Genomic DNA, 121,896 nt, shown 5'->3' with positions numbered 1-121,896 from the left:
CCGAGGTTAATCTAATATACCTGGACTTGGCCCTGAATCATACTTGTCTTTGAACCACTAATTTATGACACAACGAGGTATAAAAAGGTCATTAAAACACACACTCAAATATGAGGTCACACACAAGCTTCCGCACATCCAAAATAAAACAAAAACAAACATTTGTCAGTGAAATTTGGTTTTAATAGACAAATAAACATCCCATCTTTGTCTTTCTCACACAGCGGGTTTGAATTTTGTGTCCTTGGAGGACATTTTGTGTCCGGGCAGCAGCTTGCCAATAATTGCATCTGGTGGAACAGACTCCACTGTTTACATAGACCGGCTCCCATTGGCTTGATTGAAAAAACACAACCAGCGTCCACATTTATCGAGCTCCTCGGAGTAGAGAGGGCTGACCTAGGATCAAAGCACCAGGTCCCCTTGAGCGGCTCATTCATAGTGCCTCTAAAGACAAAACTGATTCCAGATCAGTGCTACCTCTGTCAAAATAGATAAATCTCAAGCCCAGGACTTTTCTCCTCATTCAGTAGAAACACAGACAAAATCACATTTAAAAGTTATGAAAGTCAACCTTGTAAATTCAGTCCAACACAACTCAACACTCCTGTAGGTTTATAATACGAGACAATTTCGTCCACAACTGAATGAAACAGTAGAGGAAGGTGATATGTACGATATATATGTTGCTCTTCGATCATGTCAGAATACAGGCAGATGCTTTTCTTTGGAATACTTCCAGTCAAGGTGACTTCACACGCCATTCTGTAAAGTGCACTCCATCAGAAAGAAAGTTATGAATAAAGGCAATCCAACCCTGATCACGAGCAGAGACGAGACAAACACCCGACGACTCTTCACTCCGCAACAGGATCGTCTTTTTTTTTTTTGCATTTGTGCATTAGTGAGCATATCTATCATAGGTAGGACTCACAAAACACTATTACAGGTACACACAGAGCTTAAATAGATAGAAATAATAAAAATATATATATCATCATTATCTATCATACTTTCTGGTGCTTTCGCATTTCATTTCACCCAGTTTCAAATGCATACAAGTGCATATCATTTCCTGGATTATACCATTAAAACAGAGTAGTGCAACCAAATAATTTCACTGAAACAGTATAATAAAAACGGTAGCATAACAGAAACGGGATAGGTCTATGGAACAGTTACAGTAGGAGTACTATATCAGTCAATCAATAAATAACACAGGGAGGGATGGGAGGTAACGGCGGTGGTGTGTGTGTGTGTGTGTGTGTGTGTGGATGTACCTACGTGTGTGCGATGTGTGTAAATACATGCTTTTGTGTGTATGTATGTGTAGCTACAATATATCCATGAATATACTGTACACCGGAGAGGCAGTGCGGTGCATCAATTTTGCTGGGGGTTTTATTAACAGCAGGGTCCAGTCAGCAGGAGTCGCCCGTCCAGGTCGGATTATTTTCATGCTGTAGCAGTGGTGTAGGGCGGAGGAGCCTGCTTGGGAAGGACGGCCACACTGTCATCATACGGAGGCAGCAGCACCTGGAAACAAAGATAAGGGAAATTAGTCTTTCTATTGTTTGCCGTCACAAGATAGCAGCCACATCATCATCCATAACATCAGAATCATGGTGCAAAATGATGATAGTGCCTTTCATAATCAATGTTTATGTAAGTATTGGTGCAATTCCAAACAGAAGAATTAAATTGTAAAACCATAGTTAGGATAGGGGGAAATATTTCTAAGCCAAGAGACTAAAAATGGCACTGAAACCAACATGAATTCCTAATAAAGAGGCTAAACTGCAGGATTTCACCTAGATATGTTGTGATTATGTAACGGATGCAGCACACAGAGAGAACGCCCTGAATATAATGTGGGTGATGAATAAGATGTATGACACTATGCCAGTTGAAAAAACAAAGCAGGTGTTGGGGTCCAGATTTAGTATTCAAGCTATACACATATTTTCTAACTAGAGAAGGTAGATTCATTCTGAAAGGTCTTTCATCTTTTATTAGTCAACCTTCACATCAAGTGTAAAGCAGGGCAAGTGTTGAGAGCTACTAAATTCTGCTAATGGCTGTCCGTCTGCAGCAGAGATAAGCCGTGGTTTCTGTTGCCTAAGTTTTCCAGTGATAGGACAAATGTGTGATACCCCAGTTGACACATCTCATAGAGGCAAATTTGACCCATGAGGAAAATAGTATGGAGAGCTGAAGAGACCTTTTTCTTTCAACAAATGACTCAGCAGTAACTAGGTCAAGTAAGCAGCTGTCTTTCTTGTAGGTCCTCTCCGTGGTTCAGTTGACTTCATTTGGACTACACCAACAACATGTGTCCCACCTGCGTCGACAGCATTTAAAACAATGAGCCATTGAAGGTCTCACTCCGTACCAGACAGGCTGAGTGTCACGGCGGTCCACCTTTCTGATCTTCAGAAAAGGACAAGTGGTCTAAAGGGGCATTAAGTAATCTGTTACCTTTATCAACCCATATTGGCGACCAGTAGGAATTGCAACAACATCGATAGAACTGATCTCCTCCTACAGAAATCTCTGGCAAAGCCCCCCACCCCCTGTCTCCTTGAATTGCGGTGGCCTGTAATTGAAATGTCTAGCGAAGAGGTAATATATCACCATGCAAAATACTGCAATAACAATACTGCTACGTCTTTGCTTTTCTGGCTTGAGAACAAGGCTTTTTAGCCTTCTTGCTTCGCTCACTCGTAGCACCGTGCTCCACTGTTGAACAGTTGAAAATGCCAATAGGTGGTGGAGGAGTTTGGAAGTGTCTTGATGTCTCGTTCCAAAACAGAAAACTGGACAGAAAGTGAGTTTTGAAAGCCAGAAATCCCAGTAACTGGCCAAGTCATCGTTGACTCATTGATATTACTCAACAACCCTATCAAACCCCCTGCAGATATATTATGGTCATTTTGTGTGTTACTTATTGCCCCTTTAATGCCAAATAGACTGACTTGAACCTCCATGTGGGTGTGAGTGAGTGAGTGAGTGTATGTCTAGTCATTAGGAATTCCTATCATATGGAACACATTATAAACATGCACCACTGACCTATCCACAGCATAACTGATGTATAGCCATGCAAAGTGGTGGTCAAAAACCACAAACCTGCCTCAGTGTTTTCTCTGGGCCTGTGGGGAGGCCTAATTGAATATGCCCAGCGTTGATTGAGGAAGCATACCTGTGGTGGTGAAGCTAAGCTTAACACAGACAGGGTCAGGCTGCTGTTTCTCTGGCACTTTTCACTAATGATGTCAGCGGTTTGGAGAGCGGCCTCCTGTTTCTCTCTTTACAGCTCAGGTGTTTTACACATCATGAAGCCGTGGAAGTCGCACTCGCTTTCTCAAACCCCAAAACATCACACCGTGCCTCTGAACATAGGGTGTATGAAGCTGTTGAGTCTAGTGAACTGCTTCGAATAGTGTGGAATGTTACACTCAGAGGAATCTTAATCTGCAGACAGAGGAGTGCAGGTTTCTCTAAATACCTGTGAAACCCAACGTACTGCAGGGCCAAATACTGGCCTTCAGGGAAATCTGCTATTGACAACTCCTCAAATGTTCATATAGCATAACACTAAAACCCGAAACATCTTATTAACATTCTAGTTTTCTCACAGCTCAACTGCTCTGTGTTTCCCAATAGTGGAAAACAGGTCTCTTGTGTTTCTGCAGCCTCATTCTTCTTGTCCAGGTCTGTCAGAGTGAGTGTGTTGTAATAAGTGTGTGTGGGCAGCAGGGTAGCAGTTTGGGGGCAACAGGAGACCAACAGGAGACCCAGACACACCAAGAGAGAGCTTACTTACTGTACACCATGATTATAATGGCTTTGCCAGCATGGAGCCTCATCTATCCTTCCAAGTCCGTCCATCCATCCTTTCTAGCTTGTGTAAAACTACGAGCTACGACAGCCCCACTTTATACTTCCTTCCTCCCCCCGCATGATGACTTTACAGTGGCAAGGCTGGCCTGAGAGCAGGAAACCTACGCATACAATAAAAACTGTGGCCTGGAATGAATAAGGAAATCATTTTTCCATTGGACTCTGCAGGATTTGATTTGTTGTCTTTGGAGCTAAAGCAGCATATCAAGATATTGTTTTATGGTAGATCTCTATTTAAATGACGACATGAACATAAAGGATAGTTTACAAATTCAATAACCATATTGTAAGTGTGTAAACATAGTGGTGTATTTCAAACACAGTCTTATCTGTTCCCGTTTGATTTATATGGTTAACTTCTACATTTAATTAATATCTATTGGACTATATATCACTTGATTTAGATTTCACACTTTAAGAAAGTTCTAAACATTTTAATCTGCTCTGGTAACACTTCGCTCACAATTAACAATGAAAAAAGTATTTATTCAGCTGCTTCTTGCCCTTGAGAAATGTGTGAATTATTACTGCTGAAGTGAAAGAGTTTTGTAGAGACACGTTTGTAACAGCTCATTGGAAAATGTGATTAGCATTCACACAGGTGGTCTGGCGGGGGGGGAAATGTCAGCAGAAAACTCACTTTTTTATACTGTTTTTGTTGAATTGTAGTGTGACATTCCAGAAAACTGTGAACAGCTAAACGGAGAACAGACTCAGCCTAACATCAGCTTTGTTCTGTTTAAACCCCGGTCTTACAGATGATCATTATGGCAATATGGGCCTTTATTGAGTATAGATCCATAGAGGTGACTTACTGTGGTGTCATTGGTCGTTACGTAGAGCAGGATTTCAGCGGTGCCTCTTCCACTCACATATCTGTAGCAGTTCCACACACATGCTATCAGGTAGGCCTGATACCAGAGAGACAGACAAAACAGATATTAGAACACTGAAAACCTGTCATATTTACTGAAGTGATGCATTTACAGCCTGTGGGAAACCAAAAATAACTGTGAACAATACAGCATGTTATTCAAAGAAACTCCCACTAACAGAAGGTGAACTCACATCACATGTAATTTGCAGATAATGGTGGCAGACTTGAAAGGAAAAACCTACCCACACCTATTAGTTCAAAGGAGACTCCATTTCCAGGTACTATCTGAGGGTTATACCTTAATCTAGTGCGGCGAAAACACAAGTTCCTGTTGTTTTCTGTCATGCAGGACTCATCTGGCTCTCAGCAGGCGGCCTGCTACTGGAGCTGCCCGGCCAAACACAACACCATCTGCTACAGCCATCCACTAGCAGGAGACAAACCTGAACTGAGCGCTCTAAATCTAGCCTATATAAACCCGATTCAGGAGCCACTGCGACGCTTTGACACCTCAGTTATTTTAACAGTCTCCTACTGATGCTGTGATAATGATACTCTGTGTGCAAACTGCATTACTCCATCAGAATTAGAATCTAGTACACACTCTGATAGTACTAGAGAGGTTTCATTTTTTACTATTTGAACACTATTTATAACAATTAAAAAACATTATTATCAACTACTGCTATTGAAAAGCAGCAGTTTGTCTTATAATCTCAGACATAGAAATGTGTGGTTGGCAGCAGCATTGCATCATCAACATAATTGACAGGCTCACTGAATTGTACCTTATATATATATATATCTATATATCTATAGAGCAATAACCCAGAAACTCCACCCACAGCTTTTGAATGCAAACAACATCCATTCCTCTCAATGCTTCCCTCAGTCTGTCTGATCTTATTCTCTAATGGTTTTCTTATGGCAAAGTCCAAACAGATGGGTTAGCCAAAGGACTTTTTACAGTAGCAAAAAGGGCTAAGGACTGCAGAGAGGAATAGCTGACAGGCTATTTGTCACAGTAATATGAAGTCTTTCCAGCAAAGTAGGATTGCCAAGAGCAACAGAGCCAACTGAGTATCAATAGCTCCCATTCTATTATCAGCTATCAGAAATCATTTTTATTGGAAAGCAACTGCTGTGAGACGCACGACTCCTGCCAAGAACTTCTGAAGGGACGTCCCAGGAGCTGCCATAAAAACCAGCAGAATAACAACCCCATCTTTTCAGACAACTACAATTTTTCATCTTTGATACAACGTAAGTCGCAGCAAAGCCACATCTGGACAGTAAGTGACATGAAAACTCACTAGCACATGTCACAAAGTGCATAATACATATTTTCCACTGTAAGGAAATAAAGCATGCTGCACTTATGAGCCTAGTTGCCCTGCAAAGAACAATAACTGCTACTGTACAGGAGAAAATACATACAATATGGGAAGTGGAGTTTACCTTGAAGCCAAGGATACAGCTGATGAAGAGCAGCACGATGAGGACCAAGCACACACTGCTGAGAGCAGCAATCTCCTCCTTGTAGGGGAAGTTATCAGGCTGGATGGGGGTCAGCAGAACAACAGCCAATGAGCAACAGAAGATGCACGTTAGTACTGATTAATGAAATGTTGAATGACCACAGTCAGATGCTTACAAAGCCTTTGCGAAGCACTAATCAATAGTATCCTACTGTTAAAAGTCACGGTCTTCACTCTTAATGGGGAAAACACAGCAGGCTTCTTACCAGCTGCTGCAGGTAATCCTGTATGGTGTTGGGATAAACCACGATGCTGACAGCAACCAGGGTGTTGAGTGCAAAGTCAAATATTTGGTAGCAGAAAAATGGGATGATCCAGGCGGCATGAAGCTGAAACAGTGATATTTGTGTTAGAGATGAGGGAAAGCTATTTAAAGCACTGGGGAGAGGCTGATATATTTATCTGAGAGCAGAGAATCAAGCTGAGCTCTTTAACCAGCACCGCGGACATAAATCAGACCTCGAAGTGGGTCATCACAAGATTAAGGTGTGTCTGAAATAATCACACAGGAGGAATGGGATTTGTTATGTTATCAAAGACTTTACAAATAGCTGCAGTGTAAATTTGGCTCAATTAAATGCTGTGGAGCAGTAGGTTGGTAGCCGTAAAACAGGGCAACCTGTGCACCATACCTGGCAACATTAGCTTTAGTTCACGACAAACAATATTTTGATGCTAGATCCACATTGAGAAAGTTTAAAAGCCACTGATGGATATACAGGAAAACATCATTTGTAAGAAATTGCACTAATTTCCCATTATGAAATGCTTTCTAACTAAGCCAACCTAGTGTATAACTATGCAGTACATTCAGTTTTAATGCAAGTACAATCATTAGCAGTACAGTACAAGAATAAACAGTACAATAAAATGCATTGTTAGTTTACCTTGTACGCGCCATAGGCTGCCATCCCACAAATAAGTATCATCAGCAGGGAGATTGCTGAGGCAATGCACATATCTAGAGCAGAGGAAACAGAGCTGATGTGAGTGGTGTCGATATAAACAGCAGCTACAGTGATTTATACTATGGTAACATTGATTAATCCTCCAGTGCTAGTTACTGTAAGGTCACAATTTCAAAACACATTTCCCAAAACATTGGTCAAGCCGATCTGGGAACTTGTAGATGATAAATGACACACTGCATCTGTCGACCAGACATGGAATTAACCTCCAGTCTGTGATCCGCTTCATGTCAGCCTAACCTCATATCAGCTCCACATGACAGAACTAATCATTCTGTTACATAAGGATCAGTCCCATGCAGGACTCAAATGCTTGTGGCACGACTGGAAAAAACAGTGAATTCAATGGACAAACATCTCTCAGTTCTATGGTGCATTCAAATACCAATAAATCACATGTACAGTATATTCTGAACTGATGCTGAATATTCTGTAGCTCTCAGTCAGTCTATTTGTTCACATAAAAGGATCTGAACTGTATAGCCAGGCTGCAGGTATGCCAACTCTTTCCTAGTGTCGAATTCAGCTGAATGTCATATAGGCAGGTTGAATCAGGCCTTTTGAAAGTCAGACACCAACTGTGCTGAGTGAGAGAGTTGGTGAAGATGGCATTACAACACCAACAAAATTAGTTTTATTTCAGTAAACAAGAACACCATCAGAAGGGAAAAGGAGCCTGAACACCAGCCAGTTAGGGCATCAAGCTTCAAAAAAGACATTAAGAAGATGAGATAGTAAAAAAAAAAAGGCTATTTTAGTTTGACATGGTGCAAAAAAATGAAACCTGAGATTTTCCATCTCACAGCTTAGGCTTGACGCCCTAACTGTCTGGTGTGCAGCCTCGTTTTCCCTTCTGAAGGTGTTTTGAATTATGCTTTTGAGCCAATGCACCCAAAATAATCACTAGTGCCTTCATTAACACAGGTACAGTATCATATGTCTTCATTCAGAGCACAGGCTGAGTCATTCGGCAATAAAAGATGGTCTAAATCGCCTTCAGTTGATGATGATCAGATTTTTTACTCAGTGGAATCAGCCCATATGGAGCGGCAGGAGTCGAAACAGTCAAAAAAACAGCACAACTGTCACTTCAGTCTGTTGTTTGTTCAGATTCTGCATTCAACACAACGCTGCGATAAATAAAGCACATTGCAGTATTCTACTTTAGTCATTGCAGGCTGAGTGTGTGTGTGATGCAGGGGTGGCAGCAGCTGGCCGGACCTGCGCTGGGGGATAACGGGGCTACCTAATCTCCTGGAACTGGGACAATACAGTCACTTCCAATCAGAGGCTCCCAGCAAGCATATGCTCCGATCTGACCGTCCCGCTGTACACCTGGCTGATTAAGACGGGCTTTCCAATGCACTGCACAGATGGACATTAGACATGCATGTCTGTGGCTTTGCATGTTTGATTTTCTTAACATGGAGGTTAAAAGGAACACTGACTCTTGTCCGTTGATGGAAGACGCAGGCTATATTTAGATATCCAGAAGGTCTAGACAAACCTGTGAGGTGCCTTGGATAATGTCATAAATCATTCCATAAGTCAGCGGACAAACCAGTTGGACCTATAACCCTACAAGCTTAGAGATTAAGCCCTCTGTCATGGTTAATTGTGGGAGATTTAGCCTGAGGTAGAGTATTAACACTAGAAAGGCCAGTGGATTTGAGCTAACTAACTACTTTCCTTGCGTGATTTTGAAAATCAATGGTTTGTACAGAAAGTGGGTCTAGGAAACATCAAGAAGGGACATTTTGAAAGCTGAATGAATGCTGAAATTCAAAACAGCTGTCAACTGACAGTGGCTTTGCCTTTCTACATAGTCTTACATGTCTATTATCTGTGCTCTTCAGTGTGTAGCGGCCCAGTAGGGAACTGGTCTACTCTACTGATGTTTACTGTATGTGTGTAGTTCTTCCAGGCCACTGCTGTATATTATAGGCTTGTGTATAAAGAGCTTGAAGTAGGGCTTGTTCTGTCCTCACTACTCCCTAGGACAAACTTTGTATTAAGGCCACTACTAGTGACATAAAAACCTCATCCAGCCTGTCTAAAGCTGTTACTGTTACCTTTGGGTTAGTGCGTACAGGAGCTACTAGACTATTAATGTGAAGTGTGCTGCCCAGTATAGGCCTAAAGCCCTGCCAGGCTACTGATGACATGACGTTTACCGTAAACTATCGGCCTTCTGTGCTACTTACTGGCGTCATCCATGACGTCCAGGTCATTAGCCAACTCGGCGCTGGTCAGGTGGTACTGCTCAGGATCACTGAGCGCTGTGAGCAGGATGAGCAACACCACGGCATTGATGAGCTTAAGGACAGAAGGCATATGGGCAGATAAAGTGAGCAATATGGACAGACAGTAAAAGGGCAACATGGGCAGGGAGACAGGTGGAGGCAATGTGGAGCAGTTGGAATTAGGGAGAGCAGATGCTGAAGCTATCCTGTGATGTAAAGTCTTCTGTGTCACCTTAGAGGTAATGGATTTATCTTCAAGTGTTGCAGAGAAAAATGCAATAATTCATAATCTACTCTTTATACACCCCTTATGTTTTTTATGGTGGGTAAGACAGTGATTGAGCTGAACAAACCCATTAAACCTTATCTTGGAGATATAAAATTATGCCAAATTACATATCTGAATGAGGCTTTTTTAGTCCAGACACATCAGCCTTTGTTTTGGACTGGCAGGCACGGCTCATTATGCAGATGACTCATTCAGCCCCATTGATCAGGTGAATGTAATGGAAAATTCTCTGCAGTCAATAGGCAGGCTTACACAAAACCTGCTACCTGAAGAGGCCGAGTGCTAATTTATTCATAGGAATTGGACAGAAGCTTTTTTCCACAGGTGGTGTTTGGTTAAGTTAACCCTCTCCTGGATGTTCAGTTCAGCAAAAAAAAAGATGCATTCAATAACATCGCCGTTTCATTTAGATTCCACATTTGCAGTAATGAACAGCAAATAATGAAGGCTACAACCATGTCAGCACAAAAAGCAATTTAAATTCATTTCATCCATTTGTCACCTTGACAATAATCACTTGATTTATAACATTAATGAGGGTGTAGTGGAGGGTAAATCCACCTAAAACACAGTTTACCCAGCTTTTTACTTGCAGAATAGAGGTTACCCACTTTTATAGGCTGACATAAATCTTTATGATATCAAATTCAAAGTATACATCACTGTAAAGATATCAAACTGATCTAAGTTCTATAAGGATGAGGAAAAAACAACGCTTTGGTTTTTTTTTTAGAATTGACTTGTTTACATTGGTGGGTGTGATGCCTGGAGGTCACAGCTTACCCACCTTTTTATTTACCACTACATCACTGACATCAATACATTATGAAATCCTTTAAGCTGATGGTTTGTCCCTGGGTGATGTTTTGCCCTGTGATGCATCTATCTACATGGATGCTGTGAGTGACAGATAGACGGTGCTCACCATGTACCAGACCCCCAGGATGATGGTTCCTGTGCGGACATGGCAGCACAGACAGCAGCTCGTGGAGTACCAGCGGTCCCACGGGGAGAGCATCATCTTGGAAACCTGTCTGCTTTTCACAGCTGCGCTTTCATTTACAGATCTGTCGCTCTGTGTGATGAAGGATCCGCTGTCCGAGCAGAGCAGCGCCGAGCGTCGGTCCAAACTGAGGAATGACGACAGAGATCCGTCTGCCTCCAACCTGTCCGAGATCACCGTGAACGGATTAACGGTGCTGCGTCAAACTAGCCAGTGTAATAACATGGGACTTCCGGTGAGACGTTTCAAAATAAAACCATGATTAATGCATATGTATTTAATTTTTGTTTTTTGTTATTGTTTTTTTTGTATTGCAAACACAATTGAAAAAAAAAAGAATGTATTTAGGGAGGGTACTACTAATGAGAATACAATTGCTGCTTTTTGCAAAATGCTCTTTTTACAGCATAGCCTATAGCCTAGTAATTATGGTTATACCTATATATGTTACCAACATATTGGATTGATGTGGTCCTTTTGTTAAAATTTGGATATCGACCAGCAGTGTCCATCTCCAATGTGATGGATATGATGTTGCTTGTTTGACTGCATGTTTATTGTATAATAGATCAATATTAGGCTACCCTGATTGTGTATGTATGGGAAGCCATTAAGTTGAACTGAATGAGACATGTTTTTTCAGGGGCTTTCCATCCTGACATAAATACAATTCTGGGGAAAACACTAACTTGCCTTCTGTAATTACATTAAGTCCATGCCTTAAAAGTGATGAGTAAACTCTCAATAATTCTGAAACTAACAGAGTGCTTAAACTCGGGTTGATGCTGTCTTCTTTAGCCCATCGAAGTATTTTATAGCTTTTTTTTTTTTTAATTGTTATGTACATTCCGATACGTTTGTTTTACCCACGTTTTTCCCCGTGACAAAGTTTACTTTTATTTTGAAGGCAAAATCGTCCTGCTTCCGGTCGTATTCCAGCTAACTCTGGCAACTTGACGGAGCTCGTTAACGGCACCGTTAACTCTGTCCAAGTGACAAACACCGGAGCATGTGACCCGCTAGAGAGGATCAGCTCGGTGATGTAACCCGTACTTTCCAGAATGTTACGGAGAGGAAATGTAAATCCATCATGCAAATGCAAATACATTTTACCTGCTAATTACAGACACATTAGAACTCTAAAATATTATTATAGCACTGTAATGAAAATCACTCTATCCCTCTAGGGACTTAAGACTGTGTCTGTGGTGGTCAACAGTGAGTTTCTAGTGACCTTATCATACTTGAGATATATATATATATTTTTATTATCTCCTATGCTATCACCAGAAAATTCCTATAATATTCCTACAATATTTCACAGGGCCTTCTAGTGTGGTGCTCATAATAGTGAGTTTATAGTGACTTCATGGCCCTTAATGGTATTTTTTTATATTCCTACTGTGACAGTTTTCTGTGATTTCTGTATGCTACTCTAAAATGTATTATATGGCTACTGTAATTCTTTTTCTCAAGGGCCTGCAGGGCCAATGTCTCAAAACCTGAAGCTCCTGCCAAAATGTGATGAAATGCTGTTCGTCTTGTATGCTGATGGTTAAAATATCTTGCAGATTAAGATAATGAACTCTGCCCCTGTGAGTGACAACAGCACAAACCCTCTTCATCCATAACCATCCTGTCCCATTAATCATCAGACAGTAGTGGGTTGCTGACCCAAAAACTGAGTGTGCTACATCTACATCTACATAAAAAAAAAAAAATCTTAAATATAGAAAAACGGGCCTTTATTTAGTCTTTTTACATATGGCTTTAGCTTTTCTTTTATTACAAAGAGGTTTTACAAAAGGTTTTGAAGACTTTTGAATCAACCACAGGTGGACAATTATGAAGATGATGATGATGAAGATGATGATGATGATGATGATGATGATGATGATGATGATGATGACACTGCAATGGTACATCTAAGATCTGAAGCACCTAGATGGCTCTGGCCACAAAGTAGTCGCACATAGAAAAAAAAGTAACAGCAAGGAAACGATTCTCTCAATACGGACAGCAGCACAACATCAGACAAGGGACACACCGGATGGAGTCAGTCGAGTGAAATGTTCATCGCAGTTACGGATAGAAATGCAAAAAGTATAGAGAGCGAACACGGTTCCCTTTTCTGCATCTAACAGCGCTCATGCCTCGTTTTTAAAATTGCACACGTTTCTATGCGTACTTTCTGTAATGTTTACACCCTGTTGAGCCGAAGTCATCGTTGGCGTCCGATCGCCGTTAAAACATCTGATGTACCGGTAGTGCTTCTGCAGGACATCTGTATTTCCCAAGCAGCGCTCACTGTACCAGTGTGGCTCGCGATTATATAAGAGAGCGAAATAAAAAAGACTGCAAAGCAAAAAGCCAGTTGGACATTATGGGCTAAAGTCTGATGTGACCTGAAGCGTGTTGTGGACCGTTTTCGTTTTCTACACAGTAAATCTCACAGCCGTTAGCCACCACAACATCAAAACATTTTCTAAACATGATCAGTATTTTCTACATTTCTAATAATTACAGTACAGCTCCTTCATAGATCAGTCGGTTACTTGATTCAGTGGAATTAGAAGACAGAATCTGAGTGAATCGAATGCATAATTGAAAAATCGTCGTTAACACCGCGTTACATTAGCTCGCACTGCGCCTAGGTTCAGTTTTGAGTGATCCGCCCACTGACGCTCGACGTGTGTCAAGGTTCAGAAGTCTTTTGATTTTTCCAGACAGGTTTTTAAGACAAGTCCATCATGTAGAGTTTAGTTCAAAGTTCTCTTCATAAAAGGTGTTGTTGCATAAACAGGATATGGAGTCTTTTTGCATACAGAAGTCTGCAGACCGGACTCTGTCTCATGTCTCTCTCCTCGCCTTCTTCTTCTTAGCTGGCTTGGGGGCTTGGCTCTCCTCAGGTTTTTCTGTGGTAAAAAAAAAAAAAAAAAGCAGAGGGAGATTAGTCATACAACAATAAACATTGTATTCAAAGTTTCCTGAGTTGGGTAACGGCAAGTGTGAGTCCTCAGGTGTAGATTTACTTATTGTAGGCAAGAGAGGAGGCGAGTTACAGCGAGGTGAATCATGTTTGGAGTGAGTAAGGGACGGCACTGCAGCGCTGCCTTATGTTGTTTACATTAAGAAAACTGGTTGGGGCTCAAGGTGCTGGGAAAGGCCATTCAAAGTGAACAGAGCTGACATCTGGCAATAATAATTCTCAGGCCTCAGTCACTTCTTCCACCTCCGTAAATCACAAAGTAAACCTGCCAGCTTCAACACAACCTGTCTGGACCGAGACATCTAGTGAGAGGAGGGAGACGAGCAGCTGATAAACTTCCATATACCTGTAAACACAGATCGCCCTGCTGCTTAAAGACACCAGCAATTAACATTAACATCATCTTTGGTGATTCATTCACTCATTGCTGTGGTGTTTCTGCACTGCACTTCCCAGAGATCACCTGTCAATCAAACAGTGTGTCCAGTACTGTGACGTCTTTCTCCTTGGATTTTCTGTTGATGGAGTCTGAGTTTCTGTAGGTGGCGCTCTTTTCTTTGTCTGTTCAGCCATGGTGGCTATAACTACCCAGTTCTTCTTCTATTGTTTCCTAACAAACTGCTGTTGCTAGAAACGTAAAACGCATCACTTCCTTTGCGGCAGAGGATTTTCCCCAGGAAGGATATTGCAGATTACTACTTTAAAGTCTCCAATTTATAGAAATACACAATTTTCACGCATTATGGTAAAATTTATTCTATCCATCTATCCATTTGAAGCATTACGTGAAAGAGACAATCAATTCTATCGTATCCATTCAAAATATTGGTTGACTTGGAATTGAGGGTCGGCCAGTTGATGTGATGCCCTCAGGAAGCCAGTGGTATTTTCTATATTTGGCAGGCTAACGTGTCAATGTGTGAGTCTCAAGCTTACTTTGTGTTGGAGCAGGAAGGTTGTTCTGCTTGGCAGTGGGCTCTCCGTCAGTTGGCTTCTGTGGCACTTGTGTGACAGGGGGTTTCTGGGATATGTTGTCCTTCACTGGTCGCTCCACTCTCGCCTAAAAAGGGAGTGAGAACAGGGAGATTTTTGACCACACCATAATCATGATCACACTATTGACATCATTTAGCAAAAAAAAATCAGGATGATCATTTTTGCAACAGTTGTGCCGCCTCAGTCGTGTCCAGTATAAATGTTGATAGCACAGAACCTGAATTATTCTTTGGTTACTGCAGGGAAATTAATTTTACATGATGCGCTCCTTGCCTCAAACATTAACCACACTGACCTCGACGGCAGCTGCTTTGACAGGCTGGACGGCGGCAGCGTTCTCCTGAACGGGCTGCTGCTTCTTCACCGGAGCCTCGGGGGCCGCCTCCTTCTCCGCCTCCTCTCCCTCCTGAGGAAATCAGAACACAAGTTTCCATTCAACTGCAGACTGCAGTGTGACAACTTTGTTTACTTCAGGTGGTCATGTGCTTAAGTCTCAACACATCCATCCCTGCACAGTGTGTGTGTGTGTGTGTCTATCACTACTACAGAAGTTTTACCTGGCCAGCAGCTCCTCCCTCCTCAGCTGCCTTCTTCTTCTTCTTTTTCTTCTTTTTAGTTTTAGCTGCTCCATCACCAGCAGTCTCTACCTTGTCCTTCTCTTCCTCATCCTCATCCTGAGGAAAACATGCACATACAACATGACTCAAAAGACTATAGAAACAGATGATAGACAAAATACAACAGAATACACTAGAATGCAGAGTGCAGAGCAGAGCAGCAAACACCTATCAAAGCATTAAAATTCCTCTGAGCATTTCTAATCGCATCACTTCCACGAACATCAACATTCATTTTGAATGAAAACTACAGAAAAACATCTTCAACTGGTATGAAGGGTGGAGTGGATTTATGCTAAATATTTAAACTGCAAAATCCTCCCCTAGAGAGCAGTGCTGTCACACAAGTTTAGCATCACACTATTTAATACCAATTAAAACAGAGCCAATGTATTACATCTGATGGCATCATTTTAATATGACTTTGATTTAGCCCGATTTTGATATTTTAAAGAGGGTCAATATGTTAAGATCAATCAGATCAATAACATTTTACCATAATTTAAAAGATTAAAAAAGGATTCACACACAGCTACTGAAGCTGCGTGTTGGACATAGACTTTGGGCAAGAGTTAATTATTCAATTATTTAAAAAGGTATTTTGATAGCAAACATGCATAGGTTCCTATGAATACTAATGAACCTTTATAGCACAGAAAAAATGATCTGGCAAAGCAAATCTTTCAAACATGCAGTTAACCTAGTTTGCTAATCCGTTAAATTATTCCTGTAAAGGTCAAGCAGCTAGTCAGTCAAACGTTTGGCTCAGTTTGTAGTTTTTCCTCTGTTACATTGAATGGACTTTAATGCCGCTCACACAAAGGTTTTGTTGTTTCTTTTTCCTTGGCAATTTGGTCTGCAAGGTAGGCAAACACCCAAACTTCATTTCTTGAAAGCGTTTAGTAGAGGAGCCGTGGGCGTGAAGGGATTACAGTTTCACTTCTTCTGGTCACTTATGGCACTCTCTCTTGCCAACTCTGTGTCAGACTCTGCTTCACAAATGGTTTGGTTTGCAGCATTACTTGTTTGTCTCCGTCCATCCTGGATCAAATTATACTACGCAACATGATTCACCAAGGCTTTACCACAGCATGATGCCTTCATTTAAAGTATTGAAAGTTATTAAAAATGTTACATTTAACAGTGTTCTGCGTAGTAGTATCGAAAAGGTATCAAATTTTCAACATAACATGCAACACTACTAAACAGAGATATGCTGTAGTTTGGAACAAGTCCCATTTCACCGTTGTGGCTTGGTGTCGAACATGAACAGGATGTGGCAGTGTCTCTTTACAAGCCTCTACTGCACTGGAGTCTGAGCTACACACCGAGCAAACCAGTCTCTGTTTTGCAGAGTGTGGTCAAAGGCAAATGATAACTGGTAGATTGGCCACCAAGAGGCCAAATTTCACCTTAGTTTAACAAACAAAGAGCAAAAGTAAAACAAAGACTGTGTGTGTATTTAACCTATTTTAAATCGACTCATTATTGTCAGCAGCAGGGCCACTGTTGAGGGGAAGAACCGGGACAGCTGTCCTGGGGCCTGAGCCCTGAGGAATCATCAATTACCGGGCTGTTATTTTTACAAGTTCTAGGTAACTCCCATAATGCCAAGTTTTGTCCCAAGCCTGGGAATACTTACAGCTGCTCTGATCAGCAGATTAACCTTGGCAGGCTCAGGGAGGGGCTGCTCCTGCGGGGCAGGGGGCTCAGGAGTGGGCTCCTCATAGTTGCCCCAGACTTCAGAGGGGGCGTTCCAGTCAGAGCTGGGGTCGACTGAACTGCCATCTGAAAAACACAAACCATCAAAGTTAGAAAATAGTTGAAACGGTGAGGGATTATCATGGCTATGAAGTTAAATTAGCCAAACAGAGAAAGAAAAGGAATAAATCATCCTTACTCAGTCCGGACCACTCATCCTCCACTTGGGGCTGGCTGAGCCACGGCAGCTCGGTCCTAGGCTTCGGCTCTACAAGGACAGACAACACACTAATTCAACCTGCCAGGCAGCGATTGGCCTGGGGAACTACACCATCTAGTGGTACGAACAGAGTTAAATCTCGACTCATCCCATCATCAGCTTGTGCCACTTACCAGCGGCACCCACTCCCAGTCCAGTGAAAGACACTAGATTTAGGTCTGATGTCTTCACCCCACTTTCAATCACAGTCCATGACCCTGAAACACATTTCAGAGTTGACATTAAAACTTCTATGTTCAAGAATATCAACTAGAGGTCAACCAATTCAGTTTGGTCGATCAATTAGCTCCAAAAATATCATTTGTAAACAACTGGCAATCAGTGGATGCGATGAGGATTGGTTATGCTCCGTAACATTGAAAATAAATAACAGCGATTCCTGACATTGTTCACAGCTGTCTCAATATTTGACTAAAGACTGCAGTGTTGATCAATTCTACGAACCTCTCAGCTTGCAGAGCGCTGCTCTCCAATACAAAGTCTGACTGGGAGAAATCAAGTGGCCACAAGCACTAATTGAATCTTTCGCTCTACATGTACATTAAGTGACATGACATTCCTGCGATTCATTAATTAATTACACAGAAATGTAAGTATTCTATCATGATTCTGGTAATTCTATTAGTAAGTTTGCTATTTTGAAGCTTGTTAAGTTCACTTGCATGACTGCAGGTCCAAACTATTGCTCAGAGTTTATTTCAAAATAACAATTATTCTTAGATCAGGTGTGTATAAAACCTTAGTTGGCCTGTTTGTTTCATGTTGTCCTCTTAACAGTCATGACAACCACGGTTACATAGGAGGACACAGGTCCTCGCTCTGGGCGTGTCAATTCACCAAGTTGGAAATAAAATGCTGACCTGACATTTTAAGGGCCTAGAGAATATTTTGGAAAAAATATTTAAAAATTTTGAGTGCTAGATTAATTTAAAAAAATAATAATTGCCATTTGCCACATTTAGCAAACATGCACATACAAAATTGATGTGTCAATGTTTTTTAAAATGCCACTTAATTTCATTTGTTGAAAAATGTAACACAAATTTTAGCCTATTGGGGAGTCTAAGGTGGTGGTGGATGACAGCAGAGGCCTTCAGCTACATCTTATTGTGTTTTCAGTTTGACTGCATTTAAAAAAAAAGGCCAATTATAATCATTAATGATGATTTGGCCTAAGACTTGGCCTTCAAAAAAATAATCAGACAGCCTCTAATACTTAAATGTACAGTAGTGGTTAGCAGGTATGAAACCGCTTCATGAAATGCCACAAGGCTTCAAAGCATTACACTGAACACATGAAGCCATCACAGGCTCAACAACCAAGCACTAACAAGGCAGCATAGCTTCTGAGTTTTACCATCAAGCTCCGTTCCCCACAGTGGTTTTGTTTCCCGGGTGGCTGACCAGTGGCCCGGGTCTGGACCAACTGTGCGAGCGGGGACCTTGACGCCCTTGTCAGTCAAACCAGCAGCCACCACTGCCGCCTCGCTGCTGTTAACTAATACCAAAAGAGAAACACCTGACACTCAGCCAGAATACACAGATCAGATTGGTAATACACTTAAAATAGGAGTTCCCATAGAAGCATATTAACTAATGATTAACTAAAATGAGTCATAAATGAGATATGATGCTTCATGCATCTTTCTTGATTGGTAATCAGTCACTGTGTGAAGTGTTTCTCTGGTGCTAAGTATTACCTTGAGATACAACAGCCTCAACTTTCTCTGCTTTCACTTTAGTGGTTTCCCCTGAGAATAAAGGGTGAAAGGTAGGGTCATTACAAGCTGAGTACAGTTTCCATATTAGCCTGTTTGTGAAGGGAGCACACACACATGCAAGCACATGTGCACACACACCTCAGCTAGCGAGACAAAACTCACTCGAGACTCTAACCAATTCCCCCAATGCCAGTATTTATAGTCAATCTTGTCAACAAGAGACCAGCCGAACTCAACAACAGACTCTACAGAAGCAAGAGATGGAACTGTCTCTCTAGATGCCAAATTAGGCTGTTTATCCAAGATGATCTGGAGGGTTTGTGGTGTGTGAGTGTGTGTGTGCACATACAAAAACAAAACCTTGTATGCTCATTCCCTCTTCGCAACTATAAAGAACTCTTGAGAGAAACAAAACAGGACCTAAATGAAAATACAAAGCTTCAAAGAGCTCCTAGCTACCTTTCTTCTTCTTCTGGCCAGCAGGTGCGGGGGCTACAGCAGCCTTGGGTTGCTCTGGGGGAGCGCTGATAGGAGTGTCCCCTCCTCCAGGACTGGCTGAGCCATCACTGGAAGTCTTGTCCTTCTTGCGTTGCTCACGCTTCTCCTTGTTGCTGACCTTGGTCTCCCACGTGCCTGAGAAATAAGACGAGGGCAGTGCGGAATTAGTTGCAAAATACCGCAAGGGTATAGTATGGGATTAGTGGGGAAATATGGTATGGATTAGGGGGTTTAAAGGAATTGACACAGAGCCTGTTCAACTCCACTATCAATATGTTTCTGTGGGGAAAATGCAAGCTAAGCCTAGCCTGATTCTACCATGATAAACCAGTCTTTAACCAAAGCCACATTTGAATGCATTACAATGTTAATACAAAAGTTGGCTGTTTCCTAAGTAGTGCAATGACCTGGTTGCTGAAAATAGTGACATATCAAAAATCAATGGAGCTCTGCTTAATGACTGAGAACGGAGAGAGCAATAACTAATATCCAGAGACTGTGTAGAACAAAACACTTTCAAAAATGACTATATGATTCATAACATTTCACCTTCTTCTGGTTCTTTTCCGTCTGCAGTCACGGTCTTGGTCTCCTTCACGGCCTGCTTGGCCTTCTTCTTGGACTTCTTTATCTGGAAGAACAGAAACAGAGGGGGAAAGGTATAAAAGAAAGCCATTGTACCTGAAAGAGCATGTGGTATGGTGAGGCTGGGCTTTTAAAGAAACAGAGGGCAGTTAAAGACTACAGAGGAGATACTATACAACATTCAGGATTTCACCTCTAAGAGCAGCGACTGGACAAGTGACCTCATGCTGAGCCATAGACAGTCAATCAAATCAGCAAGCTGAAGCCACGTCTATATATAAGTGAAATTACAGACACTGTCCAAGACTTCCTAAATCTGTAACATGGCCTTTTTGTAACGCACCATTGATCTGCTGCTGTCTGCATTATTTCCTCTATAAATACATCTGCAACTCTGATGAGTAAATAAATGTGTCCAACAGCTATGTCTGCGTTGTTTTTGTGGTTTCTAGAAGGTGGCATTTGATGAACGGACCACACCTGACACTGCCCTAAGTCAGGAGCCATCCTACAGGATTATGCTGCATCTGCAAGTTAAGACGGTAACCTAACACTGCCAGCTGGTCCGGCCACATCATCACACGACGACAGAGAGAAAAGCATGGTGGACTCTCATCTGCTTCTCAATGAAGAGAGAGGAGGACCCACAAAACGTGTTGATAAGATTCACAAGCAATAGCAGTTAAATACAGCCATTTACACAAACATTGTCAGTTGTGCCAAGATGTTCAGGTCACACCATATTTTGGTACATGTCTTGCAATCTTACTTTAGTTTACGTTACTCTTTGCATTGCCTTCACTTCTGTCCACAGCTAGTTACCTCTGCAGCCTTCTCAGCCTTGACTTCTGGTGGAGGCGGCTGGTGATGTGGCACTATCTCCTCTGACAGTATGGCTTCTTCCTGTGGTTCAGCGACAGCTCTCCCATTTGGCTGGGCTGCCTGGGCTTTCTGGAAGTGCACAAGTGAGGACAATAGGTTGAAGGCTATAATAAAGTCCAGATCAAGTACCTGCCGAGCTATTCTCATTTTTAGCAAGTATCATGTCTAACGTCACCAAAGTCTAGCCTAGCAAGGCCACTAGCTGCTTAAGTTAGCAGCAAGCAAGCTAGCTAGCTTATTAGCCATGATTCAACTGTTCCTGTCAGTGAGATGTTAGCCAGATAGCTAGCCTTGCTAACGGTATCAAGCTAGGACATGATGCGGGTGGTTTTCTTTACATGCCTTGTCTGCCTTTTTCTTCTTTTTCTTCTGCTCCTCGGATTTGATCACAGGCTTGGTGACACCCGGCTTGATGAGAATGCCGTCGTCCACAGTGTTTACAGTGGGTCGTTTCTTGAAGAGACCCCGACAGGCTGAGGCCCACAGAGCGACCATTAGCACCAGCCCGATACATGCTGCTAAGAGGATCACCCATGGCGGAATAAGCTCAGGCTTCAGTCCCAAATCCACGCCGAGCTCGGAGTGCAGCAGCTCCAGGCCGTTTGACAACAGTTCATTCAGTCGATTTGTAAGCAGCTTGACCTGCCGAGAGGCCGCGTCCTGCCACTGCTCCATTTGTATTGTTTTTCTAACAACAGACCGATTAGTCACGCTTACTTGTCACTATTAGCTAGGCTAGCCTGCAATGCTAGCTAAAAATAACGGGACGACTTCGACATGATGGAAAACAATAAAGTCATCACCTGCTTTGCCAGCAACATCCGCCTAGCCAAGCAGCTAGCTAACATTACCCAAATCCAAAACTTCTACACGTTGCGTTGACACGCTAACGAGCTAGTATCATCGTAAGATACCAGGCCACCGTTAGGGCTGACCACTACAATGAATGCATCCAGTGTGAGGCTTGACCGCGGGCAAAGCAGGTTCACCTCATATGGCTCCGTTGTGACTGGAGGAGAAACGCTGCCTTCAGTGTCCGTCGTAAACTGCGCCCTCCCACATTTAAAGTTGTAGCCTATGCTTGTAGCATTCAAGTGCTTTTCGTCGAAAATAATAAAAAGTGGCCCCTGTGACAAAAGTCGTTTTTTTGTGACTATTGTTTCAGTTTAGAAATAAAACGGCACATTGCTACTAGCGGTAAAATAAAGAAGAGAAAATGTGCACCAGGCACAAATGTTTCAATTTCAGCTGTTGTGTCACTTTTGCTATCAGTTGTTGACAGGACTTCCATGCTCTACGCCCCCTAAAAGCCCCCACATTTCGGACTCGTATATCATAAAGATTCCCACTTTCCCAGTCTCATATACCAACTCTTCTGGGTCGTTCATGTGCATTCTACTCATAATTGCAATATTTCTTACACCGCCTGAAGGTGGCAATGACCGTACGGACAATGACAGCTCCAATGAAAAGGGCGGGGCTATTGCGTCCCCACTCCTGATTGGCCAAATGTCTCGATTCAAAAAAGATTTGTGTCCTTGTCAAAGATGGAAAAATTTCTATTTAAAAATGTTCATAAATAATGCTTAAAGAAGTTTTAAAAAGACATTGATATTTATGGTATAATTTGTCAGATACGCTAAAACTGTGTAATATGTACTCTGGCACTGGTCATGTCCATCCATACATACAGAATCTATGTAGACAATCTAAGTTACAGAGTGTAACTCAGAGCCTTGTTCACTTACTTACCATTAAAATGTACTGCATACTGCCTAACAGAGTAATATAGAGAGTAGAGTAATATAGAGTATATAGAGTAATAATAGCAAAGTCACAGCTGAATTCTCAATCTCATCAATATGCCATAACAGTTTTTTGATCATTTCATCAAATATCTTTTTCCTGGATATTTTGTCTTGATAAGAACAAATACCTACATTTAATGTGTTTTATGTTCTGCAGGTCCCCTGAGTACAAGACTACAAGACTATCAGGGAAGATTCACTGAGCATGTGCACATCTCATTCAGTTTGACACATTCACACCAGGGTGCTGCCAGTCTTCTCCTGCTGGCCGCTGGGCAGCTGCACTGGAACAGCAGGGGGTTAAGTGTCTTGCTCTAGGGCAGCTTGATGGTAGTTGCCAGTTATAATCATTCTTCTCTGACCTCCAGAGGAAGTCTAGTCTGTCTCAACTCCTGCATTATGACTCTTCTTGAAACAAATTTGAACAGTGAGAATGCCAATGGAGACCTTGCAGGATCTTTTACATTGCATTATATTTCTTTCCCTTAGAAATAGAAATATCTACATTCTACATGGGATATATTTCCCAAGTCCCTGTGGATACAGTATGGCAATATTGATCCATTTGCATTTCATTTCTGTCCAGTGCAATCTAGATGGCCTGCCAAAGAAGGGCTTCTTTGGCTCTTAAGGGAGTATTTACAGTCCAGTATATTTTGATGGAAAAGGTCAAAGCATGACTTTGATAGATAATAGAACATGACTGTGGGGTGAAGTTCATATGTTCCGTCTAATCAAATCTTCAAAGAGAAGCGTAGAGCGCAGGATTTCCATTACTTGTTGCAACATTTATCAAAAACTACGCCAACTTGTCTCACACAAATGTAACATTCATTGCCTACCAAAGCCTGTGGTAGGCCATTCTAAAACCAACATACAGGTAGCACTGTGAATAAACCTTTAGAGTCCAAAGTCAGGACTGTACACTGTTCAAGCTGAGATGAACACGAGATTTAAGCAATGAAAAATAAAGACCAGATGACTAATTTGCATCCAAGTTTATTTTGAAATTCCCTACTCCCCCTATACAAGAAAAAATGACTTTCCACAAAGGCAGCAGTGAACTGTCAGTGATAGTATTTTTTTTCAGGGCAGGAAAAAAAAATTATAATCACAGTGTGTATTCTTTTCTTCTTTTATTTTAAATACTTCTACTGCTGTCATCTTTGGCTGGGTTTCGGCGGACAGTTTACTGTCAAGCCAAATTCCTGGGAAGTAAAGGTCAAGCCAATAGAGCAGAGCTGTGGGCTTTACATCTTTACAATGCCAATGCAGGAATGTTCTGGACTGTATACCTCTTCATAAACACAAAAGAAAAAAAAGAAAAAATTAAAATAAAAAGAACAAGCCGTTTGTGTTCACAACACAAACAAATATTACCGCCAGGGGAGATAGTGACAGTATGTCGAATTTCATAAAATTGTATAGACAAAAAATAAATCTACAAAAATGGAGCTAGGTAAGTATTACACAACGGTAAACATGTTTTTCTGTATGTTTTTTTTTTTTTAACTCTCTTCTGTCGAACCTCTACACAAAACCAAAATTCTTGGTCTTAATGGCTAGCAGGAGTTTCTGTTTGAGAATCTGTTTGGAAGAATAGAGTGGCACGTAGAGACGCGAGATACAGGTGTTGGCTGTGGGGAGGTGCTGGTCGTCCGGAGGCCGGATGGTGATGGAGGGCATCGGCTGGAAACCCTCCTCACTGGCTGGCAGAGACGGGCTGGAGGTCCAGAAGTACACCTGAGGAGGAGGAGCAGGAGGAGAGGAAAATGATTAAAGTAGAGTCACAATCACCATGTATCCATTCAACCGGCAACTGAATTTTAAGCAAACTTTTGAAATGTCAGAATGGAAAATTAAGTTCCATCAGCTGGGTTGAAGAGAAAAAATAGGCTTCCTGAACGCATCAAAACATCAGCCAGAAAACTGATTACAACAATTGATTAATATTGGAAAAGTGGTTCTTGTTTTTTGGCGTTCCCTAATTTTGGCCATATTTCATGCTGTCTGACAAGGAAAACAAATAAAAAGCATTTGGCAAAAATACTTATCTATTTACAGTGCTTTAACCCTTATAGACCTAAAGTATCGGATCCGATACCAAATGTCACGTTGTCTTTAAAACATCACTGTGTCCCAATAATTTGAGCAAGAGATATGCGGTTTTTTGCACGTGAAACTACAGAATCACAGCTAACTAACCAGCCCAAGATCGTCTATGTGCTCCGCTAGGTTTCGTTGTGAAAGTAAAATGTAAAGTTATAAAACATATGGATAGGCCACCAGTTTAGTTGGCACATAGACCTAGCCCTATCCATATATATATGAATCAATTGTAATCCGCCATCTTTACTGATCATGTGCTCAAAGCTAGACGTCGTCATGTAGGGTCTATCGAAGGCATGGCTTGTTAACCTGCGAGCTACCGGCTAATGCCATGCGAAGAGATGGCGAGGAAAAAAGTTTACTCCGGAGGAAGTTTTGGAAGAACTTTTCAGGTGTAGTGACGAGGAAGAGGCACAGCCATCTGCCCCTGAAAGTTGTTATTCCGAGGATGAACGCCATTTTATGGAAGGACTCGATACTTTTGACGATCGGTAAGTAATTTATGAAATTATCCAAATAGGCCATACATGATGCATGTCCACTGATTTGTTTTATTTCCAAGCTGTGAAGCACTTCGAGCTTCTGCTTTGTATGATAGATGCCACACAAATAAAGTTAATTATGTTGTATTATTAGAATTATTATTATTGTGAAAGGAATGGTGATAATTTCAATTTGCTAACTTCTTTTATATTTTGGTGTGTCCAGGAGCTGCTCTCTGCTGAACTGATGGGAGTACCATTGGACTTCTCTGTTCCAGACAGACAGTATATACACTCCTGTGGCAATTGCTCCCACTGATGACAAGTCCAAAAGGGCAACAGGGACACAGGAAATCTAGGCTCTGCAAGAAACTGACATGGTGTAAGGCATGCCAGGTGCCTCTGTGTGTCATCTTGGACAGAAACTGCCATGATGCATATCATTTGTAAACTACATTGTCCAAAAAGTCACTGATACTGACAAAAAAAAACAGAAAACGGCTGGAGACAATGCTCATAAAAATGAGCATAGATAAAAAAAAAGTAAAGATGGCAGAAGTGCCAAATCACTTCAGGGAGCTTTCAAAGGCCCATTTGAACATTTTTCATATATTTTTCTCTTTCAACCTCTTTGTGTGCAGTAGTTTTATAATAAAATAAGTACAAATTCCATTTGCTTTTTTTTATTTCTTTCAATTATGGTCTGATTTCCCCTACAATAGTGTATAGAACTGTTTATTGAGTGATATGTCTAGTTGCCTAAGGTTGTGCAGATTCTGGGGATGTATAGACTTTGATGATATTGTGAAAAATGACAACAATATAAGCCAAAATACAAAGGTATAGGCAAAGATGAAAAATGGATGGCAGGTCCCAGAGGGTTAATGAGCATAATGAGCACGAAGAAAAAAAGATTAAAAAAAAATTATACATAAAATACATACAAACAAGAGATTACATAATATTAATTAGAGAGACTTACCAGATCTTGCCTCTCAGTCATGCTCATCTTCTCGACTATGGACCAAAACCAGCGTTTAAACTGCAGCAGCTTGTCTGCATTTTCCCCTGTTGGATGAAGCAAACAGAAATCTTTTCCCACTATACTAACAGCAAAAAATGTACAACTGCAAATCAGAGACAAGATAGAAAGATAGACAGATGCAGATATCGGAAACAGAGAATCCAGACAGAGCAGCGTACCAGACTCATCATTGAAGGAGGTGAAGCTGATGAGCATCTGGACGTTGACCTCTCCACAGCCGTTGACCAGCAGCCTGAAGTCCTCGGCTGTCAGGTCCTCCAGGGAGTTCTTAGGAAGCACGTCCAGCAGACCCTTCCTCATCGCCTTGGAGACACGAGAACAACATATAACCGGTATGAATACTACAACAACACTCGGTGTGAGCATGGAAAATGAACAGTACGTAGTAGTACATCATAACTCTTGTGAGGGGGTTTGACTCACATGGAGAGGCTGCTCGGCCACCACCAGCATCCTGTGCTCTGCGTACTTCCTCACGTACTCGTAGACGTTGAGGGGCGTCACTGGCATGTTGACCCCGCCAGACAGCAGCTCCACCTGGGACAAGACAGAGACAACAGGGCATTAAGAACCATCACGCTTATGAAATCAATCTATTATTTCAGTCCACAGAATAATTTCTATGTGACAAATCTTTCGCTACGGTTTTTAGAATATTCAGAATCTGCTTTCAAAAGCGGTTTTATTTTGTATCATATGTACAACCATGAGATGTATTTTTGACTGTATGAATGCTCTGCATGGAAAATATGCGACCCAACATGGGAAAAACAGGCCCAATGCAAGAGATAGTATTTTCCTCACAGATTACTGATCTTTGCATTCAGACTTTTAAATGTTACACTACATAATAAGGAGTGATAAATCTGAATATGTGTATTTATTATTGAATTAAAAAAAAAAAAAAAAAAAAAAAAAAAAAAAAAAAAAGGTATTTTGATCAAATGTTTTCACAAAAACAGTGCCAGAGGTCATCTTTCAGAGCTCTTTTACGCAGCAGTTGTTGGTCTGAAATCAATTGTTGATATTTACTATTGAAATGTACACTTGGAGATGAATACTATATTTCTAGTCCATTACCTGTCCAGCCCCTTCCTCTTTGCAGAGGTCGATGGCGAAGGCCAGGTCCATGGCGGCGAACACTGCATCTGCCTCGCCAGCCTGTGAGTGGCGGATAAGCTGCCGCAGGCTCTCGTACATCACCGGGTCAAAGAAGGCAAAGTCATGCCAGTTCACCTGCAATAACAGACAGACATATACAATTCCTCTCAATGCATGAGCAACTTCATTAAAAAAAAAACAATATCATGTAGTAGGGTCTATTTTAGGTGGAGGAAACAAGACACTTTCTCTTACCTTCCTGCCAAGCAGCACCTTGATGACATGTCTGTTCAATGTGATTGGGCAGAGTTCATTCTGCAGCAGACATAGCCCAAGTATTCTGGAGACAAAAGAAAATATTTCATATATACACTTGTCCTCAACAGAGTAATCAAGTCCTCAATATAATCCAGGGTGAAATAATTACAGTGTCATTTAATTATATATTGATCAAGTAAGATACTGGGTCAGCCCAAACAGTCTCTCCATGCTTTTTCCATTATTAGTGCTTTGTTTGAGGTTCAACTTCCAAATCTATTGATCTATCAAATGGGCAGGAACAAAAACATTGGCCGGCGAAAATATATTCTACTGATTCTGTACTGTTGAAAAATAAAAAATAAAAAAAAATAAAAAACATAAAAGCAAATGTAAAACCTTTCATGAACTGGGTATCAGTTGAATCACTTTTGTGTTATAGAAAATAGAGGGAAGCAAGATGGAGATTTAAAAAGGAAAATGTTGCAGTTTATTACTTTAACGGAAAATAAGGCTGTAATGAGTAGTTGAAAAGCATGCATGTTTCCTATTTTGACAAAGATGTAGGTCTGAAGTTTGAAAACACTCATCCTAACATCCTCCTCTTCTGAAGATTTGGGAAAAACCAAGGTTCTAATGCACCAAACTAAATAAATTCTCTCCTTAGTTGACTAAACAATCATTAAGCAGACAATCCATTACCTGCCGATATTGCGGAAACAGTTCAGCCTGGCCTCTGTGTTCTTGCCGGGCCGGGGGGAGTAGAAGCCTCGCTTGCCGGGCTGGTAGAAGAGAGGAGCGTTGTCGTCCCCGTCGTCTGGGTCGTCCAGCTCCATGTCCACCACGCTGCGGGTTGAGCCGTGACGCTTACGGTTCTCCTGCTGCTAGAACCACAAAACAGCAGGAAGGGGAGGATTGTGTAAGTGTTGCAAGATTGACTGATATCCAGGGCTGTATTGGTATGTTATTGTTGTTAAAAAGTGAATGTGAACGTATTGAGACAGTATAGACTGGAAACAAAGATATTGGTTTTACTTGTGCTTTCTCTGGAGCCTCCAGGAGACCCAGGTCCAATATGCTGTCAGCACCATTTTCCCTGAGGGAGACAAGAGACAGGAGAGTTATAGTTACAGTGTGTCAAACTGAATGCAGAGTGGCAACAAAATCAGTACCATGGTGTTAACTGTAAACTTAATACCATTCATGATGCAAGGAAATTTGGTGACAAGTTCATTTTGATTTTGGGACAGTACTAAAGTGTCACAGGCATGGAGAGCAGAACAATGGGTGTGGTATGTGGCTTTGTTTGTGTCCGTGTGTCTGTGTGACGGAGTATGTTATCATACCTTCCATGTGCGATGAGAAGCTCCATGGCCTCCTCGACCCTGGCCCTGAGAGAGTCCTCGCTGGCCAGCAGCAGCAGCAGCTGGGCTGGGGACAGCTCCAGCAGCATGCCTGTGATTTTACTGGCAAACGCCTGAGGAGACAAACGCATTGATGATTACATTCTGTGGATTTCAATCATAGAAAATGCCATCAGCATGCCATGTTACCTGATGTTTACAGCTCAATATTTAAAAATACTACTGATTATACCCTTTCTGTAAGAAAAGATCTTAATTTGGCCAATGATAATAGTCCATAATAAATTATATCAGTTTGTAAGAGTGAATGTCACTTTCAAAATAGTGGCTATCTCAGTTTGGAATTGAACTCTGCTGTCCCGTACTGACCAGAGAGAACTAGTTGTGTATAAAACCCAATTCTGGTTGTTAAGATTTTTCCAATGTAGGGAGATGACCATGGCTCTCAACCCCATTAAAGTCAAATATGTTCTCAATATGAGCTGAAGCTGCCTGAGTTTATGGAGATGAAGGTTTGTTACCGGTTGCATTGCGTGAACACGTGGGTACAGCCTCTCCCCCAGGGCTTGTCTGTGTGCAGGCAGGGGGTCAGGCTCGTCACTGGGGTTCCCCTCTGATGCAGGCCTGAAAGGCCGGGTGTCGATGGACAGCTGCCTCCTCGAGTCCCTGTCACGCACAGACACACACAGACGGGTTAGCAACAGTCTCAGTCTAGCAATGAGACGGAGGAGGCTTTTTAAAATTGTATTTTTAAGGGGAACATTTTAAGCTTGAGTTCACCTGTCTCTGTCTCTCCGAGAGCCAGCACGAAGCCCGCCACTTCTCCTCTCTCTTTCCCGGTCTCTGTTCCTCAGACGCTGCATTAGATCTACGCACACACGTGCACACGCACGCACACACACACACACACACACACAAAAACAGAATCACAGTCACATATTTGAGCAGGAGTATCTGTGAATTTGTTGTTGACATATCTGCGTTTCACCCAAGTGATAGCTGATTTCAGTATCACAAAAATGCCATCGCATATATCAATGAAATCAAGTTCCATGATATAGTTTCTATGTATCGTCATACTTGAGTTGTAATCGTGATGACACGTACTGCTGGCCTGCATGCCCTTGCTGACGCTCTGAACGCAGTCCAGGTTGGGAAGCTTATCGTTGGAGAGGAGGGCCAAGGCTATGGCGGTGTAGAAGCTGCGCGCCACGCCGCTGCCCTCGCCCGGCTCGTCTTTGAATGTGACCTTCACCCGGTGCACGGCCATGGGTGTGGTGGTGCAGCGCCGGCCGAAGTGTGTGTTTAGCTGGCGCATGGTCTGCTGTATGAGCTGGTCGCGGTCGCGGTCCACCTCCAGGGCCAGGTCGCGGGACTGCAGGTTCCTCAGCTTCTCCATCTCCCGGCGGAACTTGGACTCCTTCACCTCGAAGCCGCCCAGCTCTGTGAGGATCTGGAACAAAACAAATCTTCTTTTAATCTAACAATCCTCAGCAATCTCTTTTCTAGCAACACCCTGCTTCACATTCATACAGTTACACACATTCACACCTGGGTGCTGACCAGTACAACCACAGTCTTCTACCCTAGCTAGCTCCACTGGAGCAGCTGGGGGTTCAGTGTCTTATTTGTCAGTAGTTATTGAGGGAGGAAAGAGCATTATTCAGTCAATTCCAGTCACAAGTCACCGCTTCTCTAACCTCCTGGCTCCCACCGCCCCCAAAATCTTGTTATTTAAATATTTATTCATTTATTCTCAGAGGACAGATTCAGTCTGGACAATTAAAACACATTTTACAGGTGTTAAGGGAGAGCGGTGTAGTGACTTGTAGCTACTCTATTTTTAAGATGTACATGAAGGTTGAGATATTAACGTACGGATCCAGGCTCGGCTCCCACATCCTCCATGAAGACACGACCGAAGAGTTCCAGTGACAGACGCCAGCGGCCAAGCAGCATGTCGTGTGAGATCACCATCCCCATGAAACTACAGTGGGGTCTAGACAGAAAGAGGACAGTTAGAGAGACAGCTCTTTCTGATACTTCCAGAGGCATTTTTATCAACATGTTACAGAAATAGCTTATTTAGCTTTTTAGACTACCATCAGGGAGACCACCGTACTGAATGCCTGTTAAAATAACCACTGGTTTAAAAATAAATAAATAAAAAATAGTTGCTTGCTGCTTGTACTGCTTGGCTGAATTCAGCCTTTCTGGACAAACAATATATATGCATATCCTGACTGTTTCTAATATCTGTGCTGTAAATGGTATTTTCTAGGGGGTGGACTAAGCCCAGATGACATTTCATTGTATTTAAACTTATTCATCGTCCACCACAGGTAAGTGATTGTAAAGCACAGACTGGCGGTCGGTACCTGAATGATGGCAGAGGAGGTCCATCGCTCTCGGTCAGGCCGATCTCGGCGAGCAGGCTGCTCTTCAGCTGGGCAGCGAGGTCGTGTGGCGAGGGGCCGGGCTTTGAAGCCTCCAGCTCCTGCTCCGCCAGCGACTGGTCCTCAGTGCTCCGCTGGCCAGTCTCCATGCTCATCACATTCTTCAGGTTGGCCGAGTAAGACATCTTAGTGGGCAGGATCTGTTTTAGTGGGATTCAGGGCATTTTCTTTAGTGATGTGAACAGGCGTATTTGTCGAGATGATGACAGTTTGATGATGAAAGAATGGAAATATGGAAATGGGCCAGAAGACTGGCTGTGTTCCAATATCCACACTTGCATGACTCTGCGTATGCAAAAAAAACAACACCCTGACTCTAACTCTCCAAAGTATCCATTATTTCCTCACATCCTTTTGTCTTCAGCCCCCAAAGCATGTGGGAGGGTCAAGGTAAGAGGGGGGTGGGACCACAGACCCTTTCCAATGCTCTTTGAGAAGAGATGAGAGGAAATCATGAATCCTGGATAGCTTTTACAGATTCCCTAAAAATTGTGTCATTTCATTGTCAAATTAGCAAGCTGTGTTAGTTTTCTGTGGATATTAGAACACAGCTGCCAGTGTGTTTGTCCGGTGAAGAGGGGTGGTATACCTGAGAGGAGGAGGGTAGAGAGGAGCCCATGTTTACCTCCAGGCAGTTCCTGTCCATGCTCGCCTCGGCCAGGCCTTTGGTTGCCATGTAAGAGGAGGAGTACAAGCCCTGAGAGGGACGACCAAACAGATCCTCCTTCCTGGCATTAGGCTGCAAGAGAAAGGGCAAAATAAAGCTCAGAGTGAAGCTACAGAGGCTCTTTGGCAATGGGATAACATCATGCTGTCAGTTATGTCCATCTTGTCTACAAACATGTTTTAAAAGTTTTAATTAGCTTGTCAGAAAACTTATTGAAATATAATTCTATCATTTCAGTGATCAGAGTTCACCCACAGGATTTCAGAATACATTTTTAAGACTAGGTCAAAAATCTCAGACATCTCAAACATCTTATTAGGACACCAACTTCGGTATTTAATTAGTTCAAGAAATGTTGTGTGCTTCCACCCTGAACAGGGGGTTTAGCAGCAGAGTCTGACCTGCAGGAGGTGGGGCTGGTCTGCTAGAGGAATGGCCTCAGCCAAGGGAACCTCAAAGGGGTTGGGTGGGATGCAGCCCAGAAAGGTCATGGAGTCAGAGCGGCGGAAGAAGGGGTGGTTTTGACCTGTTTCAGCAGGAACCGGGTCCTCATCCTTGTCCTGCAGAGTTGAACCTGAGGCGAGACAGAGAAATGGCAAGTTAGTATAAGCATTGTCAAAATCATCAACTGATAGAGGGAAAGCAGATAATCAATATGTTATAAAAAAAGGGAGTTAACAAGCTGCGTCTGTCTTTGCCTATTCTGACCTGTACCTTTGCAAGCTGCCATCTTCTTTTTGTCTCGTTTCTGTCTATTTGCCCTTCTTCTGTGGCTGCCTTCAGATGCCTCAACACCTAACGGTTCTTTGAATATCATCATATACCGATTAACTTAAACCTTAACATCACTAGCAAAACATCAGGGGAACAAACTTGACTCTCAGTGGAATAAATAAATAAAAAAATAAAAAAATAAATATACATTATCTGACTTACTCTGATTGGTGTCCTCGTCATTCTCATGTTCAGAATCCTCATTGTCCAAACCCAGTTCCAAAATCTCACGATTCCTGCAAGAAGTTTAAATGGATTAGAAAAACTATGTTTACAATATGGGCTAAATCTGATGGTTCTTAGTTCTGATCAGTCAGTCACAAGAGTGTCTCAAGCAACGGCTAACCAAATGCCCTAGCAACCATCAAACTCACTCAATGGACCATGCCAGTAGTCATATTCACTTGTTATTAGTTACTGCTTTAGCATTACAGAGAGCTATTTGCATGGCTAGCCGAATTGCTTTGCTCGCTAGTTTTGCCAAGCAAGCTAGAGATAACTGAGAAAATAATGGAGACACCCCAGTAAATGAAGTGTCATGAAACTGTATTTTAAGGCACAAAGCATACTGAGAACAGGGTTCTGGATGCTTTGTTGTAGCAAGAATCAAACACAAATTCAATGCAGATAATTAAAATTCAATTGTCTAGCGGCACTGATTTCAGCCAATAACCACAACTACAACAAATGCTGAGTTCATATTTTTTTTCCTAAGCATCAAGGACATGAATTGAGGATGATGTATATATCCATGAAAATAATTCCATTTACCTCTTCCTATCCATCTGTGGGGTGTCCAGCGTGGTCTGCTGGTTCATGGCCTTGATCCAGTAGATGAGAGCCTGGAAGACGTAGGCCACATGTTTCAATGAGCACACGTCCAGCACAGGAAGCACATCTGAGTGCTCATCGTTGTGGGAGCGCATCAGCGACAGGGCGTAGTTGAGGAAGTCTCCTCGTGCCGACATCATGCCCTGGCGAGCCGTCAGCAGGGTGGCCGCTCTCCTGAAACGCATACAAAACAAGTGAGACCAGGAAAATGGAGCTTGATATTTATTAGAAAGAATGGAGCACGGCCATTTTATACATTCACACATGTAGATTCAAAAGCATTGCTTTGGAACTCTAAAAGGTTCCCAGCCTCGTAAAGGATGTTTGCTATTATTGTAGATAGTCTACATTAACTTTGTCAAAGTTCTACAGTTGATCTCCCAAGACTACTGCTGCATTAACAATGTGGGGGTATTCCGTGGATGGCAAACCAGATGATCACTGTTTTCAATAGGTGAACAACGGTAAACTATGCTGCTGCCTACCACACCTGCAGATGATAACATTTTCCCAACTTTTCCTTTTCCCTGCAGTGCACACAAATGGATCTTATACCCTCCTACGTTTGCCCACCTGCTCTTCTTGTCTACTCTTCCAATGAACATAGAGTGGTGACATAAAATTTGTCTGATGGAAAGAAAAAAAATAATACCTGCGTCCTTCCAGGGTGCGGAGGCTGGCCTCCTCCCGAGCTGTCATGCGTTCCCTGCGGGCCGAGTGCTGGGAGGCGTGGAGCGGGTGGCTGGGGTGACCGGGGTCTCCGGCAGACGACAGAGCCGAGCCGTAACGCAGCTGAGCCTCGGTGGAATCCATGATGGACACCATCCAGTTCCAGGTGGGGATCAGCTTTTCTTCAACATAGTTCTGGTTGAACACAAATAACACAAGACTATTTTATTCAAAGATGACAACATGATGATAATGCTAACCCTTATAAACCTTTCCATCTAACATGATCGAAAATCCTAGGACTTGTGTCTTCATGGCGGTGTTTCGAAGATGACTTGCCAAGTCTATCACAGTATTGCTGCAATCACAAAACTTTTTACTCGAAATCAACATATTGGACTGATATTGGCTTGTCATTGTTGACCACCACCAGTATGCTGCATATGATGCAGTTTGATAACATTTATTGTGTAATAGATCAATATTACACTGGTTGTCTATGGGAAGCCCTTAACCTGAATTGATTCCATACAAGTACGCATTAACATGTTTATTATCATTATAATAATTAATATCATCATCATGGGTATCAACTGAGTTTTAATTTCCCATAGTCTAAATGCAGTTTCAGAGGCCTTTCCACTCTGACATCAATAAAATTCCAAGGGAAACACTGAAACCTTTTTTTTTTTTTTTAACAAAATAAAACAAACCAAAAAAAATAAAGATAGCACAAAATATCGGCAGCTTTGATCCAAAAATATCAAAATCCAATATTGGTCAAACCCTAGTGATCACCATTTTCATGCCCTGGCTGGGCAGCGCAGTACATTTTGATCGCCACATGATGGCACTGCATCTCACCTGCAGGTTGACAGCATCCTGGTAGGTCAGCTTCACAGCAGCAGGGTACTGGGAGTAGACCAGGTGGTTGTACTTGGGAATCAAGCTCATGAGGTCTGAGATCTGCCTGATGACGATGCTATAGGCGCGGGCCAGGCTGCTGGCGGACGTCAGGTAGCTGCTGGAGTTGCTGGCCTCCAGAGCTGCTGCGGCGGCGGCGGCACTGGAGCTGATAGCGCTGGAGCGACGCAGGTTGGAGGGGTCAATGTATATCAGTCCTGTGGAGCTTGCTGTAAAAAAAGACAGCACAGATCATAATTAATAATGTAGATATACACCATCTGTCAAACCAAAGCCACTAAACTTGGCAGTGTTACAATAGTACAATACCGTTGTTTACAATAAGTCACTAATCCAGTCTTCAGCATTCATGGAAGTGATGGGTTTCAACTAAAATTTAGCCAACAACCTCATCTATTTATTGATGTAATATGTAATGTTGATAGGCTAATATATTATGTTGATTGTTAATTGTCAAGCACCTGACCTAGCCTATATGTAGCCTACTGGTGATATAATTTCCATGTACGCTGCTTTGAAAAAGGTCTATGACCGAAATGTCGTTATAAATTGAGATTTGCAAGTAGATGGTGTGTGGGAGCCTCACATATTTATGTTGCTCTTTTTTTCTGCCAGCACCCATGACTGAAATTGTTGAGTGTCACTTTATTTTATTATAGCCAACAAGTCACTGCAATAAGTCTGTTATGTGTTTTAGGCTCTTGTAGGCACAGCATTTCTGACTGATATAAGACATTACAAATAAATCCCATCAAACAGACAAAGCTCCACTGACCAGCTGGTGTGGAGGAGCTGGAGGGAGCGCTGCCTGTGGCCCTCTGGCTGGGGGTGTTGCGAACCGCCCACTGCATGGAGCGAGGTGCCTGGGCTGCACTGTTGGCGTGGGAGGAGCTGGTCGTCCTCTCCAGGGGCTCGTCCAATAGGAACGTCTCCTGGTCGACGTCGTCGCTCTGACTGCTGCTACTGTCCGAGTCACTGGAGTCGTTGGACTGGGAGTCGTCCTCTGAAAAGAAGGCAGGGACACTGCTGGCACCTTGAGAAGAGGAGGGGGGGTGAAGAATGGAGACACGTTTAATGGCTTGTTTATTCATCTCTACCTCCTCCTCTTGCACCTTTCACATCAATTTTCTCCAGGCAGGAGTGCGGGTTAGTGAACCACACCGCCACAAGGCCAAACAACACTAATGTAACACTGAAAACACTGAGGCTTCAAGTCAAACAACAGCTCCATTTGTCAGTCAGCTTGTGCTGAGTAAATACATGGCTTAATTTTCTGCATTTGACTTTAAAACCTATTGGAAGTTGCATTAGAGGGAGGGACAACAGGAACATCTCAATAGGGGTATGCAGAGTGGAAATGAGACAATACCATCATTAGTAGGAAATGCAAATTATAGATAGCCCAGGAGCAGAACACCACACCAGTTGTAAAAACTACAGATATTTGGATTAGTTTGTTATTTGGGAAGAAAGAACATCAAGGTTGCTAGACTTCTGATGAATGACAGTATTAGTTAATAGTGACGGGTACAATAAAAGTGAAATGTGAGGATGGAAGGCTAAACTGAGGGAACTCTGAGGGAAATTGTGTGTGCACTTTGCAAATTCACTCTTGCCCTGACATTCTGTATATGCATTGAAGTAAAGAGGAGCCCATACCAAAAATAGGAAATGCCAAGGACACCCTACTGCCTGCAAATGAAATACATTGAGTATTGAGCCAGGGACCATTTTGTCTACTATGTCATTAGCTCTCCAAACACAAATGCCCACAGACTAAAATAAACTCTAAATAAGTAAAAAAGAAGGGCCTCTTCCAGGCTGACTGTTAAGTACTAGTGATTATGTGAGGACTGAATTAGTCTGTGACTGAAGGAAAAAATATATATCACATTATGGCAAGACAGAAATTCAATTTCTATTTAGTAAATGGTTGGAGCCTTAGAAAAATTTGGAAGGATTTCAGTTAAATGAGGTCAATAAGACAGGTGACCACATTTCCACAAAAAAAAAAGTCCAGGGAACAGTTTATAGAGATTGAGGACAATTTTTCATGAAGTCAGGGGATTTAAATGAAAATCTAAAATGAAATCTAAATTGCAAGATTAAAAACAGTTGTTGTCCAACCTGCTTCAGAGCCAGCAGTGGCTGCAGTGACGACACTCCTGCGGCCACTAGCATTATCCTGATTGCTGTGGTTACTTTCACTGTCGCTCTCCGTCTCGGCTGCTGCCAGCAGATCCAGTTCCATGTCACTTCCTAGAAGCAGGGAACAAAGACAAGGGGAGGCTCCAGTCACTGTTGGTTGGGATTTAAGGATCAAGTAATCAAACAAACTAGTTGACCAAATACACTGTCACCATAGTCCTTAGCATTCCTATGCAAAGTAGGGGGTTTCTCACCGTCCTCATCATGTTCATCATGCTGCCCCTCTGCCTCAGCATTTTCCTCTCCCTGTTCCTCCTGGTCGTCATGGTGATCCTCCTCCCCTGCAACTCCCTCAACAACTTCAACCTGAGAGACAAACACAACACAGTCAGACCCTAAGAGAGAAGAATGATGATTCTGAGGCAAAACAGAGGATAGACAGCTCATCCAACCTGAAATTAATCAATTCCAGGAGTAAACAAAATGCACATTTATTGTTTTGGTGCCATGGTAGCAAAGAGTATATGCTAAGAAGTTAGTTGGTTGGTCTTAGTTGAAAGACAATGGGAACATATTATAGTGTTACACCCAACTAAAACCAAACATGACCATTTGATCCAGGCGACTTACTTCTGTACTAGCATGGATGGACATTAAAAGACACTGTAAACCCGCCACATTTTCTGGACTTGTGTACTGCCAGAAAACCTCCAAGAAACAATGAACTGTCAACACTACTTTCCAAACATGGATGGAACTGATTAGTTCTTGTTAGAGTGTGGGTTTTACATAATTCTAGGTGGCATCGCACATTCTTGGAAATTCAGTTACTAATGTGCACTGAATCACTGGCATACAAAGTTCATTATCGACTTAATGATTTTATAATGAGACACCCCACCTCTTCCACATCTGCTGAGACGATGTCATCCTGCTCCTCATCTCTCCCCCTGACGGGCTGAGACTGGCTGCTGCGCCGAGGCTGGGGGTTCCTGATGATGTAGGACGAGGCTGTCTGGCTGGAACTGGAGGAGATGAAACAGAGTCATTATATCCAATGAAAAAGAAAACGCAAGAGCCTCTCGTCTTCTTTTTGGGCTGATGTTCAAGTTAATGTTGAGTTCATTTGTTTCTCTTTCTGTCTAGTTAAAGTATCTATTGAACTGGATAACGGTGACAAATAGTTGTCTAAAATTCTCATGGCAGCAAATAAGAAGGCAATCATAAGATTATGAGAAATTTCCACTGAGCCAATGGATAGATATTCTGAACAGTATACATTATATGGAATTTATGACATTCAACTTGGGACTACAGAAAGAAAAATGAGACCGGTATTGGGACAAATACAAAACATATGTAGCCCTTAACAGAGAGACTGATAACTCGTGTTTTAAAACAATACCAAATGTAAATGTGAAGCATAACAGTGACTATGAATGTAGGCATATTACATCTGACTAACTCTTTTAATAAGTGGCACTTACTGCAACTGAACAACCTCAAGTTCGTTATCTAATAAAAATGAAAGTTAAAAAGGCTTTCCTTTTCAAAAAGGTACTCAAATGTTGAATATCTGACATGGAACACACATGTCAGAGATAAGAACAGTTTTCTGTGTTTGTCATCATGGATTGGCACGGTTGAAAGGTTGAAGATCCCCATGTGAATTTCCAACAACTTTCACCAATGATAGAACTAGAGCTCCACTGATTAGGGCTTATTAACCCATAAAGGGAAAGTGGGCTAAACAGTCTATAAAATGAGACTAACAAAGGGGAAAAATATGATTAATGAAAATGATTGTTTTGGTCTTCAGTTCTGATTGGCTGAGTCACTTTCAAAGAGTTTGTAAAATACCCAATAAATGCACACTTGTGACCGCATCAAAGTTGATTTAAATATTAACCAAAAAACACCACCGATTATCAATACTTATGTGTTGCTTAGCAACTACTTTATTAAGCTATGGTTTAAGAACTATGTTGCTTGACAGAAATATACAATTTTATTATCATTGATTCAAAAATGATAATAAAATTGTATATTATATTATCATTGATTCAAAAATGTTTTCTTGAATATATGCAATCTTTTTTATTGCAGTGGTACATTACTGCTGTTTTATAAAAGCAATTTCTAAAATATATGTATATATTTAAGCAATAAGTCAACAGAGCCTGTGATTTATGGTGATTTTAAAGCAACTTAAGTATATGTTAGATCGAAGAACTCAAATCACTAAAATCACTGTAAACCACGGCCTCTCAATACTTATTGCTTAAATATTTCCATATATTTTATAAATGTACAAACACACATTTTGAAAAAAGGTACCCAGGATGTTAAATAAATACCCAACCTGACAGGGAACCACAGGGACTAAAATCAACCGACCTGCTGGACTGGTCAGGCGAGGGTCTCGGGGGCAGCGGCTCCACAGAGAAGAGCTCCTCGCTGCCCTGAACAGCATCAATGCTGGTGCTGGCCAGGGTGAACGGGGCAGTGGGCCTTGCAATGCCCATTCGCACCGGGACGATCAGCGACTCTGCAACGTTACATAGTTCCTCCACAGCGTAGGGCAGCAGGGCCTGGAAAACACGTCGGCACTTCCCAATGGGCTGTGGGATGAAGTTGCTGTGTGGAGGAAATTGAGACAAAACAGAAAATCAGCATTTGTTTGTGTATATTTCAAAAGATCTTATCACAGTTGATGCTTGCAGCGTTTGAGTCAATGTGGCTCATTAATAACTTAAGTTATAATAACCATGTAGCATTTTTCTAAAACAAACTTTACAAAGTGCTTCACAAGCAAGATAAAAAAAAGATTATACCAACAAATAAATATTGTGAAACAACTGTAATAATAACCATTTGCATTTAATGTTTGCAGGACAAAGTCGACTAAGATCTTCATAATCAAGACTAACAAAAGACAGAATCAAGGTCACACAAGAAACAGGACAACAAACAATACGCAAAACACATGAGAACTTAATGAATATAAAATGATTGACATCTGGAAAAGTTTTAGAAGGGAGCATACCATTCATGCATCAAATAATTGCATTCTTACTTTTTCTTCTTGGATGAGGCCATCTCCACACTGAGGATGACAAAGACCCGGGCAACAGAGCGAAGGAACCTCCTGGTGACATTGATTGCTTCCTCTCTCCGGCCAGGAGTGTATTTGTTCTGCAGCTCCTTTACCAGTGTGCCCAGTAGGGTGTCTATGAACTGGTACGAGAGAAAGGAGAGGCTAAGGGTAATGTTGAAGCACTCACCGACTGACCATTTTTGGGGTTAATTTCAAATACTTTTAAGTGCAAGAGTGTGAAAAGAACAATACAGAAACTGCGGAAAACGCATATTGTTTAATATTCTATGTGCCCACTCAAATGGTTATAATGAATACAAAAGCTGTGGGGAAAAAAGCAGATGGTTCCTGCTGGATGTGGTCAGGGAATGAGGAGAAAGACTAACCCGACTTACGGTAATGTCAGGAGCACACTTGACAATGAGGCAGTGGGTGAAACAGTCGAGGCGGATGGTGCCGCTCTGCTGGTTCAGGTAGACCTGCTCCTCAGGCAGGAGGTGGGCAATCCTGCTGCTGGCACTCAGTCTAGCAAACAGAGACAACACAGTGGTATGAGTCACTTTGCAGCTCATTATCAAGAGGTCTTCATCATCTATGACTTAAATATCTCTGGTCTGAGTACATGATAGTGCAGACAATTCCTTTGCTTTTACAATAAATATGGAATTATAAACTTAGCTGACACACCTAAAACACTAATTTGGACACAAAACTGATTCAAGTGATGATGCTAATTTCCCAGCACATCTTTACTATGCTGCCAATGCCGCCAGTTGCATACATTCGCTAAACATAATGTATGCTAAAGCGTTAGCATGGAGTACCAGAGCCAATGATCTACCACGGACACATGGATTATTTTGGTTTCTATGTTCTCATCACTTAACGAATAAGTTGACCAACACGGCAAACTTGCGAAAACTCTGTATTCCTTTAATGTCCCTAATGTTGGCAGTGCTGTTAGATTGTGCTACTCACGGGTCTTTATTCTCCTGGGAGCCAAACATGATCATGGACTTGAGGGCGTTCCAGTCCTGCAGCACCCTCTCCAGAGCCAGCTGAGCAAAGCGGGGAGGCTCCAGGTCATGATCTGGCATGTCAGAGTCTGAGAGAGAGGAAAGGGGAGGAATATAATTTTAAAAAACTGAAACCCACACCACAGTCTGAACTGGCAGAAGACAGCACAACACAAATCTCATATGCATGCTTGTGTCGAGCTTAATTTCAGAGATGCTTTTTACTTATTTGGAAAAGACAAATTTATAAACCATTACTCTGCACTGATGGTGAAAGGTGGAGAAAACATGAAAATGATCCTGTACCCACCTTCTGCATTGGCAGCTTTGCGGTTCCTGTCTTCTCTGATTCGTGGCGGTCGGTACTGACAGTGCTCAACACTCTGCCTGGCAACAGTCTGCACCAGGAACAGTAATATATGCTCCCCCCTATGGACAGAAACAAAAACCAATTGGAGAAATATCACTTTTTGGCCAGTAATACAATACCAGGTGTCCGCCATACAGCATGTCAAAATAATACAGATTTTGCCAGAAAGGCCCACAGCCACCTGCCCATTATAAATCACTTTGTTATACAAGTACACCCCTTAGAAAGAACACTAATCCAACTATATTGTAGATAATAAAGGGCAATACAGAAGAGTACCATAAAGGAATCTGAGTGGGGTCTTACCTGCTGTTTGGTGTGGTGACCAGGTTGGTGGTGGTGAGTAACCTGTATAGCAGGTCCAGGCGAGCAGCCTTCTGGCCTGCGATCAGTGTTTTACACTTGCATTTCTCCCAGCAGTCACAGTATGCTGTGGGAGAGGTCCTCTTCAGCCTGGGAAAGAAGAGAAGCAACACAATAAGTTTATGACTACGCACATGACCTAGTTTGAAACACTGGAGATGAAGAGCAATGATAAGAAAGATACAAAGCTTCACAAAGCTTCACAAAGCTTGAATATGGCTAAAAACAATAAAGACTGGCACTTACTTGCAGTCGTGTCCCTTGTGGCACACCCTGGCACACTCAGTGCAGCAGCAGAGAGACTCAAGCAAACCACAGGTCCGACACTCGAAGATATCCTAAACACAAATTAAATGTGGTGATAAATTTCAGTGTGTGAGAACTTTGAGATTTTCTTTAATGTAATCATCAGTTCAAACTGAGTGCAGAGCGAGTCCTCCATTTTGCCCACTCTTACCAAAAACGCTTCATTAAGAACTGAATTTGGCTTGAGTGTGGCTTACAACACTGTCTCTTTTATAGTAACCGAGAGCTTTTCCTCTGAATCTCAGAGCGAGGGCCTCCTGTCCTGTAGGACTGACCTGGTTGATGTGCTCGGCTCCGGTCCAAGTGAAGCTGCAGGTGTCGTTGCAGCAGAGGACATAGAGGGGAGAGTCGTCCGGGTTGGTCCCCAAGGGGCAAATCATTTCCATAAACACAGAATCTGCATCCTCCTTCTCTGCTATGCCAGGGTCACCCACTGTGTTCAAGACAATTGAGGGACAAAAAGGAAAATATGAGAACAGGGGGACGCCAGTTATAACGTGATGGCTGTTGTAAGGAGGGCAGTCAAAATAGGTCATCATGCACATAAATAATGGATAACCTCCAATTCTTAATCTTTTACCCAAATTCCATCAGTTTGACATGAAAATATTTGCGCTGTTTTATCTGAATTTATTCATGAAGATGGTAGTGTTTTGGCTGGCATCAAAAACGGAATTTCCTTCTTTCCACAGCACTGTTCTCTTTCCTTCCCATTTCCCTTGGTATTAGAACCACATCAGAATAGATGTAAGAGCAGTAACTACCAAGGCAGAGCTGGTATTAAGTACAGGTTTGCGAGAACAACAGCTTCCCCTTAAATGCCAACCCAGTTCACAACAGACAGCAGTGAGCTGATTGAGTGACCTACCCTTGGCCATTTTCTGAGCAGCCTCCAGAACAGTGATGGCTGCGGGGTAGGCTCTCCCACTGACTGCCAGCATGAATGGGGTCATTCCACGGGCATCCCTGTCAAACAACACAACAACAATACACACAAACACGTTAGAGGGACAGAAGAGTGAATAAAAAAAGAACAATAGACAAAAACCAGGGCCATCTGCTGCACAAGAAAAAGCTTCGGTCCATCCTGTTTTATTTAAAGGCTGCAACACTGGTTCTCTACAAATTCAGAGATGTTCTCATATATAAAAGAAGAGTTGTACTTGGCAGAGAGCAGCTCTCGTAGGTGTGGCCTCAGAACAACGCTGTCACACATCAGCTTGAGGATAAGGTGGGCGTTGGCCTTCCGGTCTTTAGATTCAACCACAGACGGCTCAGTGGACGGCCCTGCTCAGAGGGAGAAGACAATCCATTAGATCTTAGAGACACCATATACATTTTTGCATTCAGAATACCTAAGATGTATATACAACTAATAAAGCATTAATTAAGGAGCCGATGAGAAGGAGACAACATCATCATGGGTGTCATAATTTTAGGGTACAACACCTGAGCAGTGCAAGTGTACCATGTAACACTCACAAAAGACAGCACAAATGGACTCTTGATCTCACTGCACATGTGGCCACTTAAATCCAATCCTGACTGGCAGTGAAAATATTGTCTCCTCCTCGTTCTTTCTTCTATAGTGAAAGTGCTATCTGACCTGGTATGGTGGAGGTGCTGGGTCCCTGGCTGGTCCCTGTTGAGGCAGTGGTGAGCGAACCCACACCTGGGGCTAGGATGAAGTCAATGTCACCGTCTGTTGTGGAAAAAAACATATTAGTCTGATAAAAGTAGCCAATATTACCAATATTAGGATTGTAAATGGCTCTTCCTTTAAGAGACATATGACTGCAACGTCCTGAGACTCTTTATTCTTGAACTAAACGTTTTAGACCTCTTCCCTCCTACTGGCAAGGAAGGAGAGAGTTACCTTAGATGATAAAAAATAACTTTCCAACACAGTTGTGTCAGAGCACATCGACACCAGACCTCTCACTTAAATCAAAACAATTATGGACACCTTGAAAAGACAATCTACAATCGTGCTAGCTAGTTGGCAGCGATTTGCTGCACTGACCGGGGTCCATGGGTGGGGGGTCAGGCACCCAGCTGGGAGGGGCAATGGGTGGAGACACAGGGTCCTGGTGGTCACTGGAGGAAGGGCCGGACTCATGGCGGCCGAGACCTGCTGCTCTTAGAGACCGCCGCATCATTTCCCTCAGACGCAGTCTGGAGACAACACACAAAACAAAAGAGGGGATTAGAATTAAGATTAAAACATTTTTAAAGATTCCATGTTGGATTTACACCTTCAAAGCTGAGATTGTTGCAATCAGAAGACATGGGGCAGTGGTTGCCTGAACATTAAAGAAGCAGGCTTGTGCCTGCAAAAACGGCATGATGAATCCCATGTCACCCTTGTATAGAGTTTCTATGTTTTGGTATGAACTGATTTACTGAATTGGGACACCCAACAAGATGCCTTTCTCGCAAGAAAACCTGTTTATTGCATTGAGACACTTTTATATGTGGCTTTCTGTACAGACAATTGCTCTTTATATATTCTGTGTAGCACAACAATAATATCACTCTTTCTATGTTATTTACCCTCTGCTACTGGAGGAGCCAGTCCTATTTCCGGAGCTGTTGCTGGAGACCACAGAGATGGCATTGGCAATGGCCTCCACAGCAGACAGACGCTCTGCAAATGTGTTTCTCTCCGACCGTTCAGCTTCTGAAATGACACAGCACCAACACTTACCATGGAGACAAGAGTCAGGGAGCAGCAGGCAATTAAACAGATTCAGATGAGCAGAGTCCAATCTGGAATTAAGTGTTGAGTGAAAATGTGATATTCTTCCATGACTGTCTAAATTTTCCAATTATGATGACAAAGTTCATGGCTGAAAAAGGCTGGGAAGAAAAGTATAAAAATGACCGTGTGGAACCATAGACCTGTGTAACACTCAGTTTAGTTATTCTAATTTAAAAACAAAAATAGAAAAATGGGGGAATAAATGGTCCCGCCAATGCCAATTAATCCATGGCATCCAGTTGAAATAAAGACATCCCAGTTTTCTGATTGAGACTAATATCACAATTTTCATTTTATCAAACAAAAGAACAAATTAGAAAATTGGAAAACTCTTAAGTCTAAAATCTTAATACTGCAATTGTACAGGGGGAAACAAAGTGAGATTATAAATACTGCACTCAACTTCTCCTTTTTAATTAATTTTAAATTTGAATATTAAACTGATAAGCGTTACACACACCCACCATCTCTCACAGAGATCCTAATATGCTGTCTATCGCTCCAGCTTACCTTCCTCCTCCTTGGTCTCCTTGTTGCTAACAGGGAAGCAGACGGAGACGGCGGCATGGAGGATGTTGCGGTTGCCGTCACAGCGGTGGCCCAGAAGGGCTCCGAGGGCCTGGCCGCTCTGGTCCAACAGGAAGGCCTGCTCTAGGTTCACCAGGTACTGCCGACACGCCTCATAGTCACAACGCAACACGTGCTGCATCAATGTCTGCTTCTGAAATGCACAAAGAAGAAGGAAGATTAAGTAATGAGTGTGACAACTCCTTTGGATGTGCTTTCTGTGTGCAATAGTAATATTGTTGGTTTAATTGTGACTTGGATGACTGTTTTCTGTTTTTTAGAGAGGTTTATGGGTAGGAATATTTCCAGTGGGGTGGGGTTTGCAAGGTAATGTTTTATTTGTAATAAAATATTTTTTTTTATATTTCTTTGGTTTGTTTAGCCTTTGTTTGTCCATTTATTTAGGGCTATTTATTTTTTCTCACCGTTTTCTATAGAAGCCTCCAAACGGTATTAAAAATAGTAATCCTATGAACATCTAAGTGACCACTCTTCATTGATCCTCCCTATGAAAGGAAATTACACATAAAACAGACTTCATTGCATTGTGTCTATAATGCGATATTTACCTCAACAGCCATGATAATAATAGCAGCTTTCTTTTTAATGGTGGAGTTAGAGGGGAGATTGGCCAGAGAGTGCACCCCCATGCCAAGGCTGTTAATGGGTGGCAAGTCCAGCCAATCAGGATCTCGGATTCCACCCATGCAGTCTTTGGCCATAGGGTAGATTGTGCCATTTCCATCCCGGAGGATGATGGGAGACTCCTGGAAGAAAGATCATTCAAATGTCAAGAGCTTACACCATGTATGAAAGCTACTGACTTAAGAGCTGCAGCCAAGAGGCATACAGAAAAGGTGCTGGGGAAATATATATATCTATTTCAACATTTAAAATAGATAGTGAAGCTCTCTATAACATGTGCGTTAACACTCTATTTCTGCAAAATATGACACTTATACAGGTGGTCAGCTCACCTGTCCTGCAGTGAATATGGCCACATTGCGCTCGCTCTGCCCCAGGAAGGCCAGGTTACTGGTGGGGAAGTTGTTCTCCTGCTCAGCTTTGCCTGTGGCCAGGTCAAAGATACAGTACCTTACCCAGTTACCAGTTTTCAGCACTGCGTGAACTCCTGGAAGAGGGGGAGAGGTTAGAGGACTAGAAACACCCTCTTCAAACTACAGAAATATATTGGTAACAAATTGAAATGACCTACCTTTGGAGTCAACATTCACAGCCAGAATCTCAGCCTTCTCTGGGATGCAGAGCTTTTTAGGTGTGCGCTGAAAGCAATCGGGAACTTTGGGAGTTCCACCTGTTTTGACCACCTGTCGGAAACAGAGCGAGGGAAGGACAAAAGAAAGTGCATGAACATCAGAAAAATAGACTCTCCCAGCCACAGAGATTACACATTTGAATTATTTTCAGCAGGACTTTCATTACAGAGATGAAGCACAAAAAAACTCTTCATAATAAGCAATACTAGTTTCATTTCTTTCCATACCTGCAATTCATCTATTCTGAGGAGCCTACAGTCCTGTAGCAGTGACGACGGGTCGGAGTCGGTGGGAGCAGCAGTGCTTTGGCTGCTCATGCTGCTTGATGTCCCTGGAAACTTCACAGCAACATACGCACCGTCCACTTTAAGCACCTTTGATTGGGAAAAAAATGTTGGAAAACTGGGAAGAAACACATAATAGGAAGGCCGAGGGCCAAAATGCGATCTGAAGGTAACAGAGACTCAAGCAACAACATTGCAAACTACTACTGCATTTGGTAGCTTAGGTCCAATGACAATGCTACACATAATATAGGTCAGATTCACCCACTACCCGTCAGCACCCACCTTTCCTACGGGGACATTTTTAACATCTTCCACGAACACCACCTCCCTGAGAGGCCACTGCTCCTCATTGACCTTCTCTTCCTCTTTGGGAGCCGGGGTAGAGCGCCTTCGCTCTGCAAAGAGTACAGAATAATAACTGCTAGTCCTTTGATCACAGCATATTGAAACAAGACACTTCATTATCATTTGCAGCAAAAGCAGGCAGACCAATGCAAAATATACAACGGTATAGCTTAATACTCCTGATCTGGCCATGAAAGCTATAATGCTAACCAGGTCATAAAAGATTAGTTTGTACTAAGGAAAACTAATTATTAAACACCCACACCTTGCCATATGGTTGTCATGATAAGAGGTGGTAAAAGGGCAACCAACAGCACAAACAGATGTACAATGAGCTGGCCATACTTCGCCCTCACAGGAGAAAAAGGCAGGGAAAAAAAAATAGATGATAAAAGACTGTGCACCATCTGTTTCAAAGTCAAAGGAGTCATGAGAGCACAGAGAGAGGAAGAAATAGGTTCTGTACCTGTGAGATAGAGAGAAAAGGCAAGATAGAGTGCTGCGAGAGAGCTAGAGCTTAAGAGGGAGAGATAGCAAGAGAGAGGCTGACATACTGTAAGGCAGTGAGGCACTGCTAGCGATGGAAGAGGTATCACTGCAAGTAGACGCTGGGGAGGGAGGGGGACCCATCTCAGTCTTCACCAGCTCTGGCTTGCTCTCCGTTCTAGAGGATAAGAAGAAGATTCATTGACTGATTTTTAATTTTGGATTAATAAAAAAAAGTTGTTAAGCACATGAAGGCATTACACAGCACTTATTTTCAACTGGGTTCATTTAATTCCAGAGTGAGAAGGACCATGTATGGGCGGGTGGGGTGGATGAGTGAGCGAGCAGGGACTAATGACTGTCACGTAAAATAGATTCGTTTTAAATTTCTTTAAGAGGAGAACATCAATCCAAGTCAGACAAAGTCCTTGGGGCTCAACTGTTCTGTTTCTGTTTCTTCACAGCGGTTAAATTCTCTGAGATCCAGCACAGCTGCCTTCTTTGGCCTATGCTAGTCACGAAGAATACATAAACCTGATCTTCTACACATATTAGGTTGTTAGAGGGAGCAAAATCACAAAGAACCTATGTATTAAGTCTATAACTACTACACAGAAACAGATGGAGACAATTCAAATCAAGTCCCAACATGCACTGCTTTTTGCTAGGTATAATGGAACTGACTTTATTTCCTGGGTTTTAGTGGTCTTCTCCATATTCTTGAGGCTCTCCGGCGAGCGCAGCTGGAACCTGCAGCTGTCGTTCATGTTCCAGACAGACTCCAACAGGACTCCCACCTTGGGAATTCCAGCGTTGACAGAAAAGGCCACTGCACCGGCATGGTAGAGGGGGTTATTCCTCAAGCACACCTAAGGAAGGAACCAATAAATACATGTTGTATCAAGGTTATATCAACTGCAAGGCTTACACTGAGGACCTAACCTGAGTTTTGAGTAGAATGTCAAAAGAGGAAGGTGGAAGACTCTCCCATAGGAAGAGGCACTGAGTCCACCACTTCTCCATAAGGGAACTGAGCCTTCTCAAACAGGCACAAGTATAAAGAACAAACAAATATATTTTTATTTAGGTGTTCTTACCTGTGTTCCCACGGTGATGTTGGGTATTGAGGAGATGCCAGCACTAGACTTTGGCTTCTTGTTCTTGGCTCTGGCCTTTTCAAGCATCTTTTTTCGTTGACTAAAAGGCACAACACCCCTGTGGATGGATAGAAGCAGTGAAATGTCAAAACACCGCCGACACTCATACCTTGCCCTGATATGTGGCATTCTGGCTTTGTTTAAGAGAGAACGTCACTGTGCATTCAGGCAGTTTAATGTTGCCTTGCTGAATGTCAGCTTTTAAGATGGATTCACACTGCTTGCTACAGGCCCCTGCTGTGTATTTTGGCAGAAGATTGTAGAAATAACCAGTTATAAAAGTTGAATTTAATTGAAATAAGTCCTGCTTGGTGGATCATGTGTATGTGAAATTTACCCATGGACCCAAACAATTAAGAAAAGGTCTTAAATCATGTTCTGCATGGTGTGTCTTGTTTGCCGTTAGGAAAGGCAACATTAAACTGCTATAATTTGCAATGGAGTTTTCTACTATACAAAGAGAAAGAATGGCACATATTGGGTTAACACTTATCTTGCTCTCACTATTCTTCAATGTTTGAGGTCTAAATCTGGAGAAAATTATCTGAGGGCCTCTGTTGCAGCGCTTAATGAAAGCAACGACAACATCTTTATCCATCTGTGACTCGTGATTGATGAATACTTCATTACGAGAAATCTTACTCATTATCAGCTGTGAACCACATGGACCCATTAAAGGCCACGACTATCTTGAAGCTTAGATATCTGAAGGGGAACGCTGAGCCAAAATTTGTTACTGAACTCAGCAGAAAATAAATTCTAGGGCTGAAACGATTCCTCGAGAAACTCGAGTAACTCGATTACTAAAAATCATCGATGCAAATTCTTTGCATCGAAGCTTCGTTTAATCCATATAACTATATACACGCTCAGTGTTTCGCACGGATGATTATTACTGTTGCACAACGCGCTGGAGAAAGAGAGAGAAAATAGCGAGGGGCGAAGAGAAGAGACAGGCCAGAGAAAACGACAGAAAGTGTCCAAAGTTTCGGATCCAGTGTTGCCAACTTGGCGACTTTGTCGCTAGACTTAGCGACTTTTCAGACCCCCCTGGCGACTTTATTTCTCAAAAGCGACTAGCGACAAATCTGCCGACTTTTTCTGACCATGGGAAGCAATGTTAATGTGTTGAATCCCAAAGCATTTGGCAATAAATTGGTTCGGCTGATGCTGGTTTTCTCTACTTGCTTGTCTAATCCAGAGAGGTCTGACGGTCACAGTGCTTCCCACACAGTGTAGCTCCCTCCCTCCGCTGAGAGCAGGGACTGTAGGATAGGGTCCACTTGTAATTGCTACCGGCGTACACCGAAACTGGCCGGGTGGGCGGAGTCAGCACTTAATATTAAAACGGGATGAGACGAAGGCTAGTAAAGAATGCACGTTAATTATGGCTATATGTAATGGCTAGTTAAGAACGTAAATCAATATGGTGGCTAGTTATGATGTCCCTAAGTTAGCTAAGTTTTGCTCAAGAAAATAACCACAGAAAATAAAATGCTGCAGTCAATTTGTGAAAGCCTGAGCTTCATTCATGTTATTATTATGATAGTCACACACACATACACACACACACACACACACACACACACCTACTCCCCTCACAGTGATGCATAAAATACCCCAGAAAGCAAAATATCAGGTGGTGTTAGTAGCAATTGGAGCCTGAAATGCACCAGTCCAATACAGCAGGTATATTCAGTTTAGTTTGATTGCAGTGAGTAGGGTGAGCAGGTGTAGGGCAACCCTTCAACATAGCAAATAAATGTACATTAGCCAGTCTTATGAACTTGTATGATATTTAGGCCTAGTAATAAATATCAATAATAATTATTATTTCACCTCGTTTTCAGTAAATCACAGTGTCGTATGGACAGCTTCGTGCGGACAGCTTTTCTCTTTTGTATATTTACTATTGCTCTTTAATAAAGCAAAAGTATTTCTTATCCGATTACTCGATTAATCGATGGAATAATCGGTAGAATACTCGATTACTAAAATAATCGATAGCTGCAGCCCTAATAAATTCATAGTCTAATAATAAGCCAACACTAGATGACTGTATAAAGCCAATTCCTCCCTAGCTCTGACAGTTTGGTGTGGTTCCGTTTTGTTTAGTCATCTACCCAAAAATTACAATTCTATTCCATCTAGTTTCATGGTGAAGCCCTCTCTCTACTCACCACCAGTAGAGGCTACTCTCCAGCTGTGCACAGGTGTAGAGAGCGCAGCAGTGCAGCGACACCATGCGTTCCCCCTGCAGCTCAGGGAAGGTCTGGGCGCTGTGCTCCAGCTTGGAGGCCACTGTGCTCAGCGTGTCGTCCACCCAGGTGGCCACCTGTACCAAACAAACAGTAAATATGCCTTAATTAAATAAAGATCATGTATAAGTGTTAGAGTAGGGATGGCTGATTAGCAACTGCAGAGACATGTATTTACTTAATCACAATCTTATAACTGCACAAATTATCTTATGATCAAACAGTGTTACCATTAGCAGAGCAGGACACACAAATTTTAACGTCAAGAAGAAAAGCGAGCGCGGGCTACCTTGTTGGTCTCTGTGGCTACAGTGGCTCTGATGCTGTTGGCGGACAACAGGGTGATCTTCTCATTGGCCAGGCCCAGGAAGGATACACGGGGGTGATGAATGGAAGGGTTCTGTTTGGAAAAATGACAGGGAGAGGAGAGTTAGCAGCGCTCCTATATCTGCTTACCAACCATCTGACTCCCTGACTGCCTAACATCTGGCAAAAGGGACACCGTAGGCTGCAGTGGAGTGCAGGCTAATAAAAACCCTATAATCACTTAAGAGGAACTGCTACTCATTAAGGGCTACAGTCAGTCTGCTTATCTGAGGAGTTTTGGCCTACTGATTAACTAGCACCTCTGTTCAAGTAGCTAGGAATAACAATTTTTCCCTTTAATTTTCTTAGTCCATACTTCACTACCTACCTTGATGTTGCCTAAATGATATTTAATGCTCGCTCAATTGAGTGACAAACATGTTATTCCATCCAAAAAAATATATAAATCTCCACCTGTGCATTTCTGTAGGGTTCAGGTTCGCTCCACTTCCACTGGTAGAGCTCTCCTTTAGAGCTGACAGCCACCAGCTCTGAGAACAAGGCCCCAATGCTCACAAACTTCACACCATCCTGGAGAGGAAATTAGAGCTCTCAGTGAAATGTGCTGCTAAAGGAAAATTAACTCATCCATATCTTGGCGGATATGGACAGGACATGAGTTGCCTATAATAAATCACTGGTAATCTTGAGGAGCAACTTGCTTACAGGAGACATATTTTCAAATACAGTTTGAGGTCATAACCTAACGACGACACACAACATGCCTCATCATCATTTTTGAGCAAAGTCTCTGAATCCCCAGACACAGAACCCCAGCTCTGGTTGTCCTCCTCCTACCTTGTCAGGCCACCACTGGAGCTCTTCTCCCAGGGAGACAGGGCTCTGTACTGGGATGCTCTTCTTGTCCAGGCTGGGCTCGCCCTCGCGGCTGGTGGAGCCTCGCTCCGTGTCGAACGAGGCCCCGTCCAGCCACCGGCGCTCGCGTAACCTCAACACAGACTCACGCTCACGCAACAGCTCTGAGTCGCGCTCTAAGGGAAGAAGGAGAACTGGTATGCAATAAGGTCACACCAGTGGGATAAAAGTAAGCCACTCTCTGGGAAAGACCCGTCAACATATTTTTAAGAATAGAGAGAGAGATATATTTTTTAGAATCACTGTAATGCAAATCAAAATTGCAGCACTGAGATTGAGTGGGAGTCTAAATTATACTGGTGGGTGAGGCCATTTGCACGCTCACATGTTAAAATGCGAGGTAGAAGAGGAAGTGGATAGACAGAAAGAAAGCATGCATATGGGCTAAGAGTGGGCTAGGTAGGTTTTTAGAACAGACTGCCATAGTGGGTCCCTGTTAAGACAGGTGGGCCTAGCGGGCCTTTCTCAGAGGGCTCACAGTACGTACTACAGCCATGCAGTATACAACACCAAACATTTATAGACTGCAACACCAAACATTCATACTACAAAACCAGCTGAACAGATTGAAGAGAAAAGAAAACTAGATTTATTATCCCAGCAAGTAAGCTCAAACAATTCAACTTTTCGATTAAATAGATCCAATACAAACACATCAAACTATAATGACAAATCATGTGGAAAACTACACCTCAGTTAAATACCTATGTCACAAAGAGGAAAAAAATACACACATCCCTGATCATAGGAAAGGACATTCTTCTAGTCTGACTCCTACAGTTGCCAGTTAGTGTCAGAAAACTAATTTCCTCATATAAGACAATACCTTTCCTGGGTTCCCTATGTCTAACTCTTCAACTCTTCAGCCACTCTTAAGTTAAAGTCTAAAGGAAAACTTCAAATATTGAAAACATTTCATTTTTTCCTTACTTGAGACCATTCAAGTTCATTGTGTGGTCTTTGAAAGTCATCAAACCTGCATCCCCACAAACAAAACCCATCACCAGTGTTGCCACCTAAGCCTCTCTAAAATCCTGCCTTCGCTTCACTAGTTAGAGGTGAGTTGGTGAGTTACCTCTGGAGGATCCCAAGCGGGACAGTGAGGAGCGCCTGAAAGAGGGGTAGCCAAAGTAGCTGATGTCCTCAGAGAACATGGCGTCAGCATCGATAATCACACTGGGATGGGCTGAGTGGATGTCTGCATCCAACAAGGACATGAGGTCCTCTACAAGGGACAAAGATACAAAAGGACATAAGGTTTAAGAAAATTGTTCAGATAAGACTCCATTTCTTCATATAAATATAGCAAATACGGTCTGCATTTGTCTAGACTATTACAATGTACTTATCAGAATTTTCTAATTAACTGGTACTTTGTATGTCAAATGTTGTCCACCAATGCCCCTACAGTCAAATCACTAATTTGTATACTGCATTGCTCCTTGAAACAATGCCTATTCTCATAATGAATGTGCATGTATGTTGAACTGTTAGCAAGCTTCAATACTAAATAGTGATGTAGTGTATAAAAATTACCCCTCACTGAAAAAAAAAAACATGTAATAAACATTATCTTATGTAGGTCATTGAGCGTTTTGTCACCATTTCTAGTTTTCATGACAAACCTCCAGGCAGGTAGGACTCGCTAGCGGTGTCGTCTCCATCATCCCCGTCCTCGTCATCCCGGCTCAGCAGGTTGTTGACGGCCAGGTTGACATCCAGGTTGGTCCTCTGGAGCTCCCTGATGATAACGCTCCTAGACTTCCCCTGCAGGACCACCTGGGCCTGGGGAACAAGGACAAGGAGGACAAAGTAGATGACGCATGTTACTGATCCTTTAGTGAAGAAATTGGTTAGTCTGCCAACTCTCAGTCAAATTGGTGAGGGGAAGAAAACCAGCATCAAACTTTTTCTGCACCCACAGTATGGGAAGAGAAGACATTATTTGACTCATCCATTTGTGACAGCAGAAAATGTCAGTTTACTGACGCTGGGTAAAATCGCAGATGGGAAGAGTCGAATGACATCAGCATCAACGGCAGCACCACATTTCTCAGAAGCCTTAACATAGCCTAGTTAGCTTCCAAAATTCAGATCAATGCCAATAACCTCCATAGCAAAGATGTTGTATCCCTCACTATCCTGGCGGGCTAGGTGAAATTTTATCATCACATCTCTTGCTTTCATCTATTCTATCCACTCAGATCTACAGAAGCGTCAAGAAAACGGCACCTGGGTTCTGAAAAGAGATTAAAGAGATTTTCTACCAGGGGAGGTGTCATGAGTACAACATCAGTGTGCATAAGGGAATGTGGGTCAGAAAATCTGTAAAGATAATAGAATGCAATTATGGCCAATGAAAACATCAGAAAACGGTGTACTAGTTTTTGCAAAGAGCATTAGGGAATTCTCATGGGAGAATTAATGAGAGCAAAAGGGAGAGATGTGTGACATAAATATAGATTGAAGTTCATCTTTCTAAAATCTATTATTGACAAAGTGTTAACTGTATGATTTGTTTCTGTAATGATACAGTAGGAAAGTGCTAAACAAAACAATCGTCTAAACAAAGAAAAGGTGTATACATGTGGGGAATTCTGTACCTGAGAAATAAGTTCTTCAGGGATGACAGAGGCTGGGATGACTGGCTGAGGCTGGCTACCCAGCAGGCCCGAGCCACGGTCCCTCCCTGTGCGGATCACCCTGGTCTGTCGACGCGAGTCCCGGGCTGCGGTCGACGACCTGCCCGAGGTGCCGCCTCCTCCGCCACCGCCTCCTCCTCCGCCCCCTCCTCCTCCACTGCTGCCACCTCCTGCTCCACCTCCCCCTGCTCCTCCTCCACTCCCACCTCCTCCACTGCCTCCGTTTACGCCAGAGCTCCAGCGACTCCTGTTACATACAGCACAAGGCCAGAGTCAGAGGAAACTGCCAAAGAAACCATCTGACTAACAGGACAAACTCAAACACACACACACACACACATCTGGGTACGCTGGGATTCAGCCTTGTGACAGCTGAGACAAAGCAGTCGAGACTCAGGAGGTTTTGCATTAGCAACAATCAAAGGAAGGCAGAAATTATCTGGTGGCCCGTTTCCTAATTTAACCAGGTAATTAGAGAGAAAATGCACTGAGAGTTTATGATTAAATGTCTTATGTACATATTTTGATATTCAAAACTCCATTTCAAATTCAAAACTGTCAGGGTTATAGGTTCAGGTTTAGAGGGTTATTCTGTAGCTTGTGTTAGCTCTGCACCACTTCAAAATGAAAACCCATTACAGATATTATCTTGAAGGGGGAATGGATTCTCCTGTGGTCACCAGTGTCCATATAAAAGCACTAAAAATGCGACCAAAGAGACTGCCAATTTAACTGGGTTGATGAACATGACCAGCTTTTTTTTCCTTTTTTTAAATATGCATGCCATTTGGTGGACACATTTTTCCAAACCATTTACAGAACCCTGCATGTTTTCTCTTCAGAGTGGGTGGCATTGGACACAGTGGGAATAAACCCCTAACCTTTGCAGCGTCAAGGTTATGCTCTACACATTGAGCTTTCACAGGACCATTAGTCTCTGCCAACCCTGCCAGAACTTACCCAAGGGTGTTGCCTGCCAGTCTGCCCAGTGTGTCAGAACCAGACAGGAACCAGGGCGGATCACTAGTCCTGCCTGGCCTGGAGCTCCTTCCTGTCCCTGAACCACTGCTCAACTTTGAACTGGAAACAAAAGATGGGAGATCAGTTACAAGCCTATATAAGTCCCACACAGGACCAAAAGAAATTTTTTACCTGGGTAAACAGAAACTAAAATTAACCCAGGTTTTTGGTAAATTAGGCCCCTTGGTTAGGGCTTTACTTTCTTATGATCTTATACTGTGAAACAGGAGGGGGTATGGTGGAGACTAGCATGGCAACACCCTTGGGAATCAGAATTGGCTGCAACTCGTTCCTCCTTCAAGACTTTTTCCTTTTTTAAAAGTTCTTGGGGTTTTGGGGCTGCGATTGCTTTCTCCTATATCAAGATTTCTTACAATGGGAAGTCTTCTGAGTTTAACAATAACTAGGCTAATTCATTATTCTGAATTGATGTACTTTAACTAGGCTGTTGGTATAAATTGTTGTAAGCCGTAGCAAAGTGCCACAAGGGTACAAAAGAGAATGACTTGCCAAAGACTAGGATGATACTGAATTAAGCTACTTCCCAACAAAATAATACATTCATGTTTAGTACTATAATTTTGCAGGACAGTGGAAAATAGAAACAGAGATTTGAATTATTCAGATATAAAACAGAGAAAGAGCAAACAAACAATGAACAAGCTGGGGCATTAAATGTTTTTTTTTGTTGCCATTCAAAAAGTATCAAAGATGATAATAGGTCTTGTTCAGAAAGCTGACCAACTTGCCCAACAGACAATCTGCAGTCCTCTTTTCCATAGGCTTCCCGGCAACCCACAATGATGCTGACTGCAAAGCTATTACCATTTGAAACCGTCTCATTTTCTTTTGCAAGTTTGTGCCAGGCAACATGTGTTCTGCAGAAAAGCTTGGACCAGGCTGCTCCTCAGTCTTTTACAGCCTGATTCACATGCATACTTAGCAGCTAGAGGGGCCTTGAAAACTCTGAAATCACTGTTGGATGCTGCTCTGCTGGCAAGATGTAAACGACTATCAATGAGACATTCACCAAAAATACATGCTCACAGCCAACACAACCATAGCAACTAGTAAAAAGGCATTCTTTTTTTATAGAAAATGAAACACAGCAAGCAGCACACACTCACACAGTCATAAATGCAACTGGCTTTCAGAAAGCTATGTTTTCTAGATACTCTGGGGATACAATTTCAGGCTTGTCTAGCTTTTGTTTGGCCTGAAGATCAGTACAGACCGAGGGAAATTTATTTTTATATTGGAAAACCAAATCATATGCCCCTACAATGCATGTAACAATGGGGAAAAAATCTTTCTGAAAAGCAGCCTATTGTGAGAATCACAGGATAGATATCATAATCTCAACAATCATAACACCAAAGCATTCCTTCAGTCCAACAGCAGCCTGTTAGTGCAGTTTTCAGGGTAAGAACAGAACTGTGATGTATTCAGATATAAATTTCATGCCTGATAGATGGAAAGCTTTGCGTTGAAGATTCAGAGCATTACTCTGGAAGTGAAACCATGCCCAAATGTTTTATACTCGGCCAGAAAGGGCACAAGTGCCGAATGGAATTCAAATCACAGCAACCACCATCAGTAGGCCTGAGCATGTTCAATGCATCTTGTACCAGCCATCTACAAAAGCAATAGGTTTTCTAACTCTGTGCCAAAGGTAAAACAGTTTCCAGGAAGGATCCCAACATAAAGAAGTCTCTCACCCATCACTGCCATCCGGTTTGCTGAGCTCCAGGCGATCGGGCTGGACAGCAAAGCTGATTCTACACACACGTCCATCCTGAAAGAGACACATCATTCATGGTTATCAAAGTCACGCATTTGACAAATAAAAGATTATTCTAAATCTGCCAAATTCCACCAGCTTTACAGTTATGGTTTGACTAATAGTGTTACCACAAAGGGGAAAAAAGATTTTGTAATGTTGACTGCAATGTACCAAAAATGGGATTGAAATGCCATCTGAAAAGCACCTGCTGGTGCTGAATAAACCTCATAAAATCATTTATTACATTAAGCACATCATAAAACCAAAAACTCAAAAACCTTTTGTCCTCCACATCTGAGTCTATATGATAATCACATAGTAAAATACTGCTGTGCAGACCACTTCATATACCACAGGAGTGCCCTTACAAGCACTGGAGTCTATCACAAAATAATACATCAACGCAAGTACTGTATACTCTAACAGATTATTTACGTTATATCCATGCAACATTACACTAAGCAATAACACACACCACTGCTTTCCTAAGTTGCGGTCCAAGGAATAAAACCTTAATATTAAAATCCATACTCATTCTGCACACACTTTCACCTCTGCATGTTTGACCTGTTTGCTGATGTTTCAGTGAAAGATTAGATAAACATACAGAGGTGAATTACTGCATGTCTCTTCAATGTGTCCATAACCCTGTTCAAACTGGATTAGCTTCATCAGGGGAGGTCCTGCAATTGTGACTATAATCAACACGAAGTCCAGAAAGTAAAAACCCTGAAGCAAATTGCCTACTGTTTTTCAGCAAAATGCAGAGGTCATCTGATAATAGTAATCCGATTTGAACTGTCATCTCGGTAATATAATATGGTGTTACATTTTTGGTGGCCGGCAGATAAAAGGAAGTGTAGATCATGATGTTTTGCATGTAGGCTATGAGCAGTAATTTGAGGGAAATCACAGAGATCTTTTATTCCATGCAAATGGTCTGCTGGAATTATCCACAAAGCATGGAAAAATTACATTACAGGACATCCCCCAGTAAAAGTAATCCAGTTGGAATAGTGCTAATGTCTTACAGCATTACCTCAAGGAGAAATCCAGCATGGTTTGGACCGACCACACATTGTTTCAGGGTGGCCTGCTCCAGCAGACTGAGGTGTGGATGACTGCATTGGGGAAAAAACAAATGGAGATAAATAGCAGGAAATATGAGATAATAAATGGGATAGTGTTCACACACATCAATCTGGATCAAAGTAGCCGACAGTCACCATGTCAACACAGACTCACCTGTTGTAGTTGTATTTGTTGAGTTTCTCTGAGACTTCACGGAGCCTGATAAGAAGACAAAGACCAAATAAATGCAAGTAAGACCCATTTCAGTGTAATGCAAATATGAAGTGCTGAAAGGTAAACATCAAAAGATGAACCGTTAACTACAAGTCAAACCTGCTAAATTTCACAAAAAGTTAATTATTGTCAAGTGGAATTTTTCCCCACATAAAAACTTCATGGCTTCAAATCATCATGTCGATCTATTCAATGTACCTGATGCAGTATACATAAATTCCAGCTCATATTATTGAGTATAGCTAAATGTCTTAAAATTGTGTCATGTGAAACAAACAAGCAGCATTGCATCTGTCCGCACATTACAGCATTAACCAATTAACCAATCCATACTGGGCATGAATGATGAGGCTAGGTCAAAAGTCTGGATAACCACTTAATTGTGACGACATCCGTTTATATCGTTGTGTCCTATTTTGCCGCTGCCAAAAATGTGAACGTAGGTGTCATAAGCTGTCGTCCACTGTTGGCTTCACTCATCCTAAGATAGCAGAGGACAGGTCATAGCCCTGGTCATAGGGACATAAGGGGCGAGTGCTGAGACCCATCTGACGATGACAGCAGAGCAACCTCTAAGAAACTCAATAGTGCAATGCTAGTCTCAAGCCTGCCACTCCAAGGCAAGAATGTCTGTCATCTATCTATAGTCAAAGCATGAAGGCAATGAGTGATGTAGGCTACTGAAAATGATCCATCAACAGATTTCTGTAAAGTTTAAGATAGTCTGTCCTATTAACTTCCACAGCAGTGAGACTAATTAAATGGCCTGGCTGACAGACAGAGTTCATTGAAATTCTCCTGACCAAACAATGGAGGAGGCAATTAGACATTTACTTTCTGAAGGACGACCTTCCACACCCTCATGTTCAATACAGGTTGTCAATCTCCTTTATCGTAATTAACCACTGGTTCAGCATGTGATACTGTTATAGATCTTGCCTCATTATGTCTAACTCGAAGACAATGGAATTATGAGAACAAATTTGCAAAAAAGCAAATGGCATATTAAACTATCCACATATGAAATGTAAACGAATGTATGTATGTATGTGCCTATCTGTTTATTGTCTATATTCCATGTTGTTCCACTGTTTGATTAAATGACAGGTTTAACACAGACAAATGTAAAACAATCTGAAATCTCCTTTTCAACACTGCACAGGAGGCCCCTTAGAAACTAACCAGGTGCAGGTTAAAAGGAAAACACATATTCCTAAATTATAAACACTGACCCAGCCACTTTCCTCTGGCTCACCACGTCTGAGACGCAAGTGACACAGTGAAGCTAGAAATACCCCCATACTACAGAAGCACATTTAAAAGCCCATGCATCAGTCCAAACACTGCAGGGAGGTAAGAGCAAATGACTCACAAAGCATCCAGGTCAGTCATCCACTAACCTACCAGGCAAATAAATGGCACCACCATAGCACAGACACAAAGCTTGACAAGTCATCTCACGCCATGTAAAACAAGCCCATTTAGCAAAAATAGATTATTAAAAGTCCCTCTAACTGCAAAGGAATACTATTTGCAATTCTATTCTACCTAATGTGTCAGAGTTGACCTTAGTTAGGTCAAGAAAACCATTGGCATTTGGTTGAGTAAATGTGACCGGATATTCATGCCAGGCAAGAGCTTCAAATCTGCCAAAGTGGACCAAGCCTTTTCTATTTCAGATAAAAGCACTTATCTGCTTTGACAACTGCAAGTTCCTTCTCGGGTAAAAGAGAGGAGGGGGCCCAGTAGCACATGGTGACTATAGCTCTGCATGTGTGCAATGGCATGCATGCATGCCTGGGGATGAAACAGCCATGACCTCCTTAGGGAAGTGATGGTCTATACCAAGATGTTTGACTGGCCTTTTCAATAAGAATCTGATCCACCACAGTGAGTTGTGCTTTCTTGTCAGTCAGGCCAAAGTTGGTGCCACATAGTAGAAGAGTATACCAATCTGCACAAAGCTTTCAAATACTAGCAGCCTATATCCAGTTCTTTATCTCAAGGTCATTCTAAAATACACTTTACGACTTCTCAACCTCTTTGTCTTAAAGTAGCTCAGCTCATTAATCAGTTCAATCTCAATGGATGATATAAATAGGTTTACCATAAATCACATGCAGTGCCAAAATACAGGTCGCATATAATTTTCTGGACATTATCTAGTACTACTACCTAATGATCTCTACAATTTCTAAATAAAACTATAAACACAAAACCCATGGCAGTGTAATGACACTGGTGCCAGTTACTACTATTAACAATATTCAGTGTCTAAATTGCAGCGAACAATGAATTCAACTTATAATGTCATGTGATCATTGAAACAACCTTCCCTTATTCTAGTATCCCACTCTGCTTACTCGCACTTCATATGCCTCAGCATGTCAACTTATCAAAAACGATTACAAGAGTGATGTGAATGCAATGTGTTGCTAGCTGTGCATCATTGCATTTTTCCTGAGATATTTATCGCACTGCGCACACGGTGCAGTAGAAACGTTAGAGATAGAGAAAGGTGATATTTCCATTGATGTCAACATATAGCACCATCATTTACTTAAAAAAAACTTGACGCAAAAGACACAGATACAAACGTTTGGCTTTGGCAAAAGCGTGGTATAGCATTAGCTTGCTGTTAGCTTGCTAGCACTAGCAGCTAGCTATCAGTTAGCTGACGTTAGCTACTTCATTGATCTTGATAATCAATGAGACGCCCACAAAACAAACATTGAGACATACAAGAAGAGTATACAACAAAATTCGGCACGAAAACATGATAAACTTATACAACATTGTGTTTTATGACCTATATTCCCTCTCTTTTCCCCCCATCCCCCAACCCGCATTGTCCATCTCAACTTTGACTGTGAGCCAATCATTCCAGAGAACCAAGGAAACAGCCTGCTAACGTTAGCTAACGTTAGCAGCACTACCGACTGTTTAGCTAGCAGCAAGCTAACGAGGATTGTTCAAGATGCCGGGCCTTGTTTTAACCCGGGGGGTCATAAAAATCATTTCAACTCGTATTCACACGTATGACAATGTCGACATCGTTCACAAACATAACGTTGAACACCGTGTACCACACCCCGCACATAAATATTGATTTCAATTCTTCTTTTCCACCGCCCGCAACAAAATACCTGTCATTGAGCTGATCCTCGGTCCCGGGCAACGGGTGAACCACGAAGTGTATAGATGTCATGGGGTCAATCCAAAATCACACGCAGACGTGTGAAATATGTGGAAATTGTTATTTTCTCGATTACTGTATATAAGAGGGTTCATAGGAATCTTATAATGGCGAAAAAATCCCGAGTATAGATCCACAGCCTCCTCACCCACATGCCGCCATCTTAACTCTACCAAGCTTCTTCTCTCTGTGTTGATTAGCGCACATGCAACCGCTCTGCTGGTTGGACCCTGAGCACAAACAGGAAATGTGTTAAATTGGACGGGATTGGCTTGGAGAAGAAAGGCAATGCTACTGTAATAAAAAATACTGTACTTTCACACACCAAACTCTTTGTTCTGATCCAATACATCAAATGCATCTTTGTTTGTCTATATTTTTCAGGCACCTGCAGTAATTTCCAGGTACATCCATTCCAGTATCAAAGAAAGGGTTAAGTAAGGTTAGGTTATGACACCAGGTTATGCAGACCAACTCTAGTAGGGTATTGTTTGGAGGCTGAGCATGTAGGATATCAGGAATCAAGCTTGATCCTTATAATGTAACTAAAGATCATGTCTGCCCTTAATAATTGCCAGGAGCCAGCATTCAAGAAAAAACAGTGAAAAAAGTGTGTCAGTGTATTTCCAAACCACAGTTACAGTACTCCACATGCTATTGTGCTAGCCAAAGCCTGAGAATAATCTGGCAGTACTGCATGTGCTTAACCATTGGGAATATCTGCTCGTTATAAGTGTAATTCACCACTAATCATACATTTGTTCATGATTATTATTACTATATTATTATTCTTGTTGAGGCAAGAAGGAAACACAACTCTGTGTCTCTGTATGGCTGACAGCACTGCCTCTAGGTGCAATCAAAGGAATCATGTAGGATAAATCCATAATATGATTGTATTGGCCTTTACAAATCACATTCAGATTCCACTCATGACAATATATATATTTCAAGGTCCAGCAAAATAAGTCAGTTAATGAGAACGGATTCCAGTCATTTACTTATGCGATCATACAAGCTATTAGATGGATTGTACATTTCTTAAGCATGCTCTATCAGGAAGTGTGGAAAACAAAGCATTGCAAAAAATCATTTATGATGTGCATAGCAGTAGAGTTAGCTGAGGACTTGAGGATACTGTAACCGTACTGTGACCAAGCATTCGTCAAGGTGATGTCACCATATCTCGAAGGAAAGATGTGGTTATACTTGGCATACTGTCAGCATCACTGAGGTATGGAAACATGTGGAACCCTCAATTTAATGCTATGATTTTCACATTTGAATTATATCTAAAACTAAACCAACTCAAATCTAACCAGTATAAAGGGAAGGGAAGTTGGGTACTACATCATTTGAAGCCTATTAAGCTCGGATAATGCGTTAAACACATTGCAGTTGAGCACGCATGCTTCTCTGATATGAAATAAAGAAAATGCAGCAGACAGGGCAAGGAAAGCTCAAGGTTATCCTTGGGTAAAACTAACAAAAAAGAAGTCCACTTTGAGCAGTGCTTGATTCTTGGCTGTTGCCCTGGATATGAGAGTGAGAGCTGGCCTAGATATGGCAGCTATTAGGGAAGGGAGGGGGATGAGGACCTCATCACACAGCATGGATCAAACGAGTGGGCTGACATTCAACGGCTCCAATATACTGATAATCCAGACTGAGTTTTGTATTCCTCATGTTGACAACAATAGTCAGATTCAATGTACTTAGACAAAAATACTGTTTAAAGCTGATCTCACTTTTAGGCAGTTTCTAGAGAAAATGAAGAGCAGTCTCACGAAAAATAACATTGAATCTTTTGATGTGAATCAAAACAAGACTTGGTGAATCCTGCGGTCATCATTCTGATCTGGGTTGACCAGCCTTACACTTGGACTAATCCAATAAAGGCTTTTGTATTTTTGCACCAGCAGATGGCAGGGTTTACCTTTAATAATGAGATGAGTATTAGACCCAGGAAGCCACTCTGAACCTGAGGGAATAATTGTTCCTTTCCTGCTGCACTGCTACCTGAAATATTTGCGACAGATCAGAATGGACACGTGCATATGGACAGACAGAAAGTGAGAGAGAGAAAGAGAGACAGAGAAACAGAGAGACTTAGGTATGTAGCTCCAGAGCTCAATGACTGGCCAGGATGACCTTTTGTCAAATGTTGTCATTCTCATTGAGTCAAAATCAGCTGTTAAAGAAATGTACTGGCCAACTGGAACTGAGAGGTTTCCTGCTGAGGAGACATCATGAGAATCTGAAGTGGACTATGACACTGAAATTACTGAAATTTTCACTGTCCTGGTTCAGGTTCCTTGTTCATCTGTCACGCTTGGAGGTCGAGAACATCCCAAGTTCCAAGCTGTCTTGAATGCAGCATAAATTCCCACTGAGCCTAATTCTGATCTGCTTCGCTGACTTCATACTGACATCACCAAAAACTGTTTTGCGGTGGAATGAAAAAAAGCTAATTATGCCATGTATTGGATAATGATTTCTTGAAATAAAACATGAGGTCACTCGTGCCACTAGCATATTAAAGTGCCCGAAGCCTGTATTAACTACTGGTGATTTGACTATTTTTTATTTTGTTTTATCCTGCTGTGATAGTATTTCATTATGCTGCATGGTGTTCAGTTCACATTGACAAGACTTTAGCCGAACAGATGTTTTGTAAAATGTCAAGTTTTAGCCTAGAATAGAACAAGACAAATGCTAAATAATTGCATGTTATGAAAGGTTTTATTCCAGAAGACTGGTATAACGATTTTGAAAATAATTATCTGAAAATAGTTACACAACAGTTCAAAAACACAGATGAATGCATCCACCAACATTACTACATAGTAAGAAATGGTGTTTGGATAGCTAATACATTAGTAATAACACTGTGGATACCGCATTTTGGAATGAAACCGCATATTTTCGTTTGATCTTGCATGCCTTCTTGTTCAGTGCCACATATCATGTACCTTGCAGAGACACAAATTGTCCTCACAAAACTTGCTGATTCTAGGAACTTTCCCTATGTTGACTGAGTACAACACTGAGGTTAATGAAACCAGTTCCACTGCTCTGTGAAAAAACCTTATAACCTTTTCCAGAGTGAAGTCAAACAAAACCCCAGAAATCTCCAGAGCTATTTTTAGGTAGTTGGCCAGTGGGTTATCAAAAGACCTTTGGTGTTGTTAAATATGGGTACAAAAGACTTGCAGCCAGGGAACTGCAATATCATCATAGCAAGATTAGTGGGTTTGCAGCTTAAGGAACAGAGCTTGTTCCAGACCAAATTAGTAATATGATCAAAAGAGGCCTTCAACATGGATGATAAGACACTAGGAATACATTCAATTTGATTCTCTTTTGGGGGAAAGTCTCTGAATTGTCAACAGTGGATCGAATGTACTGTCTTGCACCCCCTAGATGAGGCCCAAAGCAAAACCAACACCACTGATATTCTTCCACACCTTCTTCCACATCCATGCAGACACCAGTGGACCAGCACCGGCTCTTGTCACTCAGGCCTGAACCAGAAGTATAAGTTATCTCTAGTGAGGTAACACGATCACTAACTGAAGAGTGGGGCTTTAAAATAACTCGTCTTAGTGCTGGCTGTGACATATCTTAACAGGCCGAGGGCAGGACTGACCAGTGAGGGGTAAACTGACTGCAACTCTGCCTATTAACACTGGGTCAGGCGAGGCCTGGGGCACCGACACACTGCTCCACACACCCACTCACAGATGCTGCGCAGCTTAAAGGGCATTATGGCTCTCCTGGCATGCACATGAGGAGTAGAGAGGTAGAATGAGCTGTTCCTGGCTGGTGTCTTCTAAGAGCCTATTACTTTTTGGGGAGAGCCAACCACCCATTCCTGTATCACAGCACAAGAGCAGGGCAAGCCCACATTGACCTATAGTCTCACTTGCCAGCCAACATTGTCCTTACTAAACTAGCTAAAGTACATAGCTGATGTAACTAATTAACATTGGCCCAAAATCTAGGTCTCCATTGCATCATGCTAGGAAACTAGGACACCCTGCTTGGTTGAGGACCAGCAACATGGCATTGGACCAGTGAAAAATGTTTATGTCATGACTGTTTACTCTGCAATTTAAACTGGCGTAACTTTTATTCATAGATAAATAAGAGTCAGCCATGATAGAGCGCAGACATTAATGTATTGGTCATTTCACAATGTGGTGGTGCACAACACACAACACACTGTTTATTTAAAGATAGCTCTGTAATATGATGCATGTTTCAGTTGAATTTTGAGTCTTGGGTTTCAACCTCAATAGGGGAGAAAGATCACAGGTCAACAATCTGATAGCATCATAAGAGCTGAGTATCGTTGAAGGGGACTGGCATTTAGTGGGAACATTTGATATTCAATAGACATATGAAAAATAAAATAAAATGCATATTATTACAAATAACCCTTCAACAAATGATTCAAGATAAAGTAAGATAAGTTGAAAGTTTAATGATCCCCAAGGGGAAACTGGGATGTCCCAGCAGCAAATGGTAACAACAACAAAACATTTAATATACTGTATATAACAACAGAGCAAATTAAGGTTATATAAACATATGCAACTGTCAATTTCAACTCTCAAACATGTTAAGTAGAATGTAGAATGCATGAAAGTAGAAAAATGGATTACAGTATTATGAGCGCAAAAAGCAGCAAAGCATAAATGCATGAAGAAAAAAATGAATGCAGAATATGTACAATATATAAAATATACCAAAATATGAAATATATGCAGTATGTACAGAATGTGTCCATGTGGATAAGTGCAGTAGCTGTCCCCTTATCAACAACTCCAGACTGGGGCACCATATCTAGAAAAACTGACAATGTGACAATGTGCAAAGCACAGAGCTGACAAGCAATGTATTTAAATACAATACATTTACTTTGTATTGTCAAAGTTATTATTGTTGATGTTGTTGTTGATGGTGGTGGTATATAGTAGGTTCATCAATTTCGCAGTACTAATTTGCTTATGCCCTGGAGTGAAACAAAGTTTTAGAGAACCACTTTCCATTTAAAAAGGTCATCTTTCTGCCACAACGTAGTACTGTAAAAATAAAATAAAAAATACAGAAACACATTCTGAAGTATGTTGTCACAAATTACTTGATGAATTTATAGACCCACCAAATACAAATTATACAATACACAAAGGTAACACATTTTTTCAAATAAACAGTGGATATGTTGCCCATCTGCTATAATAAGGGACACTTTCTTCAAGAAACCAGCATAGAACTGTGTTACTGGATTGCTGGAAATCATGATTTCAAGACGTTAAAGATATTAAATAAAGAAAATAATGGATAAAGTCACGATGTTAAATAAACCAATAAAGGATATATGGATTTTTTTAAAGTAGGTCTGCCATACTTTTTGTCACTTGCACTGAGGTTCATTTCTCTTCCAGAAAACTCAAACCTTTTCTGTGTTACATTCCTGGATATGCTTTTGAGGAACATCAGCCAGTGCCAGACACACTGAAAGTGCCAGTGGTCTGTGTGTGTATTTCTCTATTGTCTGTGTACAGCCTCCCTTTTGTTCTGACTCTGTGTGCTGTGCAGGAGGGTCTAGACAGCTGACACTTACCTAATCCACAGGCTGCCTGAGGCCTCCCATCTCCTGTTGGCTGACCTCTTTCTCCCACAAAGGACAACAGGCCTGAAATCTCGTGCTCATCTAACCACTAGACCTTGAAAAGAGCAGTCATAATGCGAAAATATCTCAATTTGCTCAGGTGACAAAGTGAGGTCAAGTCAGAAACTTCAGGAATAGAGCCATTCATAGCCAGTTGAGGCCTGTCCAGTTTACTAAAACAGGGAAATGGATTTTCAGTGAAAATCCTGAAAGAACAAAATAAATCTCTGTCACGTAAAATGATTCTTATATTCAGGTCAGTGTCAAATTCATGAGAAGCAGTGTTTTAATTTGTTTTTTAATTAAGAAGATCATTTTAAGAGAAATTGGGTTGACCGAACCTCCTTGACACCACTCAAAACACTGTTAGACTAACTCAACAACAATTTCAACTTTTGCATTTATTCACATTCAAAGTCACAGTTGAAAATAAAATGCAATAATCAGAATTGTGATTTAGATATCCTATATTAGAGCAATATGTCTGAATGACACTCATATTGAAGTAAGTGTAGTTATAGGCTAAAAGAATAAAATGTTTTAAATCACCTCTTGTACTTATTTTCATTTTTACTATTATGTTACATGTTTTATCCCTTTCTCCTTTTTTTCTTGTAGTGGCGTCTTGGTTTGACTTGTTTTAATTTATTGTATGAGTATGATGCTTGTTTTTATTTGTGAATTCTGTGAAAGTGCCACATAAATAAAGTGTATTATCATGTTATTATTAACAGTTACTCTCAAAGCAGTTTCATCTTCCTAGAGGAACTGCTGCACACAAAAGCTGTTACAAAAGCAGATGTGATCCAGTATGAGGCATATAGGAACCTATAGTACACCCAGGGGTGTTAATTCACTAAACCCTAAGCTAAGTCTTACATAATTAACAACCAAAACTTCCAAATCTGTTTCCATTGTTACAATTCCTAGGGTCAAAAAGGAGCAATGACTGGTGACTGACAGGATATTATGATTTGGTCACTGTAATAAATTAGTAGATGTAGAGGTCATCAAGCTATCAGCTTAGAAGGAACATTGGTCATGATCATGCAATCTGATATTATTTTTTCTTCCCCAAATAGATGACAAGTGCTCATGTGTTGTCAAACTCAATTGACGCCCACAGATAAGTGAAGAAATGACAGATGATATTATTTGGTGAATGTGATAAATTATTAGACAAGTCACCAAACTTGCTTGAACTTTGCTCTCTGCTATAATGCTAAATAGCCTACTACAAGATCAAATGTGGGCTCACTTAGGCTAAGGTAAGTACCTTGCCCCACCCAAAACGATGATCATCAGTAGGCTACTCTTCAGAATGTGATAAGTCATTGAAGGTGTGTGTCTGCTCCGGTGAAGTGGAGGGGGTTTTAGGTGACTCATCCAGGGCGGAGGGGGGGGTGTGTGAGACAGGGATGTTTTCACACGCCGATGCTGTTGTGTACCACGCCGCCTCCACGATCCCATCAGCCCCCGATCACGCACCGAGTCCCCTCCCATTGGCCGGCGCCTAACACACCTTTACGTGCTATTGGCCGCGCGGCGGAGCCACGCCCATCTTTTCCCACCGCGTTTGAAACGATGAATGCGAATGGAGCCGCAGGAAGAAAACGGGGAAACATGCAATATTGGTTTAAAGGCTTCCCACAGGACGCGAGCTCGAGCTCTCACCGGTAAACCCAGTCACCCCAGTTCCCCCGACCCGTGGAAGTATCTGAAACCAGTTCACACATGGATGTAAGTAAACCGTTTTATTTCCTTCAAACTGTTTTTAAACTATTCTGAAATCTAAATGTCATGTATGTTTTTTCTGATAATGGGAAGTGCTTTGATTATGTGACGGGCAGGGATGTAGCCTAATGGAGGGTAACCCCACCTAAACCTCTGTTGACCTACCTGTTTAGTAAATAAATAGAGTTTACACACTTTTTTACCCTGACATAAATTGTTATGACATAAATCCATAGTTTACATTCATAGTAAGTAGTATCAAACGGATGTAAGTTATATGAGGATAAAGTCTTTTATGGGGAAAAAGTATAAATGAACACTTTTCTGAAAGTATTGATTTCTGTTTTTTATTGGTGGATGTGATGCCTTATGATGATCAGTTTCTAGAGGTCATACTGTAGATTACAAATCCAGCACCACCATCATCACTGGTGATGGGTGATTGAGGAGTGTGATGGCTGTAAATTGGGGGTTGATATTGAGGGAGTCTGTGGTGGGCCAGGAGGGGGGGGGGGGGGGGGGTGTTGCGACTGTTTGTGTAAGCAGCACAGTTGTTGCTTTTGGCCTCAGGGGAAGTAGGTGAAAGGGCCCAGAGCTGAAGAGCAGCAGCTGATCATGCTTAGTTCACATGCCATATTACATGTTCTGTATGGGTTGATGACTGGTAAAATCAATATGTTTTAAAGAGAGAACTGTGTCTATGTCTGCTTATATAATGTACACAATGTAAGTTCTGTTGTTAACATTTTGTAAATCTGGTAAAAGATAAAGTCCAGCACAGAAAAGGTTATTACAGGACTATAATGAGAGATGTATTGACAGTCCCAATGTAAGAATAAGCAAAATAAAATGAAAGAAAGTGATTAGAAAATGGAAAAGATAACCTATATGGATTTATGTTTGTCTCATGCTCATCTTTCCTCTTTCAACAGAGTTGCACCATGGAAGTTGAGGAGCTACACTCGAGCATCCAGGCTGAATTCCAGCCTGGCCCTCTGGGTACGGGAGATATGGAGGCTGTGGAGGCTCTGATGTCCATGACCAACCACTGGAAGAGCCGGAGCTTCAGGCTCGGACACTTCAGACCCCTGACCCCCTCCTCGGACCTCTCAGAGGACGACTCTCCCTCCCCTGGCGCTGCAGGGCCGCAGTACTCTCTCCTGGTAAATGACCCATACAGGCTGAGAGTTGTTTCGCTCTTTTAGTTCTAGGCTGAGTGATCGAGGTTTTTGCATAACTGCTTGGCCTAGAATATGGCATTAGGGGCCAGACTTTGTGGATTGTTAATTGTCTGGTAAATGACCTGCTTGGGTTTAGACTAGTCTCATTAGTCATCTCCAAATAATACACAGTGTCATTTAGCACAGAATCACTAGGGTTTTGACCGACCCATATTTTAGATTGTCTTCAAATTTTGTCCGAATAATGCATGCAACTCTAGGCATTCAGTATAAAGTCAGTGGTAGAATCTGTGTAAATGATCAAATCCTAAATAGATTTGACCATATTTTGTAGTAGATTTGACCACTTTTATTACATAGAGTATTGATAACCCTCTTGTCGTTTCAGTGTATGACACCGCCATACAGCCCGCCCAACTTTGAGGCCGCCCATCCAACCTCAGCAGCATCACAGCATCAACCCGCTCCAGCTACAAACACATGCCAGCAGAGCTCGCTGCCAGCAGAGGAGAGTCTTCTGCAGCCACAGCGGAGGTCCCAGTTCACCAGCGTGATCCGCCACACTGCAGACGGCCAGCGCTGCTCCTGTCACATCTACCCCGTCTCCAGAGAACACCGCCACCCCCGGCTTCACGCAACAGACTCGAATAAGACCTTGAACTCCCGAGATGGGCTGAATCGTAGAGACTCTGAGGAGAATATTATAATGCGGTCCGTCTCTCCTGCTGCCACGCCACAAAGACCTGCTACTGTAACTCTGCCAACCTCAGCTGAAGCCAGCCAGACCCAGTTGAGGCTCTCGGGCCGGGGTGATAAATCAAACGCACCTCAGCCTGTCTCCTCTGTCCCGGCTGGCGCTGCTGGGGTCTCTCCTGTGCCTGTCTACTGCCAGATTCTTCCTGTTTCTTCTACCAGCACAATGGTCCCCACTGCTGTTGTACACACACCTGTTACAGCCACTGCTGCCTGTCAGCAACAGTTGCTACCTGTTCCATCAGCAGTCACTGTGCACAAACAGGCACCGCCACCACTACCACCAACCCCGACAGCTTCTCCTCCTCAGGTCTTCCTCCTGGGGGGTCAGGTGGCCAAGGGGTCCGTAATGCTCCTGGTCCCTCAGCCGGCTGTCCCCACCCTCTACGTTCAGCCAGCACTAGTGACCCCTGGTGGCACCAAGCTGCCGGCCATCGCCCCCGCGCCCGGTTTTACCCCTCCGGTTCAGAGAATCAGCCCCCCGCAGCCGGAGGCGTCGCGTGTTCGCAGTCACGTTTGTCCCCACGAAGACTGCAGCAAGACCTACTTCAAGAGCTCCCACCTCAAGGCCCACATGAGGACACACACAGGTGAGAGAGGGAGGGAGGATTTGACTAATGCGCTTGTCAATGAATATTCATCTTCAATGACACATACTACTACAGCTAGCACTACTACTATTAGTACTGCTACTGCTAATTACAATAAACGTTACAGAAAACAAAACAATGGGGGGGGGGAAATCTACTTCTTGTGTCAAGAAAGTATATAAATCTAGGTCCAACTGTGAGTTAAATATAAAACAACTTTATTTGGAGGGTTAAGATATATAATATATTTTATTTTTACTCAGTTCCACACAAACCCATGAGCACCGGTTAAGCTGGTTTGAAATCCTGTTGTGCTCCAAGTGCAATTATTCACCTCATAATAAACTTTATTTGTATAGCACTTCTTAAAAACAGACAAAGCGCTTTAAAAGTCAACATCATACACAGAAAATAAATTAAAACAAGTAAAAATAAGAGGGCACCACATGATAAAAAGATAAGAGTAAAAACAATATAACAGTAAAAATAATAGGATAAAAGACATCACATGAAAGCAAATCATGAAAAGAGATGATACCCCATAAATTCCTGCTGCATTTATCCCCACTCTATCCACCCCTATATAAAACTAAAACTCACGACTGTCTGTGTCCCAACAGGTGAGAAACCCTTCAAATGCAAGTGGGAGGGCTGCGAGAGGCGCTTCGCTCGCTCCGACGAGCTGTCTCGCCACCGCCGCACCCACACGGGAGAGAAAAGGTTCGCCTGTCCCATGTGCCTCAGCCGCTTCATGCGTAGCGACCACCTGGCCAAGCACGCCCGGCGACACCTGGCGGCCAAGAGGACGCCCTGCTGGACGCTGGGGGTCACCCACTCTGCTGGCCCCGCCGCACTCACTTTGTCCTCGAGGCTCGAGCTCTCTCTGACCTGAGGGATCTTAAAACAGAGACCAGTGGAAAAATTGTGAAACTGTGAAATCGCACCTTAGATGAGTGTGAGGCTTTGTTTGGTCGGGCCTCGCACAGCGCTGTTGTGATGGGCGGTTTGAAACTTCAGAGCTGTTTTTACATGTTACCATCCAGTTGATTGCAATTGCAGAGCACTGCTGAAATCAAGCTACATGTTCAGCTTTTGTTGATTCACTGTTTCCTAATGTTCCCTACTTGATTAGTTGTTCTAGTTGAACATGAATGGGGCTTTGAGACTATGGCTAATGTTTACATTTGTACCTCAAACTACTGCTATCACCTTAAACTTCAGAAAGCTGGAGTCAATTAAGCAATTACCATGAAAATATGATTGTGAGAGGTAGGGCAGTTACGTTGAACAACTGTAGATAGCATTCTGTGACAGCATTTTTTACATGCTACTTGCCAAATGTGCTCATTTAACTGTATGTTTACGTTTTAGTGAGATTTGACCAAAGAATGTTGAAAAAATGTGTTTTTGTGCCATATCACAGATTCTTTTTGTAATGAAACAATTTTGCACAAAGCTGTTTTCTTCCAGGGAAAATAGAATTCTTTATGAAACATAAAAGCATTGTATTGATTTCTTATCTCTTGGTCAATAGTCAGCTGTATAATCAGTGTTATCATCAGTATGATTGTCTGACTTGAAAGTTATGCTGAGACAGAGTGGAAGGTTAATAGTTGGTATAGACACTCCTTGACCCAGCCAACTTCTGTTTCATGCAATAAATTAAATCTGCATGCAGAAGTAAACACAGCAGCATGAAGGTCTACATTCAGGCACATTTGTCCAATCCTCCTTTATTGTAAGTCAGGGAAAAGCCACCTCAGGGGTCACTGCTTGTTTTTGCTGCTGCTCAGCCAATTCATGGTGTGGTAGACTATTCCATAGGACCGTGATAGAGAACTCTGCATTCACCTCCTGTTTTTTTTACATGCAGTTATCGACTTAAACATCAACTCACTTTGTTCAATGGTGCGTACATGGATGTTGACCACCCTGTGAGAGATTTAGTTCCCTGACCCAAATCCCCTTTAGCCCCTATGATCACATTATCCAGGATGAGAACGGGATAAAGTCACCATGTTATGAAACCATTTGTCAGAGGGAGATAATGAAAAAGAGGGGTGTCAATTATTTTGGTATGTCTGTGCAATAGCAGCAGGACTTTACCACATTTATGGTATTCATAGTATTCTGTTACATCACCACACGGCCATCTTGGTAGGAAATGCATGTGACATCACAGGAATACCACAAATACCTAGAATAATAAAACACCAACACATAGTAATTCACAATCCAGTCAATGAGGTGTTTATTACTGCTCATAACTTTGACAAGCACAGCTACAAGTTAATAACAAGCAACTGCCCGTTTCTAGTCATGCCTTGGACAAAGGTTGGGAGACAAATTCACAGATATGGTACACACCTTCCAGGTATACTTGTACAGTCAGGAATAACATTCTTCCAACACAATCATAAATGTTGAAAAATCAAACATTTTTAAACAAAATACAATATAAATATCAATCGACATGGCAAAAAGTAAGTAAGGGTTCTAGCAATATGAAGGATGCTTTTCAAAAAGCGTCCCTTCCTCATCGGTTGCTTCCTTATCCCTTAACACTTCCCTTGTGCCATCTCCAGCACATTCTGTCCAATAAGCCTGTTTTGCTATGCCGAGGCATAACAATTACCTGCCGGTCCTTACCTGCCACTAGTCTGGGAGCTAGCTAAGGCAGCACTCAGCACTTAGGAGAGAAAACACACTGAAACACCAGTTAACTGGTGAACACTGAACCATGAGCTTTCCACTGCTTCCCAACCAGACCAGACCAGACAGCAGTATAGTAATGAATTCCCTCAGGAGGGGTTTTCATGGTGATGCTGCCCATTAATCACTTTGGCTCCATTTACTGCATCAAGTGGATGAGTAAATGCACCTTCATCTGTGCAGCAGTGTAGTGCTGCAAGCCTCCATTTCAAAATACTGAGTAGGCTAATTGATTATAGATGCAATAACGGAATCAAGCTTTTATCACACAACAAAAACTATACAACCAAATAAAATCATAAATATACATAAATAGTTTTTCTTGTAGCGAAGCCTCCAAAAACGTCTCAAAACCGGGTTTCTGTTTAAATACGCTGCTTCACTCAGGGATAGACATCTCACTTTACAAGACTGGCAAACAGCAATGGAGATATAGATAATACAAGTTTCAAATATAATCAATTAAAATCAATTATGCCTACTGTATATGTGTGTAAACTGTAATGCCATGGGATGCCCAAAGCGAAGGGAAGATTCCATCTTTCTCTTTTGAGTCGTCCATTTTGTTGCATACTAATTACTTAACATCTACTCTGCTTATTCAGGTCCAGCCACATACTATACTGTACATTGGGGTTTGCTAGATCAATTCAATCTGGTCCCAGCAATTTCAAGCGCTATCTGCACTGTCTGTCCAGTTCATCCCAGTGGAATGTAGACCAGAGGAGGCTGGCAGCAGAAACCAGAAGGGGAAGTTAAAAGCCTTTCTGGTCTGACTATAGCTAAGCTGGGACAGAGAGGGCAGCCTCTGATTGGCAGGAATTGAAGAAATAAGGGACCAATGAGAAGTTCTTCAGGGTGATCTCCTGGGTAACACCAGTGTCTTGCATCTCAAACCTGTTGGAGGGAAATAAACAATATGAGGCAAGGACCGAATGCTGTGCCTTTGTGCACTGAAAAGTTTTGCCTTTCCTTCACAAGTTTCTTTGAAATTGTGCACTCTAAAACACAAATAAAGTGGTCCATTCTATCTGTAATCTAGCAAGCTGTCATACTATTCACTCACAAACAGATGTTACCCTCCCAGTTACTGATTTCCTCACCAGTCTCCAGAGGAGATGACGTAGTAGACGGGCGGTGTGGGTATGTCAGTGGAGGTGGAGATGGGCTGACCCAGACTGTAGGCCCCAGCGTGGGTAAACATGAGCCAGTCTCCAATGCTGAGCTCAGGCAACAGACAGTGCTCCACCACCTGGTCCATGTCGTCCCCAGACGGACCCCACAGGCTGCTGCTGAACACTGGATCATCCAGGGCTGCGTTCTGTTAGCACACCAAGCAGAAAATACTCATGTATACAAGCACATCAATAATCTTCTTCAGAAATTATTTGACAACTGCCTGGACATAGTGGCTACATTTACATGCACAGAGAATTCCCTTCTTAACACCGTTACTCAACAAGCCTGGCTTTTGGTCAACACATCTAAATGTCACAACTGGTTTAAAATAACCCGGGTAAACTCATACTCAAATTATGAGAAACCCAGTTAACATCCCCGGCTTATTCCAATATTAAATAGGCTACTGTGGCATTTAAACATCATCCTCCTTTCATTCTTGGTTTTCACTGTCTGAAACTCATAGTCACACAGCACCCTTACTTATGCAACACAACAGACAAGTTTGACTCATAGCATGTACTATAGGTGCACACAGGGGGATAGTGACTTGACAAATGATTCCTGTGTTTCATTCCATTCTACATCTGTAAACTCAAGCGTAACTACCCACTTCCACAAGTCCTGACGCATACATTTCCAGCAGCAACTATAGCCTGGTGTTCTTGACATCCGTGATTCTTTATAGTGGTAAGTAACATCAGGTTATGTGTCAGGAGTATCAAGAAGATCAAAAAGATGACCTGGGATCATCATTGCTTTTCAGTGTATTAGAAGTAACCTACTACTGTTCACTCAAAGAGGGAGCGGGTAGCTGGCGGGTGACAGTAATATTCTGTTAATTGGTGTATTCATGACAACTGGGACACTCGAGAACAGGGTATCAAAGATGCCGTAAACAGCTTAAGAACTTGACAGAAGTATGGCCAATAGCTGGAGCGCATAAATGTAGCCACTGACTTGATTAGGATTTGGGGTTTGGTTACCAAAGATGCTATAAATATGGTTGCACCATGGTTACACATTGACCCATAGAGAAGATGTGAGACCAACTCACCTTGTGCACAGATGGTGCAGGAATCAGTGTTTCAGTGAGTTTGCTGGCAAATGATCCGTACACACCCTCGTTCATGTAGTACTGGAACTCTGGCTCATCGTTGGGAGATGGCTCATCTGTGCACAGAGATGGCAGACAGGTATGAGAGGAAGAAATTGATTTAGAAACATTGTTTTATGAAGTCATATTTTCATTTCTGACACATCAATGTGGTTCTCTTTGGCTCGACTGATAGAGTTTGATTGCTTCTGGGACTAGAAATTCTCAGACATAATATTCCTCGCTGTATATTGTCAGTAAATATGGCTTAATATCTTTGAAAATGAATATCATGCCACTGACCGTGTGCCTGGTCCTGGCGATCCCGTGCCATCACTTCCTTGGAGATGATGTTGACCGCCAGAGTGAAAGCAGAGGACACAAAGTAGCTGCCAGGCTCAGCAATGATGGAGACCCCAGTAGAAGGAGGGAAGTATAGGTCCACCACAGACATGACCGCGCTGTTAATCTGCCCCAGAGATAATGGTGGTAATAAGTAGGATCCAAAATATCTATGCCTTTCACACTCACCCCTAATACATTACTTAGTTTAATCACATTGTCAAGCTGAGCAGGGGTGTTTAGCTGTGACCTCTCACCCGCTACACACCACTGGTCAAGGTAGGTCTTGACACAGTATTATGTAAAGAGCAGATGGAAACACACTAACCTGTTCCAGCTGAGTCTCAGACCCGCTAAACCCGCCTCCAATGTCCAGGATTTGCATATTGAAGCCAATATCCTCCTGAGGTAGAAAAAAGTTTGTAAATGTGCAACCCAAATGGGAGTGATTAGCTGAGTGGTTAATGTTTCTGGACCTGTCACCAGTGTCCAAAACACTGGGGCATGACATGAGTAAAGACAAATGGTGTTCAGTGAACTGTATAACTACATACATAACATTTAATTAACATTACTCACTCCCATATCAAAGACACAACGGGCATCAGAGACGGCATGAATGTACGCCTGGTCATCCTCACAGGAGCTGGAGATGTGGAACCTGTGGGGGAAAGACAGAGGCACAATAACAGTTAAACTTCTTCTGCTAATTAATTAGGTCTTCACCGTGGGACTGTACACAATCTGTACTTGCTCTACCTCAAATCTTTTTATAACCAGCCACGGTGCATTGCTTTAGTTCCTCACCTGACCCCCACCACCTGTACACCCAGCTCCTTAGCATTCTCCAGCAGATGCCTGCAGTCCTTGAGGGAACAGCCGAACGTCATGCTCATCTCTTCCTGGCTGGATGCTTCTGTCAACACCTGTATCAGCAGCCTGGATCAATAGATAGGAGGGAAAGGACTCTGGTTACTGGTCTGTTGAGAAGAGTGAAACCAGATGAGTTAAAGGTGAAGTTGAAGGATACAAAATTAGAATGTAGATGTAAGAGACGCCAGCACATTAAATCACAGATTTAATCTGCCTTTTTATTGTTGACAACCTTGTGCTATTGTGACAAAGGGTGGGACATGATATTTTTGAGGTGAGATGCTGTAATAGAGAGATAGTAACTAATGATTAACAAATAATAACTAATAATAATAACAAGTGGCTATATTTGCATAGCTGATTACTTAAAGCTAAACTGGTAACTTAAAAGTTACATGATCACTGGGACTAAGACTTTAAAGTCAAAATGAATCAGCATTTTGAGAGCATCTTGCTTCCTTAATGTGATGTATTTCCTGTTGAAAGGATATTGGGGCGGGACATAACGTGGGGATGAATCATTCAAGAGTGTAAACCAATGGGATGTCAGTTAGGGAGAGCAAGGCAGTTTTACTTAATGGGTTTGGGGTTTAGAGGGGTTTGTTCAAAAATCTGTGATGGTTTTATTAGTTGGAGTTTTTATATACTCCTCCTGGTACACGATGAAGTCATCACTTTCATTTCAAGGAAATCAAAGTAATGAGATTTTGATAAAAAATACTTTTTTGGCATAAATTGTCAAATAGGTGTATGGTAGTTAGATAGTTAGAATGAGCTAAAAGGGTAAAGAAGTTATTTTTCATTTTGTTGTGACTTTAAGGAGCACCTACTTGGCAGTGGGGTGGCAGCGAGCAATCTTGCGTAGCTCTGCTTCGTTATCACACACCAGGAGGTCAATGCCATTTTTAGCAGCATACTTTATCTGGGAGAGCTGTTTGCAAACACCGCTGTAGATGATGTCTTCAGAGGGAATACCATGGCTCTGCACCAGCTCTAGTTCAGACTGAAACAAAAAGAGACAAAGACAGAGCAATACTCAATTAAGGTATGAGGGAGTAGTGAACAGACATTTCATTATACCATGTCCATCACACATGGTTCCCTATGGACAAAATATATATGATTAAAGAGGCAGGTATTGATGCTGAGGTATACTGACCACTAGGTGGTGCTACTAAACCTATTCTAGAGGTTGTGGCCAAAGAGTTTTTGTAATACTAATCCAAACAAGTGCCCTAGCGCTTTCTAGAGAGTAGAGAGGGGTGAGGTGGGGGGTATACATGATTGAAGTGAATGAAACTATGTTGGCTTTAAAAACTTCACCTGTTAACCCCAAAGTGCTGTGGTAGCACAGTGTTGTTGTAACTAAGAGAACTGTTGACTTAGCCACTACAGTTAGAAAATCACTGAGCTACTTCCTGGTATGTAATGCACCAAACTAGAGCTGGCTCATACTTGCGCGACTTCTGCTGTACTGCCCTCGTGTACGAGTACACACTGCATTTCCCTTATGCAGGGCTCTTTGGCCTCTGAACTAAGCAGTGCATACTATAATTCCCCTAAGCACTGCACATTTCAAAAACTGTTAAGCACGAAAAAACAAATTAACCAATCAATAAACACACAGAGCTCAGCTCTTATAGAAGTGCTCCTAACCTAATAATGTTATCAACAGTTACTGTACAGGCCCTAGTATTCAGAGCAGTGTAACAGTGCTAAAGTATACATTACTAGTATACTATAACACCCAACACACCAAATAAGCTTAATTACTACAGTCAAAATCAGAATTGTACGTCTAATTCCATTTTCATGAGACATATGGCTTGCTTAAACTGTGGAGAAGCCTGAAGTTAGAACAGTGATAACACAAGGTGGTCTTGGTGGGTGGAAGCCTTGCAGTGAGGTACCTTGTTGGTACATATGAATCCAGTGCCAAGGGCAGCAAGAACCTCGATAACAGCCGGGCTGCTGTTGCATCTGACAGCATAGTAGGGCCGAATCTGGCCCATGTGGGTTCGCCAGCGAACATGCTGCCTCATTATCACTCCCAGGTCTGCCACAAAGAACGCATTCTTCTCAGCCTGAGGAAGAAGAAAACATACATGGTATACAGGCGAGTTAGAGAAAATTCACTTAGAGCAAAAACAACATAAATGCTATATATACAGTCATTACATGACAAACTTTAGCAAAAGCATGTTTGAGCCAGGGCTTGTGTTTTAGAGAGAAACAGGCATGGGCATGAAAAAAGTTACTGTGGTTTCACTTAAAACATCACACAAAAATTACCACATGCAATGACTTGTATCACACGCTACAACTGCATGTTTGAGACAATTCTAAGACAGCAAGAAATCCAGATTTACAAGTGCTAAATGTACATGTTTTTACAGTGAGGTTCATTACCAGGGTTTGTTCATAAATGTGATTGTCAATCACGTCGCTGAGGGCCGTGCCTCCCTCCAGCAGGCCAATGGAATACTGCGGTTCATCAGCGATTCCCTTCATCCTCTCAACCGTTTTCTGCTAATCCGACAGGCATAAAGAATATGGCTAGTCCGAAGTGGTCCTGCTCGCACCTCTCGAGCCCCTGGGGTCCTAGGCTTATGCAACAAACTGTACAAGAACAAGAGAAAAGTCAACATCAGACATGAAGTTCAAGAGGCAAAACAATTCAACCCAATTAGGATGATGCATATTCACTGTCTTTCTCCAACTCTTTTCTAGATTATTCATTAGCTGTAGCCTAAATGTTGAACCTTTCTGATCAGATCCCCAGTGAAACAAACCATTTTCAGCGAGCAGCCAATCACAGCACAGAATGGATACCACGTTACGTGGTGGCTTCGTGGAAGAGGCCTATTCATCTGAACAGCCACTGTGAAAACACTGACTCTGGGGCACAGGGTTCGTTTACTTTACCATCAATTACTCCCAACAATCACCATAAATCCCTGAGGTGGTGACCCGTAAAGGGTCCTTTTGATGGCATTAACCAGGGTACAATACTGGCGGCATTGGTGTCACAACTCCACTTTTGATAATGTTACACAATGCGTCAGAGGGGCACAGTGGTCTGGCCCGGACCAGATGTGAAATGACTCTGTAGTTTTGGGAGGCTCAATGGGAAGACTAACAATGTGCGTAGACAGACTGCCTAGAAAGCCTGTTGCGTGGTAGACTACTGTGACATGGCAGGGGTCACTGCTGTAAAAGGGGTGGAGTCATTGACAGTCATGTGTACAAGGGCTCAGTTTTTAGCAGTCAAATCGCGGGTTAATCAACATCCAGAAACAACTCTGGGCCACAAGTAGAACCAACTCCAAATTACCATCAGCAGTCATACTAAAATCTGTAAGCTTACATTATGTACACTGACGAAACAGGTTTTTCAAACACCACGACAAGGTTCAAACCCTGCCATCTCTTTTATAATCAACCAAGACATTATGCAACTTAGAAAATGCTTAACTATGCTGCTTGCATTCTTGAAAGGGGCAATGACTTTGGGGGGGGGGGGGGGGGGGGGGGGGGGGGGGGGATATACCTGTAAATTAATAAATGATATCCACAAAACATAACACTACAACAAGAACTAGGATGGAAATGTACTTCATATTTCACACATTAGCAGGATAAATACCTCTAACAGAATTGTGCCTTCTGTTACTGCAACAAAATTAGAGCAAGTGACACAATACTTCAGATAGAAGTAGCCCAGAACACCACGTCCTGTTATTGAAATAGAAGTGCTGAAAATAGATCTGCAATGCTAGATCTGAAATAACTACAGACTGTTTGTGATTTATCTGGGACATGCTGCTTATTAATCCACCCATGTATTCATCCTGTCACCTATTTCTGTGAAACTATTTGTCACAAAGCATATACAAACGAGCAGACTTACACATGCAAACACACGCACATACACAAAGAAAACAGGGTTCTGCTTGTACATTTTTCTTCTTTTAGCATACCCAGAGTCCTGAAATGAAAGAGGACACATTCAATCTTCATTTCACCCCTCATCTCAGCTACTCACATGGACGAGTCCTGGGATGGAACTCCTCCACTATCAGCTAGGATCCCAAGGTGGCTCGGCGTTGAAGTCAAACGGCTCTCGGTAGAGAGCCGCCCCTAGCCCCTCTGGATAGTTGTTGTACACCTGCAGAGACACAGATGGCAACAGGGCACACAGAAATCACTGACAGAGAAAACACTCTGATGAGGGGACCAATGTTTTCCAAATTCACACATGTTCAACTCTTCCTTTGCCCTGATGTGTGGCAAGTGCAATATCAAGTGTAGTAGAGCAGAGTAGACAAATGACTGACGGTGTTATCATAGGGCAAGGGAGGGAAACTGCGACAGGTTACACACTGTCATAGAAAAAGGATACACTGATGACAAGCAGTTTAATATGGTAATGAGTGAATTGATTTAAAATGCGAATTCACACCTGTTCAAACCTGAAGACAAAGCTAACAACGCCAACATCTAGTCAACAATCAATACTTCCAAACTGTTGCCAATCAGTGTGGCTTGCTAAATACCCAGCTGACTCTTGTCATTTCAAAACATAACGTTAACAGTTCTGGCTAATGTTAGGCTAACCTAGCTTGCCATGTTATTAGGTAGCGATGCTTACATTTGTAACGTTAGCAAAACGTACTAACTACGTACAAGATAGATATTCAACAATGCCGTTATTAAGAAATAATCCGTTAGTCATTTTGCAAATCAATAATGATGCTAATATATCTCTTATAGCTATCATTTAGACTTGTCCGCAAACTAGCCGGTTAGTTTAGCAACATGCTAACAACGTCGTTACTTACGTGTGCTGGAAGCCCAAAGGTGGGGATAGATCGTTTTTTCTTTTTGGGCGGAATTTTTAAAGAGTAATGGGGTTACTAAAAGAGGAAAGAATATCTGCCATGGACGTGGTGGATTCGGTCGATTTATTGCTGGAGTTTTTGTCGATACGAGCTATACTGCATTTCATACGGCCGAACAAACTGTGTGGAGGTCGAGCGCGGTGAGGAAAGACGGACAGACAGATGGACCTAGTGTCAAGCTCGCCAAAATTAACAGTAAGTTTCCGGTTAAATTATCAAAACAAAACCTTGATTAACGAACATATTGAAAGGTTTCTGAGTAATGCAAAGTATAAAAGTGAAAATAATCGAAATATGTTGAGAGAATAATATACAGTAAATTAAATAATCAATTGTTGTTTTTTTCCCCAAAATGTCCTTTTCCCAGCAAATATGAATTTAGCATTGCGAATATTTCTCCACCTAACTTCCGGTGTTACTCTGTCTGTATGTGGCGAGCTTGACACAGTTGAGGTGGGCGGGGTTTAGAGCTGTCAAAGCCAAACAGCGAGCTCGGTTTGGCTCTGTGGGGATTATCCGCCCTTCTGACAATGTTCAGTATTTATTCAACTATTAAGGGGCTCTTGCACGATAATAAAATGTTAAAATTATACTAATAAAATTACAGACAAAATATAATAAATAACAATAATAAATAATTAAACAAACAAATAAATCATAATAATGCTACTAGTACTACTAGTACTGCTACTACTACTACTACAACTACTACTACTACTACTACTAATAATAATAATAGTAATTTTCAACAATTTCTGTATAAATTATTGGCTACATATGTAATTACTTGTGAAGGAGATGGCTGTCTGAGTATGTTGTCATATTCTTTAAAAACATTTTTGTCCCACATAATTTTCACAACTGTATGTTCCAGAACCACTGCAAGTTATATTCCAGGCTGAATAATAAAATCACACCTTGGTTAATTACAAATTGTATCTAAAATAACCTGTACATGTATTCAATAGGCCAGTATAAAATGTTCAATTAATTACCTGGGTTATGTCTTCATTGCATTTCCCATGGCTCTGTAATAAGGACAAAATATTGTCCAATAACGTTCACAGAATTTGCTCTTTTCTTCTACAGCAAAGCATCAATCCCTTCAGAAGAGAGTGGATTGCATGCATCTGTCCTCAAGTTCAAGCTCAAACTGGATTGTCCTGTCCTTTGCCCTTGTTGTTGTGAGTTTGTGAAGTTGTGCCTGCCTCTGAAGACGCGGGGTCTGGGGAAGAGTTTTTTACTGAGATAAATTTGCATGTCTCCCTCCTAGACACTGGAGGAGGAGGGCGCCAAGGAAAGCCCAGCTTCTGTTAGCTACAGCTACAGAGGGGAAGTGTTTTCTTTAGGCTTGTTTTGACTCCATATCAGTAGTGACATCATCTGGCCTCGATGGTGAGCCCAAAAAAGCCCTCATACCTGATTGCACACCATTACAGGTTTTTTCCTATCAGTGTCACTGGTTAAAACATACATTTCTGTGTGCTTGCATTTTTACAAATATTGGAAAATGTCTATTAAAATGTTCTGGTTTGCTTTAATTGTAATTATCCACTCTATTTTGTCGACAGAAGCCCTTGTCAGCTGTTCAAGCTGCTTGGGGTCAAAGTCCATTGTCAGCAGTGTCTGTACTGGATGTTCCCGCTGATCAGAGGAAAAAGTGTTTTCAAGCAATTGTTCCTAAGGTGATAGCGCTAGAGCTAAGAGATAGAGCTAGAGAGACAGTCTGTTATTAAAAGATAAAAAATCAGAGACATGGTTGAGGGTAAGTCCACACATTCCAATGATTCAAAATCTGTGGAGATCAATGCACCAAAATTTGTATGACTAGCCTACTCTTTGGAGTGCCTCCACACATACCGCAACCACCTTACACAGTAACCTCCACAACTATTTCTGATGGGTTCAGGTTCTCAGAGATGCAAGGCTGTAAACTTAGACAACATTAATTTCTTTGTATTTGTGAAACTAAAATGTTAGCACATTTATAAAACCTTATTAAAAAGAAGTTATAATGAATCAGTCAAGTTTTTTAGGTAATTCAGTTGTAAAGATGTGCCAAATGCCATGCATAATGAGAAGTTCTGTAGGATTCTGAACATTGTTTTTGCACAACATTTTTATAACATCAAGAACACCCAGAGGCTCAGTGTTTGCCAAAGTGATCATATGCCAAATGGTTAGTCTTGAGGAGAACCAAGCAGATCGTCTGAAAATGTTACATGTGCAAAATAGTGCACAGTCCATAACTGCATAATAGTATGAGACTGTTTATATGAGACTGTGCATGAAGATAACTGTAAAATCTCTCACAATATTAGATGAGCTATGGCTCTCGTAAGGGAAGAAATACACAATAGAGACGTTTGTTTTACTCATAAAGCCATTTCTTATGGCCCATTGTAAAGGCTGCAGAGACAACGTCTTTCCCCTGGACCGCAACACAAAAGCTGTTCCGAGTTTTGTGCCTGTGCTCTCCTACTGTAAAATGAAAGTATGTATATGTGAGTCTTATCACACATAGCATCTAAAGTGGCTTCCAGTAAAGCACAATGTTTGATTTCCATTGTTCGGATCATAATAGCCACCACAGCCACTGGGTATGCGACGGCCAGACGTGTGTACCGCCCACTGTGAGGGCAAATACTCCAGTGGCCGCATTGTGCAGCAGGAATTCTCATTTGCAAACATTGCAAACAGATTACATCAACACACAGCCTCAGTAAGGCCTTGAGATGTGGTGTGATAAACCCTGACCGACCAAAAGTCTCCAGTCAAGAGGGATCAACCAGCACACCGCAACAATGAAAAGGTAAAACAATAAAAACAGAAAAACATTACAATCCTTTACACCTCAAACAACATCTAGGATCACCCTCACCCTCTCTATATAAATTCACACACACACAAAATATATGTGTGTATATGCACACACACAATCCATCAGACAAGAGAACATCTATAGGTCTATCATGAGTCATTGACCCGTGTTTGATGTCACTTCAGTTGTGTTGGTATGGAGAGGTGTGACTAGAGGCCCACCATGAATTAGACTCTGCATTATGCAATGGGTCTTAGTTCTTGTTGTACTTGTTGTTAATGCGCTGAGTAGTTGTACCCTGGTGTTTCAGCTCTTTTGCATTTGCCAAAGAATGTTGCTAAGTAAAAGGAACTCCAAACAAACTTTCCTCAGGCTGAGCTGAATGTTAAGCAGGCTCAAATAAAGCAATTGGCTCCAGGAGTACAACAAATACGCAAAAGCAAACTCCTTAAAAGACCCGCACTGCAGGTGGTGTGAAAATGACTTTTCAAGAGCACTGCTGAATTTCTTTTCTAATCATCTGTTACATACCAAGTTATCAAAAATATATACAATCTTCCTCAACACACTTCAGAATTAATTCAAGTAGATGAAACGGCTCCACTTTGGCTCTAAAATATGCCACCTAAAATGAATGATGTTTCTCTCTGGGCTTTCCCAGGATATGTCATGGTAACAATAGTATCAAAGTGGTCAAGAGATACAGCAAGATCCAATATGAGACTCAAATCTCAAAAATGTTCCACCTTTAGCCTTTCATTTCCTTTCTGCCAAGAGTGATTACAGTGAAATTAATGATGATAGGCTGATAACATAGGTCAGTAGCTGAGTTCATTATAAATTGGCTACTGTAAGAACACATTGTTAGAGAATCTGACCATCTGGAAGATCACATAAATTAAATTAAATGAATACTGCATTTCGTGTAAGCCATTCTAAGAGTAAATTGTGCCAAACAACACCTTGAGTGTGTGTATGCAGACATGCACTAGTGTGTGCACATACATGTATCTATGTATATGTGTGTGCACGTGTGCGCTCTTGCATATTTGGAGCCAGTAGGTCACCTGAACCCTCGTGAACTAAGCACTGCTAGTTTAAAGTTCAAACATGCGATATGCGCGGCGAGACAGTGTATACAAAGTGTTTTGAGAGACCTCGATCCTTGGAATGCACGAGGGATTTAACAACAAACTGAGTGCTTCATTGTTTGGTATGTGAAGGAGAGGGTGCAGTCACAGTTTTCTAAAGAAACAGAGGAAGAGGAAAGGTGACTGCAGCGTGCCCGTTCCTACAGATTTATGAGCTACGAAGTTTTCTACTTTCTACTTTTATACTTCAACAATTTCAGGCAGTAACCATAAACTCTTGAAAACTGGACATGTACATTGTGAAGCTGTCATTTTTGCAAGGGAGTCTAAAAGCCTGTTTCCAGAGTGCTATAAGGGAGTCCAGTGGGGTAGTTTTGAATGGGGTGGATGAGAGGGGATAGCATCCATACACAAAATATTAAATTCCGCTGCTCGCTATTTATTGCTCTATTCTACTGAAAATATGAGTGAAAACAACAGTTTGCTCTCCTTTTGAATTTAAACAAATTGCCCACTAGACTCAGCAGTAGTCTGCTCCCTGCAAAGTGACTGATTATGGGCTGTGCGCGTGTCCTGATAACGTCCCGGCAGACTGGCCCGTGGCCAGCCATGGGCAAACTCACCCTGCTGTTTGATGTCTAGGGTTGGCTCCAGGCAGACCAAGCATTGTGTCCCAAACAATGAACCCCAGACCCACTGAACTATAAACATATCCCTTTGGGGGCGTTTTCCTAGAATTCTGTGCAGGAGACACCCAGAGTCAGGAAACCTCGACCCGGCTTTTCCAAATTTAGCAACTCAAATGCTGCTGACTGGGCATCCAAGATTGTCTGTCTCCTTCATTAATGAGGCAATAATGCATTTGGGCTGTTCATAAAACAACAGACTGACACTCAGGTCCAGGGTGGAGGTCTTATCATATCTCTTAATTCAGGAAGTGAACTGAAGGTCCATATCAAGAATGGAATGGAAAAATGTTTTCCCTGAAATGGACTGTACACTGGACCTGCCTAATGCTGAAAACTGAAGTCCTTATTCTTCATGACAATCACTAAGCAATGTAGTAATACACGTGTTTTGACGCCATGTAACCATTTAGCTAGTGTTGCTCCCTCCTTCAACCGGAGGACCCATTTTCAAGTCTCCATGTTGGCAAGCACTTGCCCTGCTAAAGTCTCCTTGAGTCTGAATTCCTGTTGTTCTGTAGCTGACCCTGCACTCTGACCTCCCTCTCGAATAAGTTAACGGAATTGTCCTATGGGGATCAATACAGAATCCCATTCTCAGTATTGTACAGGTTATTTCCTCTGCAGTACCCCCGGCCCACCAGCTGTGGCCGCTGAAGAGTTTTGTCAGTGAGCGGAGTGTGAGGCCTTCCGGTTCCCCCAGCAGGTCAGCTGACTCTGATGCTGCTGTCAGGAGACCTCACGAACTGAACTGAATGGCAACTATGAGAATTATCAAGCCGTAGAAACGCTATACAATATCATTTTGCGGGTAACGGTCACATTTTTCCTACTCAGGTGAGTAAAACTGTCAAATAACAACAAAAACCACCCTATGTTGTTGTTGTTAGCAAAGCTAACGTCCGCTAATCCCTGCTGGTTGTTAGCCACTTTACGTTAACCATCTGTTTTTTTTCCAGGTTCAATTTGCATACAGTGTCGTTTAATCTTCGTCTATGGATTTCTCACAGTACTGACAAAACATTAGCCCACAAAACACGAGCCACATAATGGACTTTAGCACGAAATGAGCTACTGTTACTGCTACTGTTACTAGCATCATCTCATCACTCAGCTTGCTTCATGATTAACACACAGTCAGGAGACAGGACTCTTCATGGCAGCAGTAATTTGGCAGCATTACTTTTAGCTACACTATTTTGAAGTCACACCACAGGTAAAAACAGTACACTTTCAGCTCAGCTTCCACTTATTTTAGCCATAGCAGTACTACTGATAAAGGGAACGACTTAATGGGAAGATAGGATAACATTAACAGAACCTTATTTGTCTTTTTAACTCTTGATATCCTTACATTCAGAAGAATAACAAAACGGTGCACACTGTTCTGCTCTCAGTTTTCTCCAGTTAAGCCAGTTGTCAGAGGCCTGCTGTAACCATGACAGAGTTTTGGTTGATCTCTGCGCCTGGAGAGAAGACTTGCCAGCAAACATGGGACAAAATGATGGTGGCCACCACGCGTACCAACAACCTCTCCACCAACCACAAGTTCAACATACCAGACCTCAAGGTTAGCATGAATTTATGGGGTTCTCTGCCTGTCATGTTTCCATTCTTTCTCTCCTGTGACAAGGTATTCAGACATTACTTTGGGATTATGAACATGGTCATTGCACTCTAATGATTTTCTACTGCCTGTGCAAGGAGCAATTATTTTTCCATCTAATTTTAAAAAACAAAATCAGATGGTGACCAAGAAGACTCACCTTGATGTATCCGCTGTCAAGAATAAGCTGATTGTGTGAATGGGAAGCAGTCTCTAAACAAATCCGTTGCCTGCATGGTGATATGTAGGTTTGGTGAAGCTTTCATCCATAGAGTAGCATAGCCAGGCTGGTTCGGTATCTCTCTGTGCTGCAAGGTGAAGCAACCCCACTGACCTTGTTGCCACGTGGGGCTGTCATGCTCTCCTGGAACTGTTAGCAATGCATGAAGGGCTCAGGACAAAAGAGGCGCCATCCTAAGCACATAGGGCCCCTGGATGTCACTGCAGGCTGATTGAACCCCAGATGTCGCTGTGTAAACACAACCACACTGAGTTCAAAAAGACCCAAATCTCAGGACTTATGACTCAAAAGTGATGATGTGCTGATGTCTCGTTTTGCTTTTGTGTCCATAAACAGGTGGGGACACTAGATGTCTTGGTGGGACTGTCTGATGAACTGGCCAAACTAGACTCCTTTGTTGAAAGGTATGCTACCCTGCAGTATTCAAACTAGGACTGATCATTGTTATTACCACGCTATTAGGCCTCCTGCCTGAAGGATTATTGTTCTGGTGATTGAATTGTCATTTTAAAGGGCTTCCATAATCATTGTATGTAGTCTGTTCCCTATCCCATAGTGTTAGTGTTGAATGCAGCCTATGTTTTAAAGGGCAACTACACATCTATAAAAGATGCTTTTATATATGTATCTTCTCTAACCTGTACAGTCCTCTTGATTCCCTGATGTAGAGAGTTGACCATTCCCTAATCCCTTCCCCTTACCTTGTTACAATGAGGAATTTCACACGGGCTTGAGGCTAGCTGGCTCGCAGACTAAAGTTAGCAATTTGCAGTTGGGTGACACAGAAGCAGCTCTTTCTTTAGTCATATTTACGCCTGATGACTTATGTGCCGCTAGTGTTTGACAAAGTTATTTATAGTCTTTTGGAAAAGACATCCAAAACTCACACACAGTCATTGACTGATTGAGCCCCGCTTCACTTCCTCTGTGGATATTTCAGAGACTGTGAGAAAGGCCAACATTACAACATGGTTTCACTTGTTAGACCACAGCCCATCTTCAGTCAAGTTCCTTTTTGAAACCTTCTGTCCAAAATATCTGGATAAGCAGAATACTTTAAATCACTGAATGCTTGAAAATTGGATCCACTAATATCTGTATTGATTATTTTGAGTAATGCTTTTTAATTGGTTTAGCTTGTTGTCCATTATGTGAGCACTGAAGAGATCTTTTAGATATAAAGCAAACTATATAATATAAGCTAATATATAAGCTAATATATAAGCTGCACTTTTATAGTACAAGCGGCACATATGGCTCTTTAAGAACTAACCTCTTTTGGCATGAAATGTGGCTTGGACAAAACATCAAATATGGCTCTCAGTCTCTCCTTTGCTTGGCTACTGTAGACACAGTTCTGCTTTGATGTGCTGAACAGTGTGGTGAAAGTGTGGAACTATGAAAGTATGCTATATCATAAATTGCTTTAACAGCAATGTGTGAATCCTTTTGATGTGAATGTGTGTGATGAGTGGAGGGGAGGGGGGGGTTCATGTGAGCCATGCATGTCACGTCCATGCATGCGCGCATAGGTGTGTGTGGTTGGCACCGGCTATGAATGACTGTGTCTCTGGCTGTTCAGTACTGGCCCTGGCCAGCTATAACTGCCTGCCTCCCTGGCTGTTCAGTGTGTGTGTATGTCTGTTTGCACGTGTGTGTGTGTGTGCACACAGTTTGTGTTGGCACGGTGTGTTTTGATGTCTCCTGGCTGTTCACAGTGTGGTGAAGAAGGTGGCTCAGTACATGGCCGACGTGCTGGAGGACAGCCGAGACAAAGTACAGGAGAACCTGCTGGCCAACGGAGGTACAATGACTGTTACCACACAATGCCTGTACTTTATTTGGTACAAAAAAATAGGATGGTGCAAAGCAAGTTTTATTGGGTAATAATAATACTTCTGATCATTCTGATCTTCCTGGTGAAATACAAGTTTGTGCAGATAAAATAATAAATTTGAGAATGTGTACACCATTATTTAAACAATATTTACACACTGATTTCATTAATGTGATGCTAAATATTATTCTGTCAATACTGACTGAAAAAGCCAGCTAACAATTTAATTGATGGATCAGTGGCATATAATTATGTTTTAATTGTGACTGAGAGCACCGTAATGCAAGGTTAGCTTTGCCAAACTATTAGCTTTACCTGAAGCTGATAACAATAGCATGATGTGCCTTTTGTTTCCTTTTTCAGTTGATCTTGTCACCTACATCACAAGGTTTCAATGGGACATGGCAAAATATCCCATCAAACAATCGCTTAAAAACATCTCTGAAATCATCTCAAAGGTACGTCTCTGAACTGATAGGAAAAATATAGTTAATTTTGAAATCAGCGTTAACATGTGTAGATATTTATATAGATATATAGATAATATTCTCTGTATTGTGGTCTTATATAGCTTAATGGGTAGTGTGGCACCAACACCACCAGAGCAAGGTTTCAATTCCCGTTGTGGCCACCCTTGCTAAGCATATATGCACTCATGGTACTGTAAAGTGTCAACTAAATGGCATGTTATACTGTATTTTCTGTATCACTGTCATAAAATCTCTTTTCATCGTTTACAGCAAGTAACCCAGATTGACAATGACCTGAAGGCCAGAGCATCAGCTTACAACAACCTGAAGGGAAACCTGCAGAACCTAGAGAGGAAGAATGCGTGAGTAAACTACATGTACAAACGCTGTCATTTCTACAGTCTGCATTTTTGTAGTTATCAAAGTGAAAAATGCATCCTCCCCACACTCAACAACTACCATCAAAGCGCCTATTATCAAGGTATATAACCCGTAACCTCTCCAAATGGCCGGCAGCACAGCACTCTGGTTGTATCGGGCAGCTCCAACATGTGTGTGTATGTGCAAAACTCCCTTCCACTGAAACTAGTCTCTCAGACCTTTGCTGTAAAAAAGACTGTGTGCATAGTCAACTTACTTGATTAAGTAAGGGTTAATAAATGTGACTTCTTGCAGTGTCAGTTTTTAGGTCCATATTTTCTAGGTTCATATGTTCAGCTCAGTTGGGAAGAAATTTGCAGTGTGTGCCATTTTGTTTCTCTATGGTCTGTGTTTATCTAGCACATCAAGGGGATCATCAAGGATCACTGACTAGGTTGCCATGACAATGTCATCATGGTCTGAAAAGTTAGACTGAAATGCTTTGTCAACACTGGCCACTGTGAAGATGTCAGGATTGTGTTATTGCAATGCTGTTGTGTGCCACCAGGGGGAGCCTGCTGACCAGGAGCCTGGCAGACATTGTGAAGAAGGAAGACTTCGTACTTGACTCAGAGTACCTTATCACTATGCTGGTAGTTGTGCCAAAGTGAGTATTACTGTCCTGTCAATGACAAGGTTTCCCTAGATGCAAACCATTACAGAAGAGAGAATATAGCATAATTTAGAATAAAAATAAATGAGATGGATCCTAACTTGGTATCTGCTTCTCCTTTGTCTTTTCAGGACAGCATACGCTGACTGGCAGAAAACATATGAAACGCTGGCTGAGATGGTGGTGCCTCGATCCACAAAGTAAGTTGTGTCATTAAGACTGCCGTATTAGAAAATGATAGATGAAATAAACACTGCGATCTGTCGGACACCATTTCCTACATCAACATTTGTTTTCTTCATATATGCTGCAGGTAAACAAAATGACAAATTGGCAGAATGTTTTCATGGAAGATTTAGTATTGCACTTATTATGAATTGTTTACATTTTCTAGTGGGCTGTTTTTCTCGGATCATTTTGATTTTACGTTTACTTGAAAGTAATTTTTTGTGTTAAATGTTTGTATGCCCACTATACTCAGGAGTTAATGTGCTGCATGTTTTACCAGTGGCATTACAACAATATGACAAGTGCCTTTCTTTTCTTCCAGTCTGCTGTTTGAAGACAATGATAGTGGACTGTTCAGCGTGACCCTGTTCAGGAAGGCCATCGATGACTTCAGACACCATGCCAGAGAGAACAAGTAAGAGGCATTATGTAGCTAATGACACACTTATATCACACACTTACTAATCGCAGAAAAAAAAGATATCAGAGCAGTTTCTATGAGAGGAGATCTGCTTCATTTCAAAAGAAGCCAGTCTACTAACTGAATCTAGATAGCTCAAACTGAATATATTAATTTGAAGCAGCTACAAGGATTACACGTTTACATTAGTGACGTAATGTGCGTTGTGACAAAGCTAGTAGAAATCTATGTTCATGTTCTAATGAAGCTGATTTCTGCCCCCTCCATCTTATTTCTAGGTTCACAGTGAGAGACTTCCAGTACAATGAAGAGGAGATGAAGGCAGACAAAGAGGAGATGACTCGCCTCTCCACTGATAAGAAGAAGCAGTTTGTAAGTGATGGGACAGAGTAGAGGAGTGTGAGGGCTGCAGTGTTCACGTCTGTCTTTTGTATAATCACAGAGGCAGGTTCATTCCCAGCCAGGTCATAAGAACCAGGGTCAGAAATGAACGCGGGCAAAAATGACCTTGATTGTTCATAAAATGCCCATGAAATAAAAAATGGGGCACAAAAGCCCCTGATAATTAGGAGTATTATGTTTTTGCATTTCACCCTGTTGACTTTTTTTGTTGTTGTTGAGTTGTTAAATATTCATGTGTGAATACAACAACTGACCCCCATGGGCTACCATAGGTGATTCATGAAAGTGTATGACTGGAGAATTCTTTCCAGTGCGCTCTGGGCTCTGGGCAAGAAAAAAATCATGTTTTTTTTAATCAAAAAACAAACAATTACAGAGCCTGAAGCAGTAGAAAATATTGGCCACACAACCAGCAGTAGAAGAAAATGCCAACCTCACACAAACCATTGCCTCAACAAAAAATCAAACAACCAGAATTGTAAAAAAGTCAACAATAGAGGAGGGGAAAATGGACTGGTTGGGGACAGAGTGTGGAAAACAGCACCATCCTCTTCTGTAATTTGCAGCAGTAGGAAAGAACTTAAAACAAATCGTAGTGGTACAAATTGAGTGTTTCTTTGTCAATATCTAATGCAAATGTATTATTTCTTAGCTCTTTTATAGCTATTAGCACTGTTGCATCCGAACTAGATGGACAGGATTAAGGAATAGCCTTTCTAACCCTAAGATGTATTTCCCATCTGTAGGGCCCGCTTGTCCGATGGCTGAAAGTGAACTTCAGTGAAGCCTTCATAGCATGGATCCACATCAAAGCACTAAGGGTCTTTGTGGAGTCTGTTTTAAGGTACTGTCATCATACAATACCATAACTTATGACACTCATTCCTATACCCATTAAAAAAAATGAAGGATCATTATTTGACACCGCTTGCTTGCATTCGGTAACAACATTTAAATAGTTGGTCTCTATGTGTTGAAGCTGTGTGCTGCTCCTACAGTTGTGGTGAGTGTATTCATGTCATGTGGTGTTCCTCCAGATATGGCCTGCCAGTGAACTTCCAGGCGATGCTCCTGCAGCCCAACAAGAAGACCATGAAGAAGCTGAGGGAGGTGCTCAACGATCTGTACAAACATCTGGACAGCAGCGCGGCAGCCATCATCGACGTGAGTGCTCACATAATGATGTGTATCGGTTCAGTATTCTTATTACACGGCCATAACATTAAAACAGTGTTGTTTCTGTCCAAATATCTTTAGACAGGAGCATATAATACTGCAAGACTACTGCACAGTCTTGCTTATTCTGCTGAGGGTAATGCTGGAAAAAAATGAGAAAATGATAGTTAAATGCAGTTTTGGTCAGATCAAAGAAGTAATCATGACCTTTTTATTAAAACATTTCAAAGTTTAAACTATTATCCCAGTCTTAAAATGGTACTTATGTACACTAATGGACTGCATTGTGATTTATCTTGTCTCTCTGTTCCAGTCGGCGATGGACATCCCAGGCTTAAACCTGAGTCAGCAGGAGTATTATCCTTACGTCTACTACAAGATCGACTGCAACTTGCTGGACTTCAAAGTGTAACACTTTCCCTAGTTTGTCATTATGTTGAGTGTTGATCAAATTATGTTTTTCCTGGTAAAACATCCCCTCCTTCCCTGTCTGTCTCCTCACTGTGCCCCCCCCCCCCCCCCCCCCCCCCCACTTGATTGGCTGACAAAACTGCATGCTCATTCCTTGTGGTTTAAAGGCTCGTGAACAAGCTTCTGCCACTTTGACAACCAAGCGACTAAAATGACTTTGAAGTATTTGTTTTTGTTTACAGTTGTTTTTTTTCTAAGCAACAGACATCCAATGTAATCATTTCTATCATGACATGAAATGAATAATGAAATCTTTATGGATTGGATTTATTTAAAGCTGAAGAGTTGTATATTTACAGTCATTCCACATGTGTGTTTGTGCATATTGATAGCTACATCTTCCATTTTGGTGTTCAGAGATTTATATTTACATGTGGGCGGTTTCATCGTCGTGCCCATGCCGACCAGATCTGGTGTGTGTTTCTCAGATAGTGGTTCACCTTGGCAGACATCCTGTAACAAAGATGCAATGTGTGTGTGTGTGTGTTTTGTTGTCTCATGTTGTGTATATTTGATGTCAGAAGAGATCTATATGTATGAATATTGTGTAAGCCATTGATTGACATTAATAAATATGAATATAACTGTAACTTTGAGTTTATTTTGATTTAGCTTGGACAAAATGTCTCAGTTTTAAAGGGTTAGCTTCATGTGTGTATGTGATATGGTGATGTGCATGAGAGAGGAATGAAGATGGGGTGGGGGACAGTGTGCGTGTGTGTATTTCTGTGTGTGCGTCTGTGTGTTTCTGTGTGTGTGTAATAATGAGAGAAAGAGACAAATCCACAGTGAAGCCCCGTGATGAGTCATGGTCATCTGCAGAGCCACGGGCAATTTCAAGGAAAGTTCCTGTTTAAGCAGAAATCGTTTGGAATCCACAATGCTGCCAGGAAAATACTTGAATTTCAACATACTGAAGATACAGCAGCAGGGGGCACCAAACAACCAGCTGCCTGGACATTCAAGTGCAAGGAGACTGGACCTATAGTAAATATACATTAACGCACACTACTACAAATGGTTGGTGCATCCTTTCTGATCACAAGTGCTGGGTTTGGAGGGGGAAATGTTGATTCAAACGAATGATGAGAGCCTTTGCTCTTTTTGACCCTGTCTTAACTTCAGTAAAGATCCTCCATTTGATCTCCTGGCCAGACTACCCAACATTCTTAAAAGTTTGTTAAACTGTAGAAAATTGCACCCTCTGTTACCTGAATGGAGAACTGAATTAACACACAAAAACATCTAACTTGAGATCCAAAAGAGGGGTTCCCAAACCTTTTCATGTCTATCTCAGTAAAGTCATAGGAAAATTCAAATGTTCCTCTTTATTCCTGCTGGGGGATCCCTGTAACTCTGTCAGGAAAGAGAAAGAGATACCAGTATACTAATAAATATAGAGAAAATAAGGAGATGGAAATAGGAAAAGCAGAAATGTCAATAAAGAGAGAGGCAAAAAGGAAAATGGATAAAGGTGGTGGATACATGTTCCTGTTACTGGAACATGTACTACTAATAGTACATGTTCATATTACTAATATGCCTGCAGTCTTTCCATGATCAAAAGCAAAGGGCAAGGCCAGGAAAGAGACTTTCCATTAAAGTAGTCCTACTGGAGAGAGAGAGAGAGGGAGAGAGAAAGAGAGAGAGAGAGAGAAAGAGAGAGAGAGAGAGAGAGAGAGAGAGAGAGAGAGAGAGAGAGAGAGAGTGAGAGAGAGAGATCATGTGATGTGGGAGTGAGCCTGGCTGACTGAGTCGGGATGCAAACACACCGTCTTATGACCGCTGGTACCTAGACAACAGCAGCGCAAGGCGTCGGGCGGGGAAACAGCCATCACTGCTGCCGGCTGCTGCCAGAGGAGGAGGAGGAAGAAGAAGAGGAGGAGGAGGAGGAGGAGGAGAGCGCATCAATGTCTCCAGGTCGCCTCTCACATATCGGCCTGGACCTTTCCTCGACATCGGGCCTCCTCTGCTGAGATAATGAAAGGATGGCCGAGCAGCGATGCGCGGACCACGGAGAGCTGATGGATGCTGCGGCGGCGCACCGGGATGAGCGGCATCACGCGACCATGGATTTAACGGGGGAAGGAGCCGGAGCGGAGGATCTGTCTTTGGAGCAGATCCTGAGGCTTTACAACCAGCCCATCAACGAGGAGCAGGCATGGGCGGTGTGTTACCAGTGCTGCAGGACGCTGGCTAAGGGACACCGGAGCAGGAGGAGCTCCACCACCGCCGCCGGAGCATCGGCAGCGGCGGATCCGAGGAGGATAGACGGAGCGGGGGATGTGAGGATCCAGAAAGACGGGTCTGTTAGGGTGCAACACCAGGGCTATGCAGGTAAAACTATTATATAAGACTGACTGTGCCTATTGCTACTGGGATGTAGGCCAGGCCCTCTCTTGAATTTAAAAATAATGGTAGCCTATTGAGATTTTGGGATGGTCCTTCCGAGCCTATAATAATCATATAATTAATTCCAGAAGGATGCGGTACAAATATCACAGCAACACCATAAGCCCCTATAGGAACATTATTGTGATAACATAAGAGATAAATAATACCATAAAGTATAATAAGGTCAGTACAAACTCACTATTGAGCACTACAGACGCACTATAAGTGATCAGTATAGGAACATTACAGTAATTTTTCGTTAGAGTGAGGTGTCTATTTAAGATATTTGACGGGGAAAATGTCAGCACACATTTCATGTTGTTTTTAAAACATGGGTAAATAGGCTAATTCCTAAAGGATTACTCCATAATCTGCAGCAGGGCATCAGATGTGATGTTCAAGGCTCCATTAGACATGAGTTGACCGTCCCTCAGCTCCCGTGGCTGATAAACAAAGGAATCCCACAGACCCCACGCTGCTCTCATACTCACGGAGACCAGTGATGGTCACAGTGTTTGGACTGTAAACTGAAGGCGCAGTCTTCTAAATATTCATCTTTTATTGAGAGCCTCGCAGCTCGTTGCCCACTTCATATCAGATCAGTGCGCGCATTCGGCTTAATCTGATTAAAGCATGTGATAAGATGCTGAAATGTGGACACAGATCAGATTGAGGTCTGGATTGGTGTGTGTGTGTGTGTGTGTGTGTGTGTGTGTGTGTGTGTGTGTGTGTGTGTGTGTGTGCGTGGCAGAGAGAGAGGTGTATGTGTGGGGAACAAGGGTTCATGCCCCCCCTCCTGTGGTATGATAGGCACTATTAATTCTATTATCAATGAAGTGCCATGGAAATGAACAGTTGGGATCCTTCTGTTTTGACAGTTTTTCAATTGCCACAATTGAAAAACAGAGGAGGCAGTGTGACAGCAAAGCATGCCAAATGAAAAATCACTGCAATACTCCTGGAATATTCCTTTAAGGACCTATAGTGTGTCTGTGGTACTCAATAGTGAGTTTATAGTAACATTAATTTTCTTTATTGTCTTTTGTGTGGTCCTATGGTACCACTATAACATTTCTATAATATTCTTATAGGGACTTATAGAATTTCTGTGGTATTTGTCTAGTATCCTTATGAAATTTGAAATTTATCATAGGATTACTGTAGTTTTTCTTCATAAGGAATCAGCCAGGATTCAAACCAGTGCAGCTCCAAGCCAAGCACACACCAGTCCACTCAGCTATCCTGTGTGTTGATAGCTGGGTGTGTCTGTGATAGAGAGTGTACATTGACGCTGAACACGTTAAGGTGTCTTGTCATGTTCATCGTGTGCTGTCTGCATCCAGTGTGCTATAATCACATTTCCTCACACGCTGAACACAGAGTGCAGAGCAGACTGACTGGATGACTGATAAATACGTCTCTCTATTTCATTCTGTAATGGCCTATAAGGGCCTTGGGGATATGCTCTTAAACTCAGCTACAGTATACACTGCTGAGTCAATGTTATGTCAGTGTTATGGCTTTTGATTCAATAATGCACTGCATGCTTTGCCTAATCAACTTTTGGGAGCGAATATGAAAAGCAGAGCTATGACGATGATGCCGTTTGTGGCCTGTATGTCTATATGCTGAGAATGAATGGGCTATTTTTAGTAGCATGGAAGCAACCATAGGGGAGGGGGACTTTGTGTGCAGTGCTGCTCCGAGCACAGCAAGCTCCTGTGGTACGCTGCTGCCGTTTTGGCAGCTCTTACTCCTCTGTTGCTCATGTAATGGTCACATAATGAAAAAGTTACAGTATTTTGTGCAGTTGCTGTAGCTCACCAAGATCTTTGGTGTTATTATTTGCCTCCTGGATGTCATAGATTCATTTTGTTAGTATTGCTACAGTAATCACACATCGTTATTTACACAGGTTATACAGGTGAACATACTGTCAGTGTCATGCTGTTTATTTTGCATCATACTCTGAATGTACAAAAGATTAGGGACACTTCCTCTTTTCATGAAGCACACTGATGAGGTGAATCCAGGTAAAATCCATTATCCCTTATTGATTTCCCTTATTAAATCTATACCAGTCACAAAGGAGGAGATAAAGAGAAGCAGATGAGTTAGAGAAGGATTTTTAAGCTTTGAGACAATGGAGATGTGGATTGTGCAAAAGGGGCTGCAACTCAATATCAGTAAAGTGTTCCTAATATTTTGTACATTCAGTGTCCAGTATATCTTAAGGCTGTCCTAAGTAATTTTGGGAACATGTTTTGATCAGTGTATACACACAAACTGTTTCAGTTTTCTGGGTAATTTACTGGTCTAATTTCCACTTATCTGTGCTGCTCAGCAGCGGCTGTCTCTCCCTGAGGCACAAGCTCAGGCAGGCAAACCCAAACAAGTAAATAATGAGATAAATATGAGGCAGAAGTGTAAAGGATTTAGGATTTAGGTTCTGCTGACTTGACTTTTCAAGTCACACCCCAGGCCTGGCTAGTTTTCAGGGTCCATCACTCAAACCCACATGTCCTCCCATTATTCTTTTATTCAGCAGTGTATTTGGGTCATCTGTGACATTGCTTTATGTGAGAATCCATCATAGGAAAGCAGGATGATTTTAACAACCTGGCAGGCGATTGTGAATGTTTTGGTACCATGGCTAGACATTGAAGTGTTTTAGTATCTATAAGGAGCCACATTTGGTTATTCATACATCCTGTTTGGTGTATAAACACACAAGGCCTGTGTGCAGATCACCAGATGTGTCCATAACTCTGTTACCTGTTGCTCCTCATACTGCAACATGACATAAAAATTTGCTTATGCAAGTTAGGGTCACAAGGTAATGTCGGACTTGTTGCGATATCGCATTACTGTCTGTTACAATACAATGCAGCCGTTTGTTGAGAGGGTCATCTGTTTGCAGGCTGTTTGTTCCTGATACTGAAGTAAAAGCTGTTTATGACGATGATGCGGTCTTGGGAAACATTGAAATGGATCTTAGATTTGAATGAAGCACATTGATGCTTCACGGCTTCCCTGCTGGCAGACGCAGGCAGAGTTTCGTCATTACTGGTCACATGCTATCCTAACTAATCAAGTGGTAAAAATGAAGTGGAGCTTTTATTAACACTGGCCTAGTTTGCATGACGGCGTCTAGAGGACGGAACACTTTCCTTGAAGTTAATTTCAGACCCCGGGTGTAAGATAAGGAAAGAAGAAGAGAAAATGTAATCACTGATAAGTAAGCTGCAAGGGATGCTAGACTGAAGGCTTCCCTGCCTGTGTGCGATAAAAGACCTGTGTCCAAATCAGAGCAAACTGTAGGAAATGATCATACGGTGTGTCAACCCAAAGTGTCATTGAGAGATAAATGATAGATGAAAGCTTGACTGCATGTCATCATGTAACGCACAGTGAGGAGTGCACAGTACCGGTCCTACATTTCTTCTTTTGAGTTTGGGCTCCAGTTTCCAGTTTGTGCTTCGCTCTTCAGTTTCGATTTGTCGCTTCCTGTGCTCTGAGCAGATTTCCCGCCAATGATCATCATACCTAAAATAAATTTAGGCAAATAGAGCAAATCAATGGGACACTCTTCTCTGTTACAGCCCCAATTTGTGATTTAGGCTCATAATATGTGTGTATTTTTACCTAAAAATCTTGCTTAGTGCAGCTTTAAAAGGAAATGATGAATGAAAGTACGTCTGATAGGCACTTTCTGCTTAGTTTGCTCTGCATGTGAGTGTGTCTTAAATGTTTCAGTGGGTGTCTTTTGACCTTTTGAGATGACAGGTAGAGTGGCTTCTGCACCTGCAGCTACAGCGATTGCCATGGAATCTGAGACAATGTACACCTCATTGATTTCATAAACACAAAGACATTGTTAGTCAAAGCAAAGGACATGCATGACCTTTGACATTAATGGCTTTGAACATCATCATGTGCGCTTAAGCTCTTTCAATCACATATTTATGTACTCTAACCGAACAATGTACTGTATGTAGCCAAGCATATCTGTATGTAAGCTGCTTTATATTCAGCTGTTTATCATAATATTGCCTCCTTGTCTCCCTGCAGGTAAATACAGCCCGTGCACATCAACAGAGGTGAGTAACTCCACTGTAATACTGTTGTACCGTATTTCATCATCACACGCCTACAGAGGTTTGGACTATATAGCTGGGACAATATTTACTCCTGAGCGGTACACTACCAAAGTAATGGCTGGGAGTGAGGGAGTAATAACAGATTGTGATTCACTGCAGGAGGAAAATGTCACTTGGAAACATTATATCAGGCACAATCAGCGTTTTATCACCATCTTGCTCACAGTACACTTTATATGATTGGTACACTACATACTACTTTTTATCACCATTTTGCTTACAGTGCTTTGGACAGTATTTACCTCATGTTATTGATATATGTATTGTAGATGTATTTGTGTTTCAAGTACCCCCTTGAAAACGAGATTATTCATCTCAAGGGGTTTATCCTACAATAAAGTTCAAATGTTCAAAAAAAAAAAATGCTACCTAGCTGCTGGGTGGGAGAGAGAAAACAACAAAGACATTTTAAAAGAGGAGGATGGTCACACAGAGGGATTATGTTGGGTGTAACTAGTATTGTAACATCGTTAGCAATGTTTTCGATGATTACCTCATTTACCACATATACTGTGGGTAGGAAAACATTAATATTTGAGGGATTATTTCAAGTGCAACCGGTGACAGATAGCACTGTGGTTGAAACTATCAGTAAACAAGAAAGGTGGTGGCACGCACATCCGTTGTCCGTCTCCGAAACGTCACTTCTCTGAAAACTATCAGTAGCCAAGGGCGTGTTGTGATGTGTTAATCCTGATAGATGACATGCCTGTCATGCAACCGCAGTGCTGCCAACAATCACACAAAAATGAAACAGCTCAAGTTTAAGTTTCAACTTTATTTGTCTCCTGTGGGGAGTTGGTTTTGCAGCAAGTTTACATAATAAAAAAACATAAAAAGCATGAGACTAACAGGCAGAACAAAGAAACAGACATTCAGTTGGGTTCGATGCAGTTTCAAGCATGCAGCGTAAGACAAATCATCATCATCATCATCATCAATATCATTGTCATTGGCCTTCATCTCCCTCTATCAACAGTCCTCATACCTGGTTTTCTCAGCTGTAGCGAGACTGAGCTACTGGCCACAAGGGAATACTGTAAACCCAGGATGTTAGGGATTGCCACAGTAGGAGATAATTGAACAACTGAACCGCCTGTATGCAGCCCAGTCAGGGTGTCTGTTAATAGTTTTTGTTGACTGCTTTTCCTAGTTGTGCGTTTTTACTGCCTTTTACTGCCCTTGTCTCTGGCATTTCATAGCGTCTACCATTTCATTGCATGTGTCCCATCTGTCTCCCCCTCAGCCAGTATCTTTTGCCCAGACGTTGACTCCTTCAGCCCCAGAGCTCCCAGCTGGTCTCCCTGACTGACTGGGTGGAAATGTCACCCAGCAAGGCCTCCTCTTTGATGCTAGTTCTGGGTGACGTTTAAGATCTAATTAAAGGGCAGCGTAAAATCGTCTCACCCGCCCACCTCCTCCGCTGACTCTCTCTGTGCTAACGTCAGCCGCCGGTTAATGGTTGTGATCACAGCTGTAAAAGAAAAGGTCTTACAGTATGGGAGGAGCTTTTCTGCTTATTTTTTACTTTTCAGCAACATTTCGCTGCATGTTCTATGCATAATAATTTTAGCCTGCAGGGATCTCATTGATGTCACTCCAGTGAGCAGATGGTCTCAGAGTGTATGATGTATTTAAAGGTGAGAAATTGATGTGCAAGTATTTTGTGTGGGTTGCTTGGTTAGATGTCGTTGCACATTGATTCCCAGTTCGCTGGAGACGGTGTAAGTGGGAGTTCTGGACGTGGATTGTTGGATTGCCTGGTAATAGGGCTGCGATAACAGATGGACAGTGAATAGCTCACACACACACACACACTGCTCACTGCAGAAGTGGAGAATGTGAAACTGTATAGACAAATCCCTGCTAAGCAGCTTTGCACCAGAAATGAGTTCTTACAATACAGTGTGTTAGAGACTGGCTGACAAAACTACAGGCAAGTCGTTCAAGGTGCTTGATGCTTGACAGTGTAAAATCCTACAGCGCAGTCGTTCTGCACATCATAACTTACTGTAGCATGTGGAATTAGCCCACCGCACGTGCGTACGCGCTGACACACACATTATCCACACATGGCTTCAGACAGCGTGAACTCTGCCAAATGATGCAGTTGTGAATGTCAGATGATGCTCTCTTCTTCATAGCCAGTGAGCTCAGCTGCTGGCTGGATCACAGCATGCTGCAGAATAGGGCTCTTTGTACAGTAATGACTATAGGTAACTGCACCATACATTTAGTTTTTGATGTATAACTGACACTCTATTCTACTGCCACTCTATCCCTTTCTAACTTTACTAAAAAGTCTTGAATATTCTCTGACATGTTTCTGTCTTCGTCACCTAGTTCCTCATGGTCTGCTGAGGTCTTTGCTGGCGACCCCTGCAGCCATGTTAGACTCTCCTGGTCCCGTGATGCGGTGTAACTTCAGAGATTCTGGATTATGCTTCATCACATTCCTCCATGTCAAAGTTTAAGCGCTCTGTTAATGTCTGCTCTCTGAGCTTTTGAAGTCTGGAAAGGGATTAGAGTTTAATGATCACATTCGTTGTTTAATGTAAACAGAAAATTCAAGTAGGAGTTATGTCTGGTATTTTGTACTATTCCATAGGAATAGCTGCCGTTTTTCTTGGATGATTTGATGATTGTTTGCTTTTATACGTGTATATTTGGCTGTAAATGTGTGTGTATGCATGAAAGAGGGAGAGAAAGAGAGAGTATACAAAAGAGGGAGGGATGGAAAGGAAGAGAGATAAAAGCAAACTACAAAGGGAGATAGAAAGGGCGATGTGTATGTGCATTTTTCTTCTCTCTCTCTCTGTGTGTTTTCAGTGAAGTTATGTGAGTTGCATGTCTACCGAACAGTGAACCAAAGCAGCCTCGCTCAGTCATATGACAGTCAGTCAGCATAGTCAGGCGTAAGAATTTCTGAGAGGAATCTGCTCTCTTACAACATGTACTTGTGCCTGAGAAGAAATAAACGACACTTGTTTCTGCATCATGAAATGGTCAAGTTATGACACCTATACCTTATCGTCATGGGAATGTTCTAAACGGGTTCAATGAGTATACTGTCTGTCTTCGAAAGCCGTCAGTCAGTTCCTGTCTACCACTTAGCGCTGAAGTCATCAATTATGAATTGCATAGATCGATTCTCTGCAATCTCGCTTCAATGTCAACCTTCTGAGATGATGGCATTGGTGATAGTTAGATGTGGACTTGTGAATCTTCTAATTTGGTCAGAGTCAAAGATGGCCCTTCCAGATATTTGGACAGGTATAATAGAGCATGTTCTTGTTTAACCAAAACATAAAATATGCCTTTGGCTTAATTTCCCAGACCTAGAGAATTAAAAAGTCCCCTATAAACACTTGCTTTAACCATTAGGTGTCTTTGAAAGAAATGGTCATTAGTGCTGCCATATCAGTGCAATCTTGCTATGATGAGATGTGACACTTAGGGTGATGATGATTTTACAGAGCTCAAATCTTTCAGACAGTGCAAGTGATTTAATAAATGATGTGAAAAAAGACAGAAATTCTCATTACAATAACTACCTACTATAGCAATTAGTGAGTTAGTTATTTGTGCAGAAAAGGACAGAATTTCCAAGATGCTCATTGCTCACAACATACTCACAATGATTATGATGTACTAGCCTGTGCTGTACATACTGTATACATCACCCATACAAGCCATCTGCATCCCCTTCAGAGATGTACAGTATGTATGTGGGATGAGACGGGGGCTGACTAGATTATGCAATTCACACAGAAGACAAGTCCGAATCCAGTTAAGGCAGCAGTTCACAACAGGACTCGGACAGGAGTCTTGGTTGAGTCAGTTCTGATTCATTTATCCATTTATTTATTATTAATTCCTGCATTTGATGTGGCTTGTATTCCTTTAAACAATAGACCATGAATGCAATGACCCAGGATCAGTTTGCCCTTTTAGATTTTTTTGTTGCAGGGTTTCTTAATCTGTGGGGCTGGATGATTCAAAATGGGTCATGCATGACAACATTGGCTTTATGAATGAGAGACTAAGACTATGAGAGGCTAGATTACTCAGTCCTAGGCTGAAGAAGTTTAGAAACACTGGATTTGTCATAAAGAATGAAAATGATATGGGGCCAAATGGCCTGGCAGTAATCCTAGATTCCCACCTCTTCTAGTCAGAGAGGTGTAACAAATACAAGCCCAGGATGCCTATTGGATACAATGATAGAACAGTTAAAAGGATGCTAATTTACAGAGGTAATCCATTTGTTGTCCTTTTCCTTCTTGTAAAATTGCAGTTAGGCGAATTCCTGTTTACTTGCACTGCCATGACCTAATTCCTGTGAACTAATGAGGAAGTATGGTTAAAATCCCCACATTATTTCCTGCAATCCTTTAATTCTAGCCAGTTTGTGCTGATTTTGCTAATTCGTTTCCAAGGTGTTGGCAAATACTGATGGACGGAGGGCTTGCATACAGTAGCCTAGCTCTTACAGATTTCAGTTAGCATCCCATCTACTCATTAATGACTCAATGACACAACCCTAACTAAAACCAGCGGGATTCTCCATCTCTAACAACTGTCCGAGTGTGGACGATTATAAAATTTCACGTCCAAATCCATAGTCCTCTTTATCCCCTGAGCCTCGCCATGTGAGATCCTCACTGGCCTCCCTCAGTCTTCTCTGGAAGAGCAGTGGAGCGAGGCCAAGCTGAGTACAAGACTGTCAGAAGCCTATTTTTTCTCTCATGTCCTGTGAGATCCAGACGGCCTGCCATGTGATTCATACAGGGGGGTTCGCTACTGACGTGTGTTTGACTTAAAGCTACACAGGCAAGATCGTTATGGAAAAATACACCCGTCTAATCAGCCTAAATCACAAGATGGACATGCAATAGAAAGGAACGTTCCATCCCCCCTCATTGAGACCCTGTATATTCGCCCTATTGGCCCAAATGAAATTCTGGTGTTGGGTATGGAGTCTATGGACACTTCTCCACCCACGGGAAGTGACGAATGGAAACTTGAGAACAAAAGAGAGAAAAAGAGCTGCATCCAGAGAAAGCTGGACATTAGAACTTTTGCCTGTCTCATCCCTTGGGTATCCTTTGGTATAAAGCATCACAGACTGGACAGGTTGGTAAAGAGCTTGCTGTGTGCGGTTTAATGATGTCACATAATCACATTCCATGATTTGTGGGTATTGAAGTTTTCAAGCAGTTTCCTCTTGCTGCCATTTGGAGCTGCTAACGTGTTTAAAGTGCAGCTTTAAACAAGCCTATTCTTGGGGAGCTCTGCTTGTAGTATGAAACATTAGTATGGTAAATAGTATGGTAAATTAGGAATACACAATGGCAGTTTCCAAATGTCTGGAAAGTTTCACACTATGGCAAACAGTAACTTCTAAATTGTAAATGTGTGGTAGCACCTGGCCATTTAACCTAGAGGGCCTCATTACATCATGTTGTAATGTACTGTACTGCAATATAGGCTAGATGTTACATGTACTCTTGTCAACCTGTGGCTCTGTTATATCATACCCTGCTGGTGTCCTGTCCTTTTACCTGAGGTCATGTACTACAATTACAGTTGACAGCAGTAGTGAAATCAAACCTTAAATGCTTCAGAAACTGACACCTTGACTTAACTTTCAAGTGTCCCTTTATGAATAAGGTAAGCCCTAATTTGAATTGGTTATGTAAAAATCAACATTGAAATGATAGTAGACAGTAGGTGGATAGTAGATATGTACTGTAAGTAGGTGTTGATGGTAAACAAAACGAAGGGATGGGATTTTGCCTACAGGAGAGAGAGGCCCTGTGAATGCAGATATAGTGCTGTCTTTGTGTGTAATTGAATGAGAAGTCACTGCCAGCAGGCGTATAACCGAGGGAAATTAGAACTGCGTTTGTGAAAGCACAAAGGAGGCAGCAGCATCATGCCATTTCTATCTGCTGCTGTCACATTCCCAGTTTACTGACTGCATATAGGCAATAGGAATCCTATATGTTGGCATGAGAAATAAAGGTTAAATTTGTGCATGCTGATGTGTTTTTTTTTAACAATATATGGTTCTGAACCCAGTCTATCTACAAAACATAGCTGTTTTTGACGAAGCCATAGTCATATTTTTTCCAGATTATGTGAAACTTTCATGTGAAGGAAGTGCAGACAGTAAAAATATGAAGCTTGACTTTCATATTCACTGTCATAAAAAATGTCACACCTCAAGAAAGTGTCATACGCTAAGAAAGGCGTTTACATCTTTTTTTACACAGAAGTGAATGTTTTTCTGTGCGTCAGAGTGATTTTTTTTTTTTTTGTATTCCTGTGGTCAGCTGCCTCCCGCTCCGTGATAGGAATGCTGAAATCCTAGCCAGGCTGTTTGATGTTGCTCTAGTCTGTGATGATGGCCGCTGCTGCACTTCGCTGCACAGGCAAAACTCCCTTAGCTGACATCTTCCTCCTCCTCCTCCCCTCTCTTTTTCTTCTTCTTCTCCTTTCATCCCCATCCCTTCTCTCCCCTCCATCCCCATCATTCTGCACCGTCGCCTGGAAGCCTGGGAACCAGTTCGGGGGGATTGGGATTTTGAACTGGAATGGAGACATGTTTGCGTTAGGCAGCCTTCATGTTTGTGAGTGTCAGACTTCAGAGCCTTCATGGAGTCACGGGGACCGCTCTTATTCCCTAGGATCAGTCGTAGTTTGCAGTTTCTTATGAAGAATGTGTCAAAAATGACTCTATTAAGCTCTTTTAGTTATGCTTAGGCTGGACTGGAATGACAGCAGTAACATAGAAAGGATTCTGTTTCATGTATGTTTTGGTGGCGTGGGAATGGAATAGAAACATGTTAATTCCTATACAAAAAACTAAAATATACTGTATAATTTCCATTACAACATTTCCATCGTACAGTTATATACAGTTTCCATTATAACACTGTTATAACTAGGGGGTAAATTGAAGTGTGATGAGGGGAGATTGCTGAAATTATTGAATGCTTCCATGTTTTCAATGACAGAGTTTAAAAGAAGGGTGAGGGAAAACGTCCCATCCATCATCATTGTTTGAAATGTAACAAACACTGCACTGGTTATGACATAGATTATAGCTATCTGCTGGAGCCTCCCTTTCTATTTGACTTTATCTCCTTTGACAGATTTATCTCCTTTGCTGTTTAAGCCCTTGAGTAAATTTTTGAAAGGCGTGACCAGCTCAAAAATACCCGAGTAAAGCTGGCAATCAGATATGGAAACAGAAGCCTGAAAATCCACATACTTCACCATGTAAAACCATTATACACTGGGTGGGGTGATAATACAGTATCTTACATGATGTCCTCATATTCTCTACAGTGTGCTGAGGTCGGCTGCCACTAGAAGAGTATTGCTCAGTCTTAGCCTGAGGTTATAGCAGGTCCCAGGGGGAGTGTGTTTGTATGTGCAGGCGTTTTTGTGTGTGTGTGTGTGTGTGTGTGTGTGTGTGTGTGTGTGTGTGTGCCTGGCTGCCTGCACAGTGTTGTATATCAGTGGGTGTGGATCTGGGTGGAGCTCAGACAAAGAGGTCTCATTCAGCCCGGCCGCAGCGAAAGAGAGGAGGACAGATCTCTCATATGACTCCTCCCTCCATGGACGCCTATTGATCTGCTCTTGATCTTCATGTCTCCAAGAACCCCCCTCCCCTCCTTTAATCACTCTCTTTCTCTTCATCTCTCACCCTCCTCCGCGCTCCTTGACCTCTCTTATCCATTTAATGACTCTCCCTTCTCATTCATGGCATCTCTTTTCCCCTCTCTCTGCCGATACATTTCTCTCTCTGATCCATTTCTTTCTCCCTCTTTCCCTCATCCTCATCATTCAGTCGTCCTCTCCCCCTCTCTCTCTCTCACAGTTTCTTTTGCCTCAGTTTGTTTTTCATGCTCTCTCGCACCCCCACTCTCTCAGTCTTTTCTTGGTGTTCAGGGCTGCAGAATAATCCCCCGTGTGATTTCCCAGTCTTGTCTTTTGTCTTGGCCTCAGCATTGCCGGCTTTATACAGCGTGACTCTCCATTTCCAGGGCAGTTTGAGTGCTATAACCAAGTGCAGAATCCCCTGACCTGCAAGCATCAACCTCTGTACTACAGTAGAAACCTGTATTACAGATATTAATCTTCCAGACACATTTAGAGCATTTAAGCTTTCAGACAGCATCCCTTTACAGTTTACCATTAAGCAAATTACACATAAATGTTTTGTACAGCCGCTGAATAACTTTATATCTTCAAAAGCTGGACTGAATCTGCACTGTGTATAACTGTGGGTCATCATAACTCGTTATTATGGTTCCAGGATAGATATCTTTCTGACCCGTTTATGGCAGTTACACTCAGATAGTTACACTGTACAGCAAACAAAATGCACACTAATTGTATAAGGTATAGAGTTATATTCTGCTATTGAAGATCTTTTGGCTTTTGCATCTTCAAAAGATGGGCTGAATCTGCATTAATGCGTGCATCATTATATTATGAGGATTAGAGGTCGTACTGATAGTCTCAGTCACAGCAGATTGGCTTTCAGAAAGCATCGCTGTAGAGTTGACTTCTTAACAAATTGACTACTTCTTTCATCTTCAAAAGCTGTGCTGAATCTTTATTAATATGTCATTATGTTATGATAATTGGTTGAATTGTGTTAATGGGTTAGGGTTAGTTATAACTGTGTTATAATAATTGTAGTTATATACCGGTAGATACAAAATCAGAACGTAGATACAACTGAGCAAAATATTGATTACTATGTATGTATGTATTACATGCATTATTTGTACAGTTGCAGCATGCCAGCAAATGAATAGTTTTTTCCTTTCTTTTATCTTCAAAAGATGGGTTAAATGCACTAATGATTAAGATGATTAAGATGGCTCTATGATAGATATCCGACTGACACAGTTCCAGCACTTATGCTTTCAGAGAGCATCAGAATATAGCTGAACAGTGAACAAATGGCAGATTCATTGTTACAAACATGTTGCCTCTGTTACTTCCTGCCTCTGAATATTCTAGATGCTGTCATCCTCAAACAATGGGCTTCACCTGCACTAGGATATGTATAATATCTTATGATGGTGATGATGATGATGATGATGATTATGATGATGATGATGATGATGATAATAGCTTTTTCTTCTTTCGTCAGTTACTCACATGATCTACCCTCAGTAATCTGCTCCCAGGGTCAGGCTGCTTTGTCTGTTAAAGGCCAATGTGTGTGTGTGTGTGTGTGTGTGTGTGTGTGTGTGTGTGTATGTATTTCTCTTTCTCAATGGTTGTGTCATGTGATCGCTATTACAGCTGTTCAGCCCAGGCTTCATATATACGAAAGTGGGTCATATTACATAATAAAGACATAAAATAAATCCATATTTGTTTGTATTGACCAGCAGATTAACATTTGAACAACATAAAAATCAAGGCAGATGATCTAGAAATCATTCACAAAGCATAAATGTATTATTTTTATTAATGATCAGTGATCTTGTCAGTTATTGATTAAGGTCGACTTCACAAATCCAATGAACATGTTTTTTAGGAAAAGTCAAAGGCATTTATCAATCGTTTCATTCCTTATCATTTCACTCCTAAAACATATCTTAAGACAGTTAGACTTATGACAAAATATGTTTATAATTTAAGAAAAAGTCCATGTCTTTGCACAAGTTTCACAGTCTATATTTTCTCTGCAGGTGATTGAGTCCCTGGGCATCATGATCTACAAGGCTCTGGACTACGGGCTGAAGGAGAACGAGGAGAGGGAGCTCAGCCCGCCTCTGGAGCAGCTCATCGACCTCATGACCAACATGGCCGAGGCCGAGAGGGACGCCTGCCCCGACGAAGGCTACGAGGCCACCGAGGAAGAGGAGGAGGAGGAGGAGGAGGAGGCCGAGGACGACCCGGCGAACCTCTGCAGCGTTCGCGGCTACAGGGACATACTCCAGGTAGGCAGCCGAGGGAGCGACTGTGTGGTCTGGCTCATGATAGAAAAGTTCTGTGTGTTTCTTGGTGTGTTTCATGTGGTGGCTCACGGTGATGCAAGACACATTTTAAAGGGATTTGACATTTAAAGTGGTAATCAGTGAGTTTTCTTTCTTTTTTGTTTTTTCACTTTCAAACTTCCACAATTTAATTATTACTTAACTATTATCTGGTATAATACTGTATCCTATCACATTGAATCAATGATGAACCATATAAACCAGATAATAAATGATATCTTTGTAATAGGGATGGGACAATATGCTTATCTCACGATACAATTCGATACATGATATGGGGTTCATGATTCAGTACAACCACGATACGACGTAATAAATATAAGTTCAATGACAACAAATCTGACTGTGCAGAATTATGTTTATTATGTTATTTCTGAGCCACAAATCTTTCTAGCGATGGCATTGCCTTCTAGAATGTAAACAACAATTTAAAAATTATTACAAACCAGAGATAATATAATTTTAATGGAGAGCTTGTGAAATTGTGATGGACAAGCCGTCTCATTTGTGATTACTACAGCAGAATAAAATGTAGCTAATATCATGATTTTAATTTTCTAGCACACATATCACCTTGAGTTATGAACAATCAACCACCAACTGTGGCTGCTCTGTGTATCCGCAGTGAATACTAGTCTAGAGCATCACACTCTCTTCTCCAGAAAGTCACTTTTCATAAAATAATTACATCTGACAAAAAAAAACAAAAAATGCCTTATCACTAACAACAGTCCATATGAGGCTGAATGCATTGGTACCCATGGATTCCACAATGTGAAATATGGCACAGATTCCTACCACAGTATAGGCTGGCAGGCTGGGCTCATCCTCCCTGGGAGCTGTGTATCTCTGTCGTCCAATGGACCAGAGAGCCACTATGTCAGTGCTCAGATGGCCTAGTACTGTTTACTTAATGGCCACATACCCATTTACACAAACACACACACACACACACACACACACACACACACACACACACACACAGTTGAGGCTTGGGGCACAGAATCAGCTCTCCAAAGAGACACATCTGAGCAGTGTGGCAGTCTAGCCGGCCGATGGCTAGCTAGCTGTCTGTTCAGATTGCCGTCTGTATCTTTTCCTCCCTCCATCCCTTCCATCCATTCACTCTCCATATTCCCTCGATTTCCCTCTCATCCTACTGTAGTATCTCTAGCTGACATACTGTAGATTATACTGTGCTTTATTCTTTATTCTTCCTTAGCCTTTCTCTCTGCTCCCTTCTCTCTCATCCATTCTTGTTCCTCTGAATTCATTTCTATTTGATTTGCTGTTAGGAATTTTGTGTCAGTATTATTCAATTAAAGTAGCTGATGCATTTTGTGTGTGTAAAAATATCCCGAGTCCTCACAGACTTGTCTTTCATCCTTGACACATGATATTTTGGTACGTAATCATGCTCTTATCCCTGGAATTGGTAAGATGTGGGCAAGATGAAGCTTTATTGAGAGAGGGTGGTCTGCTATTTTCTGTGTTTGGTGAAATTTGCTCCAACTGGAACGCAGATAGTCTGGACAAATGGATGCCAAGAGCATGCCAAGCAGTGGCCCGGGGCACCTTCTGTTCATCTGAGAGACACAAGGACATATTCTGTCATCACTGCTGGTGTGTGTGTGTGTGTGTGTGTGTGTGCGTGTGTGTGTGTGTGTGTGTATGTGTGTGTCTGTGTGTACAGCAGTTGGGCTCCCCAGGTCACCGTCCTCAGGCATCCTTGTACTGTGGATTGTGTTTCACAGTCAATAACAGTTGTTTACAAATGTCTGTGCATGTTAATGGGTTATTATACTTTTAAACAATGCTCCTTATAAAGGCTTTGCAGTTAAGTCTCCCAGCAACCACAGTTGGCTCCATCATGGAGGTCAGAGGAGAATTGGCTGGACACAAATAGGCTAATGACTAAATAGAAAACAGTTGGGCAAGATAAAGACCTGGAAGGTATTGTTGTGGTGTTGGTGTAGGTCACTTCATTATTGTTATAAGTAAAAGTGAACAGTCTGATCATTCAGATTTGTTTCCAAATGTAGGTTACCATGACACAGTAAACTGTCTTCGTTTTAAGTCCCAGTCTCTACTGCAAAACACTCCAAAACTAACTTGAGAAGAGTCAGCTCAGTGAACCTGGACAAACATTTAGTTTTAAAGCTTTGTTAGCTGGCTAACCAGCCAGCAGGCTAATTTAGCAAAACAACCACTGTAAATGTTGTTAAAATATAGCCATACTAATGCTAGCTTCTACTATATGTTAGCTAGTGTGCAAACAACACTGTCTTGTTTACAACAAGACAGAGCTTAGGACCTCCAATATGGCCGCCAGAGGGAGCGTTATGTCACCTGTAAGCCCTCTATAGAGTATGTGAAAACGTGTGTATTCAGGGCCAAGGGTGTGAGTAAATTACATTCCACATAGTGAGTATTTCTCTGTGATTTCTGTGATGTTTATAGTAAATGCAATTCTGTAAACTGTGGACTGAATGCATCTTTCTGTCTCTCTCCTTTGCAGCTCTGTACGTCTCATCTTCCAAGCCAGTCGGATGCCCCCAGTCACTACCAGGCAGTGTGTCGGGCTCTATATGCAGAAACCAGGGAGCTAGGCACTTTCCTGGATAAGATCAAGAGTGCCAAAGAGGTAGGACTCTCTTTTGAGATACACTAATTGCAATTTAAGCCGTCATATAGGTGCTTGTCAGTGACACAGTATAGGGAAATGGTTTATAGCTACAGTGAAAGTATAAACTCACGCGTCATAATACTGATCCTATTTTAAATAAAGCTTTAACCTACTGCACAAGGCACTCCCCTTGAATATGAGGTGAGAGTGATCACTGACCTTCGCAGTTAATAAAGTGGATTAACACATTAGACAGGCTCTGTATGGACGAAGGTCACAACAAGGCATCACTTCAGGAGATTTAGCACTGTGACCTTACATGCTCCATACGCCCCAGTAATAAACATAATTCTCACCCGCTACGGGTGTCATTGTCAATGTTGGCCAGGGGGAACTTTAGTGTTTTGAAACTGCTGCTGCCTGTAATGAAAGTAAGCCATTCATCTGAAACTGTTTAAGACACATGATTCGTCTGCATATGAAGGGTTTTATTCCAAAACATGTATCTACCTATGTATCCATTTTACTTGATGATCGCCACGTAAGAACATTTTATTTGATGTTCATTGCTCTGTTTTTAAAACATATATCATTATATCCTCTACCATGTTCTATTTTATAAGTAAAGGGCTCAAGGAAGCTGCTGTCATAACTTCAGTAATATTTAATAGTGAGTTTTACTCAAGTCATTTTGTCAGAGTAGATATTTTATTTTTCAAATGGTTGATATCTCATTTTAGAATGAAACTCTTCACATGTATCCTTGTACAGCTTTTATATCTAGTGTGCTGACGTTAAATACTACTACTGCTGCTGCTACGACTACTACTGCTACTACTACTACTAATACTAATAATAATAATAAACATTATTTGTACATTTTGTGCATTTTATAGTTTTTGAAGTGCTTTAACAATCAATTAAAAGCAAGCATCATGCATACAAGTATAAACAAAAAGGAAGGAAGGTTAAGAATAGATTAAACATAATAGGATAAAAGTCATTACATATAAGCAAGTCTATAAGAATAAGGTTCAAGAGATGATTTAAAAGATGATGCTGATTTTGCTAACCTAAACTAAATAGTAGATAAATATTATTCACCATCCAGTCTGTGACTCATTGTGTAGAAAATACAGTAGCTCTATGGTTTATGTAATACCGTAAAAATAAACCAGTCTGTGTGAATGTTGTACCTGTAGGTGTATGGTATCAGTTTTTCTCTGTGCTTTTGTGTATTAAAACGTTCAAATGAAGAGGGCAGCAAAGCATAACAGTCAAATCTCTTCCTCCATGTTGCCTCCCATCGCCATGCGGCATGCATATGAGTTATTTATATCAGCTTGTGTGTGAGTGCGCCATCTTGCCTGTTTCAGCCATAGGTCATCATGCCTGTGAGGAAGGCTGGGTGGAAGCATGTAATAGGCATGGACAGAGCAGAGCTCTCTGACACAGAGACAGAGCGATGAGGACAGCAGCCAGACAGCCATGCTTACTGTGAGACACAGTCAGATGATGCTGAGAGGCATCCATGGTAATGACTGTGGAAGAAATGAAAGAAATGAACGCAAGAGACGTCATTGCTGCACAGATGAATAGACGTAGTAACGCACATTGTTCAGTTGTAAATGCAGTGATGGGTCACAGTCTTAAACTTTGCAGAAAACATTTTGACGTTGAATAACACTGATAACACTGAAAATGCATGTAAATATGGCACTAAAATGAAAGTTGAGACGATATCCGTAGTCGTTCATAGCTGCTACCTGCATCGTTTTGTGAAATTGGGACCTAAGTATCGGTTCAAAACAGCCATAATATGTTGTGAAAATGTTGTGCTCGTTTATGTTGAAGTTGAATTTGGTGAGTTTTTTGGCATGCTTTGGCAATAGTCCAATTTAAAGATATTGAATATCAGCACAAAATATCAGCTATTGGCAGCTTCATGCAACAACATCAGTATCGATATTGGCCTTCAAAAACCCACATGGGTCGAACCCTAATGTAGATAGCTGCTGTAGCAGTGTGACAGTACCTTGTCCTGTAATGCCCTAATACTCAGAGACAGTAGATGACAGGCCACGCTGTCACACCCTGGTGGCTGACAGTTTAAAGTAGGCCACTGTGTGTACTGCATGTCAGACATAGATGACAGTATTTGGAGACATGCTGACTCTCAGTCTGCCAAAATCACTGTGCTCAGGTTCTAAAACCTAATATGCAGCCAGGCTTGATTATAATAATCTTGTTCGAGGGCCTTATTGAGTAGGTAGGTGGGTCTGTGATGTTATATGTTTTCAACCTGTCATGCATACCATGAAGGCTTAATGTTTCTCTCAATGTGTCACTGGTGTGCTGTTTGCTGCTGGGTCATGTGTCGTCCACATTCAACACGAGGGATCCCAGGCCGTTACACTGGCCATCTCTATTGCTTTTTCCCAATAATCTGTAGTTATCAAGGGACATGCATGTCATAATTTGTGGGATCAATTCTTTTCATCCTCAAATCGCCACCTGCACGTTGCCCTTTTTATGACTCAATGTTATTCATCAGTAGATATTGCAGTCATGTTTAAGTTTCAGATATTGCAGGATAAAGACTACAGGCCCATTTCCAATTTGTGTACAGAGTTATGATGTACTATACTGATTGCTTTGTACTTGGAGAAAAGGCCTGAATGGCAACTTGGGGGAATGAATATGAGCTGATAATATGTCTCTTTCATCACAGATGTATTATCAGCTAATATTCCTTTTCCTTTCCAAGTCCCCATTCAGATCTTTTCTCCAAATTCAAAGAGTTTTTTTCTCAAATCATTCATCAAGATCAAGTTCAGGAGTTATTTTGGTTTTTGGGTGTTTTTCCTCAGGACCATTTTAGAGCTCAGCTGTGAGTTGGAAAATTTCCCAAGGGGAGTGGTGTGTGTGTGTGTGTGTGTGTGTGTGTGTGTACGTGCACAGACATGCATGTGTGTATGTTCCACCGCAGGGTTCCTTCCTGCTACGCACTACCGCTGCTGCCCTTTTAGCGTGCGTAATGCATCTGAATGAATGGAGAGGATTTGGTTTGTTACATAACTCACAGTTACAAAAGAGAGGACTCTTATCCCAGGGAGGAGAGGGCTGGGCTGGAAGTTTAAGAAGGGGAGAATTTGGGGACAGCGGGTTAGAGCCTTTCTAGTTTGGAATGTAAACAAGTAGTGTTTTTAATACTAATATTAATACTAATAAGACTACTACTACTACTACTAATAATAATAATCATCATCATCATTTTATGTAGGCTTAGCACTTTTTAAAACAAAGCACTTTGTTTTAGTTACAAAGCGCTTTACAAAGGATTAAAAAAAACACGAAATCAGCAGAAAAAGCAATAAAAACAATGTAACAAATATAAAAACAAGGCAGGAATGATTAAAGGGAGGTCAAAAAACAAAAAAACAAGAAAAAACAAGTCCATAAAAATGAGTTTAGACTTATTCATGCTACCTGTGTCCTTGTTTCAGTGTGATGAGGTGTGATGAGATGAACATGTAGTAAAGGGCAAACTGTGGTGAAGACTCATGGTGGACTGGTGAGTGTGAGGCAAGGTCATTTAGGGCAGTGTGTGTGTGTGTATGCCTGCGGGTGTGTGTGTGTGTGTGTGTGTGTGTGTGTGTACTGTTTATGTGAATGCACATTCATGCCTGGATGGATGCTTTTGCGGGTGTGTGTTAGCAAGCTTTTTGCCTGTGTGTTGCTTTGTGTGTATATGTATGTGTATGCGTGCATGCCTGTGTTTATGTGAGATTCTGCCTGTGTGCGTACATATGTGTGTGTGTGTGTGTGTGTGATACCCAGGAGGGGTAAGATGAGCTCTCAGCATCCCCCCTCCTCCCCATTTGCCTTCTGTATGGCAGAGCTGTGCTGACCCACAGGGGATCCATCCTATCCATCCACCACTACCAGCTTTCCTTACCAAAGAGCGCCTTTGTCTCTTCACAAAGATGCCTCCTGCTGCCGGAGAATTGCAGAAAAGCAGCTGAATTAGTGGTGATTCACAGGAACAGCCCCAGCTCCTGTTTGCTCACGGATAAGTAGCTCTTGCTAGACATTATGAGAGAGAGAGAGAGAGAGAGCAGAATTACTGACTAGAATTAATGAGGTTGTAGAGGTGGTTGGTAATTGCCCTAATTATTCATGTGGACTTGCAGCAGTGGGCCTGTTGGTTTTGTCCGGACAAGCGCACTTATAATAGTAATTTCACAAACACGTAGTAACACACAGGCTGCCCTGCATGATGTCAAACGCTCCCTCTGTCATGCTAAGAGAAGTCTGCTCAATCAGCCTTTTGAAATGGAAATGCGTGGCTTTGATGTGATTTCAAGTCGTGTTGCTCATGCCAATGAGATAATGGCGTTGAAAAGTGGACTAATCTCTCCTCGAGGTCTGCGCAGAGTAGATTAGCAGTGTTTTGAGTTGATGGGCTGTTATTAGCTATGAAGCACTTATTAATATCAGCGTTACCTTATGAAACTCGAGTAGGAAGGAACGATACACAGTTGCAGTCCAATAAAATGCACAGTGGGGAAGACTGTGGCGCTGGACTGGTTAGACAAGGTATTGATGCTATTTTTACTGTAGGTACGCTGAGGCATGATGCAGCAAAATGCGCTATATTGTGAGTGATATTATGAAACTGCAGCATTGAGCCTGGGGTCCACTCAGTTGCGGGGAAGCTGTTCTGTGGCAGGATGACTGTAAATTTCCTTTTCCCCGGTGGGTTCAGGTCTTAAATCTGCAGTCAGCTGGGCCGACTCCCATGATTGCCTTATCAAACTCTTGTCTGCTGTGGCATTACAGGCACTCTCTCACCACAAATATTAGCAAGAGGAAACTCATTCTCTGTCTACCCCGCTCACACACACACACACACTTTCTCACGTTCTCTTTCTCTCTCGCACACGGCCATTTATGCATGCACGCATACCCACACACACACACACACGTACACACACACTGATGCAGAGATTGTCCTCAGTTGAACTTTGAAACCAGGAGCAGAGGAATGCAGGTTAGCTCAGTGCCTGTGTTTCCCACAGAGCGGCTGCCTGCCAGGCTGACAGTGTTTTACCACACACACCTGAGGTCACACTGTGTCAGGACGGAGCAACAGGACTTAATATTGATTGACTGCTACTCTGGAAACAGAGATGGCTGAGCTCCGTGTTTCTTTTTATTTCTGACTCAAACAATGACTCTGTTGTAGGGTTCAATTGTTAGAGGTATTTCAAGGCTGTGCTGATATTCAGTGTCTTTAAGATTGACCATGTTCATGCCAAAAAAAGGTATTCAGTGTTTCCTCTAGAATTTTATTCTAGTCAGGATGGAAAAGCCTCTGAAACAGCATTTAGACCATGGTACACTAAGACTCTCCATTAAAATACTACTACTACTACTACTAATACTAATACTAATAATAATAATAATGATAATAATAATAGTATTCATGCATACTTAAATCAAAATGTTAGCATTAGAAACAATTCAATTCCCTGCTCTGAAAGAATTAACTCGGAAAATATTTAGCCAGTTAATAATCACTCACACAAAATTCCATGAATATACTGTACTTTTGTGATGACAGTTACTGGTTAGAGACCTGGTCCTGGTAGTCCATCAGACAGTTTAAGCTTCCATTAACCATCAATGATGGGCGAATAGAAATTGATTGGAGGGTGTGTCTGTCTGACAGCCTGATGAACCACAGTAACATAATGACAGTCTGAACTGGAGGAACAGCTGTGACTTCCTCACAGCATTCCTGCAGGATACTGGATGGGATGTGATCATGTGACACATCAGTAACATGAACATGCATCCTGTAGCCTTTTTGTTTTTATTTTAGCCTCTTTCTTTTTTGATATTCCGCTCTGTCTTTCCTATTTCCTTTCTATATTTCTCACTGTCTCTCTGTT

At 41.9% G+C, this 121,896-nt stretch overlaps 7 protein-coding genes across 15 annotated transcripts in view; 3 read left to right on the top strand and 4 right to left on the bottom strand.

Moving 5' to 3' along the window:
• Window positions 1-1,455: 1,455 nt before the first annotated feature.
• Window positions 1,456-10,836, bottom strand: LOC139914224 (lysosomal-associated transmembrane protein 4B-like). Its single transcript, XM_071902489.1, has 7 exons — window positions 10,744-10,836; window positions 9,491-9,602; window positions 7,206-7,279; window positions 6,525-6,647; window positions 6,239-6,337; window positions 4,719-4,814; window positions 1,456-1,536 (listed from the first exon to the last, which is right to left on the bottom strand). The coding sequence occupies exons 1-7, from the start codon at window positions 10,834-10,836 to the stop codon at window positions 1,456-1,458; spliced, it is 678 nt and encodes a 225-aa protein (XP_071758590.1).
• Window positions 10,837-12,565: 1,729 nt separating this feature from the next.
• LOC139914167 (protein LYRIC-like) lies at window positions 12,566-22,080 on the bottom strand. 2 transcript variants are annotated; one of them, XM_071902400.2, is made up of 13 exons: window positions 21,429-22,080; window positions 21,031-21,155; window positions 20,173-20,254; window positions 19,585-19,758; window positions 19,105-19,155; window positions 18,762-18,902; window positions 17,518-17,601; window positions 17,324-17,392; window positions 17,066-17,211; window positions 15,364-15,480; window positions 15,102-15,212; window positions 14,747-14,870; window positions 12,566-13,736 (listed from the first exon to the last, which is right to left on the bottom strand). In XM_071902400.2, exons 1-13 carry the CDS (start codon window positions 21,763-21,765, stop codon window positions 13,672-13,674), a joined length of 1,626 nt encoding a protein of 541 aa, XP_071758501.1. In that variant the 5' UTR covers window positions 21,766-22,080; the 3' UTR covers window positions 12,566-13,671. The 2 variants fall into 2 exon arrangements, with proteins under 2 accessions (XP_071758501.1, XP_071758502.1); XM_071902401.2 differs by lacking the exons at window positions 18,762-18,902; window positions 19,105-19,155.
• A 1,801-nt stretch (window positions 22,081-23,881) lies between these two features.
• On the bottom strand, window positions 23,882-63,376 carry ubr5 (ubiquitin protein ligase E3 component n-recognin 5). Of its 6 annotated transcripts, none has more exons than XM_071902387.1 (58): window positions 63,155-63,376; window positions 59,949-59,993; window positions 59,743-59,824; window positions 58,639-58,715; window positions 56,861-56,980; window positions 55,862-56,147; window positions 54,884-55,043; window positions 54,334-54,483; window positions 53,181-53,392; window positions 52,797-52,913; window positions 52,306-52,416; window positions 51,939-52,093; window positions 49,699-49,816; window positions 49,286-49,470; window positions 48,670-48,779; window positions 48,053-48,165; window positions 47,711-47,857; window positions 47,423-47,534; window positions 47,184-47,338; window positions 46,776-46,973; window positions 46,150-46,360; window positions 45,432-45,558; window positions 44,902-45,053; window positions 44,485-44,580; window positions 44,042-44,165; window positions 43,747-43,844; window positions 43,154-43,311; window positions 42,819-42,910; window positions 42,516-42,662; window positions 42,150-42,268; window positions 41,802-41,928; window positions 41,219-41,348; window positions 40,803-40,963; window positions 40,124-40,363; window positions 38,628-38,751; window positions 37,981-38,092; window positions 37,706-37,837; window positions 36,354-36,611; window positions 35,519-35,787; window positions 34,638-34,849; window positions 33,926-34,159; window positions 33,317-33,390; window positions 32,782-32,954; window positions 32,303-32,452; window positions 31,636-31,853; window positions 31,136-31,256; window positions 30,365-30,710; window positions 30,038-30,125; window positions 29,779-29,923; window positions 29,240-29,370; window positions 28,929-28,989; window positions 28,596-28,774; window positions 27,891-27,975; window positions 27,615-27,770; window positions 26,958-27,071; window positions 26,693-26,837; window positions 26,472-26,557; window positions 23,882-24,641 (listed from the first exon to the last, which is right to left on the bottom strand). In XM_071902387.1, the coding sequence occupies exons 1-58, from the start codon at window positions 63,214-63,216 to the stop codon at window positions 24,429-24,431; spliced, it is 8,523 nt and encodes a 2,840-aa protein (XP_071758488.1). In that variant the 5' UTR covers window positions 63,217-63,376; the 3' UTR covers window positions 23,882-24,428. The 6 variants fall into 6 exon arrangements, with proteins under 6 accessions (XP_071758488.1, XP_071758489.1, XP_078143210.1 ...); XM_071902388.1 differs by having other exon boundaries at window positions 28,596-28,777; window positions 30,338-30,710; window positions 32,339-32,452; XM_078287084.1 differs by having other exon boundaries at window positions 28,596-28,777; window positions 32,339-32,452.
• Window positions 63,377-70,472: 7,096 nt separating this feature from the next.
• On the top strand, window positions 70,473-75,124 carry LOC139914163 (Krueppel-like factor 10). The gene is made up of 4 exons (XM_071902397.2): window positions 70,473-70,621; window positions 71,548-71,778; window positions 72,185-73,139; window positions 73,760-75,124. Exons 1-4 carry the CDS (start codon window positions 70,616-70,618, stop codon window positions 74,029-74,031), a joined length of 1,464 nt encoding a protein of 487 aa, XP_071758498.1. The 5' UTR covers window positions 70,473-70,615; the 3' UTR covers window positions 74,032-75,124.
• A 249-nt stretch (window positions 75,125-75,373) lies between these two features.
• On the bottom strand, window positions 75,374-84,403 carry LOC139914164 (antizyme inhibitor 1-like). Its single transcript, XM_071902398.2, has 12 exons — window positions 84,183-84,403; window positions 83,387-83,509; window positions 81,751-81,960; window positions 81,252-81,425; window positions 80,172-80,344; window positions 79,276-79,407; window positions 79,048-79,129; window positions 78,797-78,871; window positions 78,430-78,595; window positions 78,088-78,203; window positions 76,955-77,172; window positions 75,374-76,748 (listed from the first exon to the last, which is right to left on the bottom strand). Exons 3-12 carry the CDS (start codon window positions 81,850-81,852, stop codon window positions 76,634-76,636), a joined length of 1,353 nt encoding a protein of 450 aa, XP_071758499.1. The 5' UTR covers window positions 81,853-81,960; window positions 83,387-83,509; window positions 84,183-84,403; the 3' UTR covers window positions 75,374-76,633.
• Window positions 84,404-89,545: 5,142 nt separating this feature from the next.
• On the top strand, window positions 89,546-97,315 carry LOC139914176 (V-type proton ATPase subunit C 1-A-like). Of its 2 annotated transcripts, none has more exons than XM_071902417.2 (13): window positions 89,546-89,677; window positions 90,238-90,410; window positions 91,024-91,091; window positions 92,406-92,491; window positions 92,888-92,982; window positions 93,265-93,356; window positions 93,923-94,021; window positions 94,159-94,227; window positions 94,578-94,670; window positions 94,955-95,048; window positions 95,825-95,922; window positions 96,116-96,242; window positions 96,568-97,315. In XM_071902417.2, the coding sequence occupies exons 2-13, from the start codon at window positions 90,279-90,281 to the stop codon at window positions 96,664-96,666; spliced, it is 1,152 nt and encodes a 383-aa protein (XP_071758518.1). In that variant the 5' UTR covers window positions 89,546-89,677; window positions 90,238-90,278; the 3' UTR covers window positions 96,667-97,315. The 2 variants fall into 2 exon arrangements, with proteins under 2 accessions (XP_071758518.1, XP_078143302.1); XM_078287176.1 differs by lacking the exon at window positions 89,546-89,677 and adding an exon at window positions 89,970-90,056.
• Window positions 97,316-98,540: 1,225 nt separating this feature from the next.
• Window positions 98,541-121,896, top strand: part of LOC139914157 (protein spire homolog 1-like) — a 39,005-nt gene continuing 15,649 nt past the window's right edge. For both annotated transcript variants that reach the window (XM_071902384.2, XM_071902383.2), the window contains exons 1-4: window positions 98,541-99,062; window positions 103,191-103,219; window positions 113,005-113,256; window positions 115,832-115,957. In XM_071902384.2, the coding sequence (XP_071758485.2) occupies window positions 98,714-99,062; window positions 103,191-103,219; window positions 113,005-113,256; window positions 115,832-115,957 (756 nt within the window). In that variant the 5' untranslated portion in view covers window positions 98,541-98,713. The remainder of the gene's footprint in view (window positions 99,063-103,190; window positions 103,220-113,004; window positions 113,257-115,831; window positions 115,958-121,896) is intronic.

Source organism: Centroberyx gerrardi, chromosome 12 (assembly GCF_048128805.1).
Source record: "Centroberyx gerrardi isolate f3 chromosome 12, fCenGer3.hap1.cur.20231027, whole genome shotgun sequence".
In the NCBI taxonomy this organism is placed as follows: domain Eukaryota; kingdom Metazoa; phylum Chordata; class Actinopteri; order Beryciformes; family Berycidae; genus Centroberyx; species Centroberyx gerrardi.
This window is presented reverse-complemented; position numbering and strand designations above follow the sequence as displayed.

Bases quoted from the DNA above. Each gene is read 5' to 3' on its own strand.
- LOC139914224 (XM_071902489.1), bottom strand. From the start codon at position 10,836: ATGCTCTCCCCGTGGGACCGCTGGTACTCCACGAGCTGCTGTCTGTGC. The intron at 7,280-9,490 runs GTAAGTAGCACA...CCTCTGCTCTAG, and splicing joins GGACGTCATGGATGACGCCA to ATATGTGCATTGCCTCAGCA. The intron at 6,338-6,524 runs GTAAGAAGCCTG...ACCCCCATCCAG, and splicing joins AGGATTACCTGCAGCAGCTG to CCTGATAACTTCCCCTACAA.
- LOC139914167 (XM_071902400.2), bottom strand. From the start codon at position 21,765: ATGGAGCAGTGGCAGGACGCGGCCTCTCGGCAGGTCAAGCTGCTTACA. The intron at 20,255-21,030 runs GTAACTAGCTGT...CTGTTCTTCCAG, and splicing joins AGGCTGAGAAGGCTGCAGAG to ATAAAGAAGTCCAAGAAGAA. The intron at 14,871-15,101 runs GTCAGTGTGGTT...CTCCCTTTTTAG, and splicing joins TCAAAGCAGCTGCCGTCGAG to GCGAGAGTGGAGCGACCAGT.
- ubr5 (XM_071902385.1), bottom strand. From the start codon at position 63,216: ATGACATCTATACACTTCGTGGTTCACCCGTTGCCCGGGACCGAGGAT. The intron at 52,417-52,796 runs GTGGAGATTTAT...TTTTCCAAACAG, and splicing joins AACCCTACAGAAATGCACAG to AACCCTTCCATTCATCACCC. The intron at 26,838-26,957 runs GTGAGTCAAACC...CGTGTCTCCAAG, and splicing joins TGGCCGAGCAGCCTCTCCAT to GCGATGAGGAAGGGTCTGCT.
- LOC139914163 (XM_071902397.2), top strand. The intron at 71,779-72,184 runs GTAAATGACCCA...TTGTCGTTTCAG, and splicing joins GGCCGCAGTACTCTCTCCTG to TGTATGACACCGCCATACAG. The intron at 73,140-73,759 runs GTGAGAGAGGGA...GTGTCCCAACAG, and splicing joins CCACATGAGGACACACACAG to GTGAGAAACCCTTCAAATGC.
- LOC139914164 (XM_071902398.2), bottom strand. From the start codon at position 81,852: ATGAAGGGAATCGCTGATGAACCGCAGTATTCCATTGGCCTGCTGGAG. The intron at 78,204-78,429 runs GTCAGTGGCATG...CTCTGTGCACAG, and splicing joins TCGCCAGGACCAGGCACACG to ATGAGCCATCTCCCAACGAT. The intron at 77,173-78,087 runs GTGAGTTGGTCT...GTGTGCTAACAG, and splicing joins CTGCACCATCTGTGCACAAG to AACGCAGCCCTGGATGATCC.
- LOC139914176 (XM_071902417.2), top strand. From the start codon at position 90,279: ATGACAGAGTTTTGGTTGATCTCTGCGCCTGGAGAGAAGACTTGCCAG. The intron at 90,411-91,023 runs GTTAGCATGAAT...GTCCATAAACAG, and splicing joins TCAACATACCAGACCTCAAG to GTGGGGACACTAGATGTCTT. The intron at 91,092-92,405 runs GTATGCTACCCT...GGCTGTTCACAG, and splicing joins CTAGACTCCTTTGTTGAAAG to TGTGGTGAAGAAGGTGGCTC.